The 123,491-nt window shown below is 36.4% G+C and overlaps 3 protein-coding genes across 4 annotated transcripts in view; 2 read left to right on the top strand and 1 right to left on the bottom strand.

Moving 5' to 3' along the window:
• Positions 1 to 10,482: 10,482 nt before the first annotated feature.
• LOC149804487 (atypical kinase COQ8B, mitochondrial-like) lies at positions 10,483 to 64,962 on the bottom strand. Of its 2 annotated transcripts, none has more exons than XM_089940701.1 (14): positions 64,825 to 64,962; positions 61,391 to 61,605; positions 52,659 to 53,180; positions 44,691 to 44,757; positions 37,490 to 37,561; positions 35,373 to 35,498; positions 34,383 to 34,468; positions 33,169 to 33,309; positions 28,098 to 28,179; positions 23,418 to 23,511; positions 21,438 to 21,579; positions 20,647 to 20,754; positions 15,491 to 15,643; positions 10,483 to 11,011 (listed from the first exon to the last, which is right to left on the bottom strand). In XM_089940701.1, exons 2-14 carry the CDS (start codon positions 61,577 to 61,579, stop codon positions 10,712 to 10,714), a joined length of 2,082 nt encoding a protein of 693 aa, XP_089796827.1. In that variant the 5' UTR covers positions 61,580 to 61,605; positions 64,825 to 64,962; the 3' UTR covers positions 10,483 to 10,711. The 2 variants fall into 2 exon arrangements, with proteins under 2 accessions (XP_089796827.1, XP_089796828.1); XM_089940702.1 differs by having other exon boundaries at positions 61,397 to 61,605.
• Positions 64,963 to 66,883: 1,921 nt separating this feature from the next.
• Positions 66,884 to 92,537, top strand: LOC149804486 (uncharacterized). Its single transcript, XM_089940703.1, has 8 exons — positions 66,884 to 66,908; positions 72,569 to 72,601; positions 75,602 to 75,706; positions 77,806 to 77,880; positions 81,837 to 81,874; positions 82,644 to 82,700; positions 83,278 to 83,379; positions 92,355 to 92,537. The coding sequence occupies exons 2-8, from the start codon at positions 72,574 to 72,576 to the stop codon at positions 92,403 to 92,405; spliced, it is 456 nt and encodes a 151-aa protein (XP_089796829.1). The 5' UTR covers positions 66,884 to 66,908; positions 72,569 to 72,573; the 3' UTR covers positions 92,406 to 92,537.
• A 30,544-nt stretch (positions 92,538 to 123,081) lies between these two features.
• LOC149804485 (protein CFDP2-like) overlaps positions 123,082 to 123,491 on the top strand; it is a 471-nt gene continuing 61 nt past the window's right edge. The window contains exon 1 of the mRNA XM_089932995.1: positions 123,082 to 123,491. This exon is cut by the window's right edge and continues 61 nt beyond it. Within this exon, the coding sequence (XP_089789121.1) occupies positions 123,082 to 123,491 (410 nt within the window).

Here is a 123,491-nt window from a genome sequence, read left to right as displayed (position 1 = left end):
TAAAAAATATTTCGTTCCATACGCACCCCATAATATTTGTTCATTGTTTCAAGCTAATTAATCAGTATTAAAGCAAAACTAAGGAAATGTTCTATTACATTTTGTCAATCCCATGCTACAGCGGAGTAACCTGTTTTTCACGTAAATTCGTGGATATTTATTTATATTATTGCATACAAATATAATTAACGAAGGGAAAGAAAAGCGAACTGTAACAAGAGGATTTTTGTTTGTTTCAATACTTCAAGGTCCGATGTATTAGTATAACAGTCCACATTCTCGTTGTGGAACATACACTGTCTGGTCGTCTTTGTCATCGAAGTGTCTTGAATAATACCAATAATAGAGTATCATCATTAGAAGGGGGTCTCAAACACGCGGTCCACCAAGCCGTATCCTGTGGCCTGCAAAACGTTACAAGGTGTCATGAGAAATAACAGGCGGTACGGCCCTTAGGTTATCGAAAGTACCCTCATGCGGCCCTCAGGGTGGTTTGAGTTTGAGACCTCTGATCTAAGTTATTAAAATCTTCATTACCTATGTGTATTCGTTTCAGAAATTAAGAATTCTGATTTTACTTACACAACACATTTTGAGAGTCGCCTAAAGATATGCCAGCCTGTTGTCAACTTCCTGTATTAAAAAGATATATATCCATTAAAATGCGTTTGGTGTGAGAAAATGAATAAGTATGGAGAGAAAAGGCAACAGATGAAGAAAAGTGAGAGAGGTTTGTGGGAACGGTGAATTTGGCGTCAAATGGACTGTACTCAACCCTTTTATCTTTTCTTGGTTGTTTTTTTTTTGCAACAAATATGTTCATTAATGTCCAGAGGTGAAAATACTTTCTTCAGTTTTAAAGATTTCAGCTTTGTCCTCCATAATTGTTGAGCTGTTACGTATTTCAGAGTTTACTATTCTGGTTTCCCATTTATCAGTTGTGAGACAGATTCATAGGCCTGTGTATCAGATGTGTGTGGTACCGTTTGTTGTACAGATTTACGTGCACGCGTATCGAATGTGCCTAGTATCGTTGTTGTACAGATTTACAGGCCCGTGTATCAAATCTGACTGGTACCGATCGTTGTACAGATTTGCAGGCCCGTACATCAAATGTGCCTGGTACACAGTGCCTGATTACCAAATGGGAAGAGTAGGACCGGGTTAGGGGCCCCGCGATGACGGATCAAAATAATATTGATAAAACGTATTAGGACATAATTTGCGAAGGGGCCCCATGATTTCGACTGCGTACGGGCCTAAGGACCTCTACAGGATTGAATATGGCACTATTGGTACAGTTTGTTATACAGACTTAAAGATCCGCGTATTAAATCTGCCTGATACCCTTTGTTCTACAGATTTCCAAGGCTGTGTATACTAAGCTTGAGTGAAATATTTTGATATTTTGAAAGACGGTTTGCAAGCGAAAACCGGACAGGACATAACAGGACCAATACCAGTCCGGACAGACAAAACAAGATCACGACTGATGAATAGACATTGACTACTGTACCACATGTATGCACATTACCATCCAGATAGGACAACAGCTAGAAAAAATGAAAAAAGGACCCCCCCCATCCCACCCTAGGCCCTCATGCATATATATATATATATATATATATATATATATATATATATATATATATATATATATATGCACAAACACAAACAGACAAGCCGAACCAAAATAGACAACACAACGAAGAATAAACTGAACGATAGACCACGGGACATAAGAAAGAACTGAGCTTATGACATCAAGTACAAAACAAACAGGGAAAATACCAATAAAAATGTTGTACCAACCATGCACATATTCCCCACCCCCAACACACGCATACGTACACACACACACACCAGTGAGAGTGAGTGATATCGAGAAATCACGTGATCAGTCATTGACGGGCTTACTTGTCTTCAGCAAGAGGACATAACCTAACATCAATGACCTTGGTTCTTACAGAACTGGAACATGTCCTAGCTTTGATAGGAATTTATCAGATAAGAAGGATTTTTCGTTACTTGTAGCCTGGCAGACAATGGCATCTGGTCGTTTGAATTCAGTCTTGAATACATACATGTATGTTAGAGTATTCTGAATATTTTGGATGTAGTTCGAAGTAAAGAAAATAATATGGGAATTAATTGTGAATTGCAAAAGGAAATAAGTGGAAATAGCAGATAATTGTCATAATATTTTCAAATACCGAAACAATCACTAAGTATTCATTGTTACTTTCTTCTTGATAGGCGGTACAGTTTATTACCAAATTGTTAACAAAATTAATTCATTTTTAGCTCTTATGTTTAAATTGCGAGCGGACTGAGATAAATCTACAATCTCGTCTGTATCGACTGATGCTCCTTCCAAGTAACATTGCTTTCTGATCTTTCATGATTACATTCACGGATGACCTTGTAAACTGCGAACTTATTTTATCTAATAAGTCCACTTTAGTAAACTGTTGAGAGATTATTTAAAGCAGAGTAAAAGAAGAGACAAACTTGGTCGGCGGATATATAGTAGCAACATCATGTCTTACTGTTTTGAGGTTCTTTACTAATTTAGGGATCAACCATTTCATTTACGAGTGCTGACCCCTTTAATACATCAGATTAGGAATCCCTTTGTTGATTTGACAATGCTGTGCCGCCCATGACATTTTAGCCAAGTTAATTGCACTTCTTATTAGAATACGTGAATTCTAAAATGATCATCTACGTTTTTTTGAGTAGATATATGGAAATATTTCACAAGTGGAGTGGAAACTTTGTATTGTCACGAGTTTACACTTCACGAGTGAAATATTTCTTTGTATCTACTCCAATATGACCATGCGATTAACAGATGCATTACTATTTAGATAAAAAGAAGTTCCTAAATTTTAAAATAATTTTTGGACATTTTACAAATTTAGTCGTTATCATCCTTCAAATTGTACATTTTGTCAAACAAAATGACCGTATTGATATGAGAATGAAGATATTTTTATTTTTCTTGCACATTTCATGCGTGGATTGATACTGTTGTGGTGGGGTAACGTAGAAACATTTCAGAGTGGTTGTATCTGACAGACTTCAGAGCTTAACAGCTTTGAACAAAATATTCTAATGACTGTGAGTTTACTTGCAAGGATTTTCGTTGTTATTTCGTTTATTTCTCCATTCAAACGTAAATTTTCGGTGACTTTTGCAAGCTTGCAGTCAACTCCAGTAGTAGATACTGTATTCAATTTTAGACTGTCACTACATTTCGGTTTGCAATCAACATTAATCAATGCCCAATTTATCCATTCTTACTATATTTAATCACAATTTATTTCTAAAATATTTGTAGTTTTGTTGTAGAGCATTACAAGTATGCATTACTGGATGGGTGACACGGCAACAGCTCGTGTAAGTTCAGCCACTGACAGTTTCCATGAATCATGTAGAAAACTAATCCTAAAAAAGTTAATACTTGATGTCTACCTTTTGCAGGTGAAGGAGGAAAAGGAAATATGTCTAAATAGGGAAATACAGGTTTGAATAACGTACAAAATGGAAAATATATTTCTAAATGAGGAAAAAAACTTGTTCCAAAAGTGATATCGTTACTGTGGCGATATAATTTTTCTCCCGCTGATATCTCACTTAGAAATATATAAATTCTTCTTCTTAAGTCATAGTAGTTGTTGATGTTGTATTAATGCTATTTAATTGTTTATATCAATTGATATGTTTAAACTGTGGCCAGAAAAATGGTAGCAGTAACTGTTCCCTTCTGAGTGAGAGAAAAGGATATCACTAAATATAATCATCATCTTGGTCAACACAATGAAAGAAAGATAAATGTGCATTAACTACAGAGAATCCTCTTTTTTTGTTGTAAATAAAGATGATGAGTTACACGCTTAATTTTCAAGGCATTGTCAAAATAAACGTAGTTTGAAATTAGTCTCATTTTGATACGGATGAAAAACTGATGTAATCAATGCATTTAAAGAATTTTAAAAACTAAAAGAGACTGCACAGCTTTTTGGCAAAAATATAAGGTACCATTGCCAATGAAAGCGTATGCAACCAAGGTGGATAAGGCCACCAGGCCGACAAGCTGCGATGCATAAAACTAAAAGCCAGACGACAATCCAGGAAGGTTCTTAACAAGTTGCATATTAAAGCTCATCTTAACTCCAGGTCACGCAAAGTGAGAAAAAAAAGTCCCTTTTAAAGCAGCGCTCGAGTATATAATCGTCTAATCAGTGACGATCATAAACGTACATTCAGAGAAAGACTATATTACACAGCATACATAGCAACACATCAGAGTTACCAGTGATGTCTGATCTCAGTCAGCAGCAACCAGGGACAATTAAGCAATTAGAGAAAGGCTGTGTATCATAATAAATTATATCTTACATGCACTCTAGCGATCAACATACCTAGAACAAAGCGAATGAACGCTCTGCTTAGGGAGGTGTAGATCAATGAGAGTGAGTACGATGATATGCTTAGACAATACTGACTGCACGAGCACGGCAACCAATGCTAGCATCTACCAGGGGCGACCCGCATCAATCCCCAGCAGGCAAAAGCACACATCGGCTCTAAGGCATCCACCCATACCGGTTCCAAGGCAGTCACCCATAAGGGCTCCGAGCCAGCTACCCAAACCGGTACCGAAGTTATCCAAATAGGGTGAAAGACGGGCCATGTGGAAGGCCGCCAAGGAAGCAAAGGACCCTCCGCCAGTCCCTGCCTGGTAGACGACTCCCTTTGACCACCCTCATACGAAAAGAGATCCCTCTAGAACGGATAAAAATGACATAGACTATAATGCCATAATACCACTAGTACCCCCCCCCCCCGAAATTGACCTATCTAAACAACTCAGGGTCAAGACACATTGATTGGTCAATATCTTGGTATAGGAGATTGGAAAGAAGGGCTTCAAATTTAACCTTAGCGTTAAGGCTCAATTGAAAAAGCTTACAGCAGAATGACAATCTATCGCCATGCCGGCAAATATATCGGTCAGCCGAGTAGAAGTATCGCTGTTGGCCGATGACCTCGATGAACTGGTAGCTAAGGTGGTAACTATGGAGGAGGAGCGGCTGGAAAAAGATTTGAAACAAGGGTTCAGATTGGCAGCTTGTCAGATGCGAGGAGGTGATCATTACATTTCGCTGTACTGGTGGTGTTGAGGCAATGTACATTTACCCATTCCCAAGTGGATCCTCTAGAGATCAGCCACTAACGTAGAAAACCTCAGCGCCTTATGTTTTGAATGGGCCATTCTTTCCGCCCTTTCTTTGCCGATGTCCACAACTGTCGTCACGGTAATTATATTTTAAAAAATGTCAAGGGACGCATCGATTTGACAAGCTTACGTTTCCAATAAAGGTCTCTGACGTTACTGAGTTTGACAACCTCACAAACCATCTGTAACTTCCATCTACGACAAAGTCCAGAGAAAACGAAAGTCCTGTTATCTTACACAACCTGAGGCACTACGGCGGCAATCTGCAAATAGCAACTCAGGGAACGGTCTCAACAACAGATATCAAAGTTATTCCCAGCAACTTGGAAGCGTATATGGCCTTTTTCCCGGGCCAGCTCCAGTTTATAGACAGCAATCAGATATTATCCTGCAGCCTATGCAAGCCGGCTGATGCCCTCCCATAGTATGGCTTCTGCATTACCCATTGATATACCACACATGATGTCCCCCCTTTTGACCGCCATGAGTGTCTATCCGTACGAGTATATCAATGCATGTGTAGGGTTGTTTGAGGACACGCAGCACATACCCACACCCACATCAAAGCCTTCAACAGCATCCATACCTGTACAGGTACATCCTAAGCGGACTATCGTGCTCAAAAAGTGTTGAATGCCTTCGTTTGAAAGACAATGGGATGCTTTCACAACCTTTACCTTAAGATGGACGTGCTCCCTCTGGCAGATATCTTTGAAACCTTCCGAGTCACCTCACTGAAGACGTATGACATCGGCCCTTCCCTCTACTTTAGTACCCCTGGGATACGCTGGGATGCTCTGCTTAAAACCAAAGGAGCAGTGCTCGAGCTGCTGACATACATTGACATGCATATCTTGGCGAGTGAAGCCTTCAAGTCAGCATTTCCATAGTGAGTAAGAGATACGCAAAGGCCAATAACCCCATGACCCCAGACTATGACCCATACAAGCCTACCTTGATTCCAATAACCTTGATAACTGGGTCTACCCACGAGCTAGGTCGATCAAGTAAAGACATTGAAATGCATTTGCTAGATGTTCTGCAGGGCAACTTTCTCGCAGTGGATTATCCTGAAGAGCTGCACGACGCTCACGGTGAATACTATCTAACCCCCAATGTATGATCATTTCCTACTAGCACAGGTTGTATGACGCTTGATTCCAAATCTGCTGAAGAAAGAGCGATGTGTCATATACAACCGAAACCTCCAACTCTTCACCAGCCTTCACATGAGGGTCATTAAGAATCACTGTGAGCTATAGGTTTGAACAGAGCCTGTGGATGGTTCGACATACGCGTACAGTTACCACAACATTGAGGTACTGCCTTGATCACTTTCCCTAATTGGCTGAAAATGTCACAAGCAGAGAGCGTCTGGCCTTGCGGCAGTACGATGAACGAATACTTAAACAAGCGCAGTCCACCCCTGTCGTTCGGCGGGAACAAGACATCAGCCTGGTGCGCCTCTTTGGGGTTAGTGATAAAGTAGGGAGGACAACTTTGCGCTGCCTATTTTTCAGGCACTTCATGACAGATTATATCGGGATTCTGCCAAACTTTACGCGCCACTCCCCTCTAATAACCCCTGGGCTGTAGTAGACGAATGCGAGAAGGGCCACCATTTCTCCAGCCCAAGTCCACCTTCGGATGACTAAGCGCCTACTGAGCGCAGGCTTGGACTTCATCCCGCCCTTAACTAGCATGCACCCGAGCTGCTCGCCGGTAGCATGCCACAGATGATCTTTCGATCGTGGATCAAGTCCACGACTGCCGTTTGTATGTCCCGCATAACCTATGTTGCATAAAAGTAACAAGCGGAATCCTGGTCAAAGTAAGTGTCGCAGTCAAAAATTCCATACCTTCTGCATTCCATACCGGCGACAACTCATTCACCCTCTCGCTCAACCCCCCTTCAGAAAAAAAATGACGAACCAAAATGCGGTTATGCATTCGAGGTGCTTCGCTGAATCGTGATCCGACACCCGTAGCATACTGCTGGATCGGTAAGGGTGCAGCCTAAGCTGCGTCATCTATTCCTCTAGCCTTGACTCAGAATTTCCAGAACTGATTGCTCAGCTGGCCTATGGGAGCCTTAGCTGACCTAATTGACTGCCCTTTTAAGCTGGCCCATTTCATACGGGTCTTTGAACTCATCTACATCCTGCAAAAATTCTTCTTCAAAGGTATTACAAAAAATGTCAATGCAGGGTAACTATGAAAGGGTAAGTGATTTGGATTTTTAACGTAGCTTTTAACAATTTTTCAGTTATACCGCTACGATGTCTGCAGTGTGGCAGTTTATAGTGATGGCTAGCACTGGGGCATCATGCCACAGACATGTAGCATGATGTCCCACCCAGTCACATTATCTAGACACCAGGCCGACTAGTCCTAACACTAACCTCTTAATGCTGAGCGCCTAGCGACCTGAGCTGGCCCATTTCATATGGGTCTTCGAACTATGAAAGGAGGTGGTATGGAAATATCATCATCATACAAGGCAAGAGCCTCTGGCGAGATCCCTAATTCCCTTAAAACATGAGAAGGTAACTGAGTGTTACTAAAGAGCTCTTCTATGAGAACCTAATTAAGTAACAGGTGTGTTTTGATCTACCACTTGGGGAAGTGTTTGTTTTATTGTATATTAGATTATTCAGAATGATTCTTAAAGTCCCATTAGGTCTGGCAAATTTTATATAACACATTGCTGTCATATTTAATACAGCCCTTCTTAACACAAAACAGTTTAAAAACTTATTTTCTTCTCTTTGTATACATAACTGGTATAGTGATGTTTGTATTATGACATTCTAAAAGTTCAAAGCCCCCATATGACATAGTTCAGTTGTGTGTATTTGAAGCAGATTTCCTGGATACCTGTCCCAGTTGGTTGTGGGGCCTGTTGTGTTGGCTGTGTGGAAGCCATGTGTGAGTCAGATCAGTTTCCTGTAACTGTTGTGTTGGCTGTGTGGAAGCCATGTGTGAGTCAGCTCAGTTTCCTGTAACTGTTGTGTTGGCTGTGTGGAAGCCATGTGTGAGTCAGCTCAGTTTCCTGTAACTGTTGTGTTGGCTGTGTGGAAGCCATGTGTGAGTCAGCTCAGTTTCCTGTGATCTGATGGGCCATACAATTGAGATCCTTGTTCTGTCCATTTTTTGAACTGAAGGAATGGAGTTTATTGGCATACAAGATGGAATGCCATATAAGGCTTGTATCCGATTGCAGTGTAATTGGGCAACTGCATGCCCTTTATATGAATGATTTGGTTTCATAATTTCACATGTTATGCTAACAAAACAATATCATTTTTCATACCTTCAAAACTGTCATATGAACAGTGTAATATCACATACAGGTGTGTTATGTGAATATTATCATAGTATCTTTCTTACACGGTTGTCTGTTATGTGAATAGTTTCTTTCTTACATGGGTGTAGGTTATGTGAATACAATTTCATACTTGTGACCCACATCATGCTCATTTTATTGTGTCTTTTATTCTTTAATATGTATGGTAGTGGTTGTTGTTGTTGTAGGGTTTAACGCCATTTTTCAGCACACAATAGGCTATACATGGCGGCCAGTAGTAATGGTGGAGGAAGAACCCTGGAAAACCATGGGAAGAACCACCGACCCACGAGAAGCTACTGGCAAGCTTTCTCACATACCCACTTTAGCCAAATCCGAGAATCGAACCCATGCAGACAGAGGTGAGATGGCAGTGATCCGTACCGGTGAGCACTTTAGATCACTCGGCCACTTAGGGCCCCCTATGGTAGTGGTAAACAATATTAATAAATACAAATCTTAATATCAGTTTGTGGAATCATTTTCAGTTGTGTTCAGATACAATTTGAGTAGAATCATTTTAATTTTTCATCTTTTAACAATTGCTGGATTTGAGAGGCAATGCATCTTCTTTCTAACATTAAATTGATTGGGAAATGTATTCAGAGTAGAAATAACATTTCAGTTTGTATTGAGGTCCTCGTCCTATTTTAAGGCCACTCTTTCTGTAATGCAAAGGTCTCCTTTTACAAAGTATAGCCTCTAGTGAGAGGTACAAAATTCTGTCATTTTGGTGCCAAGCAATATTAAATGGGGGTGGGGGTATATTATTTCATGAGAAGGCCCATCTGAAGAGGACAACCACTGAATTAAATATTTAATTTTCTTGATACACAGCTGAGGAAGACACGGTCTGGATTTTATCACAGCACTATTCTTCACTGCATACTTGAATTTGTGGTCTATAGGAACCACAAAATCGACAACAGCTGTTAGATGAAAGCACATCCCTTGCCTGAACACATATGCCAATTACTTACATTTGATGAAAAACAAAATGTTCCAAATTAGTAAGGAAATCCAAGCTTGAAAGGCAAGTACTCTTCAACTTTTTTCATAATAAAGGTTTAACAACAGAAAAGTCTGGAAAGCACAACAAACCATTTTGGGGAACAATTAACCTAGCATTTTGGATTGGTTGTTGTTGTTGTTGGGTTTAACGCCATTTTTCAGCACACGATAGGCTCTGCATGGCGGCCAGTATTAATGGTGGAGGAAGAACCCTGGAAAATCCCGGGAAGAACCACCGACCCACGAGAAGCTACTGACAAGCTTTCTCACATACCAACATTGGCCGAATCCTAGACTTGAACCCACGCAGACAGAGGTGAGATGGCAGTGATCTGTAATGGAGAGTGCTTTAGGCCACTCAGGGCCCCCATTTTGAATTGGAATATCATCAAATGGCATAAGTGGGTGAAGGAGATAATATAAACATATTGCGCTTTAACTGGGGCTTACATGGTAATATAAACACAGCACACTTTAAATGGGTCTTTAATGTAATGTAAACACATCGCTCATTACTTGGGGCTTCACATGGCAACATAACAACAGCTATGAACGGTAATGAAAATAAAACCATTAAAAATTTAACAAAAGCAAAAGGCATAAAAATGGAGAGTTGCATGCCCAAGATATTACACACATATTTTTAAACTTCCAACTTTGTCCTCATCTTCACTAGCCAAGGGTTGCCTTGCTTTCTGGAGATGCTGAAAATCCCAGGATCATATAACACAAGCTCTCCTGTACTGTGAACTAAAAAGGTACTCCCATTTATGACAGAGAATTCACATTTTTCCTCTGCAGAGAAAATGTTTTAATTACAAAGCTACTGGTTTGTTCAATAAAAATTATTGCTTGCAATGAACCATGGAAACAAAATGGGTATATATAAATACAATTTATTTTTCATCTCATACATAATAAACAGTACATTCTATTTATCAACACAACAAATGAACAAGATTTAGTAAAAACTCAAACATTACACGGACCACTTGTACTTAATTCTTTCCCTAAATAAAACTTTTTATTTTATCTTTTATGCAAAGGCACATGATATTACCACATTTACAGTCATGTTCTTCCGCCAGTTAATGTCTTCACAGTTATCTCTATACAGCAGTTTCAACATTTGATTCTGTCCCCAACTTATAGTTGTTCCAAATTTTGTCAAACATGCTTTTGCAGTCAATTTGTGCCCCAAGTTTAGCACACAGGAGGAATGCCCCTGACATTTTCCGGTGGAGGGAATATGTTTCTTCAGGGGGAGGTGAGAGTCTGTGCTTCATCATCACTGGTATGAGGTCCTGAACTCTTCGAGTTGTGCTCTGCTTTGCAAAGTCAAATGGAACTTCACTTGCCAGTGCTTCACCTAGGATCATCACAGCATCCACATGGGCTTCTTCCATGGCCTGGAATTATAAATTGTTATATTTGAACTTTTCACTATATCAATCTAAATGGGCTTCTTCCATGGCCTGGAATAAATTTTTTTTTTTACTATTTAACTACCATACATATTTGAATTCACAGTATGTATGTGTACTGCAAACGTCTTGAGTTTCCAGCACTACCCTTACATTATCAATCTGTTTTGTATATCGCACTTATGACCCCCACAATGCAGGACTAAAATTTTCAGTAATAAAAGCTTGACTTATAAGCAATTATATATGGTACTGACAATCACAATTTCTAATTCTAATTGAATTACTGACAATCACACTTCTATTTCTAAATATGTTACTGACAATCACATTTCTAATTCTAATTGAATTACTGACAATCACATTTCTATTTCTAAATATGTTACTGACAATCACATTTCTATTTCTAATTGAGTTACCTGACAATCATGCTTCTATTTCTAAGTGAGTTACTGACAATCATATTTCTATTTCTAATTGAATTACTGACAATTGCATTTCTGTTTCTAATTGAGTTACTGACAATCACATTCCTATTTCTAAAATTCCTACCTGAATACTAATATCCCTCTATATCTGAATTATAAATGCATATAACATTTTTTTTTCTTTACCTTACAAAAGAGAACTTATAAGCAGTCATAACATAATTTGGAAAGAAAATATTTACTCAATTTCCACTGAAAAGATAAATTCTTTATGCAATTGATTCTGCACTGTTTAAAGTAGCACATCAGATGAAAACAATATCAAGAGGAAACCCCAATATTGTCTAATAATTTTGTCTCTGGATTAGAATTTTAGTTACTTTCCTTTAAATTAGGCTGAAGGGTATATTAAGGTAGTGGAGCTAAAACCTGACATATTTTTATGCAAGAATAATAGTCAGCAAATGTAAACGATTTTGGGGGAACTTAGATCCCACCAAACAAATTATAATGAGCTTCTATGGTAATAAAACAATTTTTGGCCTTTTATATGAGTGGAACACTTGCTGTTTTTTATTAAACCAATATTTGGAGAAACACGTTTCTTTGATGCTAAATGCCTGATAATAATGCATTAGATGTACAACCACTACCTCAAAAGCCACCCACCCCAAGCATTTATTTTGGGCAATACACAAGTCAAAAGTTGTCTGCCCACCCAAGTAGAAGTCAGACAAGAGTGATCTCCCTTTGGATAGTGGCCCTGACACCAAATTCTGTCCATACTTCCCTTACTACAGGAGGGGATATGTATGCTCTCTGTTTTAAAATGTAACTGCAGGGAGACTGTGATGGCATGCCCATATTATTATCAGGCAAGTACTGTTGAGGAAACATGCTGCATGCCCCTTTACTGCCCAATCTCGGCCCCTAATGCAAGTGATGCAGCTTCAAATATTATTAGAGAAATAGGGGTAAAGTCAGCATAAAGATGTGCCTGGATGTTTCAAGTAGGAATTCCACCACACCATACTGTAAATCCAACGGAAGTAATAGAATGCATCATCATAAAGATGATGCATGACCCAGGATGGCAGCCTGTTATGCTGCTGCTATAGGTCCCATCAGGTCAAAATGAGCCCTTTGGAATGAAAGTTTCCTGTCATAAAAGTGAGAGAAAGTTGTCTCTGTCCTCCTTGTCTAGGCTTGAATAATGTCTGTTAGGGAACAGTTATACTCAAATGCAATGCTAGTTAACTGCTCAAGCCTTATGAGTTGATATGTACAAGAAACTCATTAGGTCTTGGGTTGGTTAGTGCAGAGCAAATAACCAAACAAATAACGTCATACCCAGATTAATACTGTGCAGGAGCTGAGCTATCACCCTTTTCTTCTTTCATGGCAGAAATAAATGAGATGTCACTCTTTTGGCTCAGTTTATTTCAGGTACCACTTCCAAGCCCCCCTTGGGTCTTGTTGATGCCCCTGAGGTCAAAGATCTAACATCAAAAGAGGTTTCACACATTGAACAGATTCTCTCTAAGTAGGAACCTCTTCTTAGCAATGAAAGCAGGACCCATCATGAGTGAAACTGAATAATGGAACTGCATATAGTTTGGCTCAGCTGACATAGTATGTATCTCACTGATTCTGCCTGTCTTGACAGTTGAGCCAAACAAAATGCAGTTCCATTATTCAGTTTCACTTATGATGGGTCCTGCTTTCATTGCTGGGGCCAGTACTGGAGCTACCCAGTGTCAGTTTTACAGTACCAATGAAATATCTGTACTGGATAGCAGCCATTTATTCTTCGATTTTGGTTCCAGGAATACCAGTAGTCTCAGTCACAGCTGGTGTTAAGACAAACAATTCCGGAAGTTGGAAGTTATCTCTTTCATGAAGCCAGGACTGAATCTATCTGGAAAACAGATCACTTTACCTGGTCACAGAAACTCCAGGCTGAGGGTGTATCAGAGTTTGTGCTGTCCATAGCCAGATCACCGCTGCTGCCAAAGGTGGTACTGGCTATAACAGGAGAGACCACTATAACCAGTACTCAACATGATGGTATGTTTATTTCTGGGCTGCCATACCCAGCTTGTATTAGTTCTACAGGTGCTGCCTATTCTGGTCATGGAGGACTTTATAGCAGCTAATTAAAATGGCATCATCAAAAGATGCAGTCAGACCAATAACATGTGAATCATTGGATAGAACAGTGAGGAACAGACAGAAATGCTACTGGAAAATACTTCCCTGTATAAGAGAACTTCTTAGAAATGCTATACACATTCAAAGTCAGAGAAATCCATTTTGCAAGATTGCAAAAAAATATTGCACGCTTTCTGGTAGTGGAAGTAGTAACTAAGTATGGACAGGATTGGATGCCAATCCCTCTATCCTAGGGGATAATTCATGTCTGATTTCCACCTAGGTGGTCACATGACTTTTAGTACTTTTAATGCTAATAACAAACTTGGCAGGCATGGATTTTTGAGACTGTGGTTGTACTCCTGAAAACCTATGGCAGGTGTGGATTTGTGAGGCTGTGGTTGTACTCCTGAAAACCTATGGCAGGTGTGGATTTGTGAGACTGTGGTTGTACTCCTGAAAACCTATTTGGCAGGCATGCATTTGTGAGGCTGTGGTTGTACTCCTGAAAACCTATTTGGCAGGTGTGGATTTGTGAGGATGTGGTTGTACTCCTGAAAACCTATTTGGCAAGCATGGATTTGTGTGGCTGTGGCTGTACTCCTGAAAACCTATTTGGCAGGCATGGATTTGTGAGGCTGTGGTTGTACTCCTGAAAACCTATTTGGCAGGTGTGGATTTGTGAGGCTGTGGTTGTACTCCTGAAAACCTATTTGGCAGGTGTGGATTTGTTAGGCTGTGGCTGTACTCCTGAAAACCTATTTGGCAGGTGTGGATTTGTTAGGCTGTGGTTGTACTCCTGAAAACCTATCTGGCAGGTGTGGATTTGTTAGGCTGTGGTTGTACTCCTGAAAACCTATTTGGCAGGTGTGGATTTGTGAGGCTGTGGTTGTACTCCTGAAAACCTATTTGGCAGGTGTGGATTTGTGAGGCTGTGGTTGTACTCCTGAAAACCTATTTGGCAGGTGTGGATTTGTTAGGCTGTGGTTGTACTCCTGAAAACCTATCTGGCAGGTGTGGATTTGTTAGGCTGTGGTTGTACTCCTGAAAATCTATCTGGCAGGTGTGGATTTGTGAGGTTGTGGTTGTACTCCTGAAAACCTATTTGGCAGGTGTGGATTTGTGAGGCAGTAGTTACACTCCTGATGAATTAAGACTGGGTACTTTCCCTGCTGGAAGTTTGCTGTCCAAACATATTTTTTTAAAATCCCTGCTTAACAAATCAGTGTTTTAAACAGCAAGTTTAACTTAGCCAAAAAGTGACTTATCATCATTTCAGCACGGATAATGTGCATTTTCTCACTGACAGACACCATGCTTTAAAAAATGAGGACTGAGACTTATTTGTGCCTTTTATTTTGGCCATTCCTTGTGGGATTTGCACTCAGCATGTCTATTTATGTCACTTTTACCACCAGGTACAACAATAAAATCCAATTCACACACACCACAGTGAACATAATAAACTCCTTGTTAGACTGTTTTATAAATGACAAAATATCCATATAAATGTTTAAAAATGTCTGGCTAGCACTCAACTTTTCAACTCCTTCCAATTTTCTTTTCACATGACACTGGTCCACCATTTTCAAACAACTGCCAATTGCCCCCTTCAATGCCTGCATACAGTTTACCAGTTTGCATGGGAATCATTGAATACACACTTTTTTGACACTGATCAAATCATATTTTAATGAAAAGAAATTTCTGAAGTAATGAAATGTTAGACGTAAATTTTTGACAATTATGCTATTTTTTGTAGTCTTGTCACACAATCTATGATCATTTTTCAGGCTTCATCCTTACAAAATACAGAGAATCCGTTGGGGTAAACAAGTCTGAAAAACATACCATTTGTTCATTTGTGAGATACACTTGAACTTACCTTAGTTTCATACCCTGTGAGGAAGCCCAGGTCACGAGACCCCTTCAGAATCCCCATAGTGTCCCCCACTGATGCTGCCTTTATCACACATATGTACTTGTCCACAAACTCCTTGGAATACTCACGTGTGGCACCAAAGTCTAAGAGAATTACCTGTAATATAAAGAGGATATTTTTATGTATGTAATGTCTACCTTCAATGAATGATTTACAGACTGGTGCAACTTTGTAATATTTTTCAACTGTGCAATAATTCCAACCATGTCAATTAAAACTGCATTTTCATCAATGCACATAAATGCTGCCTAAGTATAATTCTTGTATTCTTTCATGAATACAAAAGTAGTGACTCAAAAATATACAAAAATAAGAGGAGTGGTAATAAAATTATATTATTAAAATCTACCCCTGCCCCTGCCCTCCTGCATTCTACCCCTACCCAATGAAACAATGAATCCAAAATAAAAGATAACATAAGAAATAATTATTAAAATGCATAGCCATAATGTCTACCATGTTTAACAGCACTCAAAACAAAAAGAATAGCTGCATTCACAAAATTCTGTCATACACTGCATCCAGCTGTGAGGCAAAAAAGGTCATTAACTCGGGCAAAAATTATAGGAGCGAAAGGAGTTATTTTTATTTACATCTCTAGATAATAACCATAATATTAACTGAGTTTCACAGCAATTCCTACAAACTGCAAGACAAACTGAGGGTCTAAATGCATTAATGTGACTGTCTCATATACTGAATTATGCTACAAAACAAAAGGGCAATGACTCAAACAAATATTGTGGAACATATGCCACTTGAGTTTCAAGAGTTTTCTGATATGAGCATCTTTAGGCAATGCCCATATTTACCAACTGTCATGGCAATCCACAAAAAACTGCAAGACTAGAGTTGCACTAATATGATTGTGCCATATATTACTCCAAGATAAAAAGGGCAGTACACTAACATAAGATTATGTCATAATACAAAGAAAACGGGCAATACCCATACACAAAAGTATGCAATATACTACTTCAAGACAAAAAGGGTAATACCTTAACACAAGAGTGTTTTCCATATACTACATCAAGACAAAAAGGGCAATATCCTAACACAAGACTGTGCCATATACTATATCAAGACAAAAAGGGCAATACCCTAACACAAGATTGTTTGCCATATACTACATCAAAACAAAAAGGGCAATATCCTAACACAAGAGTGTTTGCCATATACTACATCAAGCAAAAAGGGTAATATCCTAACACAAGTGTGCCATATACTACATCAAGACAAAAAGGGCAATATCCTAACACAAGAGTGTGCAATATACTACTTCAAGACAAAAAGGGTAATACCCTACCACAAGAGTGTTTGCCATGTACTACATCAAGACAAAAAGGGCAATATCCTAACAAAAGAGTGTGCCATATACTACATCAAGACAAAAAGGACAATATCCTAACACAAGAGTGTTTGCCGTATACCACATCGCAAAAAATGGGCAATATCCTAACACAAGATTGTCTGCCATATACTACCTCAAGACAAAAAGGGCAATATCCTAACACAAGTGTATTTGCCATATACTACATCAAAAAGGGCAATATTCTAACACAAGAGTGTGCCATATACTACATCAAGACAAAAAGGGCAAGTGCCATCGCACTCGAGTGATTCTCTCCATGACTGGTTGCGAGAACTGTTTAATTCTGAGGGTCTGTTTGATATGATCCAGACATGCAGGTTCAAGAGCTCTGGGTAGGGATGAAACAATAACAACTGCTGTTGTGGTTACTTGAGTAGATGAGAGAAGACCCGATTCTTCCTTGGGGTTTCTGATGGATGATTGATGAGGTTCTTGTCCCTAGGCTGCAGATGGTGCTTCAGTTGTGAGCAGATGTTTAAAGGTTGGTCCAGTGGACAAACTTTAGGTCTCCATTGAGACAGAAGAAGCATCTGCAATGGGCACATAAAAAGGCAACCTAGGACAAGGAGGTCCACTGCCCTATTGAGTAAACCTAGGAGGCGAAGGAATTCCCATGTTGATAAGGTTCTCCTCGAGAGTAAACAAGTCACAATGTTGCAAATTTTCAATGCCTGAGGGAGACGAACTGAGTTTTCCTGTGTATTGGACCACTCTGGCGGCCTAGTGGTTAGAGCATCCATTTTGGATGCAGGAAGTCATGGGTTCGATCCCCAGCTGAGTCATAACAAAGACTTATAAAAATGGTCCTTACAGCTGCCTCGCTTGGTGCTCAGCATTAAGAGGTTAGTGTTAGGACTGGTCAGCCTGGTGTCAGGATAATGTGGCTGGGTGGAACATCATGCTACATGTCTGCAGCATGATGCCCCAGTGCTAGACATCACTTTAAACTGTCACACTGCAGACATTGTAGCGATATGACTGAAAAATTGTTAAAGCTACATTAAAAATCCAAATCACTTACTCTCTCACTCCTGTGTATTGTGTTGGGAGGGCACTATGTCGGATTTGTCCTCTTTGACGAGAAAGCTCAGATTGGTAAGTACTGTGACAAGGGTTATCATGTCGTGATGTAAAATAGAACTTACCTGGTATTTTTGTAGGATGTTGTCCAGGTAACTTGATGTTGCTGCCATAGAAATGGTCCCGACATATGCTATGACTCGATTTATGAGACAAGTGAAGACCCAGGGGCTAATATTGATGCCGAATGGTAGTGGTGGGTTAGGGAAATTTGTTTCTTTAGTGGCCTGTTTATGAACCTCTTCAATCTGGCCGTTAAACAAAAGGTTGGAAAATAAATGTGTGAGCAGCCTGGCTTTATGGTGTTCCTTTAGAAAGGTGGCAGTTGCAAATCCCATTAAGCCATTTGTAGATTTATAGCGGCGGTGACGGCACTGGCCAAGGTGTGTTGTGCTGCCACATTATAACATAAGCCATGCATGATAGCGACTCCAATGCATGTCCTGTAGAAGTCAAAGTGGAAGGAAAGAGGCTATGTTCTGCTTGTTGGAAAATTGCCATGGAAATGATGTCCAGTAGAGAGCCCATGGAGATGACATTATGCACTAACTGTTGAGTATCGCTGAAGGCCACTCGATCCATACGATTGGAGTGTGGTTTAGACATTCCCAAAGCAGTGATATTCCAGTCTAATGCTAGGGTTTCCAAGTGAAAGGCTGGTGTGTGACAGCAGTAGAAATACTGACAGAAGTGAGATGGAAGGTGTTTTTGTGTAAAGAAATGGTGGAATACTTCCTCAATGGAGACCTGGACGGCTGAATCTTCACCTGACATCATACAGTCCAGAATCAATGATACTCCTTGAGAACAAGCATCATTGTCCATAGGATTATGAGGTGAGTCTGAAGAGTGACCCGATGTCGCCCACGAAACTCATAGTCCATCCCAAAATAGAAAACATGACCTCCAGAGGGTAACTGAGTAAAAAGGCTCTTCCTGTAACAGTTTGTCGGGAGGCTGCTTAAGCGATGTCAGTAAAAGTCTAAGGGGCTAAACAAAGCACTGTGCCAGGAGTCCTGAGGAGGAATGTGTTGGAACAGTCCCTGGGTATGTCGATGTATGTCAGTTTTGACGTACTGTGATAATGGTTTTTGTGTGAATGAGCCCTAAAAAGAGGATGTTGCTGCTCCTGATTACTCGAACATGGGCAAGGCTGGTCATAAAGGAAATAGGCCATGTGTGTGGGAGGAGTATCGTTGAACTCAAGCTGGGACAGATTATGGGATGCTTGACCACTTAACCTGTCTGTATATCCGTAGACTGAGAGGGAAGTAATGGCTGTTGGTTAAGTTCTTTCCTTTGTTGCTCTGCAAGAGAAATAGAGTGAACTCCCATAGGAATCACTAGTAACATTGGGTCTGGAGGATGCGACTTGCATGCTGGGTAGATTCTGATCTTTTGTTGTTTTCTGGCGCTTGGTGGCTGGGAGAGAAGTCAGCTTGTAGACTGATGAAGTTATCATCTTTCGAATTCCGCTTCTGTGCTTTGCCCATAGTTTAAACCTGTAAGTATATTGAGCGGAAAAAATAAACATGAGGGGCCTAGCTCTGTCACCGTGCAGTTCTATCAGTGCAAGCTAAAGCTTAGTGTTTGCCCATTAAGTGATAACAGGCAGTCTAATGTCAATGAACCATATAGAGAGTGTAATGCTAATAAAAAATACCACATTATGCCTGCACCTGTCATGTTTGGTTATCAATACGGCCCAGAGCTGACCAATGCACACCTAATAAATGCAGCCCAGACCTATCCAGTGGGATTATAATGGCTGCTTATGCAAGTTACGAAGAGCTCTAAAATATATATATATATATATATATATATATATATATATATATATATATATATATACACACACACACACACACATACATACATACACCAGATATGAACAAATGTTGGCAAAAGTGAGAGAAAAGTTGCAAATAGAGATGGAGTATACTTTTCTTGAAGTGAAAGGACTTCTCCAACTGAAACAGGTATGCTTCCAAGATGAAAATGGATGGTGAGGTCTCTTGTGAAAAAAAGCATGCTGTGTCGCATGAGCGATACTAATAACTGGTATATCCTTACTCATTGCAGCAAAGTCTTATAGGTAAGGGGAGATCACTGTCCAACCACCACATGGGTTGGCAGACAATTTTTAGCTCCCTTTAGCTAAAGATAGTATCTGGGAGGGCTGGATTTACAACGTAGTGGTAGTATTCCTAAGGTATTATGATTTGGTAATGTATTCAAAGAAGAAGCAAATTATCAATTTCCAAATGCACTGAAAGTTGAAACACATGCAGAGCTACATTATGTAGCTGTCACATTGTTAAGAGGTATCAAGAGTTCACATCTTCCATCGAAACACAGCTTGTTGTAGTGAGTACTAAACTGTGTTGGAACAAAAGAATGTATACTTGTATGCTGTATAAACAAATATATGTTCAGTATTTATGCTGTATCTTTGATATCTGATTATTGCATCAAGTTTTCATTAAAATGAAACTCAGCAAGGCCTGTTTCCTCATGGTATAACAGTGATACAGCATACTCTCTCTCTCTCTCTCAGATATATATATATATATATATATATATATATATATATATATATATATATATATATATATATATATATATATATATAATCTTGTGAACTTACCTTGTCTGTCACTGGATTGTACAAGAAATTGGACCAGTTGGGATCTGTCTGCATGTAGCGAAACACAAACAGTTCCGTAAAACACAGACGAAGTATTGTGTCTCCAATCTGCAAAAGACATGAACACTAACATGTCTGAACTGCAGCAAAATACAGCCGATTCATTACTTCCCTTGGAACCTAGATTCAACCCCATTTAAATTCTCTTTAGAAAAGAAAATGGTACAGTTATGTGTACATAAAAAATTTGATTTGGGTGCTAAACTGATGATATTGGTCAATATTTTACAAAGGTAAAATTGATTAAAAAAACTGCAATCTGACATTACCAACACTTTTGTCATTTAGATATACAGGAGATCAAGTTTCAGCTCACCTACTTAATTATACATGACCTAATAACTGGAATCTCACAGATGTTATCATAATAGCATGAGTTAAAAATCTGGCATAATTCTGCCAAAAGCATCTTTGCTGAAAAAGACCACTAATTATTACATTGAACTGTCCATATTTTTGTGAACTACACTGAAATTAAAGCAGTAAACAACTAAATAATTAGAATACAATGCTTAATTTGCACTGCTATCTTTCTGTTATTACTTGTACCTATATTCATACTTGTAATCCATGTTTTCATCTCAGGTGTTTATACAGAATCTCACTTTTGTAGATGATGTAAAAGTTTTTTGTTGTCATATGAACTCAAGAATAACCAAAATTGCGAAACCCAGGGGAATATTTTCTGCTAACATCAGCAAAAACACAAGGTCAGTGTAGATCTGTACTACCTTGTTTCTGGTTTCTTGGTCCATGTCAAGGCATTTGTCTAGCGGCAGTCCCTCCACTAACTCTGCAGTCAGTATCTGGGGCGTAGTAAGTTCCATGATCACTGCAGGGATGTACAATATAGGGTCATCAGCAAATAACTCCCTGGAAAAAGATACAACATCAGACAGATGACTTTATGAAAAGGGATACTGACATTAGTCCCAAGACTTTATGAAAAGGGACACCGACATTAGTCCCATTACTTCATGACAAGAGATACTAACATTAGTCCCATGACTTCAATCAAAAGATACTGACTTTAGTCCCATGACTTCATGAAAAGGGGACACTGATGTTTGTCCCATGACTTCATGAAAAGGGACACTGACATTAGCCCCATGACATCATGAAAGGAATAATGACATTAGTCCCATGACTTCATAAAAAGGGAAACTGAGATTATTTCCATGACTTCATGAAAATGGACACTGACATTAGTCCCATGACTTCATGAAAATGGACACAGCTTCATAACAAAAAGCAAGTTTTTGCATATCTTCTCCTATTTCCAATTTTGATGATCACTTTCATCATTAACATGCCAGTGCAACACAAGATCGATTACACTCAAAATGTATGCATCCCAAAAAGTTGTATACTATTACAAACATGATGCCAACTACACGCATTCAAATGTACATACAGGCCAAACATGTTTACTATTGCAAACATGATGTCACTATACAAATTAAAAATCAAATGCACCCTAAACATGTCGACAATACAAACATTATGTCAACTATACATGTTCAAAATCAAATGCTGCCCAAATGTGTCTATTACAAACAAGCCATCAACTACTTTTCAAAAGCACATGCATCCCAAACAAGACATCAACTGAACATATTGAAAAACACATGCATCACAAACCATGTCTGCAATTAAAAACAAGACATCAACTACACTTACTGAAAAACACATGCATCACAAACCATGTCTGCAATTAAAAACAAGACATCAACTACACATACTGAAAAACACATGCATCACAAACCATGTCTGCAATTAAAAACAAGACATCAACTACACTTACTGAAAAACACATGCATCCCAAACCATGTCTGCAATTAAAAACAAGACATCAACTACACTTACTGAAAAACACATGCATCCCAAACCATGTCTGCAATTAAAAACAAGACATCAACTACACTTATTGAAAAACACATGCATCCCAAACCATGTCTGCAATTAAAAACAAGATATCAATTACACACATTCAAAAAACAAGACATGAATTATACACAGTAAAAATACAAGACATCAATTACACATATTGACAAATCAAGAAGTCAATTACAAATATTCAAAAGAACATGCATCCTAAACACAATCACACTTAACCTGTATTATTGAAATAGTGTTACCACTCAATCTGCCACTGATTTAGAATTATGATATGTAAAATCACATATTAAAAAAAATATCCAGATAAAGTAATTTAAAAAAATATCCAGATAAAGTAATTTAAAAAAATATCCAGATAAAGTATCCAACATCTGACACATGCATGTTACATAGGAGTGCATTTGACACATTAGTACATAACAAAAGAATTTTATACACAGTTTGTTTCCATAGTCTGGAATAAGGGCCAAGTGACTATTATTATTCATACAGTAGTTTGCAATTTTAGTCTTGGATGGATGGATAGACAAACAGATGGACAGATAGGTGGAAGGATGGATGGGTGGATTGGGTTTAATCCTGGCTATGCAGTGCTGAGTAATTTTATTTATCCCTCAAAAGTTTCCCACCATTCTCTACTCAGGCCAAGTAAATGAATTTAATGGAACAAAGAATTTTTATATTTCAAGAATTTACTTAAGTGTGGAAAGAAACATTTTATAGAATTAACAGCAACAAATCTGTCTCTGGTCTAACTGAAATGTGAGATAGGGTGTGTATATACAATATATGTGTCTTCTTGACAATTTTACCTGAACTTCAAGGCACAGTTGGCTTCCCTAATGTAGTCCACCTCCCATGTCAACTCTGTCTTAGCTACCTTCATCACATTTTCCACATATAAACCTGAAACCAAGTTTTAGAATAAAAATTTTCTTTAATAACCCATCACAACAGGGGTACATCCACGAACCTGCAAATTGAATTTTCGAAAAACAACAAATAAAAAGATTTTAGCCATGTTATTTGGCTTGTTTTAACAATAGATACACCAAAATGTCACCTGCCTATGAAGGTGGTTCAGTAGGTGAGTCATCTCACTTTGGTAAGAGTAACTGGTACTGAAATACTGTGTGTGTGTGCATGTGTGCATGCATGCGTGATTTGGATTTTTAATGTGGCATTAACAATTTTTCAGTCATATCACTAAGATGTCTGCAGTGTGGCAGTTCATAGCGATGTCTAGCACTGTGGCATCATGCCGCAGACATTTAGCATGTTCTCCCACCCAGTCACATTATCTTGACACCAGTCCAGCCAGTCCTAACACTAACCGGTTAAGTTTTAGTGCCAAGTGAGGCACCTGTTAGTACCATTTTTATAAGCCTATGAAACAACTTGGCTGGGGTTTGAACCCGTGACCTCCCGCATCTGAGGCTGAAATACTGTCAAGTATCAGTTACTGCAAGAGCAGATGTGCACACTCTTACATGGATGTAACTGCAGGAAGGGTGTGCCCATACCTATTTATATTATATTTGGAAAATATGTAAAAGGAGGGGGACTTGGATCCCTTAGCCCAGAGATGATACTATTTCTGGTCTCCTAAGGAATATGAAGCAGTTTCAAGTTGTGTCAGATATTCACAAGGGTTAGAACATGGTTTATGCATAGATGCAGTTTGGGTAAGAAAATGTCACTCCAGCAAATCCAACAGATGTAGAGTAACATGCATCATTACAAAGAAGTTGAATGACATGGGAAATTAGCATGTTGCACTGTTACTATAGGTCACACCAGGTCAAACTGAGCCATTTTGGATGATAAGTCTCTTAAGTAAAAAGCAGAGAATGTTGTCTCTGACCATCATTCCATGGATTGGAGGATGAAAATTAGGGAGCAGCTGTGCTCAAATACATTTGCTGAAATTTGCTATTTAACAGAGACTGTTGCCCATAATCTTCAGGCCTGCAGAAAAACTCATCAAAAGTATGGCCCAGGTTGCACCCAATACAATGTACACAGGTAGATTGTTTTTAGTGAACTGTTTATACCTTACATACTTAATCCTGCCCACACTGTAGACACCTATAAATACAAAAATTGGTCAAAGTATTTATTTTACTGGGAAGGGGTGATATGATAAAATAAAAATGCATATGGCAATTACATGCATGACCTTTCAATGTATAATAACAATTAGCAGATGAAAATTCAAAAACAAGGTCAAGTATAGAGTTGAACTGAAAGGACTTCCGACCACTGGACAGGCAATTTAGATACAACAACATCCCTATCATTGATGAAAGTGTAAAATATTAATTTATCTGAGAAATAGAAAAAAAAACCGATGGATTTTTTTTCCTGCTGTGAAAGACATCCAAAGAATCACTCAACGAATGTAAAGGTGCAGCTATTTTGGTATCTGTTAGGCCTCCGGAAAAGCTTTATTACCAGCATGAGTGTTGAAGATGTAAAAGATAATTAATTGGATTCAGATGCTAATCCATTCATTCAAGGAGAGACATCTGACTGGAGCCACTTCCTGCAAGCAGATGACATTTTAGCACTTCCATTGCTACATGTCATGTGATGTTGTGAACTTCCTTTTAATAATAATAATAACAATAATAATAATAAGAAGAAGAAGAAGAAGAAGAGGAAGAGGAAGAAGAAGAAGAAGAAGATAACAAGAAAAATATGCATTTAGTACAACACCTGGTCTTCAGAATCTCTAAGTGCTTTACAATATTAAATAACACAAAAACATAAACAATGACAGGATTATAAAGATCATGAAATTACCACCAAAAATATCCATGCTGACAATAATTAAGGAAGTAAACATTACTAAGCACGTTCTTCTAGTCCAAATAGGTGAGTATTAAAAGCACTCTTCAGTAAGAACTCTGTCCTTGTGTCTGAAAATTATGTAGTTGGGCCATGTAAGCAAAAGAACATTGTCCACATGACTTCATTTTAACAGTGGGAACAATGAGAATGCAAGTGTCGGAAGAGAAGCACAAGTTTCTAGATCAAGTGTTCACATGGTTGAGGTTAGATAGGTATATCAGACTGGGGCCAGTCACCGCAATGTAGCCTAGTGACAAGATTTTGTGTTTGATTCTCAATTTTATGTATAGCCAGACCAGGATGGCAGAGATGTGCCCAGTTTTCCATATTCTAAGGATGATCAGAACAACCATGTATTTTAACTTTTTGAAGTTTCTGAAGTAGATAGCAAGATGAACTTGACAGAAGTGAATTACAATTGTCCGTTCTTGAAAGTACTAAGGAACACACAAGTGTTTTAGTGACATCAACCAAATGAAAAATGCAAATGTAACTGATGCATCTCAGCTCCAGATATGCAGCCTTGCTGATGTTCATTAATGTTGGTGTAATGAGAGTGTACTGTAAAGAGTGACACGCAGGTTTCATACTGACTGTGTAAATTTAATGTTGCCACTGCTGATATTTACTGCATGATGTAAAGGATGTGACTGAGAAAGTCTTTGCATAGTGATCAGGATGGTTTCAGTTTCATCATCATTCATCTGCAACCTGTTACATGCCACCATTGACTTCATATTGCACCTCTCTATGCCTTGGACGTTAGCTTCAACTGGATAGCTAGATCTGTATATTTCATTGTCATCAGCATCCAACTGGTGAGACACCAGATGTCAATCTATACACTTGAGAATGGCTGAGTGTACAGAATGAAGAGAACTGGGCAGAGAACAGACCCCTGTGGAACACCCAAACACAGATCAACTGGGCTTGAATGTTTTCCATTTACAGACACAATTTGTGTCCTGTTGACTGAGTAAGACTTGAACTATAGTAAGGCTGTATTATGAATGCCAAATAAATCCTGGAGATAGTGAGGTAATGTATAGTGTAAAATGCTGAAGACAAATCAAGGATGGTGAGGACTGTAATTTTCCGCTATCCAAAGATGAGAGATCATTAACCATTCTCAAAAGGGCCATATCAGTACTGTGATGAGGTGATATACAGATTGTACATTGCTAAAAAGACAATTTGAATTCAGATGAGATAGAAGTTGGGACAGAACTTTATCTAACATTTTTTTAAATGAATGAGAGGTAAGAAATAGGTTAATAGTTCTTTAAATCATTTGGGTCAAGTTCAACAAAGGCTTAACAATGGCAGTTTTGAAAATTATGGGAATTCCCCAGATGAGAAAGAAGTATTGATAACATTACTGAATCTAAGCACTCAAGTAGCAATGATGTTGGAAATGGATAGAGTTCACATGACTTTGGGGCAATCTTCATCACAAGTGCATGTACCAAATCTAGAGAAATAGGTTCAAATGCTGTTAAAGTTGCATGAACATTCTGTATCACAGCTGTATGGTGCATGATGTGTCAAATGAAATTCTGTTGTCAAACTTATCTCTAATGGATTGAACCTTGTCAAAGAAGAATTTGCAAACAGGTCCAGAAGGTCAACTGTAGAGAAGGTTGTCAATAGCTTGTTCGCAATCTTGAAGAACTTTTTGCAACTTGAACTTTCAGTGATCTTAGTACTGTAGTAGCTGATTTTGCTGCATGAACCATGTTTTAAACTTCTTAGCAGCTTCATAGATGTGCTAATGGACAGTGAGGCTGGTGGAAAGCCATGTCCTCCCAGCATTACAGCATTCTCTTTTAGCAACATAAAGCTGGTCCCATACCTAGCATAAAATGGAGAACACTTCTGAATTGATGCTTTACGCTTGGTTGCTGGGGCATGTGGGTCAAGCAATTAATGCAAGCATTTGTCAAGTTGTACTGTTGTAGGAGGTAACAAAGTTAGGGTTGCTTGGATGTTATGCATTAGTTGGGTTCTATTTATCATATGGAGGTTTCTCTTATTAGCAAAAAGAGATGGAGGGTTAGGAACTGATATGTTCAGGTGGCATATGATGCAGAGGTAATCTGATGCAAATTCATGGGACACCAATGAAGCCTGTAGAATACTGTCATCAGGTCTATGAAGAATCCAGATTAAAATGTGACCATATTTTGGGGTTGGTTGGCTAAATGACTGTTTGAGGCTGAAAATGTGAATAGAATCTAGGTTTTTTGATGTGTATGGATTTTCAGAACAGTCAAAGTGAATGCTGAAATCTCCAAGAATAATCAGGTTACCACCTACTAAAATTTCCATACTCCAGAAGGTTAGGAAACTGCTCAAAAAAAGAGAGATTCAGTCACAACACACAACACAAAAATCAAAAAGCCTTCAAACAGAAATCTAATAAAGAAACCTCTATGTTTGTTGTGACAAAAATAAACATTATTAAGAACAAATTTATTTTTGTGATTTTTATAAGAAGCCAATTATTTTCAAAAATGTTTGGTCTCAATAGTGAAATCTTTGAAACTCAAAAGAAGTATGTCAGTATAAGCTGTTTCATTTTATTTGATATATTTCACAGAGCTGACATATGCAACTGATTTGGAAAATGATTTTCTTACCTTTAGGTAAAATGTTCCAGACATTCAGTATTGACATAAGGTTGTTAATGTCACTGTCAATGCTCATTGCCACACCTGGGTACTGCAATAATAATAATAATAATAATAATAATAATAATAATAATAATAATAACAATAATAATAATAATAAACAGTAATAACAACAATGAAAACAATAATGATAACTAGAATTGCAATGGTTAACCAATGCAAATCCTAATTCTATTTACTGCTCATTCCAAACCTCTTCTTGCCCAATCAAACACACAACTACCTTTCTAGAAAGGTGATCATAATGCAAAATCTGTCACATACATGGTGCACTTTCCTGATGCAGTTTTACATACAAACTTCAATCAGAAGATATTAAATGGAATACTTCTACACTACAGTACGACACTCCTCTCACAGAGGGTCAGCACCATAAGTGGCAACATAACTTCAAAGTTTCAAGAATTTCCACATGGTGGTTTAGGAGGACATGGTGTAGATGGATGGACGGACAGACAGACTGACTGATGGAAGAGATCAAAATGTTCATGATGCTTTTTAAAAATGTGTGGGATAATAATAATAATAATAATAATAATAATAATAATTTATTTATTTATTTACATCGATTTCAACTCATGTTGCTGACTGCTAAATTACCAATGATATCTCGACATGACTGAGGCTTCAAAGTGTTCTATACCTAGTAATGGAACAAATAAAACTATGGTCAAAGACAAATATGACATAAGTAAAATCTACTATGTTTTACATGAAGTTTAGCTTAGGTCAAAGATTTTAAGCCCACATAAGGTAAAATATATTGTTCATACAAAACCATGCACTGACCACCATGACAAATTACACAAGATCTGTGCATTAATTTGCTTTCCAGGCTTTCTATTGGATAGTCTGTGATACATTACTGAATGCAAACACTATTTACTACAACCTGCTTACGTTTCCAAAGAAGGATGCAGTGTCCTTGTATGGCACACCAAGAAACATGGCTGAAATGTAAGTAGTTCTTAGTTGAACTATGACAACGCAACAGAAAATTTTATGAATATACACACTATTTTATTCATCTTTCTACACTGAAATTTGGAAATATTGGTAATAAATAATAAGACTATATGATCTGTTGAAGGATATGTATTCAATATCTTCTAACTTTTGGACAATACACTGAAAAAGTGCTGGTTGCAAATCACTTTAAAGAAGTTCAGAACATTAATAAACCTTCCACAGGCTGAAAGAGATTAGTTTATGATTTGAAATAAGAAATACAAAAACACGAGCTCATCCTTTCCAATTGGCATCTCTCTCTCTCTCACAAAACTTAATTGTTAGGCAAGTCGTGGTTGCGTGGCAATAAAAACATATATGCCATAACTATTGTTATTGTAAGTGGCAAACAAGCATACTTTGGGTGTAAAAAGTGTAATCTAAATAATACATGCCAGAATTACAGCACATGTGAAAAAGATACATTTTTACTAATAAACTGGTTTCTGTAGCTGGTAAAAATTCTTGTTACAAAGGGCAAAATCCATATGGATTAGAACAGAATACAAACACAAAATATACTGAAATATTATTTATACTCAGCACTCACAATAACTAGTCTGCATGTGCAACTTTTGCTGACTCGTAGTGAACTGGAATTCTGCAATGATCACAGTCAGGGGCTCAGAGTGCTGCATTACATTACTCTCATATTCTTCTTTTAAAGCTAGCTTGAGTTTGTACAGTGGTGTTGATTTGTCACTTTTTCTGATCTGCCATGTTTTAAAGTTTGAAAAGATCCATCGGCTCTAACATTTTCCACCATATAACATCCACAACTCAAACTGTAAAGTGTTTCACTTAACAACTGGTGCCACTTTAAAAAATACAGACCAGTTCACAAACTAGTTTATCAATAAAAATGAACTTGTTAGTCAAAGTTCACTTCTGAAGAAACCCATCTTTTTTTTTTAAACGTGTCATATACAGTTGCTATAAATAAGGAAAGTACTCTCATGCTATTCGTATTCCCCAGTACCTTTTTAAGAATATTCTCAAATTTATACAAGTGGAATTAAAGAGATCATAATACAAATGACAAAACAACTTTTAATTCTTTATTTTATTTTTTTATGTAGCAAACAAAGCATAAGGGCCGTTCCATTCAAACATACATGGGACCCATAGATGAGCACAACACTTTTAAAGTGGGTGCTCATCTACAGATGCAATTTAAAATTTTTGTATCATTTTAATATGAATTCTGTGAAATAAAAGTACCCTGGCATATATTTTTTTTAAAACTGCCTTCCCTAGGTACCATGAATATTTAAATGGAACAGCCCTAATCCATATAGATTCTAGTTGAAAAATTAATTTGGTGACAAAAGTGTAATGGTTGGCATGTATGCAAAAAAAAATTGGCATATTAAATTATTTTTCTTTCTTGAGAAAACATACACATCTGACAGTGACTTTAAAAAATATTTGTATTCTCAAATCCAAATATGAAATAATCTCTGATAAGCGTATCTGATTATGGTCACTGCAACGTAACTCCAGTTTATACAACTCTCTCTCTCATACATATGTGAACAGGTAGTGAATTAATTTGATTTATTTGGTGAAAATTATATAAGGATTTGAGCAAACAAGGCTGTAAGAATTGGAATGATATGGGTCTTTTTACTTCCTAGCATATGCCCACAAGCTTACGCTGCATCACATCTGTTCCATGAATTAGCAAAGAAAATGCAAGTGTGCTTCTTAGTTCTGAAGCATTTCTGTAACTTTTCGGGCAGGTGCTCCCTCTTTCCCTCTGACAATAAAAACCTAATTGAGTATGTCAAATTTTTAACTCAAATTTATCACAGAAGTAAGCACTGTTCAAACTTTTCTTGAGACATCTTCCCTTAACTGTGACAAGTCTGTCTCAGTAAGGCAGTTGATTTCTTTTCCATAAGATTGACCAGTTTTCAGTAAGGTGTAAGAAAATATCCGAAACTGCTTTTGTAAAGCTGGAAAACATAATTAAAAGTTTGGTATTTAAAACATGCAGCAACGATAAACATTATGCTCACCTGAAAAGCTCGTAAACTATGCATAGACTTTATTTACCACTAGTACAGTTGTACAAACTTGAGTTTCAAACCCTATGCAGATCAAAAGCTTGTTGCTATCTCTCAACTAGACATAATTCTTGGAAATTCTTCTTCCATTTTAAATGATGACGGCAAAGTACATGATAGGCGACTCATTCCACAGGTATGTGATTATGCCCATCTATGCATCAAAGTACATGATAGGCAATTCCATCCACAGGTATGTGATTATGCCCATCTATGCATTAAAGTACATGATAGGCAACTCCCTCCATAGGTATGTGATTATGTCCATTTCAGCATTAAAGTCAATGATACACAACTCCTTCCACAGGTATGTGATTATGCCCATCTTTGCATTAAAGTACATGATAGGCAACTCATTCCACAGGTATGTGATTATGCCCATCTATGCATTAAGGTACATGTTAGGCAACTCTTTCCACAGGTATGTGATTATGCCCATCTATGCATTAAAGTACATGTTAGGCAACTCTTTCCATAGGTATGTGATTATGCCCATCTATGCATTAAAGTCGTTGATATGCAACTCCTTCCACTGGTATGCCCAACTATACATTAAAGTACATTTTAAGCAACTTCTTCCACACAATGAAAGCTAGCGAGTTCAAACACTGAACTAGGGGCTACTTCTATGGCAAGCCATGGCAAATTCCCCAATATTTTATAACAACGGATCATGACCCAAAAATTGTTACATATTATTTGACTTCTTGAAATGAGTGCAGTTTTAATTTTGGAAAAGAATAATAAAAAATGTCACTGCAACTGCAAGTTTTATATTTTTTAAATAAGAACAATCCCTGGAAGCCCTTAGAGGCCACAAAACACTAAATCGGTCTCAGATGGTCATTGCATGAGCAACTTATGTACCAAGTTCCAGATGGTCATTGCATGGGCAACTTATGTACCAATATCCAGATGGTCACTGCATGGGCAACTTATGTACCAATATCCAAATGGTCATCGCATGGGCAACTTATGTACCAATATCCATATGGTCATCGCATGAGCAACTTATGTACCAATATCCAGATGGTCATTGCATGGGCAACTTATGTACCAATATCCAGATGGTCATTGCATGGGCAACTTATGTACCAATATCCAGATGGTCATTGCATGGGCAACTTATGTACCAATATCCAGATGGTCAGCGCATGAGCAACTTATGTATCAATATCCAGATGGTCATCGTATGAGCAACTTATGTACCAAGTTCCAGATGGTCATCGCATGAGCAACTTATGTACCAAGTTCCAGATGGTCATCGCATGAGCAACTTATGTACCATTATCCAGATGGTCACTGCATGAGCAACTTACGTACCAATATCCAGATGGTCATCATATGAGCAACTTATGTACCAATATCCAGATGGTCACTGCATGAGCAACTTATCTACCAATATCCAGATGGTCATCGCATGAGCAACTTATGTACCAATATCCAGATGGTCATCGCATGGGCAACTTATGTACCAGTATCCAGATGGTCATTGCATGAGCAACTTACATACCAATATCCAGATGGTCATCACATGAGCAACTTATGTACCAAGTTCCAGATGGTCATCGCATGGGCAACTTATGTACCAATATCCAGATGGTCATCACATGAGCAACCTATGTACCAATTTACAGATGGTCATCGCATGGGCAACTTATGTACCAATATCCAGATGGTCATCACATGACCAACTTATGTACTAATTTCCAGGCTTTGGATACAATAAAGCAATGGACAGATGGATGCACAAACTTAAGGAGGGTATCACAATATCCTCCTCACTGCGCATTGGGGAAAAATGAAAAATGGGTATGAGGCTAGGGGTTGTGTGATTGTGATAAAGAGACAAAGGGTTGTGTGATAGTGATAAAGCTGGCACTGTGCTTGCAAACACTTCTATCATTTCCTTCTTCACCTGATATGTGTCAACCACAGCTCACCTGAATTTTCAGAGCCACATCCCGGCCATCAAAGAGTCGTGCTTTATGAACCTGACCTATAGATGCTGCAGCAAATGGCTTGTCATCAAATGACTCAAACTTATTTCTCCAGTCTGGTCCCAACTCCTTATTCATGACTTTCTGCAAACCAAAGTGTGGAAGTTAGATACCAGTACGATTATGCATTTATTTTTTTCCACCAATATTGTTACAATTACATAATGGTGTTAAATCTACAAATATTTTGATAACGTATGCTCTTTAATTTGAAAAAATTCTGTATTCAACATTTCCAAAATATATAATACCTGTTGTTCAAAAGTTTGAAATGATATCATATTTGACTTTGTATTAGGAAACAAGGAATATACAGAGATAATTTTTACACTTTCATTGTAATGCAAAAAAAGATCATACTGTTTGAAATATCAACATACATTTTTCCCCCGTTGTATGTAAAGACTGAAAATTCCATATGGTCTATCACTATCAATTTATAGGCTAACTATCCTATACTTTGTTTCCATGGTAAAAAATTGTTTTTACTGAGCATGGAAATTTCTAAGTACGAAAATGTGGCTCTGTGAAACTGCTAGGTGTATTTACCTTATTTGGCTGAGATACCTATAACAGTTTTTGATTTATTGTCTAGAAGAGGAAAATGATTACAGACAGACATGATATGCTATCTACATCAATGCCCCACCCCCAATTACATACTAGTTGATAAAAAATAAAAAGCAATGAGATAACTGTCGACAAAGCTTGTCAAACCCAATGAGAACTGCTACATTTTTTATGTTCCCTCATTTTTAATATTTTATTTATGTTTTGGTCTCAAACAATAAAGCCAAGGTAAAAGGTTTAAAAAAATCCATAACAGGATCCTAATTTGTTACATAAAAAAACTGTAAAAATAGGTGCTGAAGTAACATAAAAAAAACATGTAAAAATAGGTGCCGAAGTAAATGAATCCCATTTGCTTGGTATGGTGGAATCATCCTGGTCACATAATATCATGCACACTATAAACCCTACTTGTGTGTGTGGAGGGGACACTTATCTCATCCCCACTATAAATCCTACTTGTGGGGTGGGTGGTTGAGACACTTAAAAACTGTGTTAATGAAGGTTTAAACTGGCAGGTCCTGTTTGTTGAGCTATAGGACATGAATCCATGTCATGTTCCTGCTTTTACACCAATCATTCCATACCTCCATCTGCCATGTTGGCATGATGTCAGCACTTTGTCTGACTCGCTCCAGAATTTTCTGTAGTTCAGGATTCAACAGCGAGTTGTCTGAATATAAACATAAAAAAAATTAGAAGTGACAATGATGAAAAAAGTTGAAAATATTACAGGAAATATTTCACTTTTGAATATATTTTTCGCATAACTCCAAAACCTTCATTCAATGAGTTGTTTGTTGGTATTTGTCACATTGTGAACACTTTTGTGACATGATGCTTTAGCACTAATAAATGTGTGACTTATGTGCTATGATCCTGAAACACTAATGAATGTGTAATGTATGTGACATAATGCTGCAGCACTACTGAATGTGTAATTTATTTGACAAGATGTAACACTAATGAACTGTGACATGATGATGTAACACAAATGAGTATATAGCTTATGTAACACGTGAAATGCATTTCTGATTATTTTTCCACATCTCCTGCACATATTTCTCACTCAGTTATTGATTTATGTGTGTCAGCTACATGCCATTAAGGCTGTTGTGGTATGATCAGTGTTAAGTTTTCTGGTTGGGATTATTACTGGCTATACCAGGTCAAGGAAATCGGAGTTAAGTGCCAAAAACTACTCTCTATTTTGCAAATTACATTTACAATTAAAGTGGACTAAAGGGTTGTAGCTAGTTACACTAATCTTTATGTGATGTTCAATCTCTGTCTTATATAATCAACTTTTTTCTTACTGGAGATCAGTGACACATGATGGTATAACAAAGTTTATATATCTCACACGCAAAGACATTTCGAAAACTGGCAAACATGAAGACTGTACATAGCTTTCAACTCTTCCCTACTACTTATCTTTAGGCATTAATTATGACATGTAATTTATTTAACATGACCTAAAACTGTTTCACAGATTATATTTCTGTTTTCTTTGGAGGGGATGAAACTTCCACTCTTTATCATTCTAAATATTATCCTTGTAAACAATGGCTATTTACCCTGGATACTCAGCATCTGTCCTAGTTTTAAAGCTGCCCCTCGGACACGACACAGTGTGTTTACAATCCTCTCTGCATTGGCCTCTGTTAGGAATGGATTTTTGTCCAAAATTGCACTTCCCACTTCTGCAATCAATGAAACATATACAGATATTTTCACTAGACTTTGAATTTTAAATTTGTTGGCCATACTAACTACCTCATCAAACAATACATACATATTGTTCTCATATGTACAGACTTGTGCTATGTTGTCAAAAGGACCAAAGTCACTAAAGCCACCACCCCCAGTTACTAAAATGTCATTGGTACAGACTTACATCAAAAGGCCTCCAAGTCACTAGCCTCGCTGGTACAGACTTGTGGTATGATGACAGAAGGCCTCCAAGTCATTAAAATGTCACTGGTGCAGATTTGTGGTATGATGTCAAAAGGCATCCAAGTCATTAAAGCCTCATTGGTACAGACTTGTAGTATGATGTCAAAAGGCCTCCATGTCAGTAAAATGTCAATGGTACAGACTTGTGGTATAATGTCAAAAGGCCTCCATGTCAGTAAAATGTCACTGGTACAGACTTGTGGTATGATGTCAAAAGGCCTCCAAGTCATTAAAGCCTCAACCGGTACAGACTTGTGGTATGATGTCAAAAGGCCTCCAAGTCATTAAAGCCGCACTAGTACAGACTTGTAGTATGATGTCAAAAGACCGCCATGTCATTAAAATGTCACTGGTACAGACTTGTGGTATGATGTCAAAAGGCCTCCAATTCATTAAAGCTTCACTGGTACAGACTTGTCATAATAATATCAAAAAGCCCCAGGTCACTATTAAGAGCCTCTTTGGTACAAACTTGTGGTGCGATGTCAAAGGGTCCCATAGTCACTTTAGTCTAACATGCTTTGTGGAACAAATGAATATCTTTTATCAATGCTCAGATCTGACAGTAACACAAACTTGTCAGTGAATGACATATATTGTGGCTTTATATTACAGAAGGTAATGAAATCACCATATTAACATCACAACACGGTTGAATAACAGACACACTTTCAAACCAAATATGATTAGTGTTAGGAAATTCAGATGTAACTTTCAGTTTCATAAAAATAACATGGATAAAAATATCCTTTATTATTCACGAATATTAAACTCTCTCTGACACTCAACTATATTTGCAACTGTTACTTTCTGCAATGTAAACTACAATGTCTGTACAAAATAAGATGGAGATACAAAGATCTGCAGAAATGTTTCAACAACACTGATAACACATGGCTGTGGCAGAGTTGAAAATAACCACTCAAAATACCTGACTTTTTTTATCAGATGAGATGAATTTTCAAGCTAAATGTCAAACATTCAGATTATTCCATGTTCAAATGGATTTAAGTAGTTGTTTTAAAAAAATGGACTGAAGTGGTTGTTTGAAGTAAATGGACTGAAATGGTTGTCTGAAGTAAATTGACTGAAGTGGTTGTTTAAAGTAAACAGACTGAAGTGGTTGTTTGAAGTAAATGGACTGAAGTGGTTGTCTGAAGTAAATGGACTGAAGTGGTTGCTTGAAGTAAATGGATTAAAATGGTTGTCTGAAGTAACTGGACTGAAGTGGTTGTTTAAAGTAAATGGACTGAAGTGGTTATTTAAAGTAAATGGACTTAAGTGGTTATTTAAAGTAAATGGACTGAAGTGGTTATTTAAAGTAAATGGACTGAAGTGGTTGTTTAAAGTAAATGGACTGAAATGCATTAGTTTCTTTCTCCAAAATCTTTAACCGATTCTGAAATAACAAGTATTATAAAACTGATTATGATCCATAATCATTCTGTTGGACAGGAAAGTTATGGACTGGGCTGGCAACTTTTTAAATGTACCAGTCCTGTAGTATGATTCAGTTCTGGGGAATTTTGAGCACTTGAAGTGGTCTAATCTGTTCTATACATGTAAACATATCTCTTCCTTAAAATAGTAAAAATATTTAGTATGTCCACAATACTGATGCCATAGGTTTGTATACGGAAATGATGAAGTTCTTAAGTGCAATGCTTAGGTACATGCTTCAGGATAAAGTATCTGGTTCTGGGATTTCATTTCCACTGGATGAAAACCAGCTATGTACCTTCTTTCTTCAGTCCTAAACTTCTCTTGGTGACTTCAGCTAATGCTCCAAAGCCAATTCCAGCTGCTAAACCTATAAATAAAAAAAGGACTCAAACTTCACTGTGTCTTTTCAAAGTTACAAAAAAAAAAATGGTATGCAACTCTTATGTTCATATTGTAATATCATGTTCATACTGTAATCTCATGTTATCACTGTAATCTCATTTTATTACTATAATCTCATGTTACCATCATAATCTCATCTCATTGCTGTGATCTCATGTTACTACTGTAATCTCATATTACCCATCATAATTTCATGTTACTACTGTATAATGTTACCACTGTAATCATAATCTCATATGTGTAATCTCATGTTACTATCATAATCTCCTGTTAGTATTGTTATCTTATGTTATTACTGTAATCTTATGTTACTACCATAATCTTATGTTACTACAGTAATCTCATGTTATTATTGTTATTCTGTGTCGCTAATGTAATCTCATGTTAAAATCATAACCTTTGTTATTACAGTAATCTCATGTTACTTCTGTTATCTCATATTACTAAAGGAATCGCATGTTACTACCATAATTTCATGTTATTAGTGTAATTTCATGTTACTGTTGTAATCTCATGTTACCACTGTTGTGTATATCTATATTGTGTTTAACATTTGTCCACGATTGTCATGATCATTACTTGTAAACAACATATTACATAGCTAAGTTTTGTCCATGATTGTAGATTATATTATATGATAATGATCATTTGCAAGCAACATGTTTGCTTGAATCTGAGTTCAGGATATTGGTTTTTCCCTTGGATAAAAAAACCATTGTCTACCTCAGGGGTCTCAAACACATGCGCCCCACCAAGCTGTATCCTGTGGCCTGCAAAATGATTAGCATCAAAAGATGTCATGTGAGATAACAAAAGGTGGTGCAGGCCTTGGGCCATCGAAAATACCCTCATGTGACCCTCAGGTTGGTTTGAGTTTGAGAACCCTGGTCTACCTGATCTTTGTTGGTTTGGTTGCTAAAATGCAAGAAAACAGACATGACCTTGTTTACAGTTTGACAGTTTTTCAAAAAAGGTTCAGATAAGTTTTTCAGATAAGGTTATTGCGACATATGTCAAGTGGGGATGCATGTAAGGTCTGACATCAACAAGATTTTTCATCCAATTTTAACATCTGTCTAGTGGAATTAGTCTTTTAGTTGTGTTCAGTTATAATGTGAGAGGATTTATTTAAATTATTCACTGGAATTACAAAGTACTTACTGACTTTTGGACTAAACCACCATTTTAGGATTATTGTGAATTAATTCAAGGCCATTCTGGATTATATCATTGTGATGCATCATGACAGTTGTCACATCTGCTTATCCAAGGCTACAGCACATTCAATACTGGAATTTATTTGGAACTTCATACATCTGGACTTGTAACAGAACTTTTAGCATTATCTGGGATTTAATTTGCAACACTGTAAGTTCCTTTTAAAGTTTCATTTTGTATTCTAAGGATATAAATTATTTGTTGAATTTTACTAAACGTGTTGGTTTTGCCTTTTCTGTTACTTAGTTTCAGATCAGTCATAACACTAGTGGAATCTTGTACTACTTTTGGTATCTCATGTTTCTACTGTAATCTCATTTTATAACAGTGATCTCATGTTACTATTGTAACCTTCTGTTATTTCTGTCATCTCATGTTTGTACTTTAGTCTCATTTTATAATAATAATCTCGTGTTACAACTGTAATTACATGTTACTACAATAATCTCATGTTCCTACTGTAATCTCATGTTCCTACTGGGGGCACCGAGTGGCCAAGTGGTCTAAAGCACTCTCCGCTATGGATCACTGCCATCTCACTGCTGTCTGCGTGGGTTTGAGTCTCGGAATCGGCCAATGTGGGTATGTGAGAAAGCTTGCCAGTAGCTTCTCGAGGGTCGGTGGTTCTTTCCGGGGATTTCCCGGGTTCTTCCTCCACCATTAATACTGGCCGCCATGTATAGCCTATCATGTGTTAAGAAATGGCATTAAACCCTACAACAACAACAACAACGTTCCCACTGTAATCTCAAGCTACTAATCTACTTAACAAAAGATCCACACTGTGCACTTTAAAAATTATGTGTGTAAATTCATGAAATTAAAGCTTATTATAATAAATAAATATATAAATACAGCTCCCTTAGTCTGGAACTGTCAACTTTGAAGAAACAATCGTTCACCCAATATTGTCACATCCAAAACAATCATGTGGGATCCATTTCTAAGACTGATTTAACCTAACAAGTCACATGATTTCCACAGGATACTGAAGCCAAAATTCCTGACTTTTCCCCAACTAAAGGCAAATTTTCATAAAACACAGGCATATATATTTTCCACTTACACAGAGAAAGCAAAATATCAAATCAATTTTCTTCAAGAATACTTACCCAATCACATTAACATCTGTCCTTTCTGTGTATATCAGAGAGACAAAAGGCAGTAACTCTTGGCCATTACTTCTCCTTGCCACTAGGTGTTGCCAGTTTTTAAGCTGAGCAAAATGCCATTAAGGATGTTGGCATAGCAGGGTTGTTAGGAGGATCTTCAAGTTGTATGATCAGGTAAGTATTCTCTGAGAAGATAATTTACTACATAATTTGCTTTCTTCTTTGAATAAATTCTCAATCATATTAACATTAAAAGAATAAGGAATAGGTGGAATGAATATTGACTATCCTACCTATAGGGAAAAAGACTGGATTCCCTATGAGAATAATAACCTGTTCTGTTTATAAAATCAAAACTATAGCCACCTAATCCATGACCACTCTATCTGATTAATAAGATGATTAGTGCAATCTTCAGAATGTCAAAATTAAATGGCAATACTAAGAGGCTGTGTTGGTTTAATTGGGTCTTGTGGACATCTAGGTCACAGCCAATGGACCTATCAGATCCAGAATTTATCTCTGTGGAGCTAAATTCTTGAGACTCTGCCTGCCAGCCAACAGTTTCTATGATGCCTTGGATGAAACATTGCATTCTAATGCAAGGGTCACAGAGATTGCTTTAATTTCATTAGCTGAAATCCTCATGAGGCAACCTAATCTTCTGAGACTTCAGAGTATGCTAAGCATATAATCCACATAACCCATGAAGATATGAAAGGTGATATCTTGTTTTCCTGCCTTTACAGGGAGAAAGAGTTATTTGCAGTTGTCATGGCTTGAGCTTCAAGCAGTGCTTGTGGTGTGGACAGGATTTGCATCGTTGTTGCTCTGGGCTTATCAAACAACAATAGGGAGTGTATGAATACTCTGATTGCTGGTTCTTGGTTACAAAGCTTGGTTGTGTCATCAACATCACCACAACATCCAACCTGAACTGAAGATAGACCAGATCAATTGACATGGCATGTAACTCACTCGCCCTATATGCTGAAGCTAAAGCACAATGCTGTTGACTCAACATCAATCCCTGAAAAAATGTCACTTTCCATCATAAGCCTTCAGAATGGACAGCCTTCTTTCTCTTGAGATTACTTCCACAATCAAAGGTCATAATTCTGACAAGAGTCAAGTGTGAAGCTGAAGACAATCTGGGCTGGGGAGCAACACCTGTGACTGGTTACCTGAGAAGACTTGCTTTGGTCCTATTCTCAAGTAGATCATTGGCCCAGTACTTGTTCCAAGATGGGGGCGGGAAGAGTCCATAACCCATCCAAACTAAATGACAGTGCATCCAAAACCCATGCAGAGTCCAGGACTGGTGAGAGAAAAGTAGTCAGCTTGCAATTCACCTTGTTTCAAAATGGTCCAAAGGTTCATCACTGGGCACCCCCAAAGCACACAAATCTGATAAAATACTGATGCATAATAAGGCCATTATGTGTGAATAACATAACCCTGTCTGGAGATAATGTCAGCCAGAAAAGAGTCTGTTAGGAATGTGTTTGATGTGCACGTCAATTGGATATTGGTAGAACCAGCAAGGAAACTACCAAATCCATATGCAAAGGTCAAGCAATATGGTGACCCCTCCACCTTTCCCGTTTGAAAAGGTAAGTCACCATTACAGAATTGTCCAACATAACATTACAGAACTGTCCAACATAATCAGGAAGGACTTCCCGCAGAGGCAGTTTGTCCTGAGCTGAAAGGTGTTTATTTGTATGAGACTGTTCTTGTGGTTCTCATTTGCTGCTGACAGTATCAAAGCCCAGCAACAATCAGACTTCCCAACCATATGTATGGCAACTGAATATACTATCACTTCTGGCTGGGGTTTCCCCAAAGGAATTCTTGTTGTAAACTGTGGTTGCACCATTGACTCTGGAATGATCACACCTCTTTCGTGATATTGACTTTCAGGTCCAGTGGACTGGAATAAGGACACTATTGAGCCAGCAAAGTCATCTGTAACAGATACAGATAATGGCAGCCATAAGGATTAAACCCAATAAGTTGCAAGTACTCACTAAAATCTGTTTCCTATTGGAGACGGTCTCTACGAGTTCATATGATGTGGACATAAGGTAGACATACAATTCAGAGATTAATTAAAGAACTCCATCCACAGGTGGACTAAATAATGGGATGGATGAAGGTTAGATTTCCCCCCATTTGCAAGAAAACAGATGATTCAAAAGGGATAGATCATTTCTGAACTGGAGGGGAATAGCACTGACTATATTTGTTTGAAAGAGATGCTCAGATATGTCATCCTTACTACTGAGAATGCTGACTTGACCAGGGTGATGATGTAATCCATTATTTTGGTGAAGACCCAGGGGCTAAAATACAGACTGAAGGCAAGGGTAAATTTTGTCATGGAAACCAAAGAAACATTAGCAACACTGGGTGAATAGGGGCAAGAAAGTAGGCATCTGTGAGATTGAGACAGATTGCATACTTGTCCCATCTAATGGTGAGTCAGATAGACATCTGTTTCCATCCTGAACTTCAGTAAAAGAATGAATTCAATGATGTGACCCATGTCTATGATCGGCCTCAACTTACCACTGGTCTTTTATTATAAGGAAAAGCCATGAATCAAACCTGGAGACTGTTGTTTTCATACAGTCTCCACTGCCCATTTGTGTGACGGATCTTCTGCTGAAGAATATGGTCCCGTTCCATGTATGATGGCATTAAAATTAAAATAAAACTCAAAACTAGTCACAACAGAAGAAAACAACTTGACATCAAGTGCTTAAAGGCCCCAACAGCATTGTGAGCCAAATGGAATCATCCTTAAAGCTTGAGTATGATGCAGTTTTAGTGATGTGGCCACATTTACAAACAAGGGTACAAAAGTTACTGATTTTTCCCTGATGTGTGAGGACTCTGCAAGCATGTTGGTAGGATCACTGACAATCATCCTGACTGAAGACAGATTTTAGAGCCACTTGTCTCTCTTGAAGCATGCTATGATCAGCAGCTACTGTCCTCCAAGAGACATGTTATAATCAGCAGCATCAGTCTTTCAACCAGCAGCCACTTGTCCTCCATGTGGTATGATAAGATCAGAAGCCTGAGATTTCAACCAGCAGCCACTTGTCCTCCATGAGGTATGCTATGATCAGCTGCCTGAGATTTCAACCATCAGCCACTTGTCCTCCATGAGGTATGCTATGATCAGCTGCCTGAGATTTCAACCATCAGCCACTTGTCCTCCATGAGGTTGGCAATAATCAGCTGCCTGAGATATCAATCAACAACCACTTGTCCTCCATGAGGTTTGCTATATCAGCTGCCTGAGATATCAATCAGTAGCCACTTGTCCTCCATGAGGTATGCTATGATCAGCTGCCTGAGATTTCAATCAGCAGTCATTTGTCTCTCATGAAGCATGGTATGAAGAGTAGTTTGTCTTCCATGAGGCATGGTATTATCAGCAGTAACTATCTTCCAGGGGGCATGCAATGATCAACTGCTACTGTCTTCATTGAGGCGTAAAATACTCAGCAACCAGTGTCTTCCATGAGGCATGCTATAATCAATTGCCACTGTCTTCCATGAGGCATAAAATGCTCAGCAACCAGTGTCTTCCATGAGGCATGCTATAATCAACTGCCACTGTCTTCCATGAGGCATAAAATGCTCAGCAACCAGTGTCTTCCATGAGGCATGCTATAATCAACTGCCACTGTCTTCCATGAGGCATAAAATGCTCAGCAACCACTTTCTTTCAGGTTGCATACAACACTCAGCAGCCACTGTTTTCAAGGAGGCATACTACACTCAGCAACCAGTCTTCCAGGAGGCACACATATTATTTCATCAGGAAATTCAAGAATTTTCAAGGACTTTTCAAAGACAACATTTTCATTTTAAATTACTGTAATTATGTGCATATAAACTTAGGAAAAATGTGGATTATCTTATGTAGATTCGTAGATATTTTCATCTGAGTTTATTGTGGTATTTAGAGTCCTTGACATTTTCATCAGAGTTGATTGTGGTAGGTAGAAGGATAGAGATTTTCATCAGAGTTGATTATGGTATGAAGAGTCATAGAGATTTTCAACAATTAGTTGATCTTGCCACCATGCTTTAATTTTTCTGCCTAACCATTTATGTCGACCAGCTGCCAGTTCCGACCCACACTTTGTTCAACAATTAGTTGATCTTGCCGCCAGGCTTTAATTTTCCTGCCTAATCATTTATGTCAACAAGCTGCCAGTTCCGACCCATATTTTGTTCAACAATTAGTTGATCTTGCCACCAGGCTTTAATTTTCCTGCCTAATCATTTATGTCGGCAAGCAGCCAGATCCGACCTGTACTTTATTCAACAATTAGTTGATCTTGCTGCCAGGCTTTATTGTCGCGGTCGGATATATAAAAAAACAGGCTTTTGTTTGGTCCTTGATAAATTAAATTAAATTTTATTGTAATCTTATGTATTGATTATGCTAAAGATAATAATCTCAATTACATGTATATGAATTTGTCATTAAAATCTTTTACTGCTACATGTATTTGTATTTTGAGTGAATTCATAACTTGTTATCTCCGGGGCATATTTTAGATGTATACCACTTCAGCTGACATTGTTACAGTATTGTATTGTAAGAATCATTTTCTTTTAATACCTCATTAGCATGTGTCAGTGTATACAATATTATGGTATGTCGAGTCATCGAGATTTGCATCTCACTAACTCATAAAATTTAATATCCAAGTACAAATTTTTTCTTTTAAATATTACCTCCAAAGTTCATGACTCTGCTTAGCCTTGAGGATGGAACTTTCCTTTCCCTGGATCTTTCACTTAGCTGGAAACAAAAATATGGAAATAAATCAATGGAACTTTTCCTTTCCTGGACCTTTCACTCAGCTGGAAGCAAAACTAGAGAAATCAATTTTTTTAATAAAATACGTTTCTTACATAATAATTGCTCAATCATAATACCTTTGGAGAATTAAATTCTATCTTGTTAATCAATCTCTCCCAGGCTAAACAGTTTATGAGAAAACCTAAAAGGGTTATCTTCCCACCTAGGTGGCAGTTAGAGTGATCTCCCCTCAATAGATGGATTGGTAGCAAATATTACGAATATTTCAGTGGGAGATACACTCGACTTATGGATGTAACTGTAGGTAGTCTGGGAGAATGTATGTGTATTATGATCAGGCATTACTGAAGAAACATTTTAGTAGAAAAAGTTGTTTTCTTTTTCAAATAGATATTGGATCATAATACCTTATGAAAATGGGTTAGGTGGAGGGAGTTACAACTCCTTAACCTGGAGAGGCCATCTCCAGTCCCATATGGTATGTAAGACAGTTGCCAGATAACTTGACTTGAGGAGAGATTCCATTTATTGCAAAGCATCTTTGAAAGGGAAATTTTTCCCCCATAACAAATTCAGATTGTGGCAACTGAGCTGAAATGCATGACCGCATAGGAGGTGCTTAATGATGAGGGTTTCACAATTTCCATGTCTGCTATGATTCTGTAATGCTCTCCAAATCGGCCACTCAACCAGACAGTGATAACAGTTGAACACCAGTTGGTCGCTGATGATTAGCATATCAACAAATGCTGGGACTTTGGACCAAGCTGCCGATGAAGAAGGAATAGAGAGAAGATTTCCTCAATTGACAATTGGAAGGCAGAGTATGCTCTTATCAGTGAAATCATGCAAAGACGATCGAGTTTGTGAGCATACTTTGTCATGCCTAGGTAAACATGGCAATACTGATGCCTCCTGTGTGTGCCATATAAAACTGGAGAAGATTGTTTAAAAGAATGACTCACAATGCTCGCTGAACATCTTGCTTGGGATTTGATCACTATGCAATAGTTCCTTTTGAGTGTCAAAGGCATGAGAACACAGTGATGCCATATCGTGCATAGAGACATCAAACTAGGAACCCAGTTCATTGATTGACCTGTGGCTGGTCCAAGAAAGTGCTTTGGGGTATGATATAGGCAAATTAATCAAACCAATGGTAAGATCAATTGTGATAGTTACCTATTGTGATCTGATGTGTATTGCAGAAGCTGGTTTTGATGGAACTGTGACATTTTATCTTTCATGACACTGTGCCATTATTTGTGTTGAGATGGGTTAGGAGGCTTTTAATCCAAAGAAACAGCCCATACAGCTCAAACAAAGACCTTCCATCTTTTGGCTAAATAGTAAGATTAACTGTGGTAGTGACCTGAGATATCAGAGTCCAGTTTTGATGGAAAAGTGCTATTCAATCTTTCATGAAACCGCACCATTATATGTGTTGAGATGGGTTAAGAAATATTTGATCCACAAAACTGGTCCATACTGCTGTGTGAGATAATATCTGAGTAGCACTGCTTGGATTTCAATCTTGTTCCAATGTAGTCAATAAAGGCCTACCATCTTTGACTTACAATGAACAATCAACTGTGATGGTGAGATATGGTGACTTCTAAACATTCGCAAATTAAAATCTCTTTGTTTGGCAAAGGGTTGAGACAAAAGTGGAACAACATCACTTGGGTACTGAGGCACTAAGCTGGGCATCATTTAAAGTGGGTGCCTTGTGGTATTATCTGGCTTAGGCTAATCCAAAAGAGTGCCTGTTTTACATGGATTCGGCAAACTGGTCAAAGATCATTCATCTGGTGATAGACAACTGATGACTGACTGTGGTATTGACCTCTTGCAATCAAAGCCAGGGTCCGGTCCTGGCAGAACAGGGGAACTGTAGTTGGCATGATGTTGTCCAGTTCATTAAGTTGGGATGTACTATGGGATACTTTAGCCAAGTATCGAGTCCATATATCTTCAGTGCAAAACAATAACTGAGATGGTTAGTTTTAATCTTGATCATGCTCAGTGGCAAGTGAAAAGGCAATTGGTTGTTGAGCCATGTTGTAAATGGCCTACTTGCAACACTGAGGGAGGAGTTGGGGCTCTCTGAACATGATAGCTTAGACCACTATGTGGTTAATTAACCATGTAGAGTGCAATAACCATGAAAGATAGTTATTTCCTGCCATGACAACAGCATGCAAACTGATGATGTCTTCATCTCTTAAGGTATGCTTCTGCGTCTTCCAATTCTGTGCCCTCAGTACTACGGCCCATTGACTTTCTGTCCAAAATATGCAGGTCTGATATGTATTCTAGAGTCCATTGATTTTTTGTCCACAATATTCAGGTTTGACACGTATTCATAGAGTGTCAACTGGAGCAAGCAACACATTTAAAGTGGCTGTCAATTCCATGTTTCCAATGGTTACAAAGCTTACACTGGGTCTTGCCATGGTCTAAATCAGTGAGACAAAACTGAGCCTACAATATATACAGGTATAGCGCAGCACTTGTTCTGCTTCATGAACTCAGTGTTTGTGCACAGCTACACACAATGACAATTACCTGTAAAAGGCCACACATGACCACGAATAAAGGAAGAGTATTGGAACACTGCTGTTAATACTTAAAGAAGTGGATGCTAAAATATCAATCCTAATAAAAACTTACTTGAAGGAAAGGCAAACTGACAGCTTATACAAGTAAAATCACCGAAGCATCACGTATAGTAATTATGCAGTGAACACCATGACTACACTATGCATAGAAAACTTACCTGCATGTATGTGACTGTGGCAGAAACTATACATCAATATAATGGAGTGTTCTAAAGTACATACAGTACATGCAAATTCAAATTTACAGAAGCTTCACTATACTTACAAAGTGTAAGCAATATTATAAGAGTTTACGTATTTGTTACCTGTAGTCAAGGCCAAATGACACCCTGTACAGGTAAAATCAGTAAAGTGTCATTTGTATAACTATGAAGTGGACATTAAGAATAGATTAATATAGAAAAATTACCTCTATGTATCTGATCATAGTGGAAAAAATACAGCAATATTATACAAGTTTTTTGTATCAAACATCAGACTTGTACACATTTAAATAAAGCTAGAGCAATGTGAGGGTATGAACTAGTGACCCATGCAGGTATGTACAAAGGGCACCAAAGTGTGTGTGGATGGCAAAGTGATGATAATGAAAAGCCAGAAACTTTGTCACTGAAGAAAGAAAGAAAAGAAAAGTCGAACATTTAAAGGGAAGATAGCTGTTTAGCTTTTAGCTGAAAAGCTTAAGCCTAGGAGGGCTGGATTTGAGAGGTAGTAGTAGTTCTCATAAGGTATTATATGACTGGGTAATTTATTTGAAGAAAAATTAATCATTGAAGTTTTCCTTTTCCCTGTATATTTCACTCAGCTGGAAGCAATATAATGAAAATAATTAATTGTACCTTCACTTCCTTCAAAATTACACTAAATCTAGAATGAAACCAAAACAAAATCATGGAAACTTTACTTTTTTCGGGCACTGCACATTACTGGAAGTAAAAATGGAAATAAATCATTGGAACTTTCCATTTCCTAGACCTTTCACTTAGCTGGAAGCAAAATCACCAACGTAAAAATAAAATGATGACTAAAATAGATAAATTTGTTAAAACATCAAGCATAGCACAGGTCTAATCCAATCCTATGACAAACATATTAATTTGCCTTTCTGCATTTGGTATCATCAAAAAAGATGACCCCAAGTTTTAAGTACCTGAAATATCTCAATATTTTTCCTAAAAAACTTTGTGAAATATTACCTTGTCAGGACTCTACATCCAAAAAAATCTTGAAATATGGTGCAATTTATTATAACTGGTTACTCAATATACAATATATGTAAGTTTAAATTTCATTTAAAGTACATAAGAAAACACAGATAGGTGTGTCATTACATTAGAATTAGGAGACAATCTCAAGAATGCAGAATAAAGTTCTTGAGGTTTCCTAATTCAGTGCTCCACCTAGAACCCCATGGGCTGTCCTTGAACTTCTGGGGATACACAAAACATGACAGGCATATAAATCACTGGCATGTTTAAATAACTTGTTCACCTGAAAAGAGTTGCATTAACGAATTTTCCGTTTCAGATCTTGCTCTCATTTAATGTTAGGCTTCACCTATTTTCAACAAGTGTCTTATGTAATTAGTTGCAATTTCTCTGAATAATATTTCTTTTCAAGCTAGTTAGTCACTGATTAAATTCTACATTGTTTTTCTGCAAATTTTCTTCTATGAAATTTAGTCCCTTTAGTCACCAATTCAACCCTGAAAATAAGTAACATTAATGACCATTAGTGACTTGCACTGCAACTCAACATACTACTGAATGAACCTTGAATGTATTGTTTGCCAAATATTTTCTTTTACTAAAAATTAATTGCAATGTAAAACTTTTGTATCACCTTTGGCAACTTTTGCAACTATAGCTCCAATATAGATGTGAAACACATGTGCACTAAAGAAAACTGGGTCGTCATTTGGGGGGACATCAGATCAAAGTTGCTGGAAACTCACAATCCAGCACTCAGGGTGCTATGCTGTATTTAACTGACACAATGAAAAGATATACTTGGACAACTAATTCATTTTTGAAAAAAGAAATAATATAATCAAATACAGTTAAGATTGTTTACAATGTTTCAGAAGGGAGTGGGATTTTATAAAGCTATAACCTAGAAATGTTATATCCAAATTCATTTATTTTTCACACTGTTTATGTACTTCTTCCATGTTGATGACATTGGACATACAAATATTAAACAGTTTATACTGGGATGATTACTATCAGAGCTAATATGTAATGGTAATAATATTTTCAAAACCATACATTAGTATGTGTGTATGTGATATGGATTTTTAATGTAGCTTTAACAATTTTTCAGTCATATCGTTAAGATGTCTGCAACATGGCAGTTTATAGTGATACCTAGCACTGGGACATCATGTCGCAGACATGTAGTATGATGTCCCACCCAGTCATATTATCTTGACGCCAGGCCAGCCATTCCTAACATTAACCTCTTAATGCTGAGCGCCAAGTGAGGCAGCTGTTAATACCATTTTTGTAAGTCTTTGGTATGACTCGACCAGGGATCTAACCCATGACCTCCCGCATCCAAGGTGGATGCTCTAACCACTGAGCCACCGGAGCAGTCCCACACATTAGTCTAAATACATGTTGTGATGAAGAAAAATGCATGTCTTGCTTTATACATTTTCTCTTTCGACTTTTCATGTCGTACAGAGGAACCACATAATATAATTAACCTGTGTGGCATTACACAAATGTGAGAAACCTGTGTGGCATTACACAAATGTAAAGTGTCAGTAACCTTTGTGGCATTACACAAGTAAAGTGTCAGTAACCTGTGTGACATTACACAAGTGTAAAGGGTCAGTAACCTGTGTCACATTACACAAGTGTAAAATGTCAGTAACCTGGGTTGCATTACACAAGTGTAAAGTGTCAGCAACCTGTGTCGCATTACACAAGTGTAAAATGACAGTAACCTGGGTTGCATTATACAAGTGTAAAGTGTCAGTAACCTGTGTTGTATTACACAAGTGTAGAGTGTCAGTAACCTGTGTCATATTATGCAAGTGTAAAGTGTCAGTAACCTGGATCACATTACACAAGTGTAAAGTGTCAGTAACCTGGGTTGCATTACACAAGTGTAATGTGTCTGCATCCTGTGTCCCATTGCACAAGTGTGAGTAACATGGGATGCATTACATGTGTAAGTGTCAGTAACCTGTGTCAAATTAAACAAGTGTAAAATTCAGTAACCTGGGTTGCATTACACAAGTGTAGAGTGTCAGTAACCCATGTTGCATTACACAAGTGTAAAGTGTCAGTAACCTAGGCTGCATTAACCAAGTGTAAAGTGTCAGTAACCTGGGTTGCATTACACAAGTGTAAAGTGTCAGTAACCTGGGTTGCATTACACAAGTGTAAAGTGTCAGTAACCTGTGTCGCATTAAAAAAGTGTAAAGTGTCAGCAACCTGTGTTGCATTACACAAGTGTAGAGCGTCAGTAGCCTGTGTTGTATTATGCAAGTGTAAAGTGTCAATAACCTGGATCACATTACACAATTGTAAAATCTCATTAACCTGGGTCACATTACACAAGTGTAAAGTGTCAGTAACCTGGGTCGCATTACATGTGTAATGTGTCAGCAACCTGTGTCCCATTGCACAAGTGTGAGTAACATGGGATGCATTACATGTGTAAGTGTCAGCAACTTGTGTTGCATTACACAAGTGTAAAGTGTCAGTAACCTGTATCACATCACACAAGTGTCAGTAACCTGGGTCACATCACACAAGTGTAAAGTGTCAGTAACCTGTGTCACATTAAACAGGTGTAAAGTGCCAGTAACCTGGGTCACATTACACAAGTGTAAAGTGTCAGTAAGGCCAAGCTCACTTATTAATGAAACTTTAACTGAAACATCTTGAACAATTGGTCTTTCTTTTTTAATCTCACTTCTGCCAAAGGATGGCAGATTTATAATCAAAGATTCAAAAGCCATCATGGACTACATCTGACAGCTTTATTACTTATAACACTTTAAAACAGCATCCTGCATTTGGCCTAATCTCTAAACTTGCTGTGTACTCGTGTTAGCCCTAGTCCCATTACTCAGCCAAGCGTCACTGCACCAGGTGTAATGAATACTGAACAGTTCCTGTGCTGAGCAGACTGGTTCTGGCCAGTTTCTGTAATGCATGGACAGAACATGTAAAAATACCATTTGTTTATCTTCAATTTTTCTTGTATAAACCTATCAATTTTCAAAAGTAGCAGACTTCAGCTATAAAATATGTTCAGTAGACAGCCATTAAAACAATATTTTATCCTACCACCAGTAGAATCTCATGTATGTTAAAGCCAAATGAGCACTAATTATAGGAAATCAAGGCAATCTGTTTCATATTTCTAGGTCACATTCTTCACTTTACACACAGAGTTTACAGCTTTTCGATAGAACTACAGTAAGTAGGCAATCTCCATGTGGGCAAGGGACATACATGTGGAAATATATTAATAATTTACCAACCATTAACAAAATGAAAATAGAATGCCACATTTTATCAACATGATCAAAGTTTTTTCATGCAAATTAGATATCATTTTAACAAGTCTGATGTGCATTTCACTTGGAAAAATAGAGGAGGGTCCTATTCTGAAATTACATGGGCCCCAGGCATCAGGCTACTGGATATTTTTAGCACTGACCACTTCTGTTCACCTGACATTGGCATGCCTGGAGAAAAAAAAGGTCATTACTGAGCTAATTTTCTTAGGCAGACCACACAAATTAAAATGCTATAACCTATTAAATGTAACAAAGGAAAGTTATAACAAAGCCTTTAGAATACACATTTATTAGGCATTTGCATGGGGGATTTAAACTCTGACATTATAACACAGAAATGTTGTATCCAAGAACATAATAAACAATCTTCACTGTATTTACTTTATCTCCTTTACAAATGGTGAAAAGGAATGTTAAAAGAAATGCAGTATTTCTCAATAATTTCTCAAACATAACAGCCTTCTTGATCCATATCTTGAACACACAATTTGCCAAACAATCCCATAAATCCTTCCTCAAAAGTTTAATAATTCTACATCTCTTTGCACAACTAAATATATGTTTATCTCATCATCATAAGTAGGAAGGCATAAAAACAAATTAAATGCAAACAATCCATAATATTTCTGTCAGTCAGAAATGCCACAAAGACACTTAATCATGCAACAGTTGTCCAACTATAAATTTATGACTCCTAAATCTTGCTGATGTGCACTTACCTGTGGCTTGAAATTATCAAGCAAAGTTTTCTTAGTTTTGGAAGTTACTGTCGTGATTGTCCTTGAACTTTTGACAGAGTCTGATTTTAGTGACTCTGTTTTTGGAGTCATTTGTTCCTTTTCTACTGTAGCTGTTGTTTGAGTAATTGGTTCCCTTCTGACTGTAGCTGAATCCACCTTAGGTAGTGGAGTCAAAATCGGAGCTGCATCAAACGCAGTTGTGTTGAGTGATGACACCATGTCTTTCTGATAAAGAGATTCTTGAGAAGGCTCAGATTCTGAGATCGTTATATTCTTTGATCCTAATAATGGTTCCTGATGAACACGGCTAGTTACTGGATCTTCCGTGGCTGTAGTGGGGTTGGATAGGTCTAGCTTTTCATCAACTGTTTCCATCTGAACAGGATCAGCTGATGACTGACCCTTCATTATTCTACTTATGACCTTTGATCCTTGGGTCAGACTCTCCACCATCATGCCTGCCTGGCTGGATAATTCAGACACCCTGTCTTGAAGGGTCTTCTGTGGAAGAAGAGAAATACTTGTTCATCAACCAGTCATATAGCATTAGCCAAAAGTAGCAGTATTCAATATTCAATTAAGAGACCCAAGTGGGACTAACATCATTCATTTGGCTGACATCTGTATAGCTTACAAATGCAAGGTCAGTGGGACAAAAATATGGGTCAGCAGGATGCTTTCTATGGAAATTTATTTCAATGCTGTTGATAGCACTGATTATGAAAACAACTATTTCATGGGATCTCTATCTTTTAAATTTCATCCATATTTGATTCTCTACTGCCAAAAAGTGACTGACATTTATATTCTGGTCCCATCCACAATCCTCTTAGATTTCTATTCTCACCCTGTACCTACAGCCAAGAACTGACTCCTAGATTTCTATTCTAAACCCTGTACCTACAGCCAAGAACTGACTCCTAGATTTCTATTCTCATCCCATCACTACTGACAGGGACTGTGTCCTAGATTTCTATTCTCATCCCATCCCTACTGCCAAGAAAAGTCTCCCAGAATTTATATTCCAATTCCATCCTTACTGCCAGGAACTGCCTCTTAGATTTTTATTCTGATCCTATCACTTCTGCCAGGACACGACTTCCAGATTTTGTTATACTACCAAGATTGGCTTAAACCATAGGACCAACCATCCAATTAGGATACTGAGTGACAAGATTTTCAATATCTTCATTGTAGCAACCATGTTTGAGGTCAGATCAGCACCATTTTCATTCAGGACCAAATAAGTATCATGGTTCTGTGCTGCAAGTAGGATCTGTTATGCATATTTAATTTCATTGTCTGTTAGTTAAAAAAATTTTATTTCATTATATATTATTGTAATGTAACATTGTTTGATGGACTTGACCTTGTCCAAAATTGAATTTGTTTCTGCTTGACCTGATTGACACTTTTTTAAAAATTTATTTCATTTATGTAAACAACTAATAATAGCTTCATTATTCTCTATGTGTATGAGCTTATTATCAGGATTATTATTCAGGTAAACAAGAAGGCGTAAATATGTTGATCAGAGTCTGGGATTTGGAGATTCTTAAGTGAATTTTATAGGCTATTGTGTTGTAAATAAACAAGGCTCATTAGTTCATTCTAGATGGTTATTTTCCATTAGGCATAGCTGCCAATCTTCCAGGCTCACAATTAGTGAAAATAGGGATAAAAAGTCGTGAATTTGGACAAGAATTTGTGAAAAATACCATGACAATAACTCCATCCACTCTGACCAATCCGACCGTCAATACTACACTATATCAAGTTTGCAATATAAAACTAAAACACTACATATATGCAGAAATATTTATTTATCAAGACATGATACTGTGGCAGACTTGAACTTCCTCAACTGTTTGATCGTAAATTTGTTTTCTAAACAGTTCAGACTTCTTGCCGGCTGGTTGATCTTGGTGACTAAAATTACTGACAAAATGTTCTGCAGCTAAAGAGGCCCTAAAGTCTCATTTTTCCTCACAAGAGAAAATACACTTTCGCTTGCACTGTTGCTGTGAGGAATGCACAGGAGCTGCAGCACTTTTGGTCCTTTCACAGAAAAATTTGGAATCAATTTTCGAGTCCAGAAACATTTGACTGAACAAATGTTTAGCATGGTCTCCAGCTGATAAAGGTAGATTGTGTTCGACAAGAAAACTCACAAATAATGCTTCAGCGTTGTTAGCCTGCATTTCTTCCGCCAATTGTTTAAAATATTCCGGAGCTGAAATCTGTGAATTCTTAATTTTCCCAACTTCTACATGTTTTTTTGCAACTGACGTGCTTCCTCACATCGTCTCTGCGATGGCATACTGAGTGCAAAAAGCATGATGAATATCAATGTTTAATGTCAGAATGCACGGCCAATTTTTTATATATTCCAAATTAAACTTCACTTTTTGAGTAATAAAGTTCTTTTTTCTTAGTGGTGAAGACGTTTTCAAAATCGTACATGCGATGCTGAACCGTAACTCAAATCAGTGTTGGTGACGCATGTGCGGAGCAAAATTCCAGTTTAGGCCCCAGTTTCTCTCAACTCTTATACATACAGATTAAAATAGGCTAAAATGCTTGCTACCGGGCCAACTGTACTAATCGGCTGTAGATCTACTAATATCACGACCTGCAGTACCGGGCCGTTTCAGCAACTGCGAATATCACGACTAGCGCTTAACGGGAAATCGGTTATTTTATTAAAGATTTAAATTAATTGAGGATTGGAGAATTCGTGAATTTTTGGCTTGCAGCGTGAATCCGTGAATCGCTGAAAAGTCGTGAAATTCACACCAAATTCGTGAGGGTTGGCAGCTATGCATTAGGTATTGTTTTTATAAAATGCTAACTGTGACATGAAGTCAAGCAGAAAACTATATTATCTTGTGACTGGAGGATTTTACCAGTTGTGCTTTAACATCTAGCACTTTAAGTTGTATTATGTTGTCACCAGTTTGGGCTGAATTTTATTGTCTTCAAATTATTGAATTCAAGTGATTATTTTCTCTGGAAATACAAAAGTGCTCTGACAAAATTCTTGGATAAAGACATTCATTGGAATTTATACTGAATTCAAATGTAGAATAATATTTCTGTGATCCAACAAGAGACTGCTGACACATCAGTACTTCATAGGCTATAATAGACGCATCATCACCTTCAATTTTGGATCTCTTCGGGACTTGAACTGAGTTTCATTCAGGACATTTTATTACTAGGACTTGTGTCTTTAATTCTTGGATTATTTTTGAATTTAATTCCCCATACCATAAGCTCTTTTTTCTCACTTTTCACTTTGTATTCTAGGGAAATAAATTATTTGTTAAATTTTACAAAACTTGTTGTCTTTCCTCTATTCTGTTACTTATTTTAAGTGCATAGGCTCATAACAGATCCCAAATGCAGGGGCCACTGTGTCCCCAACTCTCTAAATTTGGGGTAAAAACAACATTTTAAAGGGATAAAGGAAAATAGAGGTACATAATGCACTAGTAGTACTAACATAATGAGGATGTGTTTTGCTTCAAGAGCTTTGCTAACTAAACTTTGTTGTTTGCACTATACTATTATATTTTCCTTGGATTTATATTATTGTGATAAATGTTTTAGCATGTGCTCAAGTAACTAATGAAAACATTAACATTTAACTTGAAGCAGCACCATGGATCATGCCCTCATTTAACTTTAGTGTTCACTCATTATCTACCAGCATTTATAAATAATTTTTCTAAATTACTTTTCTTTTGCAAGTATTAAATCATCAATTACATACATGCAATATCTTTTGCCATTAATTCAACCTTTATATGAACAAACTCGTCAATGCTGCAGGTTGGACTTTAACCTTTCAAATATTTTATACTAGTGACTGTCAAAAACTTAACACTGCAACTCAGTCAAGTACCATAAAGCCTTTAATGTCTTACTTGCTAGATATATGGTCTTAAAATGGATACAAATTGCCATCTTACAGTTTTGATCACCTTTAATGACACTGGCCACTACTAGTGCCAACACAGACATGGATGAATGTCCACTAAAGAAAGGTTTATGGTATATTTTTTTCCTGATGAAAAATCATGGCAGAAGGACACACAGTGGTAAATATTTGGGAGATATGGAACAAAAATTGTGGAAAACCTGTGATTCCATGATAATTAATATTCTGGTGAAAACCACATGTTGATAGTAATTTCCATTTAGGAGTAGCAATAACAAGATTTTTAAGACGAATTGCAAGGTGGCCATACTGGATGTAAAATATGTGTCACTTTCATTTTCATCTAGTACTTTATTAATTTACAGCTTAGATGGCTTATGACTATTCTAGTTTACAACAGCTTAGATGGCATGTAACTCTATTGTAGTTTACAGCTCAGATGGCTTTGGACTCTATTCAAATTTACATCTTTACTAGATGTCTTATGACTCTATACTAGTTTACAGCTTAGATGGCTTAAGATGCTATACTAGTTTACTAGTTTACAGCTTATATGGCTTAGGACTCTTTACAAGTTTACAGCTTTAATAGATGTCTTATTACTCTATACTAGTTTACAGCTTAGATGGCTTATGACAATACTAATTTTCTAGTTTACAGTTTAGATGGTTCAAGACTCTATACTAGTTTACAGCTTAGATGGCTTAAGACTCTATACTAGTTTACAGCTTAGATTGCTTAAGACTCTATACTAGTTTACAGCTTAGATGGCTTAAGACTCTATACTAGTTTACAGCTTAGATGGCTTAGGAGTCTTTTCAAGTTTACAGCTTTAATAGATGTCTTATGACTATACTAGTTTACAGCTTAGATGGCTTATGACTATACTAGTTTACCAGTTTACAGCTCAGATTGCTTAGGAGTCTTTTCAAGTTTACAGCTTTAATAGATGTCTTATGACTCTATACTAGTTTACAGCTTAGATGGCTTAAGACTCTATACTAGTTTACAGCTCAGATAGTTTAGGAGTCTTTTCAAGTTTACAGCTTTAATAGATGTCTTATGACTATATTAGTTTACAACTTAGATGGCTTATGACTCTATACTAGTTTACAGCTTAGATGGCATAAGACTATACTAGTTTACAGCTTAGATGGCTTAAGACTCTATACTAGCTTACTAGTTTACAGCTCAGATGACTTAGGAGTCTTTTCAAGTTTACAGCTTTAATAGATGTCTTATGACTCTATACTAGTTTACAGCTTAGATGGCTCAAGACTCTATACTAGTTTACACCTTAGATGGCTTATGACTCTATACTAGTTCACTAGTTTACAGCTTTGATGGCTTAAGACTCTATACTAGTTTACAGCTTAGATGGATTAAGAAACTATACTAGTTTGCAGCTTAGATGGATTATGACTATACTAGTTTACAGCTTAGATGGATTATGACTCTATACTAGTTTACAGCTTAGATAAATTAAGACTCTATACTAGTTTACAGCTTAGATGGCTTATGAATCTATCATAGTTTACAGCTTAGATGGCTTAGGACTCTATTGCGTTATGTATATTTGATTTAATTATATCTGATTTAATATATCTATTTTAATTTAATTGTTTGTTTGTAAATTGTATTTCTAAAAATTCATTACATGCTATTGTAATGTAAATGTATTCACTGGAGATGATACTTTTTCCTGAAAATAGTTTCACCTTTTCTGTTCATTTTCGTAAACATCAAATGTTGACCTAGATCCTGACCTTGATTCAAAATTAGTAGCAACCATGTAAATAAGTTCTATTTTTATTTTAAAATGATTGGTTGTCAAGGTCATGACGAGACTATGTGATTAAGAAGTAAACAATTTTTTTTTATTTCTTAGAGTAAAATGATTGGTTTTCATCAGGGTCATGTTAGGTGTATGTGATATAAAGATGATCATATGACCCCCCTTTTTGATTTTGCAACTTGGGGATTTTTGAAACTGCATTTTAGAATATGATATAACCTTTGTTTTCGAGAAATATTCTCAGATGTGCTTTTTTCTTTACACTGGAAAATGTTGTCATTTGGAGTTATTTCAAATAACTTGGATTCAAAAGGATTAATTCTTTTTTTTCCTGGAAAATATGTCTGCTCATATGAAATTCTTCAACAAAGACAGTTCTGATAAAAGATTTATTTGGATTTCCAAAAACCGGAGTGATATTTCTTGTTTCTACAAGGAACTGTAGACTTCAACACACTACAGGTTACAGGATATGTCATCATCTTCCATCTTGGATTCTTCATCAGGACTTGAATTTGAAATCATTAGAACATTTTATTATTAGGACTTCTAAAAAATTTTCGTGGATTATTCTTTGATTAATTTTGGATTTGATTCTTAAAACTGTAAGTGCATATTTTTTCATTTTTACAGTATTTTTCCAGGGAAATAAATTATTTTTTAAAAGCTTGTTGTTTTCACTCTTTCTTGTGTTACTGTTTATTCAAGCCTAAACATGTAACAATTGTACTTTACAGCTTAGATGTCTTATGACTATACTAGTTTACTAGTTTACAGCTTAGATGGCTTACGACTCTATATTAGTTTACTAGTTAACAGCTCAGATGGCTTATGACTCTATACTAGTTTACAGCTTAAATGGCTTTTGACTATATTCATTTACTGCTTAGATGGCTTAGGACTTTATACTAGTTTACAGCTTAGTTAGATGGCTTAGGACTTTATATTAGTTTACAGCTTAGATGGCTTAGGACTTTATACTAATTTACAGCTTAGATGGCTTGGGACTTTATACTAGTTTACAGCTTAGATGGCTTAGGACTTTATACTAGTTTACAGCGTAGATGGCTTAGGACTTTATATTAGTTTACAGCTTAGATGGCTTAGGATTTTATACTAGTTTACAGCATAGATGGCTTAGGACTTTATATTAGTTTACAGCTTAGATGGATTAGGACTTTATACTAGTTTACAGCTTAGATGGCTTAGGACTTTATATTAGTTTACAGCTTAGATGGCTTAGGATTTTATACTAGTTTACAGCTTAGATGGCTTGGGACTTTATACTAGTTTACAGCTTAGATGGCTTAGGATTTTATACTAGTTTACAGCGTAGATGGCTTGGGACTTTATACTAGTTTACAGCTTAGATGGCTTAGGATTTTATATTAGTTTACAGCTTAGATGGCTAAGGATTTTATACTAGTTTACAGCATAGATGGCTTAGGACTTTATATTAGTATACAGCTTAGATGGCTTAGGATTTTATACTAGTTTACAGTGTAGATGGCTTAGGATTTTATACTAGTTTACAGCTTAGATGGCTTAGGATTTTATACTAGTTTACAGCTTAGATGGTTTAGGACTTTATACTAGATTACAGTTTCTCACTGTTCATGCCTAAAGCAATCTAGAGTTTTAAGTAAACAAGGTGCTACCAAAATTTCAGAACTCTTGAAAGTGTGTAACCCCATGTCCTGGATTCAATTTCTGGGCGAGTTCCTTAATTGCTAAAGAATAGGCACCCCATGGATTTTTGGTCAAATCATAAGCTTTGTCAATGAGTGGACACTATCTAACTTTAGCTGTTTTTTAATTGGAGCAGAATTTTACACCTTTCCAATACTAGTGTATTTGTTTTCCCTAAAGTGAATGTGATGAAACAAAATCTTTTCCAAACTCTTTCAGACATCTTTAATCCTTAAGAAAAGACACTTACCAAGAACATTATCTATTAAAATATAACACTAACAGGAGTCCGTAGAGGGGACTGATGCTCCACATGCTGAAAAAAGTTTCCAGGAATTCAAGATAAGACAATTTCTTCATTTTAACTAAGTGTTGAAACTATTTTTGATATTCTTCAGCAATGACAAGATTTTCAAAATAGCTGCTGTGGTGTATATACTGAATGGTATCTTCACAGCATTTTTATATAAGTCAAAGTAGACTATATCATTATAAGTCTGGGTGAAAAACCCATGCCATAACGATCATTAATTCATGGGGAATAGTGACAACAAAATGTTAAAGACAGTCACTGTAGCAGCCATACTGGATGTACCACTGGCACCATTTTCACATATAGGGAACATATGCTCTAGGCAAATGGGATCCTTTATAGGTTATATAGCTAAAATATTTACTTATATCCAGACTTCAGTTGCATTAATTTTGAACTAATGAACTAAACAGGGAAAAGCCCTCAAAATGATACAAGAATACCACATTTTCTGTCTGTCATCAGACACTGTTTGTTTAAGAACACCTGTTTTTTTATGCCTACATATTTTCTCACGTTGTAATCTTCAGACATCACTATCACTATAAAATTGCATTCAAGTACTTATGGTTTGGGACATAAACACACCTATATGGCGATAAGACATGACTGATAAATAATGCTTATAGAGAGTTGGGGAATTGCTTGCTTGTAACTGGAAATTGCCTTGACAAGATACATGTGTGATGCATATTGTTCAAAATTTGCTGTTTGAAGACATGCTAGATATGGTACTGGGTTTTTTCTTACTTGTTTTGGATAAACAGTTCTTTTATTTTCTACATACATTCTCTTTTTTGTCTCCTGCATACCGACTTTTTTCTAGATAGGCCTTCAGTTTATTATGGTATAAATAACATACAACTCTGAATTGGTTTACTAGGAAATAATGCCTTGTGTTTGAATGTCGTAAATCATAGTTCCATGTATGCAGGGATCACAACTGTAAAATGGCTTCATATGTTGTATACCTGTACCTCTCCTGGCTTTGTTACCACATTGCTTATGGTTTCTTCAAGCTTGTAGCCTATACCCTCAGTGGCAGACTTTATGCTGGAGTTATTCCATCCCCGTTGTAGTTCCTTCCCCTGGAGATCTATAAGAGCTCTTGTGATAGACTGAAGGCCACGAAGAAAACCTGCTAGATCACCACGAGACATTGTTCCCCTGTAGCCAGTCAAAATACCTGCAATAAAATGATATACAGAATATTAGAAAGCTGTTGTTGTGGAAGAGGAAATAATAAATTGGGCATAGTACAATGACTTGGTGAAGGCCTGAGGACCGAGATTGAGACTGAATGGAAGGGCACATAATTTGTACACTATCAGGTGGTAGCTGAAGTGAAGGTATCTGCTTGAATACTTAGTTTAAATATACTTAAATGACACTGCCATAAACATACATGTAACAGCCCACCTCACTGCTGATGATTGCGTTGTGTATGAATATTAAACTATGGTGATCACTGATCACCCATTTCAACAGAAAGATCTCAACATGTTGGTAAAATCACACATGGCAAATGGAGTTTACCATCAATAAATGTGCCATCATGCAGGTCTGTAGTAAAATGTCCAAGCAGCAGTTTACCAGCACCATGAAGGATAGCGATTTTTATTTCGTGCAGCACCATGAATACCTTGGAGTAGAACTGAGAGACAAGTAGAAGTAGCACCTACATAATATCATCACTACCGCTTCAAGTGTGCTGTGATTTCTTAAACCTAACTGAAAGGAATGTCCATCCAAATAAAAGAGAGGGCCTACTTCAGTGTAGCAAGACCAAAACTGGAATATCTATTCACCATTCTGGAACCCTCAACACATAATCCTGATTAAGCAGGTTAGACAAATATAGAGGAATGCAGCCTGTTTTATTTCATTTTAAAAATTAATTAACCAAACTGCATGCACATTTACCATCTTTGATGTTAATGATCTGTATTTCCTTCCAGAGCACACCAAATTAAGTATGGTCTGAGTAATATACAGAAGAATGCTTGATAATACTAACAGAATTTTTATTAATACAAGTAAACATCTTTATTATATATAGAGAATTATAATGGTCGTGTTGGTATAAGAGTCTGTGCTTACAGGCATTATGATTCACATCTCCAAAAAGTATGAAGTATGATTTAAATTCTCTAAACTGTATGATAATTCTTTTTATTTGCATGTATCTACATCCATTTATACAAACATTTTTACTCTGTCTGGTTATCAGGGATCAAAGAATAGTACTCATCCATACTGATAAAAATTTAAATTTGCTAGGCCAAGTAAAATGTTTCAACATATTTGTCTCTAAGCCAAGTAGACACAAAATCGAACCTTGAGATAAAGCTGAATGCATTGTCTACCCTGAACAAGTGCCAAAGTTTAACATCACTTAACATTTGGCATGCAGCAGTTATAAATAACTTGTGCTTAATCTGTCTCCTTGTCACTCTAGAAGATTTGTACACAGGTGCATGATAAGCATGATACAATAATGGGTAAGTACCAACATATTATGTAGCAGTTTTACTCCTAGCCCTTACTTACCATGACAATGGCTATATACCAGACAGACAAATGCCTGACAATGACTATATCCCCAGTCAGATATCTTACAATAGCTATGCATGTGACAGTCAGATGCCAGACAATGGTTATATACCAGAGAGTCAGATGTGTTATAATAGCTATATACCAGGCAGTTGGATACCTGTCAATGGCTATGTATCAGGTAAATAGATGCCATACAATGGGTATATACCAAACAGTCAGATGCCTGACAATAGCTATATGCCAGACAATCTGATGCCTGACAATGGCTATATATCAAGTAAATGGATGCCATACAATGGGTATATAACAAACAGTCGGATGACTGACAATAGCTATATACCAAACAGTCTGATGCCTGACAGTGGCTATATAATTATAAGAGACAACTGGATGCCTGAAAATGGCAGTATACCATATAGCCGGCATTCGCTAGCCATGGTTCCAATATGATAGCCCTATCTACACCTTGATGGACCGAACAGATATACTGGTGTTTTGTCCTAGTGACATCTATTGGATTTCAGGAGTTGCCTCCCTTACTATAAAATGCCAACTAACCAAAAGCGTTGTTCATTGTACATCGGCTGAAAATGGTGGAGGCAATTGACCAAAGGATACTTTGTAAGTTTAACATCGAATGTATGACAATGTACCAGAGGGAAGCCATTACAGGTGTGTTTGAGTGAAAGTTGTTTGTACAAACATGTAGCAGGAGTGGAAAATTGCTTATTTATCAGTCCATTCAAGTTGTGTACTCTCTTGTCTCGATCATGTAGGAAGAGTGTTCAAATTTTATTAACTTAATTTTGATTGGCTGTGGTGGTTACATCCAATGAAATTCACAGACCCGAAACACAGAAATATCTGCTCAGTATGTTAAGGTGTAGATAGGGTTATCACATCAGAACCTTGGCCAGCAAAGACGGACAACAGGATTCCTTACAACTGCTATATACCTGACAGTTGGATGCCTTATAACGGTAATATACCAGACAGTTCATGCCTGACAATGGCTATATGCCTGATAATCAGATGCCTTACAATGGCTATATACCAGTCGGATGCTTTACAATTGCTATATACCTGACAGACAGATGCACAACAATGACTATATACCAGTCAGATGCTTTACAATTGCTATATACCTGACAGACAGATGCCCAACAATGGCTATATACCAGTTGGATGCTTTACAATTGCTATATACCTGACAGACAGATGCCCAACAATGACTATATACCAGAGTCAGATGCCTGACAATGGCTATATACCAAACAGTCATTTGCCTGACAATGTATATATTGCAGACAGTCACATATAATAACTCGGTCCAAGTCGTAGTATAGTATTCTAAATAAGAGCAACTTAGAATTTGTGAACATCCCTGCCGGATAATATATTCAGCTACATTATGCAGATTTTTCTATGAGAGTATTTTAATAAGATTACGTGTTTCTACTGTATTCTTAGCACATGCTCACTGCTAACGAACCCAATAAGCTTGCCATCGCATCAGTCAGAAAGATGTTGGGTCATTGCCGAGGTCACGCCAAGGGCAGTATCGTGAAGACCCCGGTTTCATTCGCTCTGATAATTAACACAAGTACAGCTTATAAATACTATGACATTTTAACACATGTCTATTAAACGGCCCAACTCTTTACTGATTGTATATGTTCTGCTTACCAAACCCGAATATCATAAATATTGGACTAAATTCAGCGCAATATAACATCATTGTCAAAAGTCACACATCCTAGTCACGCATCCCTAAGTTGAATAATTTGTTGCGACTCTGTACAATTTTTTAAGTCTTTTTGCATAAAATTACCGGTCTTACGATTCTTACCAGATCACACCTCACTGCAATTTTTCACACAACATCAACAAGCGGCATCTTCGAAATTTCGTAAGCTACATATTGCATAAGCTTTCCACATGTTGAATTCAGAAGGATATTTATTGAAATATTCCGAATGGAGTCTTTTTAGTTGGGTATGAATTTAGTCACTACACAGTACATAAAGGGAGAAGCCTGAGAAGAAAGCCACGGTACACAGATTTGTATAATTAGTCTATGCAATAATTGTTGGTAATAACAATATAAGCACTACGTCTATTTTCATTATCCTATCTTTAATTTTATTTTGAGAGTTACAGTTTGCGTGATTAAATCGGAAACGGTCATAACAATGTATTACCAATGTAAACGGTTGATGGGTAAAATCATTACTATCAGTATCAGTAGCAACAGAGGATGATTTTTTCAGAACTATAGAATATATCAGATTGAAATGGGTTTTCTTGTTGCACAATTTCAGTGTTCATTTATCAAAAGTGAGCCCATCTTTGTAATATATATTTGAAATACACAGGAAGCTTTCAAACACCGTCCACCATTTTTAACATTGATCTTGTGCACAGTTGCACGTTACATAGAAAATTAGGAGTTTCCGTCATTGAGTCGGGGGCTGGGAGTCTAACCTCTAACAGTGTTATATTGTTACAAGGTAGACCCCCAGCTCTCGATTCATTGACGGAAACTCCTAATTTTCTTTGTAACGAGCCTTGTGGTCTTGGTGGTTACGTGCAACACCCAAATCCCCCACCAAATCTATCCAAATCCACCACCAACTCCATCCAAATCCACCCAAATATAGATCTTATAGTATTCATATGCAAAGAATTTGTTCTTTAGGCATATATTACACGAAAATATCAGAAGAGTAGTTAAGTTGCAATAGATGGTAGCAGAATGTCTGTTTTTTTAATTTACACAAGATGGTTCTTTATTCTTTCTGTCCGAAATGAGTACTTAAAAAATATAGATATGAGCTGTCATCTTTAGAATTGTTTATAAAAGTACAAAACATGTTTACAATAATGAAAATGTAATATATATCTTTCAAAAACATTTGGAAACTGTTCATAAATCAGGTCTGTATGGCACACTATTTAAACAGTAATGTATTTTAGCTGACCTGAGACTTGTATAGATTTTTCATGCAATTCATATTATCTTTGCATTATAATATTTAAACATAATAAATAGTGTAAAGATTTACTGATGAGTAACATGATATTAAAACTTAATTTATTGTTAATCATTGAATTTTCAAATTGTGAGTAAAATCATTAACCACTATTGCATTAACACATATATGATACCTCCAAGTAAACTAAGATCACAAAGTTACTTAGCATTATATTTTGTTTTCTAGAATGGTAAATTCAGTAAATTGGACATAGGACAACAAAAGTGCCTTAATTATAAGAGCATTGATAAATTCAGTGGTAGTAATTTGCAGGGACAGTAATTCATTCAATCCGTTGATAGAAGACAGTTATCTTTTCAAGCACATATACATAGAATTTATGACAATGTTATTATCTTACTCACAATTGTCAGTTTTAGTAGACTGAACTGCCTTTGGCATAAGACTGTTTAGAAGTTGAGCAATTCTGAGATTAGCCATAATTAGATGTAACCTTTAACTTTGATGTTTAACTATAATGGGGAACATACAAACTGCCAAAATATTTTAATGAGATAATTAGCAACAATTTTATTGATCAGAGAAAATAAGTATGCCTTTGATAACGAACACAAGTATATCAGAAATTGTTCTCCATGACTGACACATCTGTTGCTTAAAAGCTCTAATTAGGTATCATTAAGTTCTCATAGTGGATAAAAACAACAGCTAATAAGTGTTTTTAGGTTTCATGTGGAGATTGGAAATTAGGTTGCATCTCTGATTGTATTGTGTGTGTAATGTTTCAAAATGGTTTCATGGTTTGTGTCAAACTATTAGCTCTGTTGAACTTGTTGAATGGTCTGCTCTTGAACTGGTTTATGTTTGTGTTTCATGTCATTCGATAAGTGGTGATGGAACGGACGACTGTCTGTTGGGTATGAACCATTTGAAGCAGGTAAGCATTCAAAAGCAGGATATTTTAAACCTCTGCAAAAAGTTATTGACCTATATCAATTTTTTTCTTCCACATCACAAGATTTCTCACTCCTTGATTGTGTGCAGTAGAAAGTCCCATCTGTGAAATCATTTCAGATCCCTCACATAAGTGTTTTAGTTATAGAGCATTTTAATTATAGAGTAAACTATGTTAAAGCAAATTTGACATATAAATCTTTCAGCATGGATTGGTGCATTATTTTCTTTTGAAGGAAGTCACAAATAATTATAAATTATACTTTTTTTCTTAAATTATAATTAAGACATCAGTTAAGTACAAATTAGTGTGAAACTAATAAAATTCATCTTGTTAAATCAACGTCAGTGTGGTGATTTATAAATGAATCGCATGACAACCATGATTGACATTTTCTGTTCTGAAGTTCCTTTGATAGATATTTGGAATAATAATTTGGAGTTAATGAAATGAAATGTATGCATTTAAATTGTATTGAAGCAGAAATTCATAGATTATAATAACAAGAATACACTTAAAAACATTTATATTCAAATGCCATATGGGCCTTAGATTATATAAATACATTGTATATAACTGTGCAATTTTATTCATTTTTAAAATTAATAAAAAAGAATATTTTGGTTATTGGTACCACCAGTTTTAACCATTAAACCAACATATGATTATATAACTATAGCAGCATGAAACTGCAGAGTAATAGTTTTATAAAATAACCTGCATGTGTCACAATCAGTGTCAATTTACTTACCTGGACCATGACCCTTGCCCTATAAGCCTTATCCAGTATCATTTAACTTCAATTGATTCCTTTAATTAAATTGTATGAAATTGGATATGCAAATCCTCAGAGTTAGAAGTGACATTCATAAAAAGTTCAACCAGAATTGGTAACACTCATTAAAATATGTTTATGTTTAAACTTTCAAGATCAGTTGGCCTTTAATACAGATAAGCTAGAAATGAATCACATACATTATCTATTAAAAATACCATGTCAGTCACTATATAGGCTGTTGACAAGAAGAGCACTGCACATGCCAGAGAGTAATTGTTCAAGGCTAGTTATGACCTGATTTCACATGCAGAGTTGGCTTTTCCATCACGCAAGATCAATGAAACCACAAGGCATCTGCTGGAAGTGTATGTTCACAACATTTGTCATGATCCATTTATTACCACAGGCAATGCATCCTCACTTCTCCTATTTGTTAAGATACTATACTTGTTTGAAAATGGTAGGTAACTTGTCAAGGTAAATGGACCACCCACAGTGCAGACGGATCCAGTGTTTATCACTGAGCTTTGAACAGTCGAGCAACAACTGTGCAGCCACTGGGGGGATTCTCGTCAGCCAGGACAATCATAGTATTGAGCGATGTCATTCAGTGATCTGTAAAGATAATATATCCTTCATTCAGCAGCATGAAAGACATGGCCTACACTTCATTAAATACTACATTTCACCCATTGAAAACAGCTCCAGTGAGTTATTCATCCATACAAATACTGTGGTGTAGCCAATGTCAAGTACCAAAAGATGGAATGTGGTATTCGGTGAACCACTTTGCATACGTTGTCGACATAGCTACACCAAGTACAAAGCACCCAGTACCAGAATATGAAAATGAATTTGAAATGCCTAAAAAGAGAAATGATGTACACTCAAATGACAAAGTTTTGGACATTATATTAAATACAGAACAGCTGGAGAAGTTTGTCCCTTCTGGAAAAGAACATTTCTGTGCTGACTGAAAGCAGGCCCAAAAGAATGGAAAGCTTGACTTCCTGAATGACTGCAGCATGGGAAATTGGAAGTCAGCTGTGATTTTATATCAAAAATTTTATCATAGAAGACAGAGGAAACACTATGGGGCATTTATCGAAAAAACAAACAAGATTGTATTATAATAAAAGTCCAAAATAAAGTTACCTACAAACCTCTGTCACCACAACTACAGCCAACATGAATGTTGACACCGCACAAATACTGCACAAAACTGATGGCAGATGATTCTTAAAAAAATGCATTACAACTATTGTTGTTGTTGTTCTAGGGTTTGATGCCATTTTTCAGCACAAGATAGGCTATACATGGTGGCCAGTGTAACTGGTGGAGGAAGAACCCTGGAAAACCCAGGAAAGAACCACCAACCCACAAGAAGCTACTGGCAGGCTTTCCCACATACCTGCGCTAGTCAAGCCTTGGACTCAAACCCACGCAGACAGAGGTGAGATGGCAGTGATCCGGAACGGTGAGCGCTTTAGACCACTCGGCCACTCAGGGCCCCTTACAACTATTGTCCCCATTGCAGAGTTTATGATGCATAAAAATCTTTGCAATAGTGGAGTTTTGCGGTAGCATGCCAGCCATTGGTAAACCCCATGGTAACTCAAATGCCCCAGACAAAGAACCATAGAGACTGATGAATCTAGTCATTAAGAAAAGCTGCCAAGATGGCAAAAACTGATAATATTGCCAATGTATGTACCCAATTCAGAGAAGAAGTTTTTCTGCACCAGTACAGCAAGACAAATACAGGACAAAATGCGTAATGATGATAAAAAGATAACAAACATTAAAGGACAAAGCCCCAGATTTAACATAACAAATGATGTAATTGCAGTAATTAGTGGGCTTCACACTTATGTGTGCATCAATAAGATCATTTTAGGGGAAAACAAAAGTCCTTTTGTTATTATTTACATAGATGACCAGATGACAAACATTAGATGTAACAGGAGTGTTTTAGGTATAGATAGAACATTTAATTTAGGTCTTTTTATGTTACAGTCTTTTCTTATGAAAACAGGAGTGTACTACTAGCAGACGAACCCATCAGTTCCCCCATATGATGGGATCTTGTACGATACATTTGACATGGAGATACATAAATTATGGGAAGTTTTGCTCCTAAGATTGGAAAGGGGGAATTCACCATCGGCATTGATGAAGTAAAAGGCATAACAACTGAGCTTAAGTCAACATTCCAAAACATTTAGTTTATTCTTTGTTCCAAATATTAAGGACAGTATTTATTATGAGACATTTGGAACATTTAAAGACAGAGAAAAGGTTATTAATATTATTTTTAATGATGATTCAGGGATTTTATTTGCCAGTGACGATGTTGAATTTTTATACCAGATCTTTGAACTTAGATATTTATTTCACTTGTAACAATCATTTCAAAACTTATTGGGAAAGATATCTTTGTCAAAAATAAAAAATTACATTTGTGTACCATTAAGGGATTCTACAGTAACTCACCTTTGGACTAATAGCAATAGTCAACAATGAACCACAAACTCAAATCAGCAAATAACTAGAAATTGTCTGTGTCCCCAGAACTAATCAGTAATATAGGAAAAATTATGAAAAAAATCAACTTATACACCTACATTGACTATGGCTGAAAAAATGAAACATACTCATTGAACATCTTTATGGTTTGAAATTGCTAGCATTTATTGCTTTTCTTCTACATGTGAATCCTTTTTTTAAAAAAATGTGTACATGTACTATGATTGCATGTTATGGGTATAAAGCTATATTTATTTATTTTCCTTTATAGATTATTTTTCATTTGTTCAAATTTTTTTTACAATATGTTATTTTATGTTATATACACACACACCTGTATTAAACTTAACAGGTGCAAATCTTGTTAGCATTTGGTGATGCACACCTGCCCTAGATAATAAATCTGGTCGTTCAAAATGAAATGGTATTTTTATTTAGAACTAATCATTCACAGAATTAATAGGTAAGGAAATAGACCCCCTAAAAATAGTCTTTTCACTTTTTTTAGTTTGGCTTTTACAGTAAATAAACAAAGAGGCTGGTGAATTTATTAAACATCAAAATAAGCTTTAGACACACCTCCACATGGTACCAGTTGGAAACATCAGTACATGATATGACAGCGATTTTGTGTATTTGGTTACCTAGTTATAGATCAACTTGTATGATATCTTTGTCACATAAATGTCACCCTGAAAATATACATTTGTATATAATGCAATTTGTGGTAATTTTAGTATATTTGTTCAAACATAAATGCACAGTTACATGTATAACTTTAATACCTGTGACATGCAATATAAACAACATTTGGAAAGTATCAAACAACAGTGAAAAAAGAAGAAATTCTAAATATTGAAAACTTGCATTAGTATAAACAAATTTTAAAAAATTGAAAAAGAAATTTATGATAGTTATAAGTTATACACATCAGTGTATTAAAATGACAAAAACTACATGCTATGCTGTTCAAAGAAAGTTTTAACGATATAGTGTAACTTACCTACTTTTGTTAATTTGTGTAATATATTACACCTAAAGAACATATACTTTGTATATTATAAGTATCAAAGGTAGATTTGGGTGAACTGGGAGCATTAGCATATGTGAATTTTCAATGGGAGTATCGTCACTTAAGATGTGAGAGATTATCCACCTCTTTGTTGATTTAATGGTTATTTGTACCTGTTCAATTACATCTTAATGTATGATACTCCTACTGAAAATTCGCCTATGATAAAGCTCAAATATGTAAGTGAACTTCCATGCCTAATCTAGAACTAATTATTAATATGTGAATGTTTATAGTCTGATTACAAATTAGGGTAAAAAAAATTACTTCATTTTTCACCCTATAAAAGTAATAAAAGAGGACTTGTACCTCAATACCTGCTTCCCATTTTTTATTGTAACCTTTTTCAGGATTGCAGTCTTGTACAAGAACAAGGTCATATTGGAATTTGGCTGAATCAAGCTAAAAAAAATTGCTATTTTGATCAAGTTACACTTGTATTAGTTTGAACATTCTAAATTTTGACTTCTCTACACACATTCTTTTCCCTATTTTTCCACCACTGCATCCTATTCAGGTTGTAGAGAAAAATTACTTCATCTAAGTATTGCAGTCCAGCATAATCTCTTTATATGAATATGTGTGATTTCACATTTTTTTGTTTAGAAAAGTTTCCATATAGTAAAAATACCACAAGATGTAATAGCTGCAATTTTTTTAATAATTTGTTATTGTAATGCTTTATAGTAAATTGTTTGTACTGTACGTTATTGTAATACATATTAATATATTAGTTCTGTAAGTTATTGTAATGCATAGTAATGTATTATTACTGTGAGTTATTATAATGCCCTATAGTAATGTTTTAGTGCTGTAAGTTGTTATTACAATGCCTTAAAGTAATGTATTAGTACCGTAAGTTGTTATTGTAATGCCTTGTAGTAATGTATTAGTACTGTTAGTTGTTATTGTAATGCCTTAAAGTAATGTATTAGTACTGTTAGTTGTTATTGTAATGCCCTATTATAATGTATTAGTACTTACTACTGTATGTTGTTATTATAATGCCTTAAAGTAATGTATTAGTACTGTAAGTTGTTATTGCAATGCCTTATAGTAATGTATTAGTACTGTAAGTTGTTATTATAATGCCTTAAAGTAATGTATTAGTACTGTAAGTTGTTATTATAATACCTTAAAGTAATGTATTAGTACTGTAAGTTGTTATTGTAATGCCTTATAGTAATGTATTAATACTGTAAGTTGTTATAATGCATAGCAGTGTATTAGTACATTAAGTTCTAACTATCTAACTTGTCATTTCAGTAACAATGGGAAAAGAGGAAAATTACAGAGAAGGTGAAGTATATATTTCTGTATAAAAAGTTAGCCTTCTTCAGTCGGTAAACAAGCCTGTTTTGCAGGAAGCAATGTGTATTATATTTTGACATTTATTGAGACTTCAAGAAACTGGGATGACATAAATACATTTATAACTACATAAAGATAAAGATTACTGATCTTTGTGGCTTTTTTCTTTCTTTTCTGACTAAATGTAGAAGTTTTCGTTCTCCGTAAAATCTTAAGATAACTTTTGGTTCCTTAAAACTCAGAATGCCGCTGAAATGTGTGGAATTTATTTTTGTTGCTGAAATGTGTGGAATTTTTGCAGATTGTAGATGTTGTCATGCAAGTAATTATCTTGGCTGTCCTTGTTCTTTTAACACCTGTCTTAATTTGGGTATATTGTGTTGTGGTGCAGTCTGTCTGTCCATTGACATTAGTTTGTCAGGACTATCATTGTTAGAAAGATTTTTGTTTATCCATATATATCATAACAAGACAATGTAGCATACCATATCCATCCACCATAAAGTCAAAGTCGCTGCAAGGAAAAATGTAATGTTCAGCATTGTCCTGGGTATAACTTTTGAAGACATTTAATGAAATTTTAGACACATACTGAAGCCAAGGTCTAGGTCACAGCAAGAGAAAATGTAATTTTGTGACTTAAATCATTATCCAGAGGATCACTTTAGAACCACTGAAGATGTTTTAATGAAGCTTTGCCAGTTGTGTAATGACATTATGTCACTTGTCAAAGCCATGCCCTCTGTAAGAGTCATGCAGCAGGTAAAGTGTGCAGCTAATTCGCCTTAAAAACATAAACTATGTCTTCTGTTAGGAAAGTGAAAAGGACTTCACCAAATGATTTTTCAGATGTACACGAGTGACAGTACTTTATGATTTTTAAAGTGCTCCCTCCACATATGCAGGAATAATTCAGAGAGTGTTTTAGAAAGTGAAATGTATGTGGTGTTGATAATAGATGCACCAACAAACAAACTCTTGCACAGTCACAGGTGTCTGTTTTAACAGCTGACTGACCATGAACCCTTTTTCCAAGTAAGTTATCTGTGTCCAAGTTATGTCTACTGTTTGATTTGGTGATGAAAACTAATGACAACTTCTGTTATGAAACTTAAATACCAGCAAGTAAATAGTAATTTGTGTTTCAAAAATAGAATCAATGAAGTAATTTGTTTCAAAAATAGAATCAGTGTAGAACAATTTCTAATTTAAACCACAAAAGATAGAAGATTTTAACTGTTGTGTTTGCATTATTTTCTTTATAAAATTAGTTTAAAATTTAAGAGAACCTGTCACAGTGTCTAGGAAATACCACTTCATTTTATTGTCTGTTTTCATAAATCATTGGGCAGATAGTTTAAGGAAAATAAATAATTCATACAAAGCAAAGTCTACATATTATATGGTATAAATATTTAGCCCAAAAATGTACTCATGTTGGCCAGAAATATATGGAACAGTACTGTGTTGTGGAATTCGAAAAACACTAAGGTCAAGGTTGTTTTCTGACATCACCCATTCTTGTGAAAATATGATAAATGCAGTGAAGCAAATTCTATTTAACCAATGCATAATGTTGCTACAAGTGCATAGGCAAATAATAAAACCATAAAATGCAATCCTGTTGATGGATTTGTAATGAAGTTTTAAAGTGAGTGGTTATTTTACGAAAATCCCTCTCTCTAAAAATCAGTACACTCACATGTTATGCATGTCACTATACAAGTTTTGGGTGTGTTGATTCAGTTGGAAAGAAGTGTCTAGTTCATTCATATATCGATTTTAATGCTTCATTGAGTTATCTGTGAATAGTTACAGTAATGTTTAATCTGCAACAGAAATTAGAATGTACAGTATGGTATGAAGACACTTGTGCATTTGCTCTCATGTGCATGTTACATGGGTTGTTTCAAGGCAGCTTTGAAAGCTTTTTGAATGCCATTTTATTGAAAACTTTCAGAAACTAAAATAAAATTGTTTATTTGATTGATCAAGCATTTTACCAACTTGCAGTTACAATACTGTATTGTTGTTGCACTAGTCTGTTAAAATTAATTACAGTGTATAGTTTTCTGCTGCACTCTTTTCAAGTCATATGGCCAAATTACACTGTATGTTTCCCAAGATTAAAACAAACACACTTTCAGGTGTGAATACAATGTGTGTGAATATGAAAATTTTTATACTCGAATAAACTTTGTTCGTAAGATACAACACAGAAAATTTTCAACTTGAAAAAAAAAAGATAGAGAACATAATTCAAATAAGAAAATAGAGAACACACACACACACACACACACACATATATATATATATATATATATATATATATATATATATATATATATATATATATATATATATATATATATATTGCATTTCTTGCTTTGCTCCTGTTTTTCCCATTTCAGCTCACCCCCACCCCCTTATCTGTCCAAAGGAGTCTCTTCTTCCTAAAATTAAAATCTAGCTTGACCCCTGCTGCTGCTGCAGGCTGAATGTCACCTCAAGAGAAAATGTAATTCTGACTTGTATCTTTGTTTGGAGAATAACCTTTGAACCGCTTTAGATATTTTATTGACATTGTAACCAGTTATATATCATAAATATACAGCATATCACATACCATGGCTATGTCCACTTCCTCAAGGTCAAGGTTGCATAAAGGGATCATGGAAGTCAGCAGCCTGCTTCCTTATTCTGGCTTTAACTTTTTACCCCTAAAGTTAGTTTGATAGTCATTTCTAAGGTTAGAGGTCAAGTTCATTAGTTGGAACAATGCCAGGAGATGGGCATATCATGTCCGATATGCATTATTCTTAGTAAAATGTTTATTTCATCAACCTGTTCAAATATATGTTTTCTTTTGTTTTAAGTTGTATTTCATGCAGTTTTAAAGATTCAGAATCTCAGTGGGTACTTGAAATTGAGTCAGACTTTCTCATACAATGTACCAATTTTTAAAGTATTTTCTTTTACTTATTTCAGAGTCATTGGAAAGAGCAAAGAAAAAAAGGAAAGAGAGACATGAGGGCAGCAGCAGCGATTCTTCTGATACTACATCCTCTTCATCAGTTGACTCCGAGGAGCACAGTAATCTTCATATACTATTCTGTGTACCCCAGTGTGACAAAATGATCATTTTGTTCTCCTCTCCTTCTGTCTGTCTATATGTCTGTCCTTTCTAAGAACGTGGCTGAGTGATCTACATCTTGGACTTGAAATAAATGGGCTTTGCCTAGATCAACCAAGGCATGGTACTGTGGTGTGTCCCTGACCAAGGCATGGTACTGTGGTGTGTTCCTGACCAAGGCATGGTACTGTGCTGTGTCCCTGACCAAGACATGTTACTGTGCTTTGTCCCTGACCAAGACATGTTACTGTGCAGTGTCCCTGACCAAGACATGTTACTGTGCTGTGTCCCTGACCAATACATGTTACTGTGCTGTGTCCCTGACCAAGACGTGTTACTGTGGTGTTTCGCTGACCAAGACATGGTACTGTGGTGTGTCCCTGACCAAGGCATGGTACTGTGGTGTGTCCCTGACCAAGGCATGGTACTGTGGTGTGTCCCTGGCCAAGGCATGGTACTGTGTTGTGTTCCTGACCAATACATGTTACTATGCTGTGTCCCTGACCAAGACATGTTACTGTGGTGTGTCCCTGACCAAGACATGTTACTATGGTGTGTCGCTGACCAAGACATGGTACTGTGGTGCATCCCTGACCAAGGCACGGTACTGTGGTGTGTCCCTGGCCAAGGCATGGTACTTTGTTGTGTTCCTGACCAAGACATGTTACTGATATTGCCACAGCTCAAAATGCAACTTCACATCCTGATATGTCATTAAACAGCCACAAATTTAACTGGACACCTGAAGAATGAGATTTGGTGGATGCAAAGAAATCTACTGACTTGGATGTCACACTTTGGGCTGATTTTGATAGAGTTATGCCCCTTTTAAGATAGAAACTGCTTGACTGCATTCAGTAAGGCTAGCATTAGGTGGCATGAAGCAACTGCAAGGCTAAAAATCCCACTGTTCATTCTTCCAGATAATGGTTATGGGAGGTAGCTCACAGCAAGCAATTCATCAAAATAATACTGACTTGGAGAGCTAAGATAGTGACAGTGTACTTTGACATGAAGCACGCCATGTTATGTAACATATTGTGCAAAATTAATGCAAGTCAGTTAATGGAAGAAAATCTTGTATGTGTACTCTAGGCTATAAAAGAAGAATTGTGGTTAGACACAAAACTATGGGACTTAAGTGATGCAATTGCCAGCTTATATTGGGAAATAGGGAAGACACTGCAATTACTTGTTTAATATTTATTTCTCTGTGAAAACACTGTAATTACTTAATATTTGATTTTCTGTGAAAATGCTGCAGTTATTTGTTTAATATTTAATTTTCTGTGAAAATGCTGCAATTATTTATTTAGTATTTAATGTTCTATGAAAGCACTGCAGTTATATAATATATTATTTTCTGCAAAGATCCATGCTTTGGTATATAAATGTTGAAGGCAATCTGCAACTTAATAGTATGAAGTTCCAATGCATGTGTACTCAGCAACCAGTCTAATTATAACTTGTAACTGTGAATCCATATAGCTATTATTGTGCTGATGTGCTATAAAACATACATACATACTTACATACAGACAGACATACTGAACCTAACCAGCATGGACTCATCATCAAACACTTGTAATTGTGTTTTATTGATAGCTAATCTAATCAGCAGAGTCAAACACTGTTAATTGGGACTGACATTATTATACCATAACAATGTTAATTGAGACTGACATTAGTATATCATAACATTGTTAATTGAGACTGACATTAGTGTATCATAACATTGTTAACTGAGACTGACATTAGTATATCATAACATTGTTAATTGAGACTGACATTATTATATCATAACATTGTTAATTGAGACTGACATTAGTATATCATAACATTGTTAATTGAGACTGACATTAGTATATCATAACATTGTTAATTGAGACATTATACCATAGCAATGTTAATTGAGACTGACATTATTATACCATAATAATGTTAACTGAGACAACATTATACCGTAACAATGCTGTGGTTTTTTTATATAGCTAATCTGATCAAAGTTACTCGTAATCTAGCCATGTTAATTGAGATTGTCATTATTTTACCATAACAGAGCCCAAGTTGAAAAAGAGGAGACACCATCAGGATAGAAGCAGCAGTTCTTCATCCTCATCTTCCTCATTATCAGGTATGTTGTTCCAAAACAGTCTCAGCTTGAACTACAATAGACATCTGCAGAACAGTAACCATATTACCATGCTTTCCTAAGTTATCATTAAACCCTTAGGTCCAATTTGCATCTAACCCCATCCCACCCATCCACCTGCAACATCTGACCAATGGCTGGATTGATATTCTTAAACCTTTGTTTATCATATCTAGTTGTTTGGAGTCTCCCTCTCATGAATGTTTTACGTCATGTTGCATTGCATTACTTCGGCATCAATGCATGCATGTTTGAACAGGCATCGTTACGTAATCCCACCTTTTATTAAAAAATAATGAGGATTATAAAATTCACAATTTATTACTGTTTATTTGTTAGTGACCTTTAAGTCTTTTCCTTACCCTGGTGAAGGGTTATATTTTTTTTTCTTGTGCAAAGTGTAAGGTTGATGACATAAGTTTTACAAAATAAAATTTCAAAGCATACCTGTGAAAATTATTTCCAAAGACCATGGAAATTGTTTATATTAGCTTTTGGCAGGATTACAGATCAATTCCATGTTATGGATTGGTGATATATGTCTGTATGTTCATCTGGTGTGAATACTAAAGTTAGGGTTTGTATTTAGGTAACTTTGTCCTATAATTGTTTTTGCAGAGTCACATTGAGTAATGTTTAGATCAGGAGTCTCAAACACGCAGCCCATAGGCCACATGCGGCCTGCCAAGCAATATCCTGTGGCCCGAAAAATTATTTGCATCACAAGGTGTCATGAGAGATAACAAATGTGATGTGGTCCTTGGGCCATCGAAAATGCCCTCATGTGGCCCTCAGGGCATTTTGAGTTTGAGACCCCTGGTTTAGATGCATGGTTTGGAGTACTATACCTTTCAGCAAAGAATTGGGTCTTTGTGACCTATTTTACACTGTCCATCTACTTTGGTTAGCCTTTGCTTTTAGCTCATTTCATAGGCATTATTACTGTAGTATTTAAGTGCATTATGAGTACTACAGCTGTCAGTAAGAACTATGTCACTGTGACCTATATTTCATATGTTAGTGATTTGTTTTGCACTGTTGTATTATGCAAGGTTTCAGTAAGTTAGGGTTCATTTTATTAAATTTCTCTTACACTGTTGCTTGTAGAGTCATCTACCTAAATTGAGTCAAAATTTGCCATTTCTCAGACTATTGCCTGCATAGTCATGTAACATGGTTTGTAGGTGCATTATAAGTAACATAAATCTCTTAATTCAAAACTAAAAAAATAAGTCATTGCGTCTGAGCACATTCCAGTGACTAATATTTCACACTCAAGTGACCTGCATTAACTTTTGTGTCAGCTAAGTTTTTTAGACACTGTTCCCTCCAGAGTCATGTAACATGGTATATGGATTCTTCATGAGATGTAACTCTTCAACCAATTTGTTGTTATTGTGAGTGAAACACATTTTTCAACACATGATAGGCTATATATTGTGGCCAGCATAAACAGTGGACAAAGAACCCAGTGAAACCGCGTGGGAAGAACCACCAACCCACCCAAAGCTACTGGCATGTTTTCTCACTTACCAACATTGACCAAGCTTGAGACTCGAACCCATGTGGACAGGTGAGTTGGCAGTGATTGGTAAGGGAGAGCACTTTAGACCACTGCCATCTGGGGCCCCTCAAAGTTAAGTCATTTTGACCTGTATTTCATGGTTGATTGATTTCCATTAACAAACATTCAGCTTAGTTTCTTGAAATTATTGCAACACATTTTAGCTTGATACATAGAGTTTATTAAAAGAAGTTCCACATGATTTAGATTTGAGCTTGGTCATAAAACTACCACATGATTTAGATGTAAGTTTGGTCATTAAACAGTACCACATGATTTAGATTTAAGCAAAAGTATACAGTCTGGTCATTAATGTACCACATGATTTAGATTTAAGCAAGCAGAGGTATACAATCTGGTCATTAAAGTACCACATGATTTAGATTTAAGCAAGCAAAGGTATCAGTCTGGTCATTAAAGTACCACATGATTTAGTTTTAAGCTTGGTCATAAAAAGTACTACACGATTAGATTTAAGCAAGCAAACTACAGTCTAGTCATAAAAAGTGCCACACGATTTAGGTTTAAGCAAGCAAAGCTGTACAGTCTGGTCATAAAAAGTAGTATTCGATTTAGATTTGAGCAAGCAAAGCCGTACAGTCGGGGTCATAAAATTATTACACGATTTAAATTTAAGCAAACAAATCAGTACAGTCTTGTCATAACAAGTACTACATAATTTAGATTTAAGAAAAGCAAGCTGTCTGGTCCTAAAAGAATTACATGATTTAGATTTTAGCAAGCAAAGCTGTACAGTCTGGTTATAAAACATTACTCAAACAAGCATAAAAGTACTTTACAGTTTAGACTTAAGCAAAGGCGTGCAGTTTTGGTCATGCAGCTGTTGACCATTTTCTTGTTACATAATGTTCTTCATTTATATTTTTATATCTCAGAAACTACTTTCTACAAATTCATGTTTCCTTTTCATACAGATAAACCACATCAGTACAAATTCATGTTTTTCCTTTTCATACAGATAAACCACATCAGTACAAATTCATGTTTTTCCTTTTCATACAGACAAACCACATCAATACAAATGCATGTTTTTCCTTTTCATACAGATAAACCACATCAGTACAAATTTGTTTTTCCTTTTCATACAGACAAACCACATCAGTACAAATTCATGTTTTTCCTTTTCATACAGACAAACCACATCAGTACAAATTTGTTTTTCCTTTTCATACAGACAAACCACATCAGCACAAATACATGTTTTTCCTTTTCATACAGACAAACCACATCAGTACAAATTCATGTTTTTCTTTCTTATACAGACAAACCACATCAGTACAAATTCATGTTTCCTTTTCATACAGACAAACCACATCAGTACAAATGCATGTTTTTCCTTTTCATACAGATAAACCACATAAGTACAAATTTGTTTTTCCTTTTCATACAGACAAACCACATCAGCACAAATTCATGTTTTTCCTTTTCATACAGACAAACCACATCAGTACAAATGCATGTTTTTCCTTTTCATACAGATACACCACATCAGTACCAATGCATGTTTTTCCTTTTCATACAGATGAACCACATCCGTACAAATGCATGTTTTTCCTTTTCATACAGACAAACCACATTAGTACAAATTCATGTTTTTCCTTTTCATACAGACAAACCACATCAGTACAAATGCATGTTTTTCCTTTTCATACAGACAAACCACATCAGTACAAATTCATGTTTTCCTTTCTCATACAGACAAACCACATCAGTACAAATTCATGTTTTTCCTTTTCATACAGATAAACCACATCAGTACAGATTTGTTTTTCCTTTTCATGCAGACAAACCACATCAGTACAAATGTATGTTTTTCCTTTTCATGCAGACAAACCACATCAGTACAAATGTATGTTTTTCCTTTTCATACAGACAAACCACATCAGTACAAATGTATGTTTTTCCTTTTCATACAGACAAACCACATCAGTACAAATTCATGTTTTTCCTTTTCATACAGACAAACCACATCAGTATAAATTCATGTTTTTTCCTTTTCATACAGACAAACCACATCAGCACAAATTCATGTTTTTCCTTTTCATACAGATAAACCACATCAGCACAAATTCATGTTTTTCCTTTTCATACAAACCACATCAGTACAAATTCATGTTTTTCCTTTTCATACAGATGAACCACATCAGTACAAATGCATGTTTTTCCTTTTCATACAGATGAACCACATCAGTACAAATGCATGTTTTTCCTTTTCATACAGATAAACCACATCAGTACAAATTCATGTTTTTCCTTTTCATACAGATGAACCACATCAGTACAAATTCATGTTTTTCCTTTTCATACAGACAAGCCACATCAGTACAAATGCATGTTTTTCCTTTTCATACAGATGAACCACATCAGAGCAAGAAACAGCATAAACATAAGGTATGCTAACGTATCTATTTTTACTTTTCTTTAATAATACTTGTTGTGCTTCTTTTGGGAGTCACAGTAACTCGTTTGGTAAAGTGTTGGACTCTTAATCCAAGGAACATGAGATTGATACCTGCCCAGATCAGCCTGAGTCTAGGTGTGTCCTTTGAAAAGACTCTTAGCTCACATTTCAGTGGCTTAAAGTGTCACTGAAAACCATCCAACACCTTTCTATTTGTATGTTTGTTCTTCATTTGACTAAATTTGCCAGTCATGAACTTAAGGTAAATAATGTCTGTTCACACCGAAGGGTACCTATTTACAGTACAACATTTGCCATTTGATGTGATTCATTGCAGTCTTCATTTGTATATGTTTATTCATAGTGCACATGGTTTGAATCAAGATGAAATTCAAATACAAGATATTATAATAAGAGATTATGATGTTGCACTAATCTTCCAATTTGACTCCATTTAAATCTTATGTTTGATATAAGCATTTGAAGTCTTATTAGCCCCCTCATCTTTGTATTTTTTCTATATTATATGTATTTCATCAACACCTGGCCAACTTCCAAATGGTGACTGCTGCCAACAACTGTTCACACATTGGACCAACTTTAAAATGTTGGCAACTGCATCAACTATGCCAACTTGCTCCTGGTGACTGGTGTGGATGTCCAACCATCTGTTTCCTGAACTTTGAATCTGACTGGACGGATTACTTCATATTATATTGTGAAACACATTGCCTCTTACTCTGATAATATCAACTACAGAAGAAGAAGAAAAAACATAAGAAGCACAAGGAAAGTGGACCAGTCAAACTGTCTGAGGTACAGTATATTTAAAAGTTACTAATGATTCATGATTTAAATAAGAAAATCAGATCTCTGCTCATGGACATTTAAAACTTAATTTATATAATTTGTGGTGAATTTTAAAAACCTGGCATGAGATTAGAATACTTTGAATCGTGTATTTTTCAGGATAACAGTTTTCATTGTTTTTGTAAACTAGGACATTTTCATGAGTATTGAATTATGTATTCATGGGTTGGAGAAGGATCATTTAGTCTTTAAATCTGCAATTTGTAGTTACCAAAAAATCAACAAAAATTGGTACCCTATGTAAAAAGTGTATTCACAGTAGTAAAATAGCTACCAATATATTTTAGACATAAAAAATATCTATCATGAATCAAAAGTCAAAGTAAATTTTTAAATACAACTGCACTTTTTATTTTGTGATTTGGCCATACCATTAATCATATACTAGAAAACAATTTGTGAACTGTTACTTTGGTGGCTAAATTTTTGTATATGGATTTGTGAGATTCTTTCTTTGACGGAAGATCTTTAAATGTTATAAAATTACATAAGTTATGCTTGATTTGTAACATTTGTTACACAGTTCATGGAAGAGAAAAGAGGTAAAGATAAAGATATGCTAAGAAGTGCCATTTCGGGCAAGAAGATTCATAGAAAAATTAAACGTTCCAAGAAGGACAAAGCAGTAAGTATTCATTTGTGTCATTTTCTTTTCTTTTTATTTGCCACCAGTGTCAGCAGTTTACATGTATGCACATAGTTCAGAAGAATTAAATATCCTAATTAAATGTAAATTTGAAACCTGTACTACTTTGTATCCTATTAATAACAACTAAGTGAATCATTGCTTCATTGGAAAAACCACGGTGAAGTAATACCTTGAAAGTACTTTAGAAATAAAGACAGTCAAAATAACCTGTATAAAAGAAATGTATTGTCAGTAATCTTTCTCATATTTTTGAGGATGTTACATTAAAATGCCTGCAGATTAGCTCATAGGAGTTGTTGGTAAAATCCAAGTCTGATTTAAAACATGTTTTTTTGTTTTGTTTAACTTTCATTATATTGAGTCAGAACATTTCCAATGGGAACCAAAATTCACAACATTGTTACAGTAGGTAAACACAAATTGCATACGAGTGATTATTTGAAAAGGTTTTGCATGTATGATTTAAAAAAACCACCACCTGATTCTGCTTTGAGAAATAGTGGCCTTTAGAACATGTAAATTAGAAGTTTTGCCTGCCCCCACTTGGGGGTGGAGGCTGAAACTTTTAGGAGCTTATACAATTGTTTTTTGACCAGCCATATACCCTTGTGGCTGGTCAGAAACACTGTTTACACAGCCAGCTGTTTCATCCTGGAAGTCAACATTGACTTACTTCATAGTATTTAGCCTTCCCGTTCTTTATCAACATGGAATGGCAGAAAATAAAGTGTATGTACACAAATTGGAAATGGCCCAAAGACTCTAAACTATGACCAAGATGCTTTTTATCCGCAGAATATTTTAAGTTACAGCTCATTGGTCAGTTAGCAACAATTTATAGTTCTAACGGTCAATTAGCAACAATTTATAGACCTAATGGTCAGTTACTGAGTTAGCAATATGTTCTAGTCCTAATGGTAAGTGTGTGGGATTTATATTTATGTAACTTTAACAGTTTTAGTCATATCGCTATGACGTCTACAGTATGGCAGATTATAATGATATCTAGCACTGGTACATCATTCCACAGACATTCAGCATCATTTCCCACCCAGTCACGTTATTTTTACACCAGGCCAACTAGTCCAAACACTAACCTCTTGATGATGGATGATGATGTTAGTCCATCGGTGTCACTGAGGACCATTCAGTGTCATTGTTTCACTGGGGGATGGTCCAGAGATGGCTGATCAGTCCGATCTGGGCCCGAAAGAGTCTGTTGCAGTGGGGACATGGATGTACAGGTTGCTGACTGGGAGACTGCTGTTCCTGGATTTGTGCAGATCACGTTTCTCAGCTACATCCATCAGTCTTGCTGTTGCACATACATTGACTTGTCTGTGCCACGCCGCTTTGGTGGCCTAGTGGTTAGAGTGTCCGCCACGGATGTGGGAGGTCATGGGTTTGATTCCCGGCCGAGTCATACCAAAGACTTACAAAAATGGTACTAAAAGCTGCCTCGCTTAGCATTCAGCATTAAGAGGTTAATGTTAGGACTGGTCTGCCCAGTGTCGGGATAATGTGACTGGGTGGGATATCATGCTACATGTCTGCGGCATGATGCCCCAGTGCTAGACATCACTATAAACTGCCACATTGCAGACATCATAGCAGTATGACTGAAGAATTGTTAAAGCTATGTTAAAAATCCAAATCACACTTGTCTGCGCCAAGCAGATTGATCAGCAGTGACGCTTTACCAGCTGTCAGGGTCAATGCCTACGTTCTTAAGGGTGTCTTTGTACCTCTTTTTTTTTACCACCATGAGATCTCTTGCCTTGTTGTAGCTCTCCATAGAAGACCTTAGGTAGGCGTTCTACTGGCATGCGGACAACGTGGCAAGCCCATCAGAGTTTTGCCTTGCACCGCATGGTGTGGATGCTTGTCATGCCGGCCTTAGTGAGCGCCTCTGTGTTTGGTATCTTGTCCTGCCATCTGATTTTCAGTAGTTTCCTCAGGGAGCTCATATGGAAGTGGTTCAGTTTTTTGACATGGCGGCTATACACTGTCCATGTCTCGCAAGCATAGAGGAGGGTGGGGAGAACAACCGCTGCATAGACTTTGAGTTTGGTGGCAAGCTTGATGCCTCTTCTATCCCAGACATTTGAGCGGTCTCTGCCAAAGGCTATGCTAGCTTTGGCATTCAAGGTGTTGACCTCATCGTTTATGTGGACTGCTTGTGAAAGGGTGCTGCTGAGATATGTGAACCTGTCTACATTTTTGAGCTTTTGGCCATTGACAGTGATGGATGGTTCCAGGTACTCTTCTTCAGGAGCTGGCTGATGCAGAACCTTGGTCTTTGCTGATAGAGATGGTGAGTCCAAAGTTGGTACACGCTGTGGAAAAAAGGTCCATGCTCTGTTGCATGCCTGCCTCTGTGTTGGAGTTGAGGGCACAGTCATCGGCAAACAGGAGGTTGCGAATGTTCTCAATTTCGACTTTGGTTTTGGTTTAGAGCCTCCTCAGGTTAAACAATTTCTCATCCAGATGGTACTGGAGACCTACTTCCACATCATTGTCCTTGAAAGCATCCATCAGCATTGCTGAGAACATGAGGCTGAAGAGATTGGGGGCTAAGACGCATCCTTGTTTCATACCATTCATAACTGCAAAGGGTTTGGAATAGCTACCCTGGTCCTGGACTCTGGCAAGCATGCCATCATGAAAATGCCTCACCATTTCAATGAAGACTTCAGGACATCCAAATTTGGCCATGATCTTCCAAAGGCCTTCCCGGCTGACGGTGTCCAATGCCTTAGTCAGGTCCACAAAGGTGGGGTATAGCTAGACATTTTGTTCAAGACACTTTTCTTGCATCTGCCTGGCAGCAAAGATCATGTCAATGGTGCCTTTCTTCTTTCTAAAAATACACTAACTTTCTGGCAGTAGGCCATGATCAAGGTCTTCTGTGAGTCTGTTCAGCAGTAGCCTGGCGAGGGCCTTGTCTGGGATACAGAGTAGAGAGATTCCTCTATGGTTGTCACAGGGTTGGTGATTGCCTTTGCATTTGTAAATGTCGATGATGTATGCATCTTTGAATTCCTGGGGTATGCGTTTCTGCTTCCACATCCACAGAACATCTTTGTTAGTCTTTCCACCAGACTTACAGATCTCAGCTGGGATGGAGTCTGCTCCTGGAGCTTTCCCACTAGACATGAGCTCAGTGGCCTTATGAATTTCCAGCACCTCTTAATGCTGAGCGACAAGCAAGTTTGCTGCTAGTACCATTTTTTGTAAGTCTGTGGTTTGACTCAGTCAGGGTTTGAAATTGTGACCTCTTGCATCTGAGACAGATGCTCTAACCACTTAGGGAACTCGAGTGGTCCCTAATGGTCAGTTAGCAATAAGTTAGCAGCAGTACAAACCAGCACCATGCAGGCCTAGGTAGGATGTGCAGCCAACTTGGCTTCTCTGTCACCCTGCTCTAGCTTTCTCTCTTGGATACACAGCAAGAGTGAAGAATTGCAAAGACCACAGCTGCTATTATGACCACAAGTACCACAAGTTTTCCTGACAGCTGTTAATAGTCTCTGCTCTTAAAATAAGTAACAGAAAAGAGTGAAAGACAACAAGCTTTGTAAAATTAAACAGATAAATTATTTCCCTTGAATACCAAGATAAAATGAGAAAAAAGAACTTAAGGTATTGTGAATTAAATCCCAAAATAATCCAAGAATTACAGACACAAGTTCTAATAATTTAAAGTCCTGAATAAAACTCAGTACAAGTCCCAAAGAAATCCAAAAACTGAAGGTGATGATGTGTCTGTTATAGCTTATAGAGTGTTGATGTGTCAACAATCTTTTATTGAATCACAGTAATATAATTTCAGGTTTTAATTCAGTGTAGATTCCAGTGAATGTCTTGATCCAAGAATTTTATCAGAGCAAGTTTGTATTTCCAGAGAAAATAATCACATGAATTCAATAATTTGAACATAAATGATTCCAGCCCATAACTTCGGGTCACAGCATGTAACATACAACTTGAAAGTGTTAAATGTTAAAGCACAAAATGACCAAGTCCTCACAATTACAGTATATATATTTCTCTACTTGACCTCAGGTCACAATTAACATTTTCTATTTAAAAAAATTACCTAGTGGAAAATAACATTCTAGAATGATCTCATGTTTGCAAAACAATAACCTGTATAATTCACTTAGGAAATTCCAAAACTTTGTCCCCAAAAAAACATATATACTTCTTATATTAATAACGATCCTGATATTAAGCCCATACACAGAGAATAATTTAGCTATGTATTAGTGTTTACACAGAATGAAATTAAATAAAGTCAAAAAGGTCAAGCAGAAATGAACTCAGTTTTGGATAAGGTTAAGTCCAGCATACAATGTTACATTACAAACGCATGTAATCAAATAAAAATTTTTCATATAAAACTAACAAAACAAACAATTAAATTAAATATCCAAAACACAGCCAATCAATGGCATTGCCAGCATTCCTCAGCAAGAACAACATGATTGACCTAATAAGTCTGAGCTGAGCAATTCTTTTTTTTGCCAGCCTTTGCAGCATTCCAGCCAGCTGCCTCAGGTTCTTTTTATTACCCATTCTTAGACACCACCAGAGTCTGGTTTAGGTGCAGAGGCTAGATGTGGCATTGGTCCATTTGTGATTATGATAATACATTGCATTGAGAATGAAGTCAGTCATGATGCCTGCTCATGAAACAGGGTCCACAGTTGTTTCTAGAGAGTAAGAGTAAGAATCCTCATGGATAACTTGGATGATAACTTCCTGGATAGTAGTGAGGCAGTTGCAAAGTTTCCCTTGGAAATCATTGGTCAGCAGCTGGCAATCAGGTTGTCCCCCTTAGCTAGCTGCATGTTGTGTTTGTTGCTGCTCATGCTGTATTTCATCTTGAGATTATTATTCTTTCTTTTTTTAATGTATCTGTGTCATTTTTTATTTCTGTGATTTTGATGGTAGTATTTGGAAGCACACCTTTATACATTTGATGTGCCCTGTCTTGATGAAGAAGCCCCTGCAAAGAGATAATTCAAGGCCATTTTGTTGCAACTTCCTTGACAACAGTTTCCATGGACCCATCCACAGAGTAGCTCAGTGTCTGTGAGTTGACTTGTGTCTGCTGGAATTTCATCTCACATTTTCTTGCAATCTTATTGCTTTGTATGCTTATTGTTTCATATATACCATGGCTATGCTTATTTACTTACTGTGGAAAGACTGTAACCACTCTCCATGAATATTCATGATCTATAGTGTACCTCCAAAGCCTTAGTACACTGTTTTCAACAACATAGCAAAGTTATACCTATAAAAAACACATTGACCTTTTATTGTTGATTTTATTTGTAGCCATTATTACCTCCTTGAAGGTTTTGTAGCTGGTTTTCCTGGGATTCCCTGTTAATAGTCGCTGGAAGGGTTGGTACAAAAAAGTTCATTTTGTGTATCCTCATTTTTCATAAAATTTGAGTGCTAATAATAGTAGCACATTATCAAAGAAAGGACATATCTGCTTCAATAGCACCAGTGGAACAGTATGTCTCAATATGGAAACAAACTCGATCAATTTGGTGTAAATGGAGCCTGGAGCACCATCAGACATTACAAAACCAGATTCTTACTCTCAGAATTCCCTCCCTTAGGAGCAGTAATGGCTTTATGCCTGGCACTACCAGGCTGGCATTCACAATTGCTTTGAACAGCAGCAGAGCAGATCTGGTTGACGACTAACAATATGACTGTGAAAAACCTTGGCTACATCAGCGCCAAAGAAATCAGGGTAAAACTTGAATTAAACACATTGGCCAGCGTCAGCACTCATATTTGGGGCATCAACAAATATCTGGTGGGTGGCAAAAGATAGGATCAACATATTCTACCAGGGTATCCAGAATGCCAACACTGCCACACTGATGATGCAATTATCATCATCCAGCTTTATGCCTTTATTGCAGGCATATTAGAGAAACACTTTTTTTTTTTACCACTCAACTTTGACATGCAAAATGAAAACATACCATACTAACACAGTCCAGTATTTCAAATGCCTGAACTTGGAGCTGATGTTTAATGTCTATACAAACAAAGGGGGGTGCACTACACCATCAGCAGTATCTATCAGAAGCTCAGTGTTATGACCCACTCACAGCTCACATCCATTTTTCTGCAGTAGTATAACATTATCTAGTATTCTGAGAGTTATTCCATCACAGGATAATGCTGAACATATATGGAACAATAACAAGGCAATAGTCATGCTTTTTGAGGATGCTGCAACTAGTTTGTGTCAGCTGTCTACTAGCCTCTAGACAAGTCCTGCACAGGGAGCATGCACAAGTTATTTGGTTGTCAGCTGATAGAGCTGCAGCAAGAGCATATTTGGCTGCAAACTGCTGAAATCAGCATTTAAGGGCAACTTTGATCTTATTGTTGTCATCTACCCTGCTATACATCTCAACATGTGTATGATAGGACATCGGCCCATGGCCAAAATGACCCTGGAACATTTTTGGCCAACCTAGAGAGCATTTATTGGGATGCTGCTATGTGAGCACTGCTTTGTTTGTGGAAGGCACCACTTCATTTCTGCTTGACAGTTTTACCTTTCTGGCATTCAGCTTAAGGAAATAGCTCTCACTATGCTTTGGATAAATTTATATAATTTGAATGGATTTCATATCAATTTCTTTTCAAATAGAATCTGCAAAACGTGTTTAATTGGTTACTGTAGAATGATTTTGGATACAACTCAGCTGTTCTGTTTTTTTTATATAAACTGTTTAGCCTTTTTAGACATTTTGGTTTGGATTGGTAATAGTGATACAGTTCAATAATTTGTAACAAATTTTTTTTCTACCACTTAATTTAAAAATGAGAATAAGATTAGCTTTTTCTTTAATAAATCGGGAAAAGTACCAGACTTTAAAGACAAGTTAAGAAGTTTATATATATATATATATATATATATATATATATATATATATATATATATATATATATATATATATATATATATATTATATAATTCATCAGCTTATGATTTTACATAATACCAATGTCAGAAGATTATGTAGAAGTAGAAACTCTGTATGTAATTTAAAAGGATTGAATGTTCCTGCTTGTGACCTTTTACAAAATAATTGTTGTAGGGATTGAGTCTTGTTGCTTGTGGCATTTTACAAAAGTCTATCAGTAATTTTAAATGGATTGAACTTTCTCCTTCCTGCTCATTACATTTTACAAAACTCCAAAAACATTTAGTGTTACAATATGTGGAAAATTCATTGTTCATGATATAATCTTTGCATTTGTTCTTTTGAAGTATCTTAAGCTCTGTTTATTCTAGAGAAAAAATATGTTACTGTTCAGAGTCTTTAAAATGTCCACAGTTCACTTGCTCTCACCATGCATTTAAATTTTTTCTCACTGCAGCAATCAGATTTTTATAATACCAGACTATAAACTATCTCTTCAACTTTTTCATAAAAAGCATGAAGAGCTTCATTTACATTATCAGATAACTCTAATGTACCAAATGCAAAAGACACTTGATATGACTAAAATTAGATTTAAAGGAGTTCTGTCTATCTGAGGTTGATACAAAATTAACTCAGGTTAATGCCACTTACAATCAAGGACACTTTAGTCAAATGTACTTGTATATGGTCCAGTGAACGCATAATCCAACTCAGTCAAATCTACTTGTACTTTGTCTACAAAACTTATAATTCATTTCAGTGAAACCTTCTTGTACTTGGTCTGTTGAATTAATAATCCAGTTCAGTCACATCTGCCTGTCTAATGAACTTAAAACCAATTCTAACACTTTGCTTGTTATGGTAAGATTGCTGTTGGTTTTATGTAAGCATTGTTCAGTCAGCATGTTTAAAATTGTGTTGCATTGGATATTGTCCAAAATACGGTGAGGAACTAAGTTGGGTTCACTGTCATCATTTGTATAAATTATTAAAGATAAATTTAAATCAACAAGATATAAAATGATTGAAAGCTACTTCAAGTTTTGTGTCACTAGATCAGATTTTGACATTTTTGGGATGGAAATATCTGGTAAAAGTTATACTTTTGCAATGTACAACATTCTCTCTGGAAAGCTGATTTTAACCAGTACACATTCACAAACACTTAAAGGTCAGGCCTACATCTAGGAGTGACCATTTTTCACAGCTAATAAAGAACTACTGCCTTGTCAAAAGAAAACTTAACCTAATCTATTCATTCAAAATGACGGGTTGGTATTGGTTCAGACAACCCATCCTCCTGCGAATATGTGGTCATATGATTAAGATCCAAATAGAGTTATGCCCCTTTGAATGAAAAAGGTGCTTTGCAAAGTCTTCCGTCTCTTTATAGGTCTCACAAAACTAGCTCAGCTCACTATGTTAAAAAGATTTTTTAAAAATTAAAGGATTTAATTACTATATCTAAGTCTGTGCAATTATTGAAGATATATAAAATGACAGAGAAAATAATTGTAGATTGTCCAGTACAAAATGTGTTTACAGCCACTTAAAATGATCTGCTTCAAAACTTGGTTGTTCTTGTTTTGGGTTTAACACCATTTTTCAGTGCATGATAGACATGGTGGCCAGTATAACTGATGGAGGAAGAACACAAGAAAACCCCATTAAGAACCAATGACCCACAAACTAGTATCAGTCTCTTAAACAGTTATGAACACTATTTTCATGTTAAAATTTTGGTTTGAGAAGGAAATGCAGCATAAATCCATGTTAGAAAAATTATATTATTGAGAAAAATGAAAAATATTACCTCATAAGGTACATGTAACCTGATTTACCTGCAAAATAACAATCTAATATCATCAATTCAACCTTAAAAACCCAAACTGATTACACAGCCTCATTACTGTAACTTTCATGGATACATAATATAATAATTATTGTTGATGTTGTTCTTCATTTTTTTTTTTACAGAGAGAAAAGAACAGAGCAGAGGTTTTGAAGTTCCTGAATGCGACAATGTAGACGAACAAGGACTGAATCCTGTCTGTTTACTTTAACAAGTTGTTAGTTGTCTTTACACAGACCAACTTTCAATAAGCTGGTTGTATGATTTTGCCTAAACATAAACCTAATAATAAACTTTTCACACTTTTATTTTCCTGTCTTAGGTTTTTCCACAACTTCCTTCCTATTTCCGAATTATAGATTTTTGTAACATAAAGCATTTTTCAACTCCCCAGATATCATGATTATTGGGATTGTTTTAAATGGACATGTAGTTGTCTAGATGGACCCATCTTAATCTCAAGGAATAAAACATCTTGTCCAGAAGCACCCATCTTAGTCTCAAGGAATAAGACTTGTTGTCCAGAACACCCATCTTAAGCACAAGAAGACTATAAAATGTCTGATATATGGATGCCTGTTTTAAATAAACCAGTATCAATAAAGGAAGATGCTTGTTTTGAAAAACTGCAGCATTTGTGCAGATCTAGAAAGTCATGATAAGCTTGCAGGTTTGGCTTTCAGGACTGAGAGCATCATGGAAATTCAAGCTGTTCTGGGAAGTTAAAGATGAATTCTGGAATTTGATCATGGTGACCATGTCAAACCATGGTTTTATTATCGAGACCACATTAGTGAGAAGCAAGATATAACCGTCACTTTGCTGGCAGCATTCTCAAGAGTTTCTTAAGGTTTTGGTTAAAGACTTTTGTTGGTATACATTTCCTAAACTCATGATATCACACTTGGCATTAATCATTATGAAGCTAAGGCAGTTCCTTCTCTGACATGCATATTTGCCCCTTTGATCTTGGAATCAAGGTCACACAAAAAATTGCATTTAGATATTGGCTGTAGATTTTTTTAATTTGTTCTTATTTCATAAACCTCTTGCTGGATTTTCCTCATACTTTGGATGATTCATTGTGTAACTAAAACAATTCTGCAGCATTTGGTTTCACCCCAGTGATGCTGGGGTCAGGGACACAATGAAAGAAAATTAATATTAAGATTAATTTGTTTTATTTGCTTATTTTTCCTAAACCCCTTGATAGATTTTGTTCATACTTAGAATTCATCATTGTAAATCTAAGACAATTCATCTTGTGACATGCTTGCACAACGTTTTTTCCCAGTGCAGTCAAGGTCACATGTTTTAGAGCAATGCTTGACATGCAGGCCTTGACCATGTTTTTTTTGGGGGGGGGGTCAGCCTACTAAACAATTGATGTGTATACAAATATGTTTGCAAGTGCAATATGTTACAGTTTAATGATTTCTTGATAACTACATCCTGCCAGCTGAAGGACATAAATGAGCTGGCATATCTTCTGTCTCCTCCTTTCCCCCTTCAACCACATTAAAAGCACCTATAGCCCCTATTTATGTAAGGTTCTTTGCTAATAAAAGCACCCATGTAAGGTTCTATGCTAATACAGAAAACTTAAAAATATTACCATAGAAACATCAAATCATGTCCCCAAAATACTGTAGAAATACAGTTGCGAAGAAAGGATGATAGCATAAAAGTAGAATGATGGCTGAATGACTCATATACATGTAGTAGTAATTGACTTGTATAGGCCCTGAAAATTTAGGAGAAATTGAAGCGCGAGTCAGGAACTAACAGTATGTGAATAAGGATGACACGATTACATTTCTTGTGAGTGGTTTTCTTTCTCAAATGGAATTTGATATGTGTTTACTAAGAAAAACCACATTCCAAGCCCATTATACATTGTCTACATACACACACATACAAACACACACTTGCACATGGCCAGATATGCTGCCAGGTCATGGGAGTATAGGTTTCTTGTAAAATTTATTCAGAGCCACACAACTTTTAAACCCTATGGGCAAAATGTTGTGCAAGTCACCTGTGATTCCATGGAATTATTGTTTTTCAATAGGTAGATAAGAGCATGTTTTTTTTAAATTTTCTCCATGATCTCAAATAATCCTTTATCTATGGAGAATATTGTTTAAATACAAGCACCTTTACGATGGAGATCTGTTGAAGTATTACAGAAACTATGGAGGTATTCCAATTGATTTTTGTCTTGGAGGGGTATAGTAATTTGATCCATCAATCAGCCATTAAGGAAATGTCTAAAGCACAACAGCAGTGTGTCATTTTGAAGCAAAGTCAGGGAGGCAGAAGGATAATCTGTGACAGTCAGAGATACAGAAGGATAATCTGTGAAGGTCAACACTAGAGAGGATGAAATATCTGATGATTTGCTGCTAATTAAACATGGGACAGAAAGTGGTGATACTGAAATAACCAGCATGATGATGTTTACTTTGGTTTAGGCCAAACATAGGACAGAAAGTGGTGATACTGAAAGAACCTGCATGAGGATATTTTCTTTGGTTTAGACCAAACATAGGACAGATAGCAGTGACACTGAAAAAACTGGCATGATGATGTTTACTTTGGTTTAGGCCAAACATAGGACAGAAAGTAGTAATACTGAAATAACCCCATGAGGATGTTTACTTTCGTTTATGCCAAACATAGGACATATAGCAGTGACACTGAAAAAAACTGGCATGATGATGTTTACTTTGGTTTAGGCCAAACATAGGACAGAAAGCGGTGATACTGAAAAAAACAGCATGATGATGTTTACTTTGGTTTAGACCAAACATAGGACAGAAAGTGGTGATACTGAAAAAACCGGCATGATGATGTTTACTTTGGTTTAGACTAAACATAGGACAGATAGCCCTGATATTGAAATAACTTACATGATGTTTACTTTGGTTTAGGCCAAACATAGGACAGAAAGCAGCGATACTGAAAGAACCGGCATGATGATGTTTACTTTGATTTAGGCCAAACATAGGACAGAAAGTGGTGACATTGAAAGAACCGGCATGATGATGTTTACTTTGGTTTAGGCCAAACAGGACAGAAAGCAGCGATACTGAAAGAACCGGCATGATGATGTTTACTTTGATTTAGGCCAAACATAGGACAGAAAGCGGTGATACTGAAATAACCGGCATGAGGATGTTTACTTTGGTTTAGGCCAAACATAGGACAGAAAACATTAATACTGAAATAACTGGCATGAGGATGTTTACTTTGGTTTAGGCCAAACATAGGACAGAAAGCAGTAATACTGAAATAACCGGCATGAGGATGTTTACTTTGGTTTAGGCCAAACATAGGACAGAAAGCGGTGACATTGAAAGAACCGGCATGATGATGTTTACTTTGATTTAGGCCAAACATAGGACAGAAAGCGGTGACATTGAAAAAACCGGCATGGTGATGTTTACTTTGATTTAGGCCAAACATAGGACAGAAAGTGGTGACATTGAAAGAACCAGCATGATGATGTTTACTTTGAGTTAGGCCAAACATAGGACAGAAAGCGGTGACATTGAAAAAACCGGCATGATGATGTTTACTTTGATTTAGGACAGAAAGCAGTGATACTGAAATAACCGGCATGAGGATGTTCACTTTGGTTTAGACCTTGCAGAACATTGATACATTGACAGAAATATCTAAGGAACACCATGCAAGAATTGTGGAAAATTGTGTTTTGGATATACATGGCCATGTTTGCAGTGGTTCAGCCTTTATAAAAAGCTGATTATAAAAGGGGATTGATTCTTTTTTCAAAGCAAAATTCAAACTACTCCAAGGAATTGGCTAACCACGGACCTGTAATAAAACTCTATCACTATATCATTACGGTAAGAAAATGTCGGAATATTAGAGAAAAAATTCTTACATTCCTATCTAGATAAGTAATTTTATGTAATTTGGATATATATATATATATATATATATATATATATATATATATATATATATATATATATATATATATATGGAAAGAATTTATTTTCCGTTTTATTTGAAGACTATCTGACATATTATTACCACATTGATAGAGTTTAAAAGGCCTGTGGGCCAACATCTGGAACAGTAAAAAAAAAGCTGATGATTGTACCAGTGTGTGGTCCAATAAATGATTTTCAGTTTGCAAAGACTGTTTAGAAGGGGAGTGATAAGAACAAAGAATATTTACCATCTACGCAACAATTAGATGTGCAGATTCCTTGTTCATTTATTGTCAAAGAAGTGATAAAAAAAAAGTCGTTAAATTATTGTTTTAAATTTGGTGTTTCAACACCTTGTATTAATATTTTCACCCATCAGTGAAACAAGTAACATTAGGCATTGTTCATCCACCCTGCTTCCCCTTCTCCCACACCTCCCAAAGTTTTTTATAGATAGGAAAATTTCTGGCAGTACCTCTGCATCACCTGACATTTCATTCCTTAAAAAGCCCAAAGAAGAGAGTTGGTGTTCTAACAGTTCATAAAGGATGAACTTGTTTTTGTATTATGTTTCATGTACATAATTGGTTGATATAGTGTGTTTTTGTATTATGTTTCATGTACATGATTGGTTGATATAGTGTGTTTTTGCATTATGTTTCATGTACATGATTGGTTGATATAGTGTGTTTTGTATTATGTTTCATGTGCTTGATTGGTTGATATAGTGTGTTTTGTATTATGTTTCATGTACATGATTGGTTGAAATAGTGTTTTTGTATTGTTTCATGTGCTTGATTGGTTGATATAGTGTGTTTTGTATTATGTTTCATGTACATGATTGGTTGATATAGTTTTGTTCTTGTATTTTTTTGATGTACATGATTGGTTGATATTGTGTTTTTGTAATATGTTTCATGTACATGATTGGTTGATATAGTCTGTTTTTGTATTATGTTTCATGTACATGATTGGTTGATGTAGTCTGTTTTTGCATTATGTTTCATGTACATGATTGGTTGATGTCTGTTTTTGTATTATGTTTCATGTACATGATTGGTTGATATAGTGTTTTTTGTATTATGTTTCATGTACATGATTGGTTGATGTCTGCTTTTGTATTATGTTTCATGTACATGATTGGATGATATAGTGTGTTTTGTATTATGTTTCATGTACATGATTGGTTGATATAGTGTGTTTTTTGTATTATGTTTCATGTACATGATTGGTTGATGTCTGCTTTTGTATTATGTTTCATGTACATGATTGGATGATATAGTGTGTTTTTGTATTGTTTCATGTACATGATTGGTTGATATAGTGTTTTTGTATTATGTTTCATGTACATGATTGGTTGATGTCTGCTTTTGTATTATGTTTCATGTACATGATTGGTTGATACAGTCTGTTTTTGTATTATGTTTCATGTACATGATTGGTTGATATTGTCTGTTTTTGTATTATGTTTCATGTACATGACTGGTTGATAAAGTTTGTTTTTGTATTATGTTTCATGTACATGATTGGTTGATGTCTGTTTTTGTATTATGTTTCATGTACATGATTGGTTGATGTCTGTTTTTGTATTATGTTTCATGTACATGATTGGTTGATAAAGTTTGTTTTTGTATTATGTTTCATGTACATGATTGGTTGATGTCTGTTTTTGTATTATGTTTAATGTACATCATTGGTTGATAAAGTTTGTTTTTGTATTATGTTTCATGTACATGATTGGTTGATGTCTGTTTTTGTATTATGTTTCATGTACATGATTGGTTGATATAGTCTGTTTTTGTATTATGTTTCATGTACATGATTGGTTGATAAAGTTTGTTTTGTATTATGTTTCATGTTCATGATTGGTTGATATAGTCTGTTTTTGTATTGTTTCATGTACTTGATTGGTTGATATAGTGTTTTTGAATTATGTTTTATCTACATGATTGGTTGATATAGTCTGTTTTTGTATTATGTTTCATGTACATGATTGGTTGATAAAGTTTGTTTTTGTATTATGTTTCATGTACATGATTGGTTGATATAGTGGTTTTGTATTGTTTCATGTGCTTGATTGGCTGATATAGTCTGTTTCTGTTTTTGTATTATGTTTCATGTACATGATTGGTTGATAAAGTTTGTTTTTGTATTATGTTTCATGTTCATGATTGGTTGATGTAAGTCTGTTTTTGTATTATGTTCATGTACATGATTAGTTGATACAGTGTGTTTTTGTATTGTTTCATGTACATGATTGGTTGATATAGTGTTTTTGAATTATGTTTTATGTACATGATTATTTGATATAGTTTATTTTTGTATTGTGCTTCATGTACGTGACTGGTTGATATAGTGTTTTTGTATATGTTTCATGTACATGATTGGTTGATATAGTGTTTTTGTATTGTTTCATGTGCTTGATTGGTTGATATAGTGTTTTTGTGTTATGTTTTATGTACATGATTGATCGATATAGTTTATTTTTGTATTATGTTTTATATACATGATTGGTTGATATAGTGTGTTTATAGAACAAGGCATGCCATCTTTGGGGAATTTCAGAAAGGGGACTGAAACGTGCAACATGAAGGCAAATGATCATTTCAGTAGTGTAGATATGGGAGTGGAATTTTATTTCCAGTTGCCTCCTGTGATATTGCCATGTACATAACAAACAGAAAAATAGTTTCTTATGGGTGTAACAGACATTACTTTTGATTCCATTGCATATCATACTATAATTGAATATTTTGAATTTGTATCCTTTATGAACAGAAATTTTATAAAATCTTTAATTTTTTGTACATACAACATGACTTGAATAGACATTACTTATGAGATGCACGGTACTTATTACATACATGCCACATTCCCAGACTGTTTTGGAGGAGGGGGGATTAAAACTCACAAAGTGTCTTTTGAGGTCCCAAAGATAGTAAGTGCATGGTACTTATTGCATACATGCCACATTCCCAGAGACTGTTTTGGAGGAGGGGGGATTAAAACTCACAAAGTGTCTTTTGAGGTCCCAAAGATAGTAAGTGCATGGTACTTATTGCATACATGCCACATTCCCAGAGACTGTTTTGGAGGAGGGGGGATTAAAACTCACAAAGTGTCTTTTGAGGTCCCAAAGATAGTAAGTGCATGGTACTTATTGCATACATGCCACATTCCCAGAGACTGTTTTGGAGGAGGGGGGATTAAAACTCACAAAGTGTCTTTTGAGGTCCCAAAGATAGTAAGTGCATGGTACTTATTGCATACATGCCACATTCCCAGAGACTGTTTTGGAGGAGGGGGGATTAAAACTCACAAAGTGTCTTTTGAGGTCCCAAAGATAGTAAGTGCATGGTACTTATTGCATACATGCCACATTCCCAGAGACTGTTTTGGAGGAGGGGGGATTAAAACTCACAAAGTGTCTTTTGAGGTCCCAAAGATAGTAAGTGCATGGTACTTATTGCATACATGCCACATTCCCAGAGACTGTTTTGGAGGAGGGGGGATTAAAACTCACAAAGTGTCTTTTGAGGTCCCAAAGATAGTAAGTGCATGGTACTTATTGCATACATGCCACATTCCCAGAGACTGTTTTGGAGGAGGGGGGATTAAAACTCAAAAAGTGTCTTTTGAGGTCCCCAGAAAGTACCATTGTCCAATTGAAAGTAAACTATCTTTTCATATGATCATCTTGAAAATTATGTGAATTTCAAATTTGAATGAAAGAAGATAGCAAATGTATTCTTCAAAGCATTTATTACACTTACATAAATATGTGCACACACATACATAATCCCAACCATGCAGACATTAAATAAAATAAACAAGTGGACAGTGGAATATAGTCTTAATTAGATGGGTTCTTTGCTGCTGTCACTAGTTTAGTAGGGGTTTGAAGGCAGTGCAAGAGTCGTGTGTTTCATTTGTTTGCACTCATTAGAGACTGGCTGGTACTGTTGTTCAGACTTCCACAAAGATCTTTTTGAGTTGCTCTCAGGATAAAATTGATTTTTCTGTATCTGCATTGCCCTGAGGGAGTGTCAAACATGCAATATCCACCCTTGTTTGATTATCAAATCTATGATAGATTATAAACTTTCTTCCAGGCACAGTCATCACCCAGATCAAAATAGTGATAGCCTTGTCATTTCCTATGTCATTAGATTCATCGGTGAGGACTGAGAATTTGTTATTTTGACATGACTCTGTCACTTTTTGTCCAGCATTGGTGCTATTGCATTGTGTATTGTATTCGTTGTTTTGTCCATCTGTCTTTGGAGAAATATTGCCACTGATTACAAATTTACCATTAATCAATAATAAAGATGGTTTAAATATTTTGATTCAAGACAATCATGTGTAATAACTTGTCTTCTTCAACATATATCTCTTCATTTACCTAACTTAAAACAAATTGCTTTATTTGACATGGTGTACCTGTGCAAACAAACCTAATTGGCTTTCCCACTGCAGTGTTTGAACATGACATCACCCTAGCTGTTGTCAGATAATTAAGTAATCTGTGAGATGGTAGTGGTTTATCTGGGATGCCCTAACCTTTTAATCACCCCTAAGGCAATTCAGGGTATGAACTACCCTGAGGAGAGGATTGCATGAGCCATAATCTGGCCTATTTACAGGTTATACATACTATAAGTTGCAGGCTTACATCATCATGGTAAAGAAACTCAGTCTTTCTCTCTTTATCTCTCTGTCTCTCTGAAAATCGTGTTTTTCAAAAAACAACCATGTTGGGTGGTTGGGTTTGGAGTCCATACTAATGTTTTTCATGTTATGGCAGCTGTGTTATCGGTATGTTAAGATTATGTACTCAGAAGACATATGCATCACACTATATATAGCAATCAGTCTTGTTTTATACCATACAAAATGACCAAAATAATAAGTTGTCTGGTAATTAATGCAGTCACCGACATTTTGCGTCTACCATTGTTTTCAAGCAGTAAGCATTAGGTTGTAAAGACATACATGAAAGAATAATGTTTATTTGCATGTATCTAATATGCTATCAGTAAGTATAAACATGTGCTACAGAAGTTGATAGTGGCATGCTTGACACGTACATACATACATACATACATACATACATGCATATATACATACATAGATTCATACAAATATACATATATATACACATACATGCATACAAATAAATGCATGCATGCATGCATGAACTCACATAAATGTACATGTCTGCATGCATACATATGTATGGCATGTGATATAAGTATGCAACATGTTAGTGTGTGATTTTACTAGAATATGCTCAAGCTCATGTACCGGTATTAAATCCCATCTCTTTCGGGAGGAGACACAAAAAGTGTCATTGGTTTTTAGTAGTAGTCCAGTGATGTGGAAACCACCTGGGAGGTATAAGTTGAACCAATGGAAGAACAAAGTTGCTGTCAACTAACTTTTTATTGGGAGTTTTTTTTACATGCTACTAAATATTCAAAATTCACGTTGTAGTATCGTATGAACATCATACATAAATTATCATAGATATACATGTGTTATGCAGTGAAATGGAGATGAGATGAAGTAAGAGCAAATATAAGAACAATTTATCTTATAATAAGTAATAAATCATTTAGTAACATTTATCTTATTAATACATTCATTTATAGAATATGTATATAATTTCCCAGATTTCTGTCTTATGCTGGTTTTTTGGAATCAGTAATTTAATAAATTTCAACATACTGGGGCCTTTGCAAAATAATAGTCTACAGTTGAACCTCTCTTGAAAAACCACCCCTTCTTCCTAAGAAAATATGGTTTCTCAAGACAGGTGGTCGCATAACAGGTCATATTACAATATAATCAATACATGTTTGCATTGAGAATATGGTCTCTCAAGACAGGTGGTCTTGCATAACAGTGGCCTTTCAATACAGGTTTTACTTCTTTCTTAGTGGCAAATAACAGTGGCATCCTGATACAAAGTGATACCAGTATTCATCTTCACCACATAGCACAAAATACAAGTCCTTTGATCAAGTGGGGTGGATTGTGATCTCTTTCATCTTCTTGATTCATTTAAACTAGGGTTACGTGTCCTTATTTTTTAAAGGGATTTTCTACATTTATTTATGTTACAGTATCCAAAATATTCTGTGCAAGGTTATAGTTTTCCTTCTGACTTTGTGTAAAATAGATTCCCTTGGTTGATGAGCCAAAAGCTTGTTTCTTCAGAAGATACCAAACAGGATAAGGGCGTGAACACAATTCTGCTTGACTCAACTGCATATCTCAAAAGCCTATGAGGCTGACCCATCATACTGGACCATTCCATTCATGCTTTCATGGAATGACTGGATCGTGCTGAGGGAACATCCAGTCTATTCTAGCAGCTTGAAATCAGCTTATGTAGTCAAGGTCAGATGCCTTTGTGCTGTCAGAGGTTTTGTAGAGAGGTTGTCTCTGTTCTCAATATTTCTCTTGCTATTATCTCAGTGGAAAAATTATGTCCATGGTGGATCTCTGTGCTTTAAAGTTTATTCAGGATGATTGAAGCAAACACTTTGCATATGGTACTCAGCAGGAGATGGTACAATATTTGTTACAATGTTTCTTATAACCTTTGTTTTTGTAGAGAGTGATTGGTTGACATCTCATATCTTGTGGTACTAAATCCATTCTCCAGCATTGGCAGAAGAGCTCTTGGAGGTGTTGGAGTAGGGTGGTTTTTCCACATTTCACAGCTTGTGCCATCTTTTCTGAGAGACTTTCCATTTGCTTGGCACAGGTAATTTTATTTCAGGATTTTGTTTATGGTAGCCTTGAATTCATCGTAAAACTGGTCGTTTGTTTAGGATGATGAGAAGAGTGTTGGAGTGTCACAAGGTTAATGAGGCCCACATAAGATATGAGGTGTAGTACCAGTACTCGCCCTGAATTGTTTGTGCTCAGTTCAATCATCCCCAGGATTATGTTTTTTTACTGCAAGGTCCACTCTACACCAGTTTGTTTCTGCTATACCTTTTTCCTTGCCAGCTGAATGTGTAATCTTTTCTGTCTGTGCAGTCTAGTTGATATGAGCAGTATGTCTTCCAGCATGTAGTCCTTTCTGCTTGTCATTTATCACAGCAGTTTTGCATGCATGGTTGATCTATAAAAAACCAATTGACCTCCCTTTCACTGCCTCACTGGTAGAGTGCAAAAGAAATGGAGGAACCAATATAGTTTGGAACCAGTTAAGTTACAGGAGTTTCTGAAAGGATGCCAAAATTTATATCAGACCGCCTTGGAGACTTCACTCTGGATTTTCTTGTTATGCTTTACTGCCATAGATCGAGGTTATTACAAGGTGCAGATATACAGGTATTATCCATTGATGTGCAACTCTGATTAGTGCATTTAAATAACATGAATATAATCCATGGCCATGAAATGACCTCTGGAATTGTCTATTTTATATCTATCTTTCCTTGTATAAGTCAAATTTTTCTTGGCAGTTCTTCTTACCCAATAATACATTGAAATAATTGTTAACATCAGTAGAAACATTTTAGTTTGCTTGTTTTGATTTTGAGTGACCTGACTACAAGTGCAATTGATTGACCAACATTGATCCAAACTTTTATCTCAAGTACTGACCATATCAAATGAATACAATTTTCATCCTGCTTCGTCCTTGAATTCCTTAGTTTTCTAACTTGTAGATATAAATAGCCTTTCAAGTTTGATTGTTTGATACTAAAGTAAACAAATTTTTTAATTACGTTCCTATTTAAAATGTTTTATGCAAAATAATTTGTGTTAAAAGTAATACGTCCGTTCCATCCTGTAGTGACAGATATTTGGCTGAGGCACTGATAGATAAATTTGTAGTGGCACTACTTGTCATATATGGCACGTATCCCTTTCCCCTCCCCCTTTAACTGATTCATTTAAAAAAAAAATTAACATTTCACATGTATATCTCTTAGGAGGAATTTAAATACAAACATTTTGATTTAATTCCAGTAGTCAATGAATTGCTTTGCTGCTTCAGATTACTATCAATTCTGCAATATTGACCGATTACAAGTCACATTCCACATAACATGGATTAGTTTATCATTAGGTATAAAACTGTTTTGTTGGCAAGTATTTGGAACTGGAACTCCCTCTTTCTCAACTACAATAAGAATGCTGCTTGTTGTCAGTATGTCTGTCATTGTTTGTGAATGTGTCACATCGAAACATCTCCTGTTTTAGTCCTTTTTATGAAACATAATGGATTTTAACAACTAAGAAAGAAATAAAATATATCCAAGGCACTGCCCAATTTACGTCCCAATCCATCTTCACTACCCAAGATTCCGATACAATAACCCTATCTACACCTTGGCAGATCGAGCAGATATTTTAGTGCTTTGTCCTTGCAACAGCTATTGGATTTCATGAGTTGCCTCCCTTGGTATGTAATGCCATCTAACCAATAACATGTAACAGCGGTGCATTGGGAATCTGGTCACAATTATCAATTAGTACTTCCAGTTCAGTTCCCATGAATGTAGTTCTAGTTATTTTTAGAATATTTTTTCCTCTCTCATTTTGGTGGTGATAGAAGAGTTATATTTATGCATTTTTGGTAGGGATTTAAAGGTAATTGTTTATTCTTGAAAATATTAGCTCAGGGTGTGGTTTTCCATGTGTACTTCGGCAACAGTGCACAGTGAGTAATAATGCCTTGGTGATGATATGGAAGTGAAATCTGTGTTCAGTTTACATGCTGCTCTGTTGACAGTCCAGCCTCTCAAAAAAATGCAGGTCAACCTTTGACAAGAACTTCACCGTGAAGTCATCTTTAAAGGTGTTTTTTGATTAACATATGATTTGTATTGATTGTCACACAGTGGAAAGGTCAGTATTGAGAAACAAATGTAGAGAACACATAGTAAAATTGTGTTCTATGTCCTGTCAGTGCAGTATTGAGTTAAGTTTAAATTGGTATAAAATCTTTATTATTAATGATAGACACATACAATTAGAATATGTTATGTATATTACTTTGAAAATATCAAAATGAAAAAAAAAATTAATTTTTATTTTAAAAATTTAAATGAACATAAAAATATTAAATAAATCCCCCCAAAATGCACATATAATAATATTTTTGGGAATGATATCAGCATGTATATATTCCTACACCATATACAAGCTCCAATGTTGGATATTTGTCAAATTTTGTCAGAGAAATTAAAATGAGACCTTCATTTAAAATACACGAAGACAAAATTCTATTTTGTCTTGGTCATTCAAACTATTTATTAGGGGTCCAAGCAGTTAATTTATGTGTTTATGATGGGGTCACTTCCTGAGTAACACATATCTGCTTGTATAGCCTTCAGTAATTGTTTATAAACATAGTTATAAGGTATTTAGTGAGAGGACAAAGATGAAAACTTTATACTGGAACCTACTCAAGTTCTCACCTAAATCATATTAAACTGTCAGAGAATGAATTACAGGTCAAAGGGATAACATATACATTCCCCAGGTATATTTACCTTTGGATGTAAGAAAACAGCAAAATGATGTAAGTTGAACACAAAATGCATTCCATTTTATTGTTCAGTTTGGTTAAGATATTGAATGGTGTAGTGTGGCATTGTTGCCTATATGATGTTATAGGAATTCTAATGATCCATCTTGCTTTATGCATTATTAATTACTAATAATATTTGTTAACTGACACTTTAAAGATTACATAAGAAATATTCAAACAGATTATTTGAATTTAATTTTGTACAACTGATCTTAACATGGTTACATATCCCACATGAACAAATATCCATATATTTGAGAATGTTTGGGATCAAAAGTTCACATTCAGTACATCATATAGACTGACATTGTACCGATAGTGAAACTGTAAGGCATATTTCTGTCTGTGTGCACTGAAAATATCCCAAAATTTTATTTTCATCATGAATATGCCTATGTATGGTAACATATTTAAATTTAGTACGTTGACAGAATGTGGTATTGTAGCATCTGATTCCATTTAATCATTGAGCTTAATAATTGGTAACCAACACTCTTAAAAATACACTACAAAACTATAAATGTTCAAACAGATCATTTGAATTATGTTTGCACATTTGATCTTAACAAGTACATTGTATATGTCCCACATATGCAAATTTCCATCCTTGTTTACAAGTTTTGGGGATCAGAATTTCACATTTAGTTGATGATATAGGATTTATTGGTACCTATCGTTGATCTGTGTGGCCACATTTAGCTATATTCACTTGCAATAACCAAAATTGTTATTTCCCTTACAAATAAGATTGCTTATAGTAATATATTTTAATTTAGTACATTGTCCCTTGACTTTCCTGTACACAGGTATGTACTAATGTTTGCACCAATGATCAAACCTCACTGCTCCAACATTGCCTTAAACTTTATTAACCTGTAAATGGCTAAATATGCTTCTAGAAATCTAATATTGTTAGCATGCATTATCACTTTAATACATGGCCATTACTTCACATTTCTGAGTGTCACTCTGTTAATTTTAATATTTTTCCAATGCTTGCAACCTTAATGTTATTTTGAATCACCATAACTAACACATTTTAACTTCATTTACCTACTTCTTACTGTTTTCTAGAATTAAGTGAAACATGTTACATCTTTTCAGGTCTAGCCTGGTATCTGGAACAAAGTGTTAGAGTTGGATCAGCTTGGAAGCTCTCCAGTAGTCCAGTGGTGATAGCAATGTTTCATGAATATATGTGCAGTGTACTGCCATAAGTGACCAAGATTAGTTCACATCACCACACTGAGATATAGTACCTCAAAGACATGGCTTAGGTCTTCATGAGAGAGATTAGCACCATTTTTTAGTTAGGTAGAGCCTCCCTAGAAACTGTATTTTCCTATCCCATTGTCGCCTTTTGTAGTTATTGACATTGAAATGGAATGAATTTTTGCTATAAAACATGGTAGTGGTCCCATCAGAACTTCAAATCTTAGTGCGCTATTAGTTTTACAAAGAGCTGCCTAAGTACCTGACACAATAAATGTGGAACATAGCACCTGTCATTGTTTCTTTGGTGTGTACACCTATATGCATCTGGACAGGTATATTGTGATTTGCTGCCAAAATCACTATGAGTTATTTTGCTTCACTACCCCTGGGGAAAATGTTATCAGCTGTACAGACCCAAACTACCATTTGTTTTAAATGCCATTCATTAGTAAACTTTGCTGTCTAAAATTTGTCAAACTGAGTTTTAAAACTTGTATGAAAACTTAATTTTTCAATAAAATTTAGTTTTTAAAATTTAAATGTTTATTTAAATTAACATTTAAATTTAATTTATTAATAGTTTTAAATTTCAAACATATTTTCAGACTGGCCTTATCTTGTATTACAATTAGGTTTTTACTGCATTGAAAAATTCCTATAATTAAGGAAGATATAGCAGATTTAGTTTTGGTTTCTCAAGAGCACTTGGACCAAAACTTGCACCCTGTGGAACACCAGCACTACACACTGTCTGATAGGTGTCACATGTCTTGTTTGCAAGGAAATTCAAAAAGACTAAAATCGGCCATAACAAAATGAGCCTGTCAGAAATCGGGTCACAATTAGTACTTCCAGCACTTTTTAACTCACGACTCAGACAAAATGCCCATATTTATTGATGATAATTTGCAACATAAACTAGTAATAAAAACAGAAAAAGGAAAGGAAAATATATATACAATTAAAATCACTATAAACTATTGTGAAAAATCATGTTCAAACTCATAGACTTGATATATTACTGTATTTTACTTTATTGCTAGCATCTGAATTAATGGATTTTTTAAAGCAGAAATTTGATAATTCATTTGAGTGAATTGGGAGAAATATTTTTTTACTGCACTTAATAGATCTTAATTATATCTTGGAATCAAACATGTAGTGGCCAGCTATTAAGTTTTACAGATGTAGGCCAAAACATTTTGCAATTTATGTTGTGGCAAAGGTGGTATTGATGCCACAAGCAAATGTGTTAAAAAGCTGTCAATAAAAAATACACCTGAAGAAAGCAGGGGCAGATTAAGGTCCTTGTTGGCCCTATGCTCTTCTTTAAAAAAAAAAGACTGACATTTACATGACTGCCTCTTTTTGTATACAAGTTTCAATAACATGGTGTTTTCATATACCCTAGTCACACCTGGCACAATGCCTACTGTGTGTACTAGGTAATATGGATAAGAACGCCAGCAGTAAAGTATCCATGACACAATGCGGCCATCTGAAGAGAGTAGTTGAAGTATCAATGACAATGCGGCCTTCAGAATGAGTTGTGGAAAGTATCCATGACACAATGAGGCCATTAGAAGAAAGTAGTGGAAAGTATCTTTGACATTGTAGCCATCAGAAGAGAGTAGTGGAAAGTATCCATGACATAATGAGGCCATCATCAGAGAGTAGTGGAATGTATCTATGACAATGTAGCCATCAGAAGGAGTAGCAGAAAGTATTCATGACACAATGAGGCCATCAGAAGAGAGTAGTGGAAAGTATCTATGACAAAGTAGCCATCAGAAGGAGTAGTGGAAAGTATTCATGACACAACAAAGCCATCAAAAAGAGAGTAGTGAAAAGTATTTATGACACAATGAGGCCATCAAAAGAGAGTAGTGGAAAGTATCTATGACAATGTAGCCATCAGAAGAGAGTATTGGAAAGTATTCGTGACATAATGTAGCCGTCAGAAGAGTAATGGAAAGTATTCATGACACAATGAGGCCATCAGAAGAGAGTAGTGGAAAGTATTCATGAGATAATGTGGCGATCAGAAGAGACTAGTGGAAAGTATCCATGAGACAATGAGGCCATTAAAAGAAAGCAGTGGAAATTACCAATGACACAATGTGGCCGTTAGAAGAGAGTAATGGAAAGTATTCACGACACAATGTGACCATCAAAAGAGAATAGTGGAAAGTAGCCATGACACAATGGGGCAATCAGAAGAGAGTAGAGGAAAGTATTTATGACACAATGAGGCCATCAGAAGAGACTGGTGGACAGTACCAATGACACAATGTGGCATTAGAAGAGAGTAGTCGGAAGTATCCATGACACAATGAGGCCATATCAGAAGAGGCCAGCGAAAAATATCAAACAAGAGAGATGATAAATGCTCAATCTTGCATTTTAAAAACAGTTGTTATGCTAACTAATGATTCTATCATTCAGCGTCTTGTTGATGTTAGCATATTTACCAAGTTTAATTAAGTCAGTCAGAAATAGCATCTCGAATGGTACGATCATCCAGTCAGATGCAAGATCACTTCGTAAGCATGAGTAGATCTGGTTAATAACAAAACTCGTTGGATAACTTGATATGTTGACGTTCTTACGTTGATGCTTATTTCCAATGAAATTCGAGAAAGAACTCGAATATTTCTATAGTTTGCGAGTCTCGACAAGTTTCAAGAAGCACATATATAAAGTTATATTTATCGTAGGTAAAATAACTAGTGATCAAGTCTAAGAAACCTTAAAAAAAAGTGTAGTGAAAAGGATAAGTATACATTCGGATACCTCGGTCGTTACTATGCTTTTACATGAAGTTTATGACGTAATTTGCGACGTCACGATGGGTTACGCGTGTTACATGTATTAAAGTTATGATATGGGTATATTAATGTAAATAACTAGTCTTGATATAAAAGCCCTTTTACAAAGTTTGAAAAAATCGAGATAAATTGTAGACAAGTTTAATCATGTACAAGATCGCTTCAATAATGTAGCTTATCTAGTTCCTAATTAAATTAAACCCAGATCTTGTTTTTAAGTATATAAAATTATGTATTGTGTTGAGTTTAATCATTATACAATTAGAAATGTGGCCTGTAGAGTGGTAACAGGTGCAATACATCAGATGCAAGATCACGACATTAATATTCGTGGATCGAGCTCGTTGTATCATGGGAACTGTTGATGATATATGCCCATATTCAAAGTTTGGTAAAAATCGTAATCGAAATATAACATCTTGAATGATACCAGGCTCAGCAAAATAGATGCAAGATGGCCCCATTAATATGCATGGATTCAAGCTCGTCTGAAATCTTGACGATGCAAACCAATATTCCAAGTATATGAGCAAAATTGAGGAAGGAATATGACCTGGTAACCATTCAGTCAAACAGATACTAGATCGTCACAGTTGTCTGCAAGACTCGTTCACTATCGAACTTAGAAATAATGTGGGTCACTTGAGGGCAGAAAGGGAATTCAACATTGATAATGCATTGTTACATATTTAGAAGTGGTTTACCTCAAAAATGGGACTGCCTTGTAACATTGTTAGAAGCTGTTGACATCAACAATATGGGCAGAGTTAAGGGGTACACATGGAATCACTTCTGTATGCTGATAAATGTATAGGAATCTACTATTATGTTATCAGCGTAACAGTACTTAGTATTCTACTCTTCAGCACCCACGTTTTGAGTACTATCCTACACCCAATTTTGAGTAGTTTCGAACACAATTTTTTTAAATTACTGTCCAACACGCCACTTCTGGAGTACTATACAGCACCCAACTTTTTTAGTACTATTCAATACAAAACTCTTTGTTTACTATCCATCAACTCTTACATATTTTTACAATACCACACTCATTAAAATCCAATAAGTCTTGTGTTGCAACCAACACCCTTACTTAATCCCTAGCGAAATGGGTAGACTGCAAAAGAAGGTGGATTAAATCAAATACTGGCACACCACGTCAAACCAAATGGTACTAGTTCTTATATATACACTGTTATTACACAAAAAAGTATTTTTAAGTTTTCGAAGTTTGGGTTGGGGGTCATCTTGCAAACACAAAAATATTTGTCATTATTTTGAGTAGTGTCTCTTTTCAAGAGGTCTGGGTCGATCTGAAAAGGACTGTTTGAACTATTTTAAACACCAAGCCACTACTCCCGGGCTGGGTTCCTCTAGCAGCACATCTACTACATATGTCCCCACACCAGGGATTGGTGGAGACGAGTAACGAAGAGAGAGGAAAATTTGCCTCACTTTCCCAATCCACTACTTCACGGACCTATATCCGCGTGTTCTTATCTTCTATGTCCAGTGGACGATGTTTTGCAAAAGTGAATGAATGATAATCTTGGATCTGAGACGTGTTCTGCCATGTACGAAGGCGCCAATTGGACGCTTTAATTGTGTGCACCGCACATTACTCGGTTGTTTATCCAATGGGAGGATCCTACTCGAAATCTTGAGTGATTCTCATGGGATCAGCGCTAGGGGAGTTGGGTACTCGCTATACACCCCCCATCCCCCCACCCCCGTTTTCTGATGTTAGCCCCTGGCTTTATGAAGGTGAATTTCATTATTCTGTGGAGCCGACCCTCACTTTTTAGTATCTCCCGCTGTTGTGCCTGCGGTCTTCCTCCCTGGTTAGGTCTTCTGGGATTGGGGGCTGCTTCTCTGGTTGATGGAATTCTTTTGTATTAGCAGAAGCATAGTTCATCTTGCTTGGTCCTTTAGGTTCCACTCTAATGCACTACTAAGGCTTGAACCTTTAATTGCATTCAGGACCTTGTCAGGTATCATCACTTCTATTTTTGTCTCTATTCTTGTTATGTCTTGATCGCTGCTGTGTTAGTCGACGACTATCATGAGTGCTTACTTAACCTAACTTTCATTAAATATGCTTATCAGCCATTCGGACATGCACGGATGTACTCTGAATGCGTGCAAAGCACATTACTAGGATATAACTCATTGTGTCACTATTTGATTGTTCGTGGAATGGGTTCCAAGTACTCACTCGACACATTAATGTTATGTACAGCATACTATCGAGTTGGCATATCCAGACGAGTGAAAGGCATTGCCGGAGTCACAAAGCGGCAGCGGAAATGTTTTGAAACGCAATAGATGTACTATTAATTAAATTATGTCAAGTTTTAGCTAAATTCGGCGTCCTAGCAACAAGTAAAGTGTTAGCCACATATATTAATTGTGACAATAGTACAAATTACACATATCATTATTTAATAATATTAGAATTTGAATTTTGTTTTTATAGTGTAAATCGATTTTCCAAAACGTGTAACAAATCCATGAGTAGAAGTTGAGTCTAATTTAGTAACACGCACTAAAATATTACCAGATTTGAAGGATATGTTTAAGACGGTAGCTCGAATTTGGTCAAATTTGTAACCAAAGAGTATAATCAAAACTGTTGTAAAAATCTAAATGGAAAAATTCATAGGCAAATTTGTTTAGCAAACGACTGGAGAAACCCATCTCCAGGTATCTTCTCTGAAGTCCTCGGGTAGACAGATTATAATGCAGTCAATTTATATGCTGCAGTCTCACGAAGCATTTTTTCAGCTTTACATCTGTCTTTTTTACTGGCTTGCTGCACGCCTTGGACTGTTGTTACTCGCAGTCCCAGGATACTTTTTTCACATTTCATCGGTCTTCCTGCCTGGACTGGTACTCTCTCCGTCGAGGTTTTTCACGTACCCAATAGTTTCCCTTGTATTCTGGCCTTTAGTTTGTACTCGTCGACCACACTGGGGGAGGGGGGGGGGGGCGGGTATATATCTTCCGTTAACGTTCTGCAACATATTTCCTGCTACGCCTCCGACTTCCTTATGTTCAAGTATTACGTTTATCGTTAGCTGTACGTGCAGCCCGTGGAACTACCATAAGTGGCCTCCTCCCATTTCCCTGTCATAACAGGTGTGGCATGATGTTGATGGTTACACGGCTAGAATCTGAGATGACTTTCAGTGCTTACTTAGAAATCTTTATGTTACGACCTGTTCGGCCAGTTGAACATGTACGTCGGCTCCTCAAGTTGGTATGGAGCCACCACTCAAGATTTCTTGCGTGAAAACGCGCATTTTTTAAATTAAATTTGTGTGCACCGAGCGCTACTGTCGAATGTTGGACATGTTCCCAATGAGAAAAGACCAAATTCGAAGCATTAGAACGGGCGTCGAGTAGGAAAGTAGCCATAACTGTCGTGGAGAATAGCCACATTTCACATAACGACACCCTGGCTGCGTGAAAGCAGACAGCACTGGGATTTGTTATTCGTTAAGTGGGTAAGAGCCACCATTCGACGTTTTATTTATTCTGTATTCCCCGGGATGGCAACTCGAGATGCAGAAAAGGAGGCGAAGGCCGGCTGAAGTCCTCGAGCGTCATCAGAGTTTACTGAGAAGCCATATAGGTACTATTGATCAAAATTCTGCCCAGTTACCTAAATCGGGCTCTTCCTATTACTAATTGTGCGTAAGACATATATTTGTAATGAGGATCACGCTATTCAATTAAAAAATTTATACCCTGTGCTGTTTAAGAATTTTGTGTACATAGTGTATATACATTTTCCGGACAACATTGATAAATACCAGGTCTAAGTGACCCAATTAAAGTTTGCAATCCTCGTCTGATAAAATTAAAGTACAGTGTTTGAACGGTGGACTATGGATTTATATTCGAATGTTCAAATCAGTGATATGAAAATGGGTTTTCAAGCCAAACTGAGAGTCCAATATATAACGCAATTTTGATCAGCAGCCCTTCCCTGCCTGGCCCCTTTGTGATGTGGTTGCGAGGACACGCGTGGTTCCTTCCTCTGTGCTACCGTTGTTGGAATTGTTGATGTTGAACTGGGGTAGGGATTACTTCCTGGATACCTCGTTACGGGTACACTGTATCAGTAGAGGCTGCGGTGAACTTCGTCGCTCCTGCCGTCGTACCAGCTCTTTCCCTCCTTGTCCCTGTTTTGTGGAGCTCATTCGCTGATTTCTATCGTCGTTTGAATCCTTCCAGATAAGTAGATTTCTATCGTCGTTGGATTCCTTCCATATAAGTAGATTTCTATCGTCGTTGGATTCCTTCCAGATAAGTAGATTTCTATCGTCGTTGGATTCCTTCCAGATAAGTAAGCTCTACCCTGATGCAATAGTAAGGCCTAGGCTTGTTTGCATTCAAGGCTCTAGCTGTCTCCTTTCTGCGTGTTGCTTCTTGCTCTCTCAGCTGAGGACTTTAATGAAACAGTTCTTATCTTATCTTGGGTTTTAGGTCGCATTCGCTCCTTCGGGGATGCGCGACAGCTTAATACCCAAATCATGTGTTATATAATTTATCATGTGAGTGGGAATTAGAACGTCACTCCTACGTCATTTTATGTGTGTACTGCACACTTCTTAATTGACATTATGCGAGATAATAGATCTCTCCGCGTACCAAATCACGTGACATGACGCCCTGCTAATCTATGACAAACATGCGTTGTCACGTTTGCTAAGACCCAGCTTATAGAGTCATGTATCAGCTATAATCTACCTGTCTTGGGAATATTACCGCGGCCTTGTGTTTGATCTCTAAACATTTCCACGGAGTTAGTGTTGAACTCTTACGCAAGGTTACCATGACCAGCCAGAGACCGGAAACTTGAGTCTCGTCACTTAACAAAGGCTTGCCGTTATCACACCTGTATGCTAATGGTTTGTTCATATATCAAAAGGAAGTCCACTGGGTGAACGGGGCGTGTTCTCACCCGTCCCCACGTTAACAGACAGCGAGAGGTACATTGTCCATTTAGTTTCATCGGATCGGTCTACAGCGAATCCAGTGAAAAATTGAGATAGATGGCGTGATTCCAAGTCATATCCGAACGATACTTTCCGAACTCGTACGATTAATTCAGTATTTGCCTGAAAGGATTGCAGATCAATAGGGTTTATTCCGAGAACAGAAGTCACTCGTAATCTGGCGGCAGAACTTAAAGGTAGATTCTAAGGAAAGACAAAGCTTGGAAAAGGTCAGCAAGTTATTTGCTTGATTTTTTGCAGTATATTACGGCTTCATAATTATAATTATTTGTAGTATGTACACTCAATTACTAGGATCATTTAGTAGTGTAGTGTTTCATTTACACGCGTATTTGAGAAATGGGCATGAGCTGTACATAGAGAATCATGTAGATTGTTAGCTTGTAGTCGGAATTAATTTTTGTAATTCGCTATTAGGTTACTTCATAGTAAACCAGTGCATTTATTAATGCGTTATTTGAGAATTTACACGTGCTTAATTGTGAATTTGGAAAATGTTCAAGAATGTAGGATTAGTTACTATGGATGTATGCATATATCAGAGCATGAATATTTGAATATTTGCGTACTTTTTATGAGTTGTAAGGTAAAGAAATGCGTCTGATTATTGGGAAATTGTTCAGTATAACGAGATTAGGAATATGTACTGATGTAACGGAATTTATTGATGTATGTTTATGAAGTAATTGATACCGTGTGAACGAATGCGTGACAGGAAATTTTATAGCCGTTATCTGATGATAGACTGTGTGTAGTTTGAGATGAGAGGGTTAAGGAAAAAGATTATGCCGTCTTGTGTTTTCGCAGGAAGCTTTTTATGGGACAGAGAACTTCCGGTTCCATTGGGTCCCAAGTCTTCAAGAGTTGGAGACGGAATTTAGACTGTAGCCGAGACAGTCGAAGTTGACAGATGTGTAGTCGTGAGGGAGAAAGTGGAGGAGGAGGAGAAGGAGTCTAGAGAAAGTCGAGGAGGAAGAGGAAACGGAATTGGGAGAAATAAGAGAGAGAAAGGATACACCAGATGAGTATAAATACAAGGACAGGTGGAAATCACTCTCACGCTGCTAATCAAGTGATGCAGTATGCTTATTAAAGGGTCGAGCGGAAGGTGTGTAATTGGAAATTTGAGTAATTTGGTTATTGAATTGTTATTCATTCAATTTCAACCGTTTTTGTATATTTAACCATTTAACCATCGGCATTGCTGACTGGGGGCAAGGAGCTTTACATCTATCTTTCACTAAATTTAACTTCCAACAAAATAGAGCCTGGGTGGAACTTCTATAATACTTTAAATAAAATACTGAGAGCACCCAGCCCCAACCATATACTTCGTCACATGCAGTATTTGACAAAGAAATCTGTTTCGGCTTAAGATATAGATTTATTGAAAATGATTTGTATTCTTAAAAATGTAAAAATTTCAAATTTGCATAAATTATACTGCATTAGACAATATTTATATTTTCAGTTCAATTTCTCATAGTAATAGTCTAAGTTTGATGTGTTATTTCAGCAAATAATAAAACTCAATTTTAAAGCTGCTCGAGAACTTATTCATGTACAAGGAAATTCGCGCCAAAAGATAATAATGTATTTAGTATATAATCTTATCCTTATTAATTTTATCTGGCTTATGTTTATGCTACCTTGGAAGTAAATGAATTAAAAATTAATAACAAAATTGTAAATAATTACTGTTTAGATGTATACTGTTGTACACAATAATTTTAAAGTTCTGCTATGTTCGTCAGATGGAATTTTGATCAATGATGTATGTTGATGGAAACATGTAAATGCATGCTTAACATATATGTTTCTGTATTTCTTTATTATTAGATTTTTTATCCCCACCCTCCTTCAGCCTAGTGAGAAAGTAAAGAGTCACTTAAGTGTCTGAAAAATCGAGACGATAAATCTTTGTTTTGGGACAAACCAGCATTAAAGTGTAAATTTTCAAACCTTACAATAAAGCAGCCAGGGGTTCAGTGCTTCCTATACAAGAAAAAAAAATATGCATCAAAGCCCGAAAGTTGGTGGGGGGGGGGTCTCCACCCATATTCTATAAATGTTTATAATATATATATATATATATATATATATATATATATATATATATATATATATATATATATATATATATATATATATATAAATTTGAATTCTTTTATTTTTCTTCAAGCCATCGATGGGACATGCTTTTATATATACTTTTATGGAAATAACCATGTTGTAATTGCCATCATTTGTTTCCATATTCAGCTGATCGTTAACGCGACCACAATTTTTTTTATATCCATCAACGTTTATCTGTTTAACGTAAGGAATGAATCGAATTCTTCCATTTAGACTATCTGGATATCGACGGTCAGAATTACATGGCTTCCATCGCCTTCTTTTCACTTTATCGATCGAGAAATCAACAAATCATTGCAAAAATTGCAAATACTTATCATAATCAATTCATTACCGAAGGAAAATAGCGGACGTAAGCAATGCCCGGAGGATTATCTGACTTACGCTCGCTAATTTATGATTGACAACTGGCGATAGGTCAATTATCATGTCCGGCCCAGGCAAGGGAGGAAAGGGGGTAGGAAATTTCACCGACCGCTGCCCCGAAGGCATTCACTCACGAGGGTGTAATTTTTCTCCGAATGTTGTCAAAAAGTAAATATGTCGTCTTGCCGAAATTTAGAATACTGGAATCTCTGTGGTATGGGATTTAGTAGGTGAAGGTTGAGACGAACATTCGCGGGTCACTTAGAATTAGTTATATTAAAATTTTAACCATGACTTCTGCTGCCACTTGAGCTTTAATTGGATCAAATTTTAGCTCACGTGTGGCCGGGCTGGCTTGATGGATTTGGGTTGTAACAACCTCATAATATGATAGTTGATGAGTCAGATAAAGATATACTAATGGTTTGTAGCCATGATTATGTTATATATAGATAATCTATTTTCTATTCCGTCATGTGCGGGGAAGGTGGGTGCTAATGGGCGGCTGATGGTATTGGGCGTTACCACCTTATATTGTATTAATTTTTAGTGGCCTATTCTCTGTCAACTACCTATGGCCTGATTGTATTGGGCTTTGGACCACCTTACATTAATACTGTTCGAGAGCCTATATTATTATACTGAGGGTTATAATGTCGATATTTACATGTATATCGACTGTGCCTAATGATTGGAAGGTAACCACTGTGTGATTCGGTAAATATATGCAATTGCTCTAATAACATTTGTTTTTTGGGGAAAGCACCGTTTTCTAAAGATATTAAAGGCTGCAGAGTGATAGCGTTTGGTGGTTATTAGGCACTGAGTTCTAAAAATGATGTTTTGTTGTGTGCTGATCCATGACCAGTATACGAGAAGCAGGGATTTTTTCTCTCCATCGAGAATGAATTCGATATGTGCACAGCGTCGCCATGTCCGAAGGACACACTCTCAGTTCGGTCCTTCAGCCGATACGTTCCGCCTGCCTCACGCCTTGGTCATGGTTTGTAAATGTGTAAAGTCTGCATAGTGGTCCATAAAAAATGAGGGACAGATGTCGGTGTTCGTGTAAATGTGTATTCTAAATGTCTATATCTTACCTATTTATTCAATCTCTGATACGAAGTTTAGAATGTTCTTAAAAATCCGATCGATGTTATTAAAACTAAGCTTCAAGAAGTCAGGGTACGTGCCGTGTGCTCCTGTTTCTTTAAGGCTGGTTTATAATTTATTCCTTGGTACCAGGTATTAAAGATATGATCGGTACTTTAAGGCATTGGACAGTAAGGTCAGTTTGATCCCCATTTTATATTGTATGGTAAATATTTTTTAAAACACCATGCTAGCATTGTAATTTCTGTTTTGACTATCTTCAGTTCCTTTGGGTTAGTTTGGGTTACCTGACTTGTGGTGTTGGATCGTGTGCAGCTTTCTGCCGTTAGTGATGCTGTCCCATTCTCATTGCCATTGATCATTGATGTTTTTGTCTGATAAAGCTGTAAAGTTTTTGTATAATATATTCCAGATCAGTGGGGCTATTATCGTATAATTTGGCTTTCGCTTCCTTGTCTGCCCTTTCATTGCCAGAGATATCTATATGCGAAGGCACCCGGATAAATTCTACTGTGCATTGCTTATCTTCTAAATTTCTAAGTTCATAATTGACCTCCTTTAAAAAGTTTTCCCTGCGTGTGGTATTATCTGATTCAATGGATTTTAACACGCTGAGGAAGTCGTTGACTATGTTTCAGCACATTGTTGAATCGAATCCAGTTGAGGGCTTCTTTTTTGCCCAAAATTCTGCTGAAAAGATGGAGCAGCCATCCGGCAGTATCGTCTCCAGCACCGTATCCCCACCCGAACCACCACTGCATCAGCAGTTTTGATTGCTTCTGTTGATTTCGATCCATCTGTGTAAATATTTCTATTTGTGTGATATCCCTGGCCTATTTCCGAGAGACTGTTTGCTCTTTATTTTCAGATGCTGGTCTTCTTTGCTTTCATAATTAATAGCTTCTAAGTTGATTGTTGGTTTCTTACACATCCATTGGGGCCGAATATGGGTATTTTATCTGTTCGGCTTGAATTCTTCCTAACCCTAGTTTGGTTGAGAATTCGTGGATCTTCTTTCCTCCAGATGTGTTTGATACTAATTTTAGGCAGAATGTCTTCTTGCATCTCTTCAACATAGACCTTGTAGGATACGCATGTCATGTATAGATATCTAATGAACAATTCTTTTCTTCTTATATCAAGTGGTGGTTCGTCCACTAAAATTTTGGAGTTCTTCCATAGAAATGCCTCTCAAAGTTCCGGTACAGATGGTTAGAGCCTTATATTGGATGCTATCAAGTTCTTTTAAAAGGCTAGTGCTTGCTGAAGCATATACCTGGCATCCATAGTCAGTTTTTTGGTATAATGTCAGCAAGATGTCTTGATCTGCTCCCCAAATAGATTTGTTAGGTTCCTGAAGATATTCCTGACTAATTCTGCTGTATGTTTGTTCCTAGAAATTTAGGTACCTTTTAAAATCGAATTTGTGTATTATTTAAATATGGTTTTGGGCATACCCGAGATTGTCTCCTTCTTGGCGAAAAAGGACCCCTATGGTTATATCTGGTGCGATTTAAAAACACCACTTGTCAGCCCAGCGACCATTTCTGTCTAGACTCATTTGGAGTTGGCCCACAACAGATTCACTGGTTGGGCTTTCTGCTCTCTAGATGCTGCTGTCGTTGGCGATCTGTGATAGGTCTCTTTTGACATAGTTGACACACTGTTCCATGTCATTAATTATGATGACTCAGAATGCTTCCTTGTGGAGTACCATTTTCCAATTCGGTTTTGATTTTGCGACCGATCAGAAAGTTTATTATTCATTTATTGATGCGTCATGTAAGTCCATAATAGTTTAAATTCGCAATAAGGCCCTTGGTCTATATTAGTTAATTAGCCTTGTCGAGGTCAAGGAAGCTAGCGATTAGGTTTCTATCACATTTCCTCTTTGCAGAAAAAGCCAATTTGATAGTTGATTCCAGCCTAGTTAGTTGATCATTTGTTGAACTTCTGTTGCGAAATCAGCGTTTATCTTTGAGATATCAATTTCTTGCTATCAAGATGGTTTTTAAATCGATTGTTAATCATAATGTCCATAATTATGCAAATATTGTTGTTAGCGAGATAGGTCTGTATGAATTTCTGGATCCTTGACTGGTTTTGGAATAGCTATGATTGCTTGATTCCATAAGTTTGGGATTGCCCCTGTTCTACTGATGGCGTTGATTAGATTTAATATGGCACTTTTCATTTTTGCTGGTAATGACTTTTAAAAGTACAGTATCCAAGCAAAGCTGTGGGAAACGTGTATTCATCTTTGCTATGTAATTCTTGATGAATTTGTTGTGATTGTATCCAGCATGGTTTGAGAGTACATTGTTGAAATCCATAGAGTGGCACATGAACGGAATCGCAGGGTACTGAATCACTCTGGTAGCAAATTACAGAGTATTCACGAAGAACTTGAAAGTATACACTTAACGTATAAAAAGATCTTGACATGTCTTGGAACGTTTTGTATTTTAGAAATTCCACAACCGATCTTTATGGAAATACCTCCTTGTTGTAAAATGAACACTGCTTCTCTCCGTTATTTTTATTTCTGTTTCTGTTCGATTCTCAAATTCTCATCCATAATCTTTTCAATTCGGCTCTATCACTTTTCTAGGGATGTGTTCGAGCAACTACAACCATACCGCTACACAAATATGGTCCTGGCCGTTGGTAGTCTGGGTGATACTTCGTTTGGTACTGCGAAGCTGGTCCACTGATAAAAACATTGTGTCCTCCGCTACCTCCTGGAAATGAAACATATATCAGGTGAACGGTGGCTTTTCCATCGGTCATGTCAAACTAATGAATGTTGGGCGTGTTGAATGTTGTCCAAGATTTTGGAAGAAGTTAATTATGCAGGTGTATTAAACTAGAAAAACACAGAAGATTTTAAACTGTCGATAGTGATTAATAGTCTCAAAAATTTTCATGATGAACATGGCATTTTCGTTTCAATTTATTGAACATTGGCTTAAATCAATCCGTAATGAATATAGCTGCTTCTCTGCTGTAACTTGAGGCTTTAACTCTTTAAGTTTAATAATGGTAATCCATGATTCTAAGTCTTCTTGACATCTCCATTAGGTAGGTATGATGAAAAATAATAATCTTCACGAGGTACCGAACGAGTTTCTTTCTTGGTTGTTCTTTACTCTTTAGGTCTTTCAGTGCAAGTAGATGGTGTTGGTTCGGGATCTTTCATAACGTGTTGAAAATCGTTCGGCAGCATATCTGCCATACTTCCCTGATCGTATGGAGCGACACTGAATGGCACGTCGTCTCTTAGCTTCTTATGGGTTTTAGTCTGATCCATTCATGCTGATTCAAAATTTGATTCGATTAGGGTGCACACTTTCTGCATACACAGAGACTAATTATCCTAATAGAATACGCTCATTCGGTTTTCAATCAGTAAATCTGGAAGAGACAACAGATCACTCTTCTCGTAGGAGATTTATAGAGTCATTTAAAAGGGCACGTCTAACAAGACTTCTGACTATTCCATTCGAGATTCCAGTCAAGATACATGATATGTCTGTCAAGAAAAGGACATTAATGTCAATGTCCACAACATCTAAAGAAGAGTAACCTCGAAGAAATGTGAAATGATAGACAAAAGTAAACATACCATATATCAATGTCGAGTAAAAATAAATCGGTCTTCTGAATGTCCAAGAAAAAATAGAACTATACGAGCAGCGTTGAAAAGTAGAAACAACAAAACAAACTGAAGTAGAACCTACACCAGTCATGAATTAAAGAAAGGAAGACAGAAAATACAGCAGAAGAACAATCCATGACAGTGAAGAAATTCATAAGAAAAAGACGGGAACAAAAGTGGACTTTAGTTATGTGTTATGAAATTCCCTTGTGATTCTTATTGAAAGGAGTATACAAAAATAATCGTAATTGAATTTATGTCTTTATTTATATTTTCTTATGGATTTGATCTTAGCGCACTCACGCACCCGTTCCTTTTATAATGTAGAGATTTAAGTTTTGTTTGATTTGGCAATCAACTCAGCGATTGCCGGTCCCATGCCCGGATATAAAAGGAGATGGGTTGGGCGTGGGGCTAGCAACCCAACCCTGTAAAACCCAACTTGCTACAAAAACTCCAACAGTAGAAAAACCAAACACAGAAAGCCTGAGGGAGGAAGAGTCTTCTTCTGGAAAACTTATGATGGTATGTAGTGAAAGCTGCAAGCCCACGGAAGCCATAAAGCAGACCACCCTTGTATCAAACAGGAGAATTAACATCACAGCATGGAAGGTGAAGACAATGTATGAGGCAGGAAACGTATCACAGGTAGCAGCAAAGATGAGGAACTACAACCTATCCCTACTGGGCATTAGCGATACAAGATGGATTCAATCTGGACAAAGAAGAATGATGACAGGTGAGATGCTGTTGTATTCAGGACATGAGGAAGATAACACGCCTCGTTCACAGGGGGTGGGACTCATGCTGTCGAAGCAAACATATAATGCACTGATAGGATGGGAACCACACGGACTCAGCATCCTCACGGCAACGTTTACGACCAAGAAGAAGAAGCAAATGACGGCGAGAAAAAGATAAGGACCAGTTTTACAACAGATTGCAGAGCATAATAGAGAACTTCCCAGACAAAGATATCAACGTCCTCATGGGTGACTTCAATCCCAAAGTTTGGTCAGACAGCACAGGGTATGAACAAGCCATTGGTATCCACAGTCTGGGCGAGATGAACAAAAATGGAGAGAGATTCACAGACCTTTGTGCACTGAACAACCTGGCCATCGGGGGTACCATCTTTCCCCACAAGAGAATCCACAAGAACACATGGATATCACCAGACAGTGTGACAGAAAATCAGATTGACCACATCTGCATAGCCAAGAAGTTCAGAAGATCCCTGCAAGAGGTGAGGACGAAGAGGGGAGCAGATGTGGCATCTGACCACCACTTAGTTGTCGCAAGGCTGAAACTTAAGCTGAAGAAGAACTGGATGTGCACAAAAGAGACGAAAACAAGGCATAACAGCAGCCTGTTGAAAGATGCAAAAACTAAAGAAGA

The sequence above is a fragment of the Sinohyriopsis cumingii genome, chromosome 2 (assembly GCF_028554795.1).
Source record: "Sinohyriopsis cumingii isolate HCF-2022 chromosome 2, ASM2855479v2, whole genome shotgun sequence".
NCBI lineage: Eukaryota > Metazoa > Mollusca > Bivalvia > Unionida > Unionidae > Sinohyriopsis > Sinohyriopsis cumingii.
The sequence above is the reverse complement of the archived record's forward strand: the minus strand, read 5'-3'. Positions and strand labels throughout refer to the sequence as shown.

Excerpts from the sequence above, each read along its gene's own strand:
- LOC149804486 (XM_089940703.1), top strand. The coding sequence starts at position 72,574 with ATGGGAAAAGAGGAAAATTACAGAGAAG. Across the intron at positions 81,875-82,643 it reads AGAAACAGCATAAACATAAG|AAGAAGAAGAAAAAACATAA; the intron begins GTATGCTAACGT and ends TATCAACTACAG. Across the intron at positions 82,701-83,277 it reads GACCAGTCAAACTGTCTGAG|TTCATGGAAGAGAAAAGAGG; the intron begins GTACAGTATATT and ends TTTGTTACACAG.
- LOC149804487 (XM_089940701.1), bottom strand. The coding sequence starts at position 61,579 with ATGTCTCGTGGTGATCTAGCAGGTTTTCTTCGTGGCCTTCAGTCTATC. Across the intron at positions 44,758-52,658 it reads TTGATAATTTCAAGCCACAG|CTAAGTGAAAGATCCAGGGA; the intron begins GTAAGTGCACAT and ends TTTTGTTTCCAG. Across the intron at positions 35,499-37,489 it reads TTTAGGACTGAAGAAAGAAG|AAGTGGGAAGTGCAATTTTG; the intron begins GTACATAGCTGG and ends CATTGATTGCAG.